This window comes from Podarcis cretensis (genome assembly GCF_951804945.1).
Source record: "Podarcis cretensis genome assembly, chromosome: 13".
NCBI classification, from domain to species: domain Eukaryota; kingdom Metazoa; phylum Chordata; class Lepidosauria; order Squamata; family Lacertidae; genus Podarcis; species Podarcis cretensis.
The window spans coordinates 10,048,177-10,161,394 of NC_137182.1; the positions used below are offsets into that span (position 1 = coordinate 10,048,177).

Genomic DNA, 113,218 nt, shown 5'->3' on the forward strand with positions numbered 1-113,218 from the left:
GGGGATGACAGAGGACGAGATGGTGGGACACTGTTCTTGAAGCTACCAGCATGAGTTTGATCAAACTGCAGGAGGCAGTGGAAGACAGGAGTGCCTGGCGTGCTCTGGTCCATGGGGTCACGAAGAGTCGGATACGACTAAACAACAACAATGGTATTTTAAACTCGGGGGGGGGGGGTTATAGGGCTGAAGAGCGGCATATAGCTATAAAATAAAAAAATAATACTGGTGATTATGTTTCTAAACGCCACAGCCAATGCGGTGCCCAGGGACTCAGCTATACAGCTGCAAACGAAGCATTTTGAATGTGTTGTACAGTGCGATATACAATTTGTGACACTAGATGGCGACTGTGAGCTAAAGCAAATTCAATGCCTTTTTCTAAATGATGATTTTTTTTAAAAAAAAAGCATTTTCACAACGTTTTTAACACGTGTATAGAGTCCACCCAGGTTCAAGACCGGCTCTGACAGCGGCCGGAAGTGTGGTAGAAACGGAAACGCTTTCCTTTTCTTGAAAGAGAGAATGTATTAAAGAAAATAATAATCATTTTTTCAATAGAAACAACAACCAAAAATATATATACAACAAAAACTACAATAACACTAATAACACAATTTAACAATTCCGATTTGAGTACTGATATACCTATAACTACACCTTTTAAACAATATTTCCCCACCTCTCCTCCCCCTACTTCCCACCCCTGTCCGCCTTATCACTTTAAGTATTCCTTCCAGATTTCTTCATATTTATCCATTCTTAATTTGCGTCGATATGCAGTTCGTTCGTAGGTATTTAGTCTGTCAATATTGTCAATCCATGTGCTCAATGGGATCTTTTTGCGGCTCTTCCAATTCATCAAGACAAGTTTTTTTTGCTTCCAATATGGCACGACACGGGGACGCAGGTGGCGCTGTGGGTTAAAGCCTCAGCGCCTAGGACTTGCCGATCGAAAGGTCGGCGGTTCGAATCCCTGCGGCGGGGTGCGCTCCCGCTGCTCGGTCCCAGCGCCTGCCAACCTAGCAGTTCGAAAGCACCTCCGGGTGCAAGTAGATAAATAGGGACCGCTTACCAGCGGGAAGGTAAACGGCGTTTCCGTGTGCGGCTCTGGCTCGCCAGAGCAGCGATGTCACGCTGGCCACGTGACCCGGAAGTGTCTCCGGACAGCGCTGGCCCCTGGCCTCTTAAGTGAGATGGGCGCACAACCCCAGAGTCTGTCAAGACTGGCCCGTACGGGCAGGGGTACCTTTACCTTTACCTTTATGGCACGACACATCCATTTATTCATTTTTGACCCCTTGTAACCTCCCACGTTCCCAGTATATAATTTAGAATTAAATTTAAATTAATTAAGTCAATTCAAATTTAAATTAATTTAAAATGTCGTCACTCGGCGCGCGCCTTTCGTCACTCGTCCTGCGACGGCGCTGTAAACAGCGCCCCTTTGACCCCGGGAGGAAGCGGGCGGGCGGAAACCATAGAGACGAAGCCGCCACTTCCGGCGAAAATTCGAAAAAAAAAAAAAAGCTACCATTGGCCCTGCCTAACAAAACAAAACAAAAAAAAAGCCCGAGTGCGCGTGCGCCTTCCGCTCCGGCGGCCTCTGACCCCGCCCACGTCCGGGCCGATCTTCCAGAAGCTGCGCGCGCGCGCGCGCCACCTTCGTAGTCCTCCTCCCCCCTCCCACCCGCCCGCTCCTCCTTATGAGAGAGCGAGAGAGCGAGACATCCGGTTCCGCCCCGAATCCGTGCTTGTGAGGGAGGGAGGGAGAAAGAGAGAAAGAGAGACGGACGCGCTGCCCCAGTCGCTCCTTCCCCCTCCCCCGCGCCCTCGGCCGGGAAGCGAACCCCGGACCCCGAGACGGAGAAAGAAGAGCGTCTAGGTAACGGGGGTGGGGGCGGGGAAGGCCGGCCTCCCTCCCTCCCGCCTTCCCCCGTGAGGGGGTGTGGGGGGGGAAGCGGGGCAGCTTCTCCTCAGAGAGCGGGAGGAGGAGGAGGAGGAGGAGGGTTGGCGGCGGTCAGCAGCCCCGCAGGCCCCTTCCCTGGGCGCCCCGAGGGGTGCGGGGCCGGTGGCTGCGCGACCTCCTTCCCTCCGGCCTCGCCCTGAGGGGGAAATGGGCCGAGGAGGGGCAAGTAGTGGCGGGAATAAGAATAAGAATAATAATAATGTGCAATAAGTCCTCTTTTAGGCGCCCACGCAGCTTGCAGCCACGAAACCGCTAGCCCGTTTGCAAGGCTAAGCAGGGTTCAGTCTGGGTGGGAGGGGGAGGGAAACGCGCGCTGAGGTTCCCTGCATGGCGGGGGGTGGGCTGGATGACCCCCCGAAGGCCCCCTTCTGACTATTCGGTTCTGTGATTCTATGGTACACAAGCCCGCCTTTGAAAGGGTAAGATTGTGAGTGTGCAGGTCTCTCTCTCTCTCTCTCTCTCTCTCTCTGTGTGTGTGTGTGTGTGTAAGTAGTGGCAGTAATAATAATAATAATAATAATGTGCAATAAGTCCTCTTTTAGGCGCCCACGCAGCTTGCAGCCACGAAACCGCTAGCCCGTTTGCAGGGCTAAGCAGGGTTCAGGCTGGGTGGGAGGGGGAGGGAAAGGCAGGCTGAGGTTCCCTGCATGGCGGGGGGTGGGCTGGATGACCCCCCGAAGGTCCCCTTCTGACTATTCGGTTCTGTAATTCTATGGTACACAAGCCCGCCTTTGAAAGGGTAAGATTGTGACTGTGCAGGTCTCTCTCTCTCTCTCTCTGTGTGTGTGTGTGTGTGTGTAAGTAGTGGCAGTAATAATAATAATAATAATGTGCAATAAGTCCTCTTTTAGGTGCCCACGCAGCTTGCAGCAACATCTGCAGCTACGAGACCGCTAGCCCGTTTGCAAGGCTAAGCAGGGTTCAGACTGGGTGGGAGGGGGAGGGAAACGCGCGCTGAGGTTCCCTGCATGGTGGGGGGTGGGCTGGATGACCCCCCAAAGGCCCCCTTCTGACTATTCGGTTCTGTGATTCTATGGTACACAAGCCCGCCTTTGAAAGGGTAAGATTGTGAGTGCGCAGGTCTGTGTGTGTGTGTGTAAGTAGTGGCAATAATAATAGTAATAATAATAATAATAATGTGCAATAAGTCCTCTTTTAGGTGCCCACGCAGCTTGCGGCAACATTTGCAGCTACGAGACCGCTAGCCCGTTTGCAAGGCTAAGCAGGGTTCAGACTGGGTGGGAGGGGGAGGGAAATGCGGGCTGAGGTTCCCTGCATGGCGGGGGGTGGGCTGGATGACCCCCCGAAGGCCCCCTTCTGACTATTCGGTTCTGTGATTCTATGGTACACAAGCCCGCCTTTGAAAGGGTAAGATTGTGAGTGTGCAGGTCTCTCTCTCTGTGTGTGTGTAAGTCGTGGCAGTAACAATAATAGTAATAATAATGTGCAATAATTCCTCTTTTAGGCACCCACGCAGCTTGCAGCCACGAAACCGCTAGCCCGTTTGCAAGGCTTAGCAGGGTTCAGACCGAGTGGGAGGGGGAGGGAAACGCGGGCTGAGGTTCCCTGCATGGCGGGGGGTGGGCTGGATGACCCCCCGGGCGCCCCTTCTGACTGTTCGGTTCTGTGATTCTATGGTACGCAAGCCTGCCTTTGAAAGAGTAAGATCGTGAGTGTGCAGGTCTCTCTCTCTCACTCACTTTCTCTCACTCACTCTTTCTCTAATGTGTGCATGTACAGTTATGTGTGTCCCCGTATGTGCACACATACACACACACAGCTTCCTTCACTGCGGGCTCAGTGACAAATCCCAGATACTTAGCGCTCATGTGGCACCTTTCAAGTTCCCAGCACACCAGAATAACATGCTTCCTGGCAAAAACAGCCCTGTAAGGTAGGGGTGGCACTGCTGGAAGCGTGTAGACCTCCAGGTAATATGAGTGTTAGGAATCATATAATGGTTGGGTTGGAAAAGACCCCGGGGGTCATCTAGTCCAACCCCTGCCTCAGGATGGGAAAGGAAAGTACTTCTCCACACAGTGCATGGTTAGGCTATGACAGACTCACTCCCATAGCAGAGGTTGTGATGGTCGCCCAACCTAGATGGCTTTCAAGAAGGATTTAGTCAAATTTGTGGAGAAGAGGACTATCAAAGGCCACTAACTATGATGGATATTCACTGCCTCTGCAGTTGCAGGCTGTCAAGCTTCTGAATACTAGTTGCTGCTGGAAGCTTCAGGAGGGAGAAAAGGTTATTGCGCTTGAATTCTGCCTGTGGATTTCCCATAATCGGTATCTGGTCAGCTGCTGTGAGAACAAGGTGCTGGACTAGATAAGGCACTGGCCTGTTGCAGCTGACTCCTCTTAAGATCTTACAAGAGTGAAAGTGACTTGCAGTGGCTAAGATCTTAAGTGGGGATTTCCTGTTTAATAACACTTAGCTACTATGCTATATCAGCTTCCATTTCACATGTGAAAATGGGTGCTGTGAACCTGTCTTGTCCCTACTGACACATCAAGGATTGCTGAGCTTGTCAACCCCACTACAGTGGTGCCTCGCAAGACAAAATTAATCCGTTCCGTGAGGCTCTTTGTATAGCGGTTTTGTCGTCTTGCGAAGCAAGCCCATTGACAGCTTAGCGGATTAGCGCTATTAGCAGTTTAGCAGCTTTTAGCGATCAGCTGATAAGCGGCTTAGCGGCTTAGGAAAAGGGGGAAGGGGAAAAAACACATTTCGTCTTGCGAAGCAAGCCCATAGGGAAATTCGTTTTGCGAAGCGCCTCCAAAACGCAAAACGCTTTCGTCTAGCGGATTTTCCATCTTGCGAGGCGTTCGTCTTGCGGGGCACCACTGTATAACAAATTGCTTTAACCTTTTCTTTTACCTGTTGACAGATGTACTTATTTACTGTGCATTATAGCTGGTCCTAGACCTGATTTGAAAACAAAGCTCTGTTTGGTTAAAAGGATAATAAAAAATAGAATTCCCTTAGGATGTATTATCATAGTTCTGAACACTACCCTAGCCACCTTAATGTTTTACTCCAATGCATTCATATGCAAATACCCTAGAGACAAAAATAGATCTTCCTTCCATTCGGAAAAAAGCAGCTTTACTTCATGTATGCATGCTAAAAGATCCATATAGTTCCTCATCCTGTTTTCCATCGTAGCTAACCAAATGCTAATGGAAACCCCCCAAGCAGAGATGAAGAGGAGAGTGTGGGCTACTTTTACTTAGCAGTCTATGAAGGGCCAGGCTAGGCTGCAAACTCATTAACAGGGTGAAGCTGCTATTGTGCTCTTACAAGAGCCTCTTGCTAGCTCTTCCTATAGGGCAGGAAATAGGTGATTTAGGCACAAACCCGCATGAGGGAAGTATTTGAATTGGGGCCAAATTCACCTTTTGCATGTCAGACAACAAGTGGTCATGCCAAAAGATAAGTGGGGAAAGGAGAAGCAAGCAAAACTGCAATCCAACCTTCACTCTCCGCAAACAGTTTTCCAACCACTCAGGTACAGCAGGAGGGCATATTATGGGGCACAGCTTCCTGACCCAGCAAACACCTAGAGGGTTGCACCAGGAACCCCAGGTTTCACATACAAGTGGTCCCAAGTTCAAACCTTGACTGCCATTTCCCACTAGAAAATTCTGGAAGAACTTTGTATACCTAGGATGCCTTGGTGAATGCAGAGTCTTGAGCCATTCAGAGGAAATACCACATCAGTCAATTGTATGACTCCCACGTGACCCAGTTTGCTTTTGCAGCACTCAGTCCCTGCCATATAACCTAGCCACACTATTCCACATGTTCATATGCATTATTGTCTGGTACTGCTGTTTATTTCCTCACTATGTCTTGAGGAAAGACATGCCCCCAATTCTTTCCCCTTAACAACAGACTTACTCATTGCTTCACATGCCCACTGCATAATTCATCACACCAGAAGTAACCAGGAGGCTTTTCAACTGTTAGGGGTCTCAACCCCCTTACCTCACTGGAATTCAAATGGCCAAAGAAGGAATAAACTACACCAAGACCTGGTGGAAAAGAAATCTTTGAGCCCCTTTCTCTTCATAATTCTATCCTGACACGAGCTCCTGTGAATAAGAACCAGCAGGCGTGGGAAGCAGGGTTTGAAATTAGCAGGGCGCCAGGCACATTTCGCGTCTAAAGATACTCCATTTACGAGCACTGCAAAAGGTCTGGGTTCCATTTTTTTGCACTTGGATGACACTCAAGGATTGGATGAAATGTATGTGCTTTGAAGCCTGAAAGCATATGTTAAGAATAGACAGTACATTAAGGAGTTTAATGTAGAGTATAGAGTGTTTTGAAAACTGAAGTCTGGTACCAGTATTTTATTGTAAACACCAAATTAAACATGTATTTCTTTTTAAAATGGGATATTAACAATGTGTCACTTATGTGAATTGCATATTAGTTCATGCTTATCAAAATAATAAATAGAAAGTGTTGCTGGACCCACCCCTAATCGCAACTAGATATTCTGTTTTGGCACCCACAACCCAGGTCCCAGGAGCCATTTGGCTCCTACCTTTTCTATCCCAGTTTCTAATACTGGTGGGAAAGGGTCCTTGGCTCCTAAACCCCCTCAACACAGAAGTGGCAGCTGTAACAAAGCGGAATGAGATCTGGAAGCAGAAAATATGAACATAGCTGCCAGTCACCTTGTCTCAGCAGGGCTCCTTCACCTTTGCTATGTGGCCAACAGCAAAGGAACAGGTGTACTGCTCCATAGTGCTCCATCTCTGTGTTGGCTAGGGCTTCAACAATACATAGCAGTCTCCCAAGCAGCTTACAAAAAAATACAGGGGCTTAGTAGAACAGGAAAGTCAGCAAAACACAAGGAATAGCACCGGTCACTGCTCTTACTAACATTGTAGTCCTGTTGTGTAGTCTTAGTAGGAACTGTCCTTAGAGGGCTGTCTGTGAGCCAAGAAGAGTTGGGGATATTAATGAGCAATGGTCAGGAAACAGCAACATAGACTCTAGCTAGTCTCAGCTTCATCAACCTTTCAGAAGGAAGCTATCACCGAGACAGTACTTGCTCTTTTTCCTGTGGGGAGCTGCTGTGGAGTTCTTTGTGCAATGTCTACTTTTTTCAGACTGTGATCCTGGAAGGCAAAAGGAATGATGATTGTTTGGCTGACACTAGCAGTAGTGGCAACACAAAACTTACCTGCACTTGAGTCTGTGTCACTACCCCACCTCCACCCCACTAAGTGTGTGTACTCAGATTTGCATGGAGACATCATTACTAGCTTTGGGAGAGGAAGGCTTTGTAATGCAAAAAGTTTAACCAAAAAGGTGTTGTTGAGTAAGCATGTTACCTCCTATCCCTTGCTTGGTTTTGTGGGGTGCCTTGTCCTTTCCTCCCTTGCTGGGGTAACAGAGCAGCAGTTCCTGTTGCATTGGAGTTCCCATATAATACTATTTAGAGGTACCCATAATGCTATTTAGAGGAGAAGCTTTTTGTGGAAAGTGCTCTTTCACTTTAGGAACATACGGTACTGTGCTTGATTCACCTACACTCAACATGCTACCTGGAATTGCTTGAGACCTAGAAGTTATAATAATAATTTATTATTTATACCCCGCCCCTCTGACTGGGTCTCCCCAGCCACTCTGGGCAGCTTCCAACCAAATATAAAAAACAATACAGCGTCAGACATTAAAAACTTCCCTAAACAGGGTGTCTTTTAAAAGTAAAATAGTTGTTTATTGCCTTGACATCTGCTGGGAGGGCGTTCCACAGGGCAGGCGTCACTACCGGGAAGGCCCTCTGCCTGGTTCCCTGTAACCTCACTTCTTGCAGCGAGGGAACCGCCAGTGTTCCCTCAGTGTCCGGGCTGAATGATGGGGGTGCAGATGCTTCTTCAGGTCTACTGGACCAAGGCCGTTTAGGGCTTTAAAGCTCAGCACCAACACTTTGAATTGTGCTCGGAAACGTACTGGGAGCCAATGAAGATCTTTCAGGACCGGTAGATGTTCTACCACTGAGCTACTGTCCTTGCATAGCTCCCACCAACAAGGTGAAACCCAGTGGTACAGGTTTTCCAGAAAATTTTGGACTGGAAAATTTAGGTTGCCCTAAGGCATTTGAGTTCTGATTTAACGCATTTGTTTGACTTTTTATTTTTATTAAATGTGTGCTGTATTAATTTTACATGCTGTATGAACATCTCCGAAGGTTTTCCAATATTCATAAGTATTAAGTATTAGAACTGAAATTTGTTGTTGTCGTCGTCGTCCCCCGTCCCCCCCCCCCCCCGGTGCTTCAAATGTACTTTGAGACGTTGTATTCAAGCAGATTCAAAACTTCACTTGAAAATTATTTTTATTGGAATATTTGTAAATAATTTAAGGTTTAAGAATTCAATAAAATACACTTTCCTTCTGTGGCAGAGGAGGGATGAAGGCACTGCAAATGTTAACATATGAACTTTATCATGCCTAAAAAACAAATAAGTGTGCTTCCTACCAGTGGCGTAGCGTGGGGGGTGCAGGGGGGGCCGGCCGCACCGGGCGCAACATCTGGGGGTTAGGGTTAGGGGGGCGCAAATCAACGGGTTAGGGGGCACAAATTACTTGCCTTGCCCCGGGTGCTGGCAACCCACGCTACGCCACTGCTTCCTACAGTCACCTTATTCCAGAGTATCGTATCTATTCAAATTGTTCTGAATTGTATTAATTATGTTACATACCAAATTTAAAGAAGACACTGACAAACTGGTGTTTGTCCAGAGGGGGGTGACTAGAATGGTCAGTCTGGAAACACATGCTGGACAGAGGTTGCTGGGTATGTTTAGCCTGGAAAAAATAAGATCAAAGGGAGACACAGTGGGGGTCAAGAAGATAGGGCAGCGGTTTGACTTCACCCCCCCCCGGGAGGTGCATTTCATTGTCTCTTGACACAGACAGATGCCAACAACAATTGACTAGTTGCATGGGGTGGTGGAGTCAGCAGTGGTTTAGCTTGGGTAGTGCATTGATGCAGGGCGCATAACATCAAACCCTAAAGCTCTCCAGCCAGCATAAATATAGGCTTGCACCCTTAGCCATCTCTTTGATAAACTGAAAAGCCCCCAATACTTGAGCATTTCTTAGTAGGGTGCTTCAACCCTGTCATCTTCCTGGCTGCGCTTTTTTACATCTTTTCCAACTCTATATCATATTTTTGTGTTGGAGGAACTGAAATTGTAGATAGTATTCCAAATGCAAGTGCTTTATAGGTTTATTTATATAAACGTGATATGATAACAACTGCTTCATTTTAAATTCCTTTTGTAATAATTCCGAGCACGGTATTTTCCTTTTCCATTACCACCATGCTCTTAGTTAATGACTTTCACAGAGCTATATCCACTGTGGTTGTAATATACATTTTTTTTGTTTAGTCACCGCATGTTCAGATCTCATCAATATACAGGTTTTTTCCCCTCCAACGTGTATCAGTTTTCACTTAACTTGCATTGAACCTAAGTTTCATTGACTATTCATGCAGTTGGGAGAGATTTTTGAGCTGTTAGTTGGCAACCTGAATAATTTGCTGTTCTCTGCAGACTTGGCCATTTTAGTGTTCACTCTTTGTCTCCAGATCATTTATGAACAAATTTAATAGTATCAGTATCTTATATAATGATTCATTGTACTTCCCATCATTGAAATAATTTTATGTTATTTCAATTCTTTGCTTCCTGTTCTTTAGCAAATTAATGAATCTCTGTTATTTCTTCCATGACTGCTAAATTTACTCAGAAGACTTTGGTGAGATACTTTGTCAAAAGCTTTTTGGAAGCTAGACTATATAATCTCTACTGAATCATTCATATCTACATGCTTGTAAAGCCCTAAAAGGCTTTGGCCCTGTATACCTGATGGAGCTTCTCCACCCCCATAATTCAGCCTGGAGGGGCTTTCTGGTGGTTCCCTCACCGAGAGAAGTTAGGTTACAGGGAACCAGGCAGAGGGCCTTGTCGGTAGTGGCGCCCTCCCTGTGGAAAGCCCTCCCATCAGATATCAAGGAAATAAACAACTATCTGACTTTTAGAAGACATCTGAAGGCAGCCATGTTCAGGGAAGTTTTAAATCTTTGATGTTGTATTATGCTTTAATTTTTTGTGGTTGGGGGCAACCCAGTCAAATGGGTGGTATATAAGAATTCAATAATAAATGATTATGATTGTAGAAAATGAAAGGTTGGCAAGGACTGCACTTTGCCCAAGCCATGTTGTTTTACTCCACCTTCCTTCCTTCAACTTCAGCCAGTGTTCAGGGAGCTGTAATGCAGCAACATCTGGAGGACCACATGTTTCCCATTCCTGATTTAGATTCTAAATCTGCAGTCCTGGGAATAAGCCATTTTGAACATGGTGGAACTTACCCTGGAGTAAACATGCATTGGGTCAGAACGTTGGGCATCAAAGTTAGTACATTCCTGAAACTATATCCAAATAGTGCAAGTTCCACGTAGGATGTGTGTCCCATGGACATGACACGGAGAGGGTGGTCAGATGTTGATGAGAATTGGGAGAGGCCAACCCAAGGGAAGGTTCTAGTGGGTTGAGAACTTACAGCCCTAGAGAAATGGCCAGTGGATTGGGAGGAGGGGATCCAGATTCAGGAGAAGGCCCTAGTGGCTTGTCAGAGATGGACTTCCCAAGCCATACATCACCAGCTGTGGAGGTGGTTCCAGCAGCGCCGTACCCTGAAAGTTAAGAGAACTCCCCTGTGAGTTGGCTGTGTCATCTCCGAGGATGCAGAGGCAACAGCGCTGGTGCAAGCAGACCATATATGCCCAGCCTCTACAGAGGAGTTCCCATTTGCTTCTCAGTCCCAAGGCTTGGGACGTCAAATGCACGAATGTGCCTGCTTCAGTCTTCAAAGCTAGAGGGCAGGGGGCACGTCAAGTGTAAGATCAAATCTTAGTTAAGCCTAGCCATGTATCTTAGTACTCTGCCATGCTTTAATGGCTTGTAACCTGTAGACTCATGCTGGGCTGCTGTATGAGTCAAACTTTCAGAACAGTTCGCGTTCTGAGTCCAAAGGGGACTCAGGATATCGGGCAAATATTTTAAAATAAAGAATTGCAGCTGCTGCTTGTAAAAGCTGTACTACCTGCCTATCCCAGCTTTTATGCTTTTATCAGTCATATGTAAGTGAAGTGAACACGTGGAAGGGGAAATTACAGAAGCCTTAAATTCTTTTGAAATTGAATTTTGCTGGATAGGAACTACTGTAGTTCTTTCCCTCCCTGCAGTTATAAGGTTCTACTGCATTTAATGTTCATCATCCAATAGAGTACTGTACATTTCATCTCACGTTGTGTGTGTTCTCTTGTATTACAGCCTTTGACACTGTCTACCAAAGAAATGGTGATGGAGAAGCCAAGTCCGCTGCTTGTAGGGCGGGAGTTCGTGAGGCAGTACTATACCCTGCTAAATAAAGCCCCAGACTTCTTACACAGGTAACTTCTAAATATATCAATAGCTGGTGTTGTCTTGACAAAAGTAGCAAGTTGAATTGACCCCACTTCCTCCAAATGTAACTGTTTATCTTCTTATGGACAGCTTAACTTGACTGTATGGACTAGTTCTGCCTTGATGTTTTTATTTCATTGTATGCAGCCCTTATAGTTTACTAAAGGGTGGCTTTAAAATCTTTAAATTAAATAGGTGTTCTTTAAATAAACAAGCATAGCCAACATGGGCTATGTTTATTTTGTGTCCCATAATTTGTTTCACGCACAAAGAAAACCCACCCTTTCAAGCCATAAAAAATTATATTTCGAAGTGTGGTTTTAATTTAGGTTCTGACTAAAACAGCTGTTCTATTTAAATTTGAAGTGGTTTTTTAAAAAATAATAATTGTGGGCTTCATTAATAAAGAAGAAGCAATTGAAAAAGCAGCTGAACAATGCAAATTGGGAGCGTTGAGAGAAGAAACAGAGCACAGATACCCTGCCTCCTATTCCTGTGTATTTATTTATTGAAGGCTTTGTTCAACTAAGTCATATTCAGTATCGACACACTGAAATCATTGGACTTCAGTTGCTCATGACTAACAATTCCATTGATTTCAGTGGGCCTAGTTTGGACATGGCTTACCCAGATACAACTCTATGAAAGTATTATACAATTATACTCCCAGGGTGGTTTGCAAAAACAAAAACAATTACAGTGTGAATGCAAGAAAATACAGCAAATGAAAAAGCCACCAAATCATAAAAGCAGCATGATACAGCAAGATTAAAATTGTTTCTTTAAAAGCTGGAAAAATAAAAAGGTCCTTACTGGTGCTGAAAAGATGTTAAGGTAAGAGACCAAGCAAACCTCTCTAGAGATAGTGTTCTGCGCTGTAGTTGCCACTGCTGAGAAGTCTTCTCATACCCTCCCCCATTACATTAGAGAGACGTTTACAAGAGGTCCTTCATCGAGGATCTAAATATATGGGTAGGTAGCTACAAAGACAAGCGGCCATCAGCCAATCTCATGTTCCAAATGATGCCAAATTAAGCATACACATGTTCTGTTTACATGTAAGAGACGTAGAGAAGTTATTTTGAGTGATCTCATAAATGCAATAAACAAATATTTTGATTGGGAATTCCATACTGCAGCTGATCACAGTAGAGCTTGCTGTCAGTAGTCATCAGCTGATCAACATTTACAGCAAGCCTTGCTTGCCAAAGGCTCCAAATTGTTTCCATGATGGTGGAAGTGGAACATGTGGGTATAGTTTGGAGAAAGCAGCCTTGTGGGACAAATTAGGACTCCCACTTGCGGGGCAAAGGTTCTCCACTATTGCACCAGTTTTCAAAAAAGCTACTTCAGAGTTTGCCTACCATCAGCAGAGACTGAAAATACCCTCCTGTTGACTGACAGGATTATAACACTGTGATGTAGCTTTTCAGTTACTCTCCAGTAGCCATAGTTTCTTTTCTATTGCCATGATTTTCTGTTATATGCGCCAGATAAATTTTTTGTTGCAAGAAAACTCCTTGCAATAAAGCTCATTCTTTTTTTAAATTTTCAAAGATCTTTATTGAAACTTAATATATACATAATAACCAAAATTCCCAATGATTCCCTCACATAAAATATAACATCTAAATTACAACAGTTGCATAATTATACACTTAATTATAAAACCACCCACCCTCTACTTCCCTCCACAGCAATTCAACTTCTGTATATTTCTTTCTACCTTTTTTCCTTGCATTCTGTAATAAATTATTTTTGTTAAATTTTGGTTTTTCTTTCTTTGTTTGTTTTGTTATTGCTTACATTTTTTATTCTAAGCCTATTAACATGTTATTTTTAGAACAATATTTTGACATATAATATCCAAAATACTTCCACTCCATTCTTAACTTTTTATTTGATTGATATCTTATAATTGAAGTTAATTTTGCCAATTCTATACACTCACTTAATTTACAAATTCACTCTTCCTTTGTTGGTATGTCCTGAGATTTCCATTTAGTAGCTCATTCTGCATGATGCATAGCTGAGAAGCAGTAGAAGACCTGTTACATCCTGGATACCTTGAAGTGATTTAAGTTATTCTGACCCAAGAGCTGCTTATTGACAACAGCCTATGAGAGTGAACTGTAAATGGTTAAGCGTCTCAACTGTGGTTTCTCGGCTTCCTGTGCCGCACAGTTATGGAGAATGACAAGTGCTGTAAAAAATTCAACATGGGCAGTGAGGTCCTCAAGCAACAGTTTTGAACTGTGAAATGGAGCATCGCTTTCCCATTGATAAGTGTTGAGATAAATATGCATCATAATTATCCTAGAAAATGCATACAACTAACACTGATGCGGGTTTTCTTCCCACTGGGGTAGTCTGCTGCTAATCAAATGATTAGTAGGTCTGTACTTCAACAAAGGGATGCGGGTGGCGCTGTGGATTAAACCACAGAGCCTATGACTTGCCGATCAGAAGGTCGACGGTTCAAATCCCTGCGACGGGGTGAGCTCCCATTGCTTGGTCCCTGCTCCTGCCAACCTAGCAGTTCGAAAGCACATCAAAGTGCAAGTAGATAAATAGGTACCGCTCCGGTGGGAAGGTAAACGGTGTTTCCGTGTGCTGCTCTGGCTTGCCAGAAGCAGTCATGCTGGCCACATGACCCAGAAGCTGTACGCCGGCTCCCTTGGCCAATAAAACGAGATGAGCACCGCAACCCCAGAGTTGGCCACGACTGGACCTAATGGTCAGGGGTCCCTTTACCTTTACTTCAACATAGTGGTGGCTGACACAATGCTCAAGAAAATTAAGAACGTCAAGGGTCATCACATACCCCTTTACTGTGATGATGACCTAGCATTCTGTCTCTGTCTTAGGATTTGGGTCGCAATCTGAATGTGTGAAGAACTTGGGCAATAGTTCAGGAGTCACTGCTTCTCTTATTGCATCTCTTACCATTAGATTTGATGGTATTAGCATCTTGGAAGCTTTCAGAATTTCGTGAACAAGAAATGCTGAATCATAAATGCATATTGATGTACTCCTTACATCTGCTTCCAGTTTTCAGGCTGCTCTTGGAGACCAATATATTGTTTGATTAGTTTTGTATTCTGTTGGCTCCACTTAAAAAGTTACTACAGTACAGTGGTACCTCGGGTTAAGAACTTAATTCGTTCTGGAGGTCTGTTCTTAACCTAAAACTGTTCTTAACCTGAGGTACCACTTTAGCTAATGGGGCCGCCACAACACAATTTCTGTTCTCATCCTGAAGCAAAGTTCTTAACCCGAGGTACTATTTCTGGGTTAGCGGAGTCTGTAACCTGAAGCGTCTGTAACCCGAGGTACCACTGTAATGACTTTGAAATTACTGGTGCCTTGTGGTTGGATGTGGGCAGGGGAGATCAGGGAGACTGTATTAGAGCTTCAGAGTACTGTATTTTAATTGTTTTATTTAGTGATAAATAAAAAATATTTCCAATTTAAAGGCATATAAACTGATCTGGACTCTGTTCATCATCTGAGGCCCTTCTTCGTGTGCCTTCTCCATGAGAGGTCCAGAGGGTGGCAATACAAGAAAGGGCCGTTTCTGCAGTGACTCCTAGCTTGTGGAATGTGCTCTCCAATGAGGGCTGGCGCCTTTGTTAAACATCATTAGATGCCCGGCAAAAAACCTTCCTCTTTATACAGGACTTTGGCTAATGTGGCCTTTGAAATGTGTTTGTGGGAGGTGGGGTTATTGTTTTGTTTTTGTTTTAACTATTTTATGCTTCTTTCCTGGTATTTTTTATCTTGTGAACCGCCCTGAGATCTGATGAAGGGAGGTATATTAAATTTAATAAGTAATCATAATTTTAAGGCAGAGAACAAGTAGGCAAAAATAATCCTTAGTGATTTCAGAACTGTAGATATCAGCATTGTATTTCAATGACTTAAAGGCAGAAAGAGCTCTCATGGTCACAGTTGAAATTGTTCTGGCTCTGACCATATTAAGTGATCTCCGTTAGGACTGTACCCACAGATAACCTGGAATTATGTACACTGATCCTTAAAAGACACAGTTTGTTTCATCCATGTAGCATTATTGCCCCTGGAAAGGGATTTTGGGTGAAGTTGCAACCCCCTGAACACCCCAGTAGTTTCCCTTGAAACTAAGCAGGTCAAGGTCTGGTCAGTTTCACAGGAGAATTTTTGAGAACCATTTGTTTTTATTTTATGTATTAATTTATTAAACTTGTATACCACCCTTCTTCCGAAGATCACAGGGTGGTTCACAACATAACAATACAAAATGGAAACACAGAATACATAATAAAACAAAAGCAAAATAAACCAATACCCACTTATGTCACCTTGGGTACCATTATGGAAGAAGGGTGGGATATATTTTAAAAGAAACTTTTGTAAGGTGCCTAGATACCAAAACTGGATACAAACCAGATTTAGCGTTAACTTATAACATTATTATTATTATTATTATTATTATTATTATTATTATTTGCTATGGGCTTTTGAACTGCATCAGAATTTTATTGATTATACCAGGTTTTAAAAACCATATAGTCCTCTTATCTAAAGCTTACATTAAACTTATTAGCATTTTTTTTTTAATTTGCTGAAAACCAGATGTGCTCCTATATGACTGTCCTAAACCTCATGCTTGAATGTCTTTGCAGGTTTTATGGCAGGAATTCTTCTTATGTGCATGGTGGACTGGATGCCAGTGGCAAACCACAGGAAGCAGTGTATGGCCAGGCTGTATGTACCTAACCAATTATTTTATCATGTTCAGTCACAATAAATAAAGGCATAGCCTTTGGCAATACATAATGTTAAATATGGTGTTTCCATTAGATCAAGCAGTAATCCAGAGAGAGCATAGCCATTTGTTTGCAGCAGCAAACATATTAGGGTTGTTTCCAATGCAGAGCCGAAACCTATGGGCTTTTATTTTGTCATGTATGCTGATTTCTATAGGCCTTCTCTGAGTTTGGCTTAGTTGGATGCAACCCTTAGTTGCCAGATGCTGGAAACAATTATCCCCTGCCGTGTGTAAAAATACGGGATATGGCTGATATACCATACAATCAAATTTCAAGGGGGAATAAGTATATAAATGGACATTGAGAGAGAACTCCAGAAATGGTGAATCCTGATTAATTTTTTACCCTGAACTACACTAGGGTCAAGAGATGGGGCACATCCTGTTGCATTTTAACATTTCCCCGACCTTATTTTTTTAACAGAGAGGGTGTCCTCCGAAGCAAAAGTGTGGACATTTGTGTCCGCCATATTTGTTTCCCAGAGTGCTGTGCCATAGAACACACATAGGAATGTGAAAAAGCAAAGATGGTAGGCACGATTATCCGGAGCCTTTGTGGGGGTAGGTTTGTTAAAGTTGGGAAAAGACAGACAAGGCTTCTGAAAAGTTTCAAATACATTTGATTTCCCATAGAGTTTCTTGCTTGGCAGTGCTAATGTAAGAGGCTGATATCCAACAGAAAATACTGGGCTTGGATGTGGGAAACCACTTCTTTCAAGGCCTCATGGTGTGACATTGGGTCAGGTCAGTAATTTATGCACTTCAGAGGCTTCTATGCAAAAATGAATAATAGTGACCTATTTAAAAAGGCAGCATAGAGATTATCAAGTGCCTAGGGCTTTTGGTTTTCAGTGTTCTTGGTAATACTGTACTGGATGTCTATGCATTTTTTCCGTTTTCTTTCATTTCTGATTCTTTAGCAATAGTTGATCCCCGTTTTTAAAATAGAACCTGATTTTTTACTTCATCAACTGCCAGAAAAAAGAGCTCTAGCCTTGAACCAGCATCAAGACATGAAGATAGTAATCCATGTATTTGTATCCATGTAATATGCTCTTAACAAAAGGATGGGGGAATCTTAGGCCTTCTAGACGTTGGCCAGTGGTCCAGGGTAATGGGAGTTTTAATCCAACCGCATCTGGAGGGCTACAGACTCTCCACCTGTGCCCTAGCAGTGATACAATTGTGATGTAGTAGAACATGCTTCAGTCTTTAAAAGATGCACCCAGAGTTTCAAAATATTCAGCGCTTGCTGGGATAGCTGCATATTGCACATTCGAATTGACACATTTTCTATGAAGATGATGTAGTAGCACACCTGTAGCCTTCTGTTTTTCTCTGTTGTCATCCAGATTTGGTATTTTCAGGGAAATGGCCAGCCCGTTCCTTGAAATGTTTTAAGACAGCCCGGGATCCCGGATTTCATGGTTGCTGCCCTGAGGCACATGCTTTCAAAACTATATTAAAGACTATTGCATTGTTCTCTTGCTTTCCTAATTAGACACTTAAAAAAAAAAACACCTAAAGCAAAACTTAGCCCAATTACATCTCCTCCTCCTCCTCCTCCCCCCCCCCCCCCCGATTTTAAAATACTAGATTTAGTTTATGACCACATGAAAGAGCTGCAGTGTAGTCCATTGGCCTGCAGCTAGAATCCTCCTTGTATTAATTATGTAAATAAAAGTATAAAAAATATACCTAGTTTTTACTGGAAAATAAAGAAAATTAGCCATGGCGATGAGCTTTGGGTTTTCTTGAAAACACTGTAGCATGCTCTAAAAATTATTACAGTGGTACCTCGGGATGCGAACAGGATCCATTCCGGAGCCCTGTTCGCATCCTGAATGGAACGTAAGATGCGATGGCACATCTGCTCATGCGCGGGTTGCATTTTACCACTTCCACGAATGCGCACGATGTCATTTTGAGCATCTGTGCATGTGCAAGTGGCGAAACCCGGAAGTAATGGGCTCCGTTACTTCCAGGTTGCTGCAGAGCGCAACCCGGAAGCGCTCAACCTGTAGCACATTCAACCCGAGGTATGACTGTGTTATTATTTTCATTATTATTATTATTATTTATTATTTATTATCAGAAGTGCATTTCACCCACATAATGTGGCACAATAGCTGTTGAGCTATGTTGCCATCATCTGATGTGCAGAAATGTCTAAGAATTTCTTGGCTTCCCCTTTAGATTCTTTGAGCAGAGAAGATGTAGGCAGTTTGAGTTGCTCATGGCTGGGGCCAAAGCAAAAGGTTCAGAGTTTCACAAAATTCCTTGTGAAAGGCCTGTGGAATTTCATGGAGGCTGAAGCAAAAATCCTTGCCCCTTCCTTCTTCACTCCATCCTTTCCCAGACCTCCTAGTGAGTGAAAGTAGTATGTGTGTTCTCCTCCTCCTCTTCCCCCCTCCCTCTTACTAACCTTGCTTCCTTAGGACTTTTTTCCTGCTCTTTTCTAGTGTTTAACCAGGCTTCACCATTCAGGCACTGCTGTTGCAAGTACAGTGGTGCCCCGCAAGACGAATGCCTCGCAAGACGAAAAACTCGCTAGACGAAAGAGTTTTCTGTTTTTGAGGTGCTTCGCAAGACGAATTTCCCTATGGGCTTGCTTCGCAAGTCGAAAACGTCTTGCGAGTTCTTGCGAGTTTTTCCCCTTTACCCCCCTTTTCCTAAGCCGCTAATAGCGCTAAGCCGCTAATAGCCGTGCTTTGCAAGACGAAAAAACCGCAAGACAAAGAGACTCGCGGAACGAATTAATTTTGTCTTGCGAGGCACCACTGTACTGCTGCAACCTTTCCCTGGCCTGTACTGAGAAAAGTTTATTGAAGGTGGATCTGGATAGCTAGAATGGCTGCTTTGTTTGCTTGTCAGGATAGTGCCACCCTTGGCCAAGGTAACCAGCTGTGTGGCTCTCTCTCAAATGCATTCAATGGAACATTGCAGCAGACTTAGCTGTAGCCATAGAGTGAGGCACCAGGGCAGTAGGTCAGTGGCTGTACAGGTGAGCAGGCGCCTTGGAAGAGGGAGAGAACCTTAAAGAGTCACGTCTTCACTCTACCACATTTTAATTTATGTTAAACTTAGTTATGAAGCTACGTAGAAATATGGAATTTTATCAAGTACAGTGGTGCCCCGCAAGACGAATGCCTCGCAAGACGAAAAACCCGCTAGACGAAAGGGTTTTCCGTTTTTCGAGGTGCTTCACAAGACAAATTTCCCTATGGGCTTGCTTCGCAAGACGAAAACGTCTTGCGAGTCTTGCGATTTTTTTCGCTCCCCCCCCCTTTTTCTAAGCCGCTAATAGCGCTAAGCCGTTAATAGGGTTGCTTCGCAAGACGAAAAAACCGCAAGACGAAGAGACTCGCGGAATGGATTCTTTTCGTCTTGCGAGGCACCACTGTAGCTTGTATCTACCGGTTATTGACCAACACCCACACACACCCACACACACCCACACACAGAGAGAGCACTTGTACAGATAGAAAAGTAAGAATATGTCTCACATGCTCTCTACATTGAAGGAAAAGCATTTCCATATTCAGCATTTTTAAAGCAATGCATTCAGTATTAAGAGGCCCTACCTAACAAAGGAAAACATCTATACAGTGGTACCTCTGGATGCGAACAGGATCCGTTCCGGAGCCCTGTTCGCATCCTGAGCAGAACACAACCTGTGTCTGCGTGGGTCGCGATTCGCCGCTTCTGCGCATGCGCGTGACGTCATTTTGAGCGTCTGCGCATGTGCGAGCGGCGAAACCCGGAAGTAACCCGTTCCGTTACTTCCGGGTCGCCGCAGAATGCAACCTGAAAGTGCTCAACCTGAAGCGTCCTTAACCCGAGGTATGACTGTAGTTATCAAAATCAGGTACTGAGAGCTTGGGGTTTTATTTTTCATTTTTGGCTAAGTGGGATTCAAGTTTCTTTTATTTTGTCTCTAGGACATACACAAGAAGGTGATGTCCCTGCAGTTTAGTGAATGCCGCACTAAGATCCGCCATGTGGACGCTCATGCAACTTTGAACGATGGAGTAGTTGTGCAAGTCATGGGGGAGTTGACAAATAATGGGCAGCCGATGAGGAAATTCATGCAAACCTTCGTACTGGCTCCAGAAGTAAGTAACCACCGTGAACTTCAAGCAGCAGGGCCCTAAACACGAGTTGATCCCAAACGATGGCCCTCACTTCAGAAACCTTCCTAGACTAAACATAGCACTTATTTCTGCAAGCTTGCTTTGATACCTGCACCAGCAATCTTATCTAGGTATACATAGCTGCAATTATAGCTTCCAGGTAAGGGCCATTCGTATACTATATATATCTCGTATATATATATGAGATGCCAAGTGCTCCAAATGAATTGAACATTATGGCTGAGAAGTCGTACTTTTCGTATCATTACTTGAATACAAAAGGGAAAGGACAACTGAATTTGAAAGCAATATGTAGCATTGCCAGAGAGTTAGTTAATCAACAGTTGAGTTGTTTTTTACCCATGGTGTGTTTGTTTTTACAGGGATCTGTTCCAAATAAGTTTTATGTACACAACGACATATTCCGTTATGAAGATGAAGTATTTGGTGACTCTGAAGCTGAATTAGATGAAGGTAAGGGAATTGGTCAGAGTTGGAACGTAGGAAGCCCTGCTAGCTCAGACTAAAGGCCTCTCTGATCCAGCATTCTGTTTTGACAGTAGCCAAACGAGATACCTATAAGTCCAAAAGCAGGACTTGAGGGGAGCAGCATGCTGGAACTGAGAATTCAGGAGATGAACCTGAGCACAACTCACTGTGGAAACTGCATACAGTCATACCTCTAGTTGCGTTCGCTTCATGTTGCGGATTTTCGCGTTGTGAACACGGCAAACCTGGAGGTGTATACTTCCGGGTTTCGCCGCATGCACAGAAGCGTTCTTTGCGCATGCGCAGAAGCGCTCTCTTGCGCGCCACTCATGTGCAGAAGCGCTGCTCTAGACTTTTCGGGGTGCAAACGGCACCCCGGAACGGATCGTGTCCACAACTAGAGGTACCGTTTTAGAGGCAATCCAAGCTGAGCTAGCACATATTTCCACAAACATTTTGTGCTCCAGGTCGAAGGGATAACACCCTAGCCTTTGAATAAAAGTATGCTTATCTGAGTGCTGCTCGGGTTAGTATCTGTGCCGGTGTGGCCTAATCCTACTTCGGTTATTGTTGCCACAATCCAGCCTAGTAACAAGCCCTGCAAGCAATTTTGCACTTGGCAGGGCCTGACTAGATTATTCAAGATTCTAACCTGACAGTTATTTGCCTGTCGTTATCCTAAGCCAGTTCCCACAAAGGGCAATTTAAATGACATTTGAATGAATCTGATTGATATTATCATGGCTGTTGTTGACCCCAGGGGGCTGACCGTTCTGTTACCCTTTCATATAACTATCAACTTGACCGGAATTCTTTCTTTCAGTTTCCAGTAAGGAAAGATCAGAGAGGTGGCTGTTAGGAATAAATTGTGGTTGGGGGAAAATTTTGTCTGTTTAAAAAAGAGCAAGTCTCCTATGTGCAGACATGCAGTGGTGTGGGGGTGGTTAAGCTGAGCATTACAGTAGTATTGTGCTGTGTGAGTCAGATTTCATTCAGAGACCAAGCACATGTTCCTCAGGAAAGATGAACGAGAAAAGGGAGCAGTGACTATACAGTGATGGAGGTGGAGCCAAAGAGAACTGCAATGTTCTGTGACTCCTCTCTCCAGTAAACAGTTTATTTCCACAGTTGTGCTTGTTGCTATCGAGTCGGCTACTTCCAAACTAAATTACTTTCCACTTTGTCAGTTCGGAGGCTAGACTGGCTGAATGCAAAGAAAGGCTTGATGATGCAAAGAAATAAAGGAATATCAGCTATTTTTGAATGGGAAGGATTTCTGAAATAGAGCATGTGACTGACATATAAAGAGTACCATTTAGGATGCATTTATGTATCCAGCTGCATTGTGGTGGATTCGTCTTAATTTGACGGTTTTCGGAATTTGTGGCAGATTATTCAGTTAGTGTACTGTAATCGATCTTATGAAGGGACGCGGGTGGCGCTGTGGTCTAAACCTAGGGCTTGCTGATCAGAAGGTTGGTGGTTCGAATCCCCGTGACAGGGTGAGCTCCCGTTGTTCGGTCCCAGCACCTGCCCACCTAGCAGTTTGAAAGCACCTCAAGTGCAAGTAGATAAATAGGTACCATTCTGGCGGGAAGCTAAACGGCGTTTCTGTGTGCTGCTCTGGTTCGCCAGAAGCGGCTTAGTCATGCTGGCCACATGACCCGGAAGCTGTACGCCGGCTCCCTCGGCCAATAAAGCGAGATGAGCACACAACCCAAGTCGTCCATGACTGGACCTAATGGTCAGGGGTACCCTGAGCTTTTTAACTGATCTTATAGTTGCAAATGAAAGTGCCTTGATCTTAATAGAGCTCCTCTTTTTTACAGTAATACAATGCACAGCAGGTGTATCTATTCTGGATTATAAACCTGTGTACAACCAGTGAAAGCTGTGGGTGGAATTCAACATAGTGCCAAGTCCCTGGGCTGTGCATGTGGAAAATGAGGACTTCTCACACAATAAGACCACCTATCCCCATACGCGTTCCATTCCTCCACCCTTCCGGTGCAGATTTAGGGGGTGCACAAAAAGAGGAGAAGGGAGAAAGTACCACCGTGTGAGCAGGCCACGTTCTGTGCAGGCGGCAACTTGGCTGAATCCAGCCCTCAATTATAACTTTCCCTTTAGTCATTTAAAGTGAACAATCGAGTATGATTTTGCTTGGTGCCTATTAACTGGGTGGTTCAAACTCTATAGACCCGTATGCACATGATTGAAATACTTTGGTTGGCTCTGGTAATCAGCCTGAAGTTGACATGGACACGACAACCCTTGTCTTCCCAGCTTTTGGGTTGGGGCCTTGTCGCTGCCAGCTTGCTGATCTTGAGAGGCACTCTACACACATCTCAGGGTTATGGATGATGGAGCTTTCAGTTCAAAGCTCAGGGGTTGGGTGGGGGATTGTCTAGTTCACTTTGAATTAGGGGGCATTTGATGTCTCTGAGGTGCAAGAAAAATTGCCTAGCCTCCTTACCTACCAAATTTTGCAGCTCTGTGACTTGGAGGGTACTTGTTCATTGGTTTGTTGTTGTTTAGTCGTGTCCGACTCTTCGTGACCCCATGGAGCAGAGCACGCCAGGCACTCCTGTCTTCCACTGCCTCCCGCAGTTTGGTCAAACTCATGTTAGCAGCTTCGAGAACACTATCCAACCATCTCGTCCTCTGTCGTCCCCTTCTCCTTGTGCCCTCCATCATTCCCATCATCAAGGTCTTTCCCAGGGAGTCTTCTCTTCTCATGAGGTGGCCAAAGTATTGGAGCCTCAGCTTCAGGATCTGTCCTTCCAGTGAGCACTCAGGGCTGACTTCCTTCAGAATGGAGAGGTTTGATCTTCTTGCAGTCCATGGGACTCTCAAGAGTTTCCTCCAGCACCAGAATGCCTCCACGGCATAGGTCATAGCTTCTCTGAGTTTCAAGCCACTTCGTCATGACAAGGCAGTGATCCATGAAGGAGTGTTCATTGGTTAAAAGACTTTAATATGTTAATCTAACTAAGCATTGCTGCTCTACTTCAGTCTGCATTGTTCCACATTACAGTGGACACTCGGGTTGCGAACGTGATCCATGCGGGAGGCACGTTCTCAACCCGCAGCGCCACGTCTGCGCCCGCGCGGGTTGCGATTCGGCACTTCTGCGCATGTGCAAAGTGTGATTTAGCGTTTCTGTGCATGCGTGAATGCTGAAACCTGGAAGTAACCCGTTTTGGCACGTCTGTAACCTGAAAAAATGCGACCTGAAGCTTCTGTAACCCGAGGTATGACTGTATATACAACGTTGTTGCTGTCAGTAAAGAGGCATATTCCCTTAAAAGTGCTGTTCTCCTACCTAATTACAAATAGTTAAAAGGACTTTCTCTCTAATGTTTTAGAGTCAGAAGATGAAGTAGAAGAAGAGCATGAAGTAAGGCAGCCATCCCCTGAGCCTGCTCAAGAGAATGCAAACACTACTTACTACGATAATCACCCTGTAACGTAAGGCAACTTTATATTCTTACATTGCAACCAGTCTATGCAAAAGAGGTTTCATTTTTAAAATTATACAAATCCCATTTTAACAATATTGATATTATCAATAACAATATCCTGTTTTCAGGTCTTCTATCTTTAGCCTGTGCTGTAATCTAATGTATGGAACTTACAATCAAAAGGCGTTGAAAGATTGTTCACGTTGTATTTCTGAGCAACAACATGCTACAGTGGTGCCCCGCAAGACGAACGCCTCGCAAGACGGAAAACCCGCTAGACGAAAGGGTTTTCCGTTTTGGAGGTGCTTCGCAAAACGAATTTCCTATGGGCTTGCTTCGCAAGACGAAAATGTCTTGCGAGTTCCTGTGGGTTTTTTTCCCTCCCCCCCCCTTTTTCTAAGCCGCTAAGCCGCTTATCAGCTGAGCCGCTAAGCCGCTTAACAGCTGATCTGCTAAGCCGCTTATCAGCTGATCCGCTAAGCCGCTTAACACAGCTGACCCGCTAAGCCGCTTAACACAGCTGACCCGCTAAGCTGCTTATCAGCTGACCCGCTAAGCCGCTTAACAGCTGACCCGCTAAGCCGCTTAACAGCTGACCCGCTCAGCCGCTTAACAGCTGATCTGCTAAGCCGCTTATCAGCTGATCCGCTAAGCCCCTAAACTGCTAATAGCGCTAATCCGCTAAGCCGCTAATGGGCTTGCTTCGCAAGACGAAAAAACCGCAAGACGAAGAGACTCGCGGAACGAATTCTTTTCGTCTTGCGAGGCACCACTGTATTTGTGGAAGATTTTCATAAGGTTTATTGCCTTACAGTGATTCTTGTAGTGTATAGAGAAATCAGAATAGAATTTATGTGAGGCATTAATGTGTAGCCCTCTTTTTAAATATTAGGCAGATGTCGTCTCGGTTGTCTTTTTAGTGCCTACTGGAAATCCATATTAAGTAGAGATCTTTCCCACTCTGCGTCTTCACTGGAGATGTTTTTTAAAAATGTTTTGTCACTTGTGTGTGAGCTGCCCTGGGCTTTGGGGAGAAAGGGTGTGACTGAGATACATATATAAAAGAAAATGTATTTCTCTTTTGGTTAATTTTACTTGTAACCAAAAAATCCTGGCTTATGTATACAAGCAGTAAGTGCTATGGGCTGTAAGGGGATGAGGCAAATTCTTGGGAATCATCTCGGAAGGAAATTAATTTGTTAAACTTGGTGAGCACACTAGTTGAAGAATGGCTATGTAGTTTTTTTTTTATGGCACTATAGGAATGAGGGATTTGTCCAGTTACCAGTAGTCAAAGTTTAAGGGGCCAGTGAAATTGTGCTTCAGCAGAAAAGAGTTTAGCAAAATCATGGATTGCAGGATGGTTGAGATGCATATGCAACATGGGGGCAAAGGCTGGTAGGATGTACAGTCAACTTTCCCCACCGATAGCTACCGTTGCTCATCGCCCTGATCTGGCCACAGTGATCCATGCGATGGTCGCCTCCAGGCTTGATTATTGTAACTCGCTCTATGCGGGGCTGCCCTTGTGGGTGCACAATGAAGAAGAAGAAGAAGAGTTTGGATTTGATATTCCGCCTTTCACTCCCTTTAAGGAGTCTCAAAGCGGCTAACATTCTCCTTTCCCTTCCTCCTCCACAACAAACTCTCTGTGAGGTGAGTGGGGCTGAGAGACTTCAGAGAAGTGTGACTGGCCCAAGGTCACCCAGCAGCTGCATGTGGAGGAGCGGAGACACGAACCCGGTTCCCCAGATTACGTGACTACCCCTCTTAACCACTACACCACACTGGCTCTCCTTACGGGGTTCTTGCCGCAGGATCCCATTCATCCAGTGCTTTACCAACTGCACTGGCTCCCGGTGGAGTACAGGGTCAGATTTAAGGTGCTGGTTTTGACCTTTAAAGCCTTATGCAGCCTAGGACCCACATACCTACTGGACCGCCTCTCCTGGTATGCCCCACGGAGGACCTTAAGGTCCACAAATAACAACACTATGGCGGTCCCGAGCCTCGAGGAGGTTAGATTGGTTTCAACTAGGGCCAGGGCCTTTTCAGCACTGGCGCCGATGTGGTGGAACCCTCTGTCACAAGAGACTAGGGCCCTGCGGGACTTGACATCTTTCCACAGGGCCTGCAAGACAGAGCTATTCCACCTGGCCTTTGGTTTGGTCTTGGTCTGACCCTTATGTTTCCCTCCCCTTATGGTCTTAATTGATCAGCTTCATTAAAATGAGACTGCATTTTAAATTGCATTTTAACCTGTATTTTAAATTGGCGTTTTCTTCTTCTTTTTCTCCCCCCTCCCCCCCCATTATGTTTTTACTGTGATTTTATTGGTGTTAGCCGCCCTGAGCCCGGCTCTGGCTGGGGAGGGCAGGATATAAGTAAAAATTATTATTGTTGTTATTATTATTATTATTATTATTATTATTATTATGTCAGTATATCTGGTTCTGCTATCTGTTAGCATTTTAGAATTAATTTAGCTGCATCCAATTCTTCTAGTAATGGAATAGAAGAAACGTTGGAAGAATCTACTCACGAACCTGAGCCTGAGCTGGAATCTGAATCAAAAGCTGAGGAACTAAAACCTGAAGCGGAAGAAAAAAATATTGAAGAGCTAGAAGAAAAGTCCCCATCCCCACCTCCTGTAGAAACAGTTTCTCTACCACAAGAACCACCAAAGGTTGGTTAATTTTCGATGCTTTGTGTAACTAGACTGAAGATGGCTATCAAACTCGGATTGTCAGGAAACTTGGGTAGCTATAATCACAAACAGAACAGGTGGGAGTAGCTTTTTGCATTGAGTATTCAGTATAAATGAGTGTTCCCATTGCCCCGTCCATACAAATGGACATTCACATTACTTATAGTCCAAAGCCAAATGAAAAATGTTTCTAATGGGTACTGAGGCTAGTAAATGTATTTTAAGAACCTTCTTAAAAATCAAAACTCATTAGTACTGTTGATATAGGGCAGCAAGTTTTTAACATAATTGATTCTTTACTGCTTTCTTACAATGTAAAGTGAAATGTTTCTAGTTTCATGATTCCTTTCCCTCCCAGTAGAAGGGGAAAATATTGCAGGCACTGTGCTCTGTTATGACAGCCTAATAATTTGTGAGCTTTGGGAAGAAGTCAGAAATAAATTTACACACAAGGTTATGATCTTGAGTACTAACATCTATTGCTTTTTAGCTATGATATATTTAGCTATTACAGAGTAATCGTGTTTGGTGCCTCTGGATGAGACTCCTTCAGGAGAACATTCTATAAATAGGGATCACAACCAATTAGACCGGTTCCCTAATTGTGCCTACCTAACCTCTGCTATAAGGGCACCTGTAGAAGGATCTTGGATCAGTTGGGATAAGTAGATTTGGAAGAGGTGGTCCTTCAGAGATACTTTAGTCCAAGTCATAAATAGTTAATAGTTAAAGTAATTCCTGGTCCACTGACGAGCACAATTCAAACACTCCTGAATTGTGCTTCTCAGTGGACCAGCAATCAGTTTTAACTGCTTCAAAACAGACAAGGTAAATTCCATATAACTGGTCCCAGTCAGTATTCTAGCCTGTTTTGAATCATCTGAAGCTTTTGACTGTTCAAAGCACATCCAGTGCTTTACAGTAGTCTAAATGGGAAGTTACCAAGCAGATCTGCCTATTTCGTTTCTGGTGGGATCATAGCTGGCAAACCAGCGCAAGTTGGTAAAAGGCACTTCATGCTGCAGATACCACTGGGTCGTAAAAATTGAGAACAGAACCCAGTAGCATCTCTAAACAGAACTTTCTTTTCTAGGGGGGAGAGATCCTAGTGTGGTCCTGAGAGCCAGTGTGGTGTAGTGGTTAAGAGCGGTAGACTCGTAATCTGGTGAACCGGGTTCGATTCCCCGCTCCTCCACATGCAGCTGCTGGGTGACCTTGGGCCAGTCACACTTCTCTGAAGTCTCTCAGCCCCACTCACCTCACAGAGTGTTTGTTGTGGGGGAGGAAGGGAAAGGAGAATGTTAGCCGCTTTGAGACTCCTTCGGGTAGTGATAAAGCGAGCGGGATATCAAATCCAAACTCTTCTTCTTCTTCTTCTAGTTAGGGAAGACCCTGGTTGGTCCTGATTGCAGCTAATGTCAAAAATGATGTTGCATGCTACCACAGTTAAGACTGACAGGGAAAGTGTGAGGGAATTTGGTCCTGAGAGCAAAAGGGTTGTGGATAGTGCCCTACCCTTTTCCTGTTTCCAGTCTCTGGGAATATTAAGTCTGTAGTAGCCCCCAAATAAGGATAAAGCATGAAAAACTTACTCATGCATAACTGCCCTCTCTTTCACCCCCGGTTAAGTGAGTATAGGATTGCAGCCTTCAACATGACCTGTTGAAACGAATAGATAACTAAAATGGTAAAAACATTCACAATCTATACTGCTGGCATCGTATTATGATTGCACTTAATTCTGAGACTGTCTTGCCGTAGAACAAATCTTTCTATTGGTCTAGTTTTCCCATAAGAAATGTCCGTGGTTTTCCATGATGAGCAGCCCAGGTTTGTTGCATTTCCTGCAGGCTTTCTCTTGGGCTTCAGTGACCAGTAAAAACCTGCCTCCTAGTGGTACTGTTTCTTCCTCTGGAATTCCACCCCATGTTAAAGCACCAGTCTCACAGGTAACCAGTCTGTGAACACCTTAGATTGTCTGCTTGTTTACATCTACAAACTGCTTCGCTAACAAAGCAAGTTACAATTCCTCGAATTATGCCAATTGGCTGCTTAATATATATCCCAGCACCCTGTACCAACTTATGACTGTTTTGTAGACTGGTTCATTCATTTCTTACCAGCAGTGATGTTTTTCTAGAGAAAGAGGTGCTGGAACTTGCCATGAACGCCTCCCTTGTTCTCTTATAATGGCAGTGGTGCCCACCTGAGAGGTGCTGGAACTGAGCTCTGGCAACTTCCGGCTGAAAAAAGCCCTGCTTACCAGTACTATTGTTACTCCTATTTCCAGAATGTTTATGGCAGTGTGATATATAAGTTGTCTGGAACAAAGGTGTAGAAGGGATCCCTTGGGGATCATCCACACTTTCGTTTGAACCGTATTTTGAAAATCTGAGAAGTGTATGTGTGCATATTTCAATATTCAGGATACTTTCTTTAAAACAAAAAACTTCTCTATTTTTCTGTTTCAAAAAATACATATAATAAACAATCCCTATATACCCCCACCCCCAAGAAACATTCCATTCATATGCAAAATAAATGATACAGTCAAACATTAAGCAGGTTTGTACAATAGTTTAGAGCTGATTATAGCAGTTAAGGGTCTTCTACTCTCCCTCTTAACAGATTATCCCAGAGTGAGCCATGGGTAGTTGAAAAGGTACAGTGGTGCCCCGCAAGACGGAAAACCCGCTAAACGAAAAGATTTTCCGTTTTGGAGGCACTCCGCAGAACGAATTTCTCTATGGGGTTGCTTCGCAAGACGAAAATGTCTTGCGAGTTCCCGCGTTTCCCCCCCCCCCCCCCCCGCTTTTTCCGCCCTTTTCCTAAGCCGCTAAGCCGCTTATCAGCTGATCGCTAAAAGCCGCTAGACCGCTAATAGCGCTAATCTGCTAAGCTGTCAATGGGCTTGCTTCGCAAGACGAAAAAACCGCTAGACGAAGAGAATCACGGAACGGATTCTTTTCGTCTTGCGAGGCACCACTGTAGTTGAGTTCATCTTTCTGCACCTTAAAATTACTAGAGAATGTTTCGTGGAGGACACGGAGATAGGTTTAAGCACAATGCTGCTGCTTTCCCCTAAAAAAAAACTTAGCAAATCTGTGTAAACACAGCTACCATACCAAGAGGTAAGGTGAAGAACCCAGCTCTGGTAGTAGACATTTAAAGATGTCACACTAGCAGCATAATCAGACCCTTTGACACAGCCCACTGTTGCAAGCTTAGTTGAAATGAACAGGGCAGTGGTTTTCAACCAGTGTGCTGTGGCACCTTGGGGTGCCTTGAATGATGGTCAGGGCTGCCACGAGCAACACTGGCCTCTGTCCCTCTTTCCTTCCCCCTCTCCTCTGATGTCCTCTCATGTCTCTGCCTCCCCAAGGCTTGCACAGCTGTTTGTTGCAGCAGCCCTGGCTACTAGCTCCGCAAGCGAATGATGCCTCTGGGGCTGGCCAGGGGGTGCTGGTTGCCAGGAGCTGAGGCGGCCTCGGAGCAAGCAAGCAAGCAAGCAGTTCAGGGAGCCCAGCCAGCCAGTCCGCCAGCCCTTGCTGTTGGAAATGGACAGACCCACGCCCCTATGGAGCAATGCAAAGAGGCACTTCTCTTTGGGGGCAGCTCAGAGATCAGGGGCAGCATCAGCGGCTGCCTAGAGGACTCCCAAGGAGAGGGGAGAGGAGGCTGAGGGAACACTCCACAAGGAAGGGTGTTTGAAAAAGGGTGAGGGGCCTCCAGCTCTTCAGGCAAGGGGTGAGCCCCACAGGGGTGCTACAGGTAGAATGTAGTTTGTCAAGAGAGCCGTGGACTCAAAAAGGTTGAAAACCTTTACAGTAAAACATTGCTGGCAGTGTATATAAGATGTATAGTTTTCCCGAGTGTTAAAATCATTGTGTGTAAAACCATCCATTGACATGGGCATAAGAGTTGGCTCCTATGCCCATGTCATAAAATATTTGAGGGGGTCACCCCCCTCCCAAAATTGATGGGCACTGCCATTCAAATGGTGTGTGTCTGTCATGTCAAGTGATTTATTATGTGGGGTGGGGATTACCTGCCCACTCCTCAAAATATTTTACTCAAGTTGGCCTGGACATGGCCTCTCCCACTAATGAGTCGGTAGGGTTGGTTAGTTAGTGTAGAAAGGACCCACATGTTTTATTGTCATCAACACTGAATACCAACAGGAATGGAGCCAAAGTTGGGTCATTGAGAAATAAGAGGGAGGTATTGGCTTGTAGAAATAAATAACAATAATAAATCCATTTAAAAACAAACACTACCTAGCTTTAAAAGGTAAAGGGACCCCTGACCATTAGGTCCAGTCGCGGATGACTCTGGGGTTGGGGCGCTCATCTCGCTTTATTGGCCAAGGGAGCCAGTGTACAGCTTCCGGGTCATGTGGCCAGCATGACTAAGCCACTTCTGGCGAACCAGAGCAGTGCACGGAAACGCCGTTTACCTTCCCGCCGGAAGGACCTATTTATCTACTTGCACTTTGACGTGCTTTCGAACTGCTAGGTGGGCAGGAGCAGGGACTGAGCAACGGGAGCTCACCCCGTCGCAGGGATTCGAACGGCCAACCTTCTGATCGGCAAGTCCTAGGCTCAGTGGTTTAACCCACAGCGCCACCTGCCTCCCTATACTCCCAAGATTTACAGTCTAACAATAAAGATACAGCACACAAGGGGAAAGGGATGAGGGGGGAAGAGGAATATAAAATTCGAAACCCAGGCCCCAATTTCTCGGCAGTTGTTCCTATATTGACCAGCTGGCTTAGTTCAGTGGCAGGAGGTGCCTGATGGAGCTTGGCCTCCAGCAAAGCAGATGACGTAAACCCGGCTTCCTGTCTCTCCCACCAAGGCACCCTGATGAAATGGCTGTCCACAGATGACAGCTGAGGGAAGAGAAGGCCTGATGCAGCTAGCCTTTTGCAGCAGAGCCAATGGGGGGAGCTCTGCTTCTCAGCTCTTCCAGAGCTTAAGCTGCTCTTTGATACAGTGGTGCCTCGCAAGATGAAAAGAATCCGTTCCGCGAGTCTCTTCGTCTTGCGGTTATTTCTTCTTGCGAAGCAAGCCCATTAGCGGATTAGCGCTATTAGCGGCTATGGGGCTTAGCGGATCAGCTGATAAGCGGCTTAGCGGATCAGCTGTTAAGCGGCTTAGCGGATCAGCTGATAAGCGGCTTAGCGGCTTAGAAAAAGGGGGGGAGGGGGGAAAAACCCGCAGGAACTCGCAAGACATTTTGTTCTTGCGAAGCAAGCCCGTAGGAAATTCGTTTTGTGAAGCACCTCCAAAACGGAAAACCCTTTCGTCTAGCGGGTTTTCCGTCTTGCAAGGTATTCGTCTTGCAGGGCACCACTGTAGTAGCTCTCATGGCATGGTGCTTAAGAAGGCCCCTCACCTTTGGGGGGGGGGCTTTTCAGGGTTGCCAGGGGCTGTCCCTTGAAAACCCTCATCACCACGAGTGCTTTGGGCCTTAGCTAGTCTGAATAAGATGTAGTTCAGAACTCAACTTTTTTGTTTTATAACAAAAAGTAAGCCCTACAGTCCTGGATTGGTACAGAGGAATTCATAAGTGGAATGTTTTTCCAACTACAAAACAAAACAAAACAAAACAAAAAACCCCAACAGCTTTATTCTGCATTTGAGTTGCTCTGCTTCGGCTGTCCAAGTTATCTTTAGAATTTTTGCTAACCGTGCCTTTTCTCGTTCCAGCAAAGAGTAGAAGCAAAACCTGAAACCCAGTCTCAACCTCCTCGTGTGCGTGAACAGCGTCCGCGGGAGCGGACAGGCTTTCCCTCAAGGGGCCCCAGACCAGGTAAGAAAATCCAAGCACCAGTATTGCAAATTTGGCTTACAGTGGGTTTTCTGGGTTTTCCTTAGAAAATCAGGTTGTTCACCTGGTTTGACAGGTTGGGTGGCCATCTGTTATGGATGCTTTAGTTGAGATTCTTGCATTGCCGGGAGTTGGACTCGATGACTCTCTGGGACCCTTCCAACTCCACAATCCTATGATTCTGTGGCCTACCCTAAGTCCTCTAGCTTTAAATTTGAATGTGAAAGGCCCTTATGGCCTTGAAGGTACATGACAATTACACACATAAACACAGAGAGAGGGGGAGAGAGGTTTTCCCCAAAGGCTTTTGCAAAGTAACAAGTGAACAGTTTCTGAAAATAAGTTCTTAAAAAAAGTCCACCTCTTTTCCTATAAGAACAAGAAGAAAACACATCCAGCTAAATCTGAACTTGACTATTTACCTATCTTAAGTTAATAAATAGGCATTTCCATTTCTGCTAGAGTTCCCCTTCTAGTTCCATTTGCAGTCTTCCAAGTGTGCTCTCTAACTTCCACAGTGCTCCAGCCCCTTTTATAGTACTTCAGGGCTCTATATTTGCTCTTTTTAATTCCCTCGTCTCTCTCCCTCCCCCCCCCCATGTATATATATACAGTCATAAGGTAAAGGTACCCCTGCCCGTACGGGCCAGTCGTGTCCAACTCTAGGGTTGTGCGCCCATTTCACTTAAGAGGCTGGGGGCCAGCGCTGTCCGGAGACACTTCTGGATCACGTGGCCAGCATGACGAAGCTGCTCTGGCGAGCCAGCACCAGCGCAGCACACGGAAACGCCGTTTACCTTCCCGCTATAAAGCGGTACCTATTTATCTACTTGCACTTAGGGGTGCTTTCGAACTGCTAGGTGGGCAGGAGCTGGGACCGGAAGACGGGAGCTCACCCCGCCGCGGGGATTCGAACCGCCGACCATACGATCGGCAAGTCCTAGGCACTGAGGTTTTACCCACAGCGCCACCCGTGTCCCTATATACAGTCATACCTCGGGTTAAAGATGCTTCAGGTTAAATCTTTTCCAGTTGCGTCCCACGGTGACCCGGAAGTAACGGAATGGGTTACTTCTGGGTTTCGCCGCTCGCACATGCGCAGACACTCAGAATGACGTCACGCACATGTGCAGACGTGGCGAATTGCGACCCGCGCAGACGCGGGTTGCGTTCACATCCAGAGGTACCACTGTATATATATATAATGTTACTTCAACTTTCTCTCCTAACCTTTTAGCCTGCCAGAAAGAGAATAGAATCCAGGATAAGTTTCTAGTCGCTGATACCTGTTAGGTTTCTCTCTTGCCTCCCCTTAAACCTTTTAGGCTTCGTTTTCTCCTAACTGTGAAGTCCCTGGCCAAATTTTGACATTCCTGGTTACAACAGATAATAAGCAATGACAGCATCCATTTTATGAAATAGAACTGAACATGGGATTGAATACAGAGTTCATTCTCGCCAGCAGAAGCATTCCATGTGTTTGTAAGCTGACTGCTGTTTGCGTCCTGGTTTTGTATGAATGCAGGTCGAGGAGATATGGATCAAAACGAATCAGACAATCGAAGAATAATTCGCTATCCGGATAGTCATCAGCTCTTCGTTGGCAATTTACCACATGATATTGACGAGAATGAACTGAAAGAGTTTTTCATGAGTAAGTGACACATAAGTGAAGCTTGAGGTGGTGGGGATTCTTGCTAGTCACATATTAAGTTACCTCTCTAATTAGCATTGCTGAAATTGCCTTCTGAGTAAACTGACTTGCTGTTTAATAGGTGTTATACATTTCCCCATAACCATCTACACCCTGCTTTCACAGGCTTTGGGAATGTTGTGGAACTTCGCATCAATACTAAAGGTGTTGGAGGAAAACTCCCAAACTTTGGCTTTGTGGTGTTTGATGACTCTGAGCCAGTTCAGAAGATTTTATTGGCAAAAGTAAGTAATCTAGTCACCATGTGATAAACTAGTGTTAGATTCTGTTTTCATTATGACACATTGAATTCTGCTGTCTTAGACTTTTGTAAGTCCCCACCCACTTCACATTCATCCATCAATGGATTTCTGTGAACCAGGAATAAGACAATGAAAGACCTGGCTTAAAAGCCTTTCTCCTTTAGGTGCTATGGGGGGTTTTTTTGTAGGCAAGTGTTCTGTGTGGAAAAAGCTTAATAATGCTATTTCCCACCTGCAGCCTGAAGTGATAAGAGTCCATTTTGTCAGGAGGGTGGGGAGTGTCGGAACCGGGGGATGAAAAGCCAACTGGCTCGGCTGTCTCCCCTCTCAGCCTTGCCCCTGTGGAGATCCATCAGTTACCCTTCTCCGACGTGCTTCTGTGACTCAAGTTGCAGTACATGCTTGAGCACACATTACTCAGCAATCACACAACAGAATCAGGCCCGAGGCATGCATACGATACTAAGCTGTGCATTTATTATACATAAATCAGGACAAAGAAAAACATGGCCTCTCTCCTTGTTGTTCTTCTTGGAGAAAGAGAAAGAGAAAAGCAATACAGAGCAGAAGTTCTGCTCATGCCAGCAATCTGTGCTGGAATGTAAACAGACATGTGACGTGTACCGTGTTTTTCGCTCCATAGGGCGCACCTAGATTTGGGGGGGGGGGGATAAAGAAAAAAAATTATTCCCCCCCCCAGCCCCAAAGAGGAAAGAAGCTAAGACACCGAGCAGGATCCATCCCGCTGGCTGTCTTGGCTTCCTCTTTAGCCAGGCACAACCTCTCCAGCCGGGAGAGGTTGCGCGCGGCTTCGTTTTTAGCCGCGGGGCTGGGGCGGGGGAAGCCCGAGCTTCCCCCGATCCCAGCCCCCAAAACAGGTCCAGGAGCGGCGGCAAGATTGCACACAACCTCACCGCCGCTCCCGGAGCTTGTGGGGCTGGGGACGGGGGAAGCCCGAGCTTCCCCCGACCCCAGCCCCCAGAACAGGCAGCTATCAGCAACCCTTCGGAGCCTGGCAGGAACTCCCACCGCGCTCCGAAGGCTTGCGGATAGCTGCTTGAAGCCCGGGGAGTGCAGCGCCAACTCCCGCTGCGCTCCCTGGGCTTCAGGCTGCTCCGAAGGCTTGCAGATAGGCTTGCAGATAGCGCACCGACCCCTCTCGCTCTCCAGGCTTCAGAGAAAGCCTGCGTTCGCTCCATAGGACGCACACAAATTTCCCCTTCATTTTTGGAGGGGGAAAAGTGCGTCCTATAGAGCGAAAAATATGGTAACAATCCCACATATCTGCAGCTCAGAAGGAGTGTAATCTCAACAGGGTGAGGATCTGGCTGTAGTCCTGTTCAGATGGCACTTGCCTGCCTTTTGTAGATCAATACTTCACAGTGAAGTCCAGGAACAAGTTTTGAACTTCCTCTCCTTCCTCCCCACTGCACATTTATTGTAGTGGCTTTAAAACAAACAAACAGGAATCTCCCTAACTCTGCAATCCAGACCTCAATTAGAAGAAGGATTTGAATTGAAGGTTTATGAAGAGGTCACAGTTAATGCATAGCAAGTGATAGCTGAACTGATGAGAGGCAAAGTGCAGTGTAAACCAGTCCCTAGTTAATGTAATAGTGAAAATAATCCTCTCCTATCCGAAAATAGATCACAGCTATTTGTTTGCGACACCATTGAATACCGAGAGTATTCTAAATTGCAAAGTGTTATTACTGAAAATTACCCCTCTTGAAAGAAGTGAATCAGGATAGAGATTTGAGGGCATAACTTTAGATGCGGCACAAAACGGTTGATGAGAACGCATACAGAATTACTGTGTACAGTAGAAAGTGGCAAGAGAATAACTTCACAATATTTCAAGATAACAGGAAGCAGTGCTATTTTTCTAGAAAAAAGAGGTGCCAGAACTCACGACGAACACCTCCCTCGTTCTCTTAGAATGGGAATGGCACATACCTGAGAGGTGCCAGAACTGAGTTCTGGCTGACAGACCCTAACGGGAAGTCATATTCTTGTAATTTATTTTTTTTAAATGGCCAGTTGCTTACTGTGTTTGGATAATCAGCTCAATTGAGAATTGGCCGTCCTTGCACCCAGATTCCTAGACCTGAAGAAAGGAGTGATCTGGGATAACTAAGAATATGCATTGCTTCTAAAGTGGAGTTTTGTAAGGAATGTTCAAAGTATGGCAGCTTCTGCCTCACGGGGTCTCTGCCATGGGAGAATATTCACCCAGGGCTTTTCCAGCTGCACTGGCTCCCAGTGGAGTACAAGGTCAGATTTAAGGTGCTAGTTTTAACCTTTAAAGCCCTTCACGGCCTAGGACCCTCGTACCTATGCGACCGCCTCTCCCGGTATGCCCCACAGAGGACCTTAAGGTCCATAAATAGCAACGCCATAGAGGTCCCGGGCCCTAAGGAAGTTATATTAGCCTCAACCAGAGCCAGGGCCTTTTCGACACTTGCTCCAGCCTGATGGAACGCTCTGTCTCATGAGACCAGGGCCCTTCAGGATCTGATTTCTTTCCGCAGGGCCTGTAAGACAGAGTCGTTCCACCTGGCCTTTGGTTTGGAGTCAATTTGATCCCCTCCCCCTCTTTCTTTTTTCCTTTCTCCTCCTGTGAAGAGGCTGCATTTTAATGTTTTAACGTTGTATTTAATCTTGTTTTTAAAGTTGTATTTTAACTTGTTTTTATTATTGGTTGTTAGCCGCCCTGAGCCCAGTCTTGGCTGGGAAGGGCGGGGTATAAATAAAATTTATTATTGTTATAGATTTCTGCCATCCATACAAACAACCTTGTCACAGGTGGTGCAAAATAACGTCCACTGGGTCTGTGTATTGTAGCTAGCAAGATAACAGTAATAAGAATTGCTAATGATAAGACACCTGAATACTAACTAGCATTGTGATTGACACGCTCTAAAGAAATGATGCGTTCTGATCTGGTCTGATCTGATCTGATCTGTTCTGTCAGCAGTTAGGTTAGCTATGCACACTCAGTGCTCTAATGTTGCATTCATGACATGGAGATGATGATGATGATTATATCCAGCCACTCTGGGAGCCTTCTGCATATGTTCTGCTAAGTGAGCTAATGAACCTCTTTGGACACTATAAAACTAGCTAAGCTTTTGGTATTAACACTTTAATCTTCTCCCTCCCTCCCTGCCCTTTCAAGCCTGTTATGTTTCGTGGTGAAGTGCGCTTGAACGTAGAAGAAAAAAAGACCAGAGCTGCTCGTGAAAGGGAGACCCGAGGTGGTGGCGATGACCGCAGAGATATCCGGCGCAACGACCGAGGTCCAGGGGGCCCACGTGGCATTGTGGGTGGTGGAATGATGCGAGACCGCGACGGAAGAGGGCCTCCTCTAAGGGGTGGCATGGCCCACAAACTTGGCTCCGGAAGAGGAACTGGGCAGATGGAAGGCCGGTTCACAGGTCAACGTCGTTGAAGACCCAAATGTTGGCAGGCAGTCTTGGCAGTGATACATTATTCGTCGTGTTTGCATTCTTGTTAATTTTCTGGCTTTGGAATGTAACACAGCCTTTTTGATCATTTCTTTGATGTGAGAAACATCCTTTGGTTACCAGTTAAATTGAGGTGGACGTTCTTTCCCCAATTTCACAAAGAAGTCACACTGTTAACGTATAACTTAGACTTGGAGATTAAGGACTGAGAAATGACCATTTAAACTTTCTGCAGCAGCAACTTAAAAAAAAAAAAAGGACAAGGGCGTGCCTAATTTGAGTTAAGGTCCTTTCAGTAAAACAAAACAAAACAAAAAGCACCCTCCTGCTACACATTTTGTGTAAGTGTTACTGTTTCTGCCTATTACTGTTGGAAACGCAACTAGTGCAATCTTTGCAATTGGAGAAGCTTACCCTTTTTTCCCCTTATAGAACACTTGGCTCCAAAAAACTCACGTTTTTATGAACTCAAAAAGCGCACTAATGGGTATTTGACTCCTTTTACGTTGACATCTGCTGAAAGCAGCAAGGAAAAAGTAGCTTGTGAAACGATGCAGGCATCTGCTCTGCTTTGCTCTGACCAATATATGTACACACACACAAACCTTAACGAGACTACAAGTATGTTCCAGAAGGAAACCATTTAGCTGTAAACACAGATGTAAAAACTTCAAAAATCATAGTCCTGAATACAAAACAAGTTTGGTTTTTGTTTTTTTTTAAAAAAAGGATTTAATGAGCTCCCCCGCCTTTCTCCAGAACAGGGATGGCTAACCGCTCAATACACTCCTTCTCCCCTTTCCCCTTTCTGTAAGCAGTGTACAGTGAAAAATTGTCTCTACTGTATTGAGGTCTCTGGTAATGTAATAAGCATGAATGGTGCCTTCTATTAAATACATCATTCCAGTGTTGCTGGTGATTTTGTACAGTATAGTGGTATGAATGGCTGTGCTGCAAAACTTTTAACAGCTGTAAAAAAAAAAATGTTTATAAAATCATTGTATAAAAATTGCAGTATCTTTAAATCGGTAAAGGTTACTGGAATATTATTTGCCTAGCTCTGCAGTTGACATGTTTCTGAAGCCTTTGAAGGAGGGAGGAAAGAAATGGCTGCATTTTTAACAGAAACGGAGTTGTGAAAGCGTGTGTGCATTCTTGCATAGACAAGTCCAAAGTTAATCAAGCACGTACCTTTGTTTCAAGTATACTTCGGATAAGCATATTTAACATAAAACTTGTTACACTCAAGGATACTGCAATTTTCACGGGGCAGGAGAATAGCTCAAAGTAATTGCTATTTCCGGGTTTTGAACTGTCGTCACCCATTTTGCACAACCTCAAAGCGACTTTGATGCCCACACGGCTCAGATTTGTACATGGAGGTAGGACCTCCTCTTGTGTATTTGGATTTTTTTTTTAGAGCGTCTTGAATTTTGGTGAGAGGTTTGCTGTTTCCAGGTTCCTGTTTGCATAGACCGCACATTCCAGAAAACTGCAAATGTAGCAAAACGATGCTCCCCCGGCTTCACGCTGGACAGCTCAGTAAGCCTCGGGATTACTCTTGAGGAGGGGAGGCAAAAATATGTGACCACTCAGAGCTGCTCTAAGCATGGAAGACCTCACTTGTTTTAATGTAACAAAAATGCCTAATGCAAAGAGCATTTGGTTAAAAGTGACCATTTGCTGTTTCCTATGAATGTGGAAAATCTTGCCTCTGTGTTAAGGGGGAGGGGGAGTGAGTTTGCATCATTTTCTCCCCCCCCCCCAATAATAATAATAATAATAATTGAGGTCTTCCATGTTTGACGGTAAGTCTTGCACTATTTTCATACACTTTCTGGGACACATTTCTCTCTTTCCATGGTTATATTTGCGGGGGGTGTATTGTGTTGAACTGTTTCATTTTCAGATGATGCCTGGAAAATGTACTTGAATTGCCTCACCACAAAACATAAACCTTTAAGATGAAAGCCTTTCTTTAAACTGCTCTTCTCAGCAAGCGGTTTGCTTACCAGTGTTTTGTGTTCCTTGACTTTTTTTTTTTTTTTAGTGCTATGGTATTGCCCTGCGATCTTTAAAAAAAAAACTCTTAAAAGGCAAATGGCACTGGAGAAATAATCAGAAAAATACGTAACTGACAATTAGAGGAGCTACTGAGCCATTCAGCTATCCGGCCGGCTTCTTTAAATGCCATGAATTAACAATATTGGAAGCATACACAGAAGTTTACATGGTGACTGTTCGCCTATTGTACTGTGGACTCATAGTGTTCTTGTCCCTCCTTTCAATAACTGTACCTCTAGAAGAAAAAAGCAACAGATCTCCTTTGACCTGTTATAAACTGCTGATTTGTTGACAATGGGGTAGTATTGCTATAATTGCAGTCCTATTTCAACAAACTTGCTTTAACCATCTTTTGGCTTTAGTAGGTATGCAACACAGTGGACTACCATCTTTATTGCTGTAATGTGTTGAGCATTATATGCTAGTAGAATCTAGTTTAATTGTTGCAGGTGGAAAGTATTTACTTTTTAAGTTTCCATTTTTGAATGTGTTTTGACTAAACATACCAATAAACTACTGATGTCTGCAGCATTCATCAATGGTCCCGAATTCTCTTCTCAGTGGAATTGGTGTTCCTCCGTGGCAGTTATCTACATGGAAAGGCAATCGTGCCAGTGTTGTTGATCCCAAAATTGCTGTTGATCTGATAATTTAACTAGCAGTGGATTCTGCACCTTGCAACAACTTGCATCTTAAGCTGTCAATCTGCATGTCAAAATTCTTTGTGTTGTAGCTGCTGTGAAAATATATGCACGTTGACACAGTTGTAATTGTCCATCACGCATGCTGAACCCATGGCCCTTTCTAAACCTACTAGATCTTTTATGCCAGCAGAAGAGCAGAGTCTTTATTGTAGGGCATTAAGCATAACTTATCAAATCACATGTACTGCACTATCTATTGCCTTTGCTGTTGAATTCTCTTGTTCCGCTTCTCACTCTCTAAGGCGAAGGCTATTCTTCCACTGCTGCTGCTTCACCGTAAGCCTGTCACTTACGGAAAAGTTGAAATTTTCAAACTGAATTTGTATATTCTATCTTGAGGTCCGGGACGCGGGTGGCGCTGTGGGTAAAAGCCTCAGCACCTAGGGCTTGCCGATCGGAAGGTCGGTGGTTCGAATCCCCGCGGCGGGGTGCACTCCCGCTGCTCGGTCCCAGCGCCTGCCAACCTAGCAGTTCGAAAGCACCCCCGGGTGCAAGTAGATAAATAGGGACCGCTTACTGGCGGGAAGGTAAACGGCGTTTCCGTGTGCTGCGCTGGCTCGCCAGATGCAGCTTTGTCACGCTGGCCACGTGACCCGGAAGTGTCTCCGGACAGCGCTGGCCCCCGGCCTCTTGAGTGAGATGGGCGCACCAACCCCAGAGTCTGTCAAGACTGGCCCGTACGGGCAGGGGTACCTTTACCTTTACCTTTATCTTGAGGTCCGGTTCATGCAGGCAGCTGATGAAGAGGTGAAACTATCCCTGAACTGTACCACTCAGTGGTGTTCTATTTGTCACAAGCGGCTAGTTCAGCAGACAGCTGGTTGTTTTGCGCAGTGATGATAAAAGTCTTTTGCATTCCAGCAGAGGGCCCATGGCTTGGTGCATGGCGAAGGTCCCAGGTTCAGTGCCCGATCTGTTTGAAACCTTGGAGCTGTTGCCAGTTAAAGGTAAAGGGACCCCTGACCATTAGGCCCAATCATGGCCGACTCTGGGGTTGCAGTGCTTATTTTGCTTTACTGGCCGAGAGAGCCGGCGTTCAGCGTCTGGGTCATGTGGCCAGCATGACTAACCCGCTTCTGGCGAACCAGAGCAGCGCATGGAAATGCCGTTTACCTTCCCGCCGGAGCTGTACCTATTTATCTACTTGCACTTTGACGTGCTTTTGAACTGCTAGGTTGGCAGGAGCAGGGACCGAGCAACGGGATCTCACCCCGTCGCAGGGATTCGAACCGCCGACCTTCTGATCGGCAAGCCCTAGGCTCTGTGGTTTAACCCACAGCCAGTTAGGTGAGACTAGAGGCCAGGTGGCCCATTAGTCTGACTTGTACAAGTCAATGTGTGTTCACTGCAGCTCTCTTGTGAGTCATTCATAGATTCTGCATTTCTCTGGCTGAAAGCAACAAGATCTATGGATGTAGAGATCTCTGGATGCTAGGCTGGCTGGCCCCTCCAGCTTTCTTCAGCAACAAAGCAGGAAGAGCTTGCTTATTGCATTTATATCCCACCTTCAAGGAGTACATAGTTCACCTTCCTCCTCCGTTAATCCCAACGAGAGCCCTGTGAGGTAGGTTAAAAGGCTGCAGTTGGCCCAAGGTGTCACTCAGTGCCTTTCATGCCTTAGTGGGGATTTGAACACTGATCTCCCGGGTCCTAGTCCAGGGGTCAGCAAACTTTTTCAGCTGTGGGCCGGTCCACTGTCCTTCAGACCTTGTGGTTTCCTTTTTTAAAAAATTGTCACATTGCTCACTTTTCAGCCCTCGGGTATGGAGGCTGATGTTAGGAACAAAGTACAGTGGTACCTTGGGTTACATACGCTTCAGGTTACAGACTCTGCTAACCCAGAAATAGTTTCTCAGATTAAGAACTTTGCTTCAGGATGAGAACAGAAATTGTGCTCTGGCGGTGCGGCAGCAGTGAGAGGCCCCATTAGCTAAAGTGGTGCTTCAGGTTAAGAACAGTTTCTGGTTCTTAAACCTGAAACGAACTAATTAATCCAGAACGAATTAAGTACTTAACCCGAGGTACCACTGTAATGAATTCCTGTGCCCCACAAATAGCCCAGAGATGCATTTTAAGTAAAAGCACACATTCCGCTCATGTAAAAACACCAGGCAGGCCCCACAAATAACCCAGAGATGCATTTTAAATAAAAGGACACATTCTACTCATGTAAAAACACGCTGATTCCTGGACCGCCCGCGGGCCAGATTGAGAAGGCGATTGGGCCGCATCCGGCCCCCGGGGCCTTAGGTTGCCTACCCCTGTCCTAGTCCAACACTAGCCACCACACCGCACTGCCTTCCAGGCGTCCTCCTGCGATGGGGCAGCTGTTTAAATCAAGTAGATAAATATGGGGAAAGCAAAATGTCACTTAGAGAAGGATCTGAAATATTTTCCTTGAAGTTTGAATTTCCTTTACTGTGGACTCTTTTGTTTGATGATTTATTGTCTTGTAAACCACTTTGAGATCCCCCCCCCCTTTATAATGCAGTATAGAAATGAAATGAAAAATAAAAATAAATCCCTTGGTTGGGTGAGGGAATGGTGCCTAGACATTCTGTTGTGGCAGCCATAACCCAGGTTTAAGGTGCTATTTGGCGATTAGCTTATATATATGTGTGTTTCTAACACTGAGTCAGATCTAGTTCAGTATTATCCACATGGAGTAGCAGTGGCTGTTCAGGATTTCACATAGGGTTTTCTTCCAGCTTTGCAGTGCTTTTCTTTCGCACACTGAGACCCAAGTGGATTTTGCTAGCAGGAATGGAAATAATCAAGCACCTACCGTTTTCTGTAGTGGGCAACTGTACAGTCTAGCGCTTCTAACTTCCATCACCTGCCTCATGTCTTCTGCCAGTTGACGTTCCTCAACATACGCTGACTTCTCATCCTTCAGCTTCTTGGGGAAAAGCCCAAAAACCCATTACCAATGTGAATTTAACATCCATTTTGGTAATGGTTTTTTTCTTTTTCGAGTCAACCATTTTCCTGTCAATATCGGAGCCACAGTGGGCCAGGGCTGTTAACCAGCTGCTTGGAGCCAACCCAGGATTTCAGCATTGCTTGGGGTCCCTTCGAACTCTATAATTCTATAATCTTAGGTCTTTTGTTTTCTAGGTACTGCGACTCAAAGGTTCAACAAAACAGCTCAGCCTGTAGAGCAGGGGTAGGCAACCTAAGGCCTGGGGGCCAGATGCGGCCCAATCGCCTTTTAAATCCAGCCTGTGGATGGTCCGGGAATCAGCGTGTTTTTACATGAGCAGAATGTGTCCTTTTATTTAAAATGCATCTCTGGGTTAATTGTGGGGCATAGGAATTCGTTCATAATTTTTTTCCAAAATATAGTTCGGCCCCCCACAAGGTCTGAGGGACAGTCGAAGGCCCACAGCTGAAAAAGGCTGCTGACCCCTGCTGTAGAGCATGAGAATCTTAATCTCAGCGTCCCTTCTAATTCTGCGATTCTATAATCCTATGCTTTAGACGAGCAGCAAGCCTTGCCTACTGCCACCTATCGAACAGTGGACACCATAGAATTATAGCATCGTAGAGGCGGAAGGGACCCCAAGGGTCTTCTAGCAGGCATCTCAAGGAAAGCATCCCTGACAGACGACGATCCAACGTCTGCTGAAAAACCTCCTGGGAAGGGGAAGAGCCCATCACCTCCCGAGGGAGACCGTTCCACAGTCAAAGGGCACTGGCCGCCAGAACGTTCTCTCCGATGTCCTCAGTGAATACCGTATTTTTTGCTCTATAAGACTCACTTTTTCCCCTCCCAAAAAGTAAGGGGAAATGTGTGTGCGTCTTATGGAGCGAATGCAGGCTGCGCAGCTATCCCAGAAGCCAGAACAGCAAGAGGGATTGCTGCTTTCACTGCACAGCGATCCCTCTTGCTGTTCTGGCTTCTGAGATTCAGAATATATTTTTTCTTATTTTCCTCCTCCAAAAACTAGGTGCGTCTTGTGGTCTGGTGCGTCTTATAGAGCGAAAAATACGGTAGTTAAACGGCGGAACTCGCTGCTGCTGGAGGCTGTTGTTGTTTAGTCATGTCCGACTCTTCATGACCCCCTGGACCAGAGCACGCCAGGCACTCCTGTCTTCCACCGCCTCCCGCAGTTTGGTCAAACTCATGCTGGTAGCTTTGAAAGCACTGTCCAACCACCTCGTCCTCTGTCATCCCCTTCTCCTTGTGCCCTCAATCTTTCCCAACATCAGGGTCTTTTCCAGAGAGTCTTCTCATGAGGTGGCCAGAGTACTGGAGCCTCAGCTTCAGGATCTGTCCTTCCAGTGAGCACTCAGGGCTGATTTCCTTCAGAATGGATAGATTTGATCTTCTTGCAGTCCATGGGACTCTCAAGAGTCTCCTCCAGCACCATAATTCAAAAGCATCAATTCTTCAGCGATCAGCCTTCTTTATGTTCCAGCTCTCACTTCCATACATCACTACTGGAAAAACCATAGCTTTAACTATATGGACCTTTGTTGGCAAGGTGATGTCTCTCTCTGCTTTTTAAGATGCTGTCTAGGTTTGTCATTGCTTTCCTCCCAAGAAGCAGGCGTCTTTTAATATCGTGGCTGCTGTCACCATCTGCAGTGATCATGGAGCCCAAGAAAATAAAATCTCTCACTGCCTCCATTTCTTCCCCTTCTATTTGCCAGGAGGTGATGGGGCCAGTGGCCATGACCTTCGTTTTTTTTGATGTTGAGCTTCAGACCATATTTTGCGCTCTCCTCTTTCACCCTCATTAAAAGGGTCTTTAATTCCTCCCCACTTTCTGCCATCAAGGTTGTGCCATCTGCAGCGACAGCTACCACTACCACAGTCGCTGGGAGTTCCGTCGGAGGCTGTGCGGCGTGATGCAGGCATGCAACAGCGCCGTGCCCATTGCGGGGTGGGCCCCTCACTCCCGCACAGGCTGGCAGCAGCAAGGCGGGGTGGGGCTCTAACCTGGCCTTTGGCTTGGAGCCAATTTGATTCCCTCCCCCTCTTTCTTTTCCTTTCTCCTCCTGCGATGGGGCTACATTTTAATATTTTAATGCTTCAATATTTTAATGTTGTATTTTAATTTTGTTTTTAAGTTGTATTCATTCAACTTATTTTTATTATTGCTTGTTAATAATAATAATAATAATAATAATAATAAATATTATTATTATTATTAATATTATTATTATTATTAACCACCACCACCTTCAGCTGCTGCAGGAGCCGCAGCCCCTTGTCGCTCGCGCGCCCCCGCCCAGCCTTCCACCGGCGGCGTGTGCTGGGTGCGCGCGCGCGAGAGAGAGAGAGAGAGAGAACGTGTTGTGCAAGCGGCAGGCTGGCCGTTGCCCCTGGTTACCGCCCGGGCCCCGACGTTCCATTCGCGCGCCGCCCGCCCCCGCGCGCTCCTGCAGCTGCAAAAGAAGTCCCTGCGCCGTCGGAGGGCGCGCTGCTGGCGGGGGCACGGCGGAGAGGGCTCGCCCCGGCTCGTGGAGGGCGGCAGGTGAGTGGCAGGTGCCAACTCCGGGACCCCCGGTGCTGCGTGTGCTTTTCAAGGAGGAGGTGCGGGTACCCACCTCCCAGGAGCCGCAGCAAAGGTATTTTTTTTTGGGGGGGGGGTGCCAGCTGGGCCCCGCGACCGTGGGTGCCCGGAGTCGTGGGTGCCATGCAAGGTGCACGGCCCTGGCACCGACCTCTGTGGGCGCCCGGCCCCTTCATGGGGAATTTTGTGGGTGCTCGGGCACCCAGGGAGTCGGCACCTATGTTCGACAGTATGCCAGTCTGTGCCACCCCAGAGGGTGCCTCGCAGCCGCCTCCCTTCCTCGCACGTCGGCGCCGCTGCCAGGAGAGCCTCCTGCCATCTCTGCCCTGCCTGTGTTTCCCACAGGATCGGGCGCAAGGGGCTGGATGCGCCCCTTGGATGCACTGCCCAACTGGCAGAGGCTGGCTAAGGCAGGTTCTCCAGGGGCAGCAGATTCTGGCATAGATCTTGGAATGGGTCCCAGGGGTCATCTAGCTCAACCCGCCTGCAATGTGGGGTTCGAACCCACAGCCCTGAGATTCAGAGTCTCCCGTTCTACCGACTGAGCTATTTTCGCAGTAGCTTCCTTCCATCTTTGTTCCCCGTTCCTTCCCTCACCCCTTTTTCCTGGTGAGGAGGAGGGGGGCTTTTTTGTGGTTCCCCTCAGGGGCCAAAATGTCTTGGGTCGGTCCTGGGTCCAGGGGAAGGTGATGAGTGGAAGATGCAATGGTACAGAGAAGGGACAAACAGGGAACTGCAGGCAGCAGTAGCAGCGCCTTAGGGTGGCCGGGTGAAAAAGAGGATTGGTCACGTACAACCTGTAAAATTTGTGTAGTTGTTCTTCTTTGGATCAAGCCTAATAGGACAATTCCAGAGGATGCTGCAGGACTACAGTGGTACCTCAGCTTACATACGCTTCAGGTTACATACGCTTCAGGTTAGAGACTCCACTAATCCAGAAATAGTGCTTCAGGTTAAGAACTTTGCTTCAGGATGAGAACAGAAATCGTGCGGCGGCGGGGCGGCGGCAGCAGCAGGAGGCCCCATTAGCTAAAGTGGTGCTTCTGGTTAAGAACAGTTTCAGGTTAAGAACGGACCTCCGGGACGAATTAAGTACTTAACCCGAGGTACCACTGTATTAGGATAGCTCAGCTTGTAGAGCACGAGACTCAGAATTTCCGGGTTATGGATTCGAGCCCCATGTTGTGCAAAAGATTATTGCGTTCCAGGGGGCTGGACTAAATGGACCTTGTGACCATAGCTTTCAATGTTTCCCTTTTTTTTAAGGGGAATTCCCTTATTCCGAGGACGCGGGTGGTGCTGTGGGTTAAACCACAGAGCCTAGAGCTTGCCGATCAGAAGGTCAGCGGTTCGAATCCCTGCGATGGGGTGAGCTCCCATTGCTCAGTCCCTGCTCCTGCCAACCTAGCAGTTTGAAAGCATGTCAAAGTGCAAGTAGATAAATAGGTACCGCTCCGGCGGGAAGGTAAACAGCGTTTCCGAGCCCTGCTCTGGTTCGCCAGAAGCGGCTTAGTCATGCTGGCCACATGACCTGGAAGCTGTACGGCGGCTCCCTCGGCCAATAAAGCGAGATGAGCGCCGCAACCCCAGAGTCGGCCACGACTGGACCTAATGGTCAGGGGTCCCTTTACCTCTTACCCTTATTCCGAATAGGATTCCTCGCAAGAAAAGGGGAAAGTTGACAGCTATGCCTTGTGACCCCCATCGAACAATTCCATGATTCTTACCTCCTCTCCCACGGGGTGATGTGGTGGTGACTGGTAATAATTTTTATAATCTTGCTACAGGTGCTTGCCTTTTTTTTTTAGCCAGCCAAGTGCCACACTTTTAAAATTTGGGTGGAAAATGGTGCTGATTCTGCTTAATTGATTGTGATTTTATGTAAACTGTGTTACTTTTATTGTTGTTGGTTTTTTTAAAGATATTTATTAACGTTTTCAAAAATAATACATTGTAAAACAAAAAGAATAGAAAAAACAAAAGTACAAAAATACAAAAATACAAAAATAAAAGCAAATTAAAAACACATAGAGTTTCCATTTACTTTTTTTCTTTTGACTTATTTTCCAGACCTCCTCATACCTCCCTTTCTTATATTCCAATTCAATTTGTTTGTTTAGCATATCCTCACGACTAATTCTTTTAATTATTTCAAAACCTTACTTTCCACATCTCTTATACATTACAGCTAGAAACCGCTTAATTTCTATCCAATATCATGCTAACATTCCTTAATTTTACAATATTTCTGCAAATAATCTTTAAACTTCTTCCAATCTTCTTCCGCCGCCTCTTTTCCCTGGTCTCGGATTCTGCCGGTCATTTCTGCCAGTCCCATATAGTCAATCATCTTCATCTGCCATTCTTCCAGAGTGGGTAGATTACTTTTATTGTTGTTAGCTGCTCTGAGCTCGGCTTCGGCTGAGGAGGGCGGGATATAAATAAAAATTTATTATTATTATTGTTGTTGTTGTTACCGTTGAGTACCCCCAGAAAAAAAGCACAGCCAATTACTAAATTTTATGCACTGTGTTCTAACGTCTAAGCTACTTTGAAGGGGGTTGGAAAGATCAATAGAAATAATAATACAATGAGTCTAATCGGAAGTTAAATGTATTTATTCTTCCTTTTTTATTCTTTTCATTATTGATTTCTTTTTTCCTTTTCCTTTTTTCTTCATGATTTTCTTCTCTTCTCACTTTTTCTTTTTTCTCTCCCTCCTTTTTCTCTTCCCCTCTTCCCTTTGGTCTCTTTTCTTTCTTACCTGCTAAGAAAGAGACAAAGTTAAATATGAAAAGTTGACTAATTCAAAGCGAATAGTTTGTTAACTATTGTTAAAGATGGTCCGCCATAGCGAATAGCGAATTGATGTGTTAGTTATTGGTGATTTATTGTTATTGTCAAATCTTAAAGAAAATTTATTAATTAAAAAAAAGAAAAAGCGTTCCTCTTGCGATGGAAGCGTACTGGAGACTATCCCAGTTGCTTGCCTGAATTAAATTTCTGGTTACTGGAGACAACTTTTGGACTGTGTTTTTCAAACGTCCTGTTGCGTGTTGAGGACCCCCAAGACACCCCTGAATAAAAACACGTTCACACATCATTTTTGTTTTGGTTTTTGGCATAATTTTGGCCACAACTTTATTGAATTACAGTAAGTGAGTGGTTGCTTAGGTATTGGTTAGTGACTATCTGTTCCCACTTGGAGGTAGGAACAGAACTGACAACCGCAAGCCTGCAGAAGTCAGTAAGGGTAAACATTTTTGGGGAGAGAATAGAGCTGGGTGCCAGGCTTTCACCTCTCCCCAAATGCTCCCAGGGGCTCTTGCGTGGCCCTAGCCCCTTGCCAGGGGTTCAGACAAGAGCATGGCAAGCCCCTGAATTCCTTTACTGGAATACCCTTGCAGAAGCAGCATTGGAGGGGGAGGCATAGCCAACCACATCCCCTTCATCAACCAAAATTAACCAAAGCCTAACTGCAACCTTGATGGGCGCACCAACCCCAGAGTCTGGCAAGACTGGCCTGTACGGGCAGGGGTACCTTTACCTTTACCTTTACCTTTACCTTTACCTAACTGCAACCTTACAAGTTGTGACAATTTGCTATGCAGTAGGCAAAACCCAAATGGCACCAGCCAAATGGTAAAATTCCTACCAGGCCCCTGCTCCAAAGCAGAAGACCCCATGACAGGCATAGCAAAGGTCAGCGCGAACAGAAGCTAAATAAAGAGAGGGAGGGTGGGTAATCCGATGTGTGCAGCGAAAAGAAGAAGCTCAACGCTGCACACAGGGACCTATATAGCACCCCCATCAATCAAATTAAATTGCAACCATCAATTTCCCCCAGCAACATTGGAGGTGCCCAATCAAATTTGTGGCCACCCAAACTAACCCGCCCAGCAACAGGGAATGTCATGGTTGCTCCCACCACAACACGTGCTCTCCATGAAGGAGAACCGACTTTGTGGTGCGCAAGGCAGGCTGCGAAGCCAGGTTTGTGCTCCTGGTAACTAGACTGCCATGGAGTAGACAGCCTCTGTCTTCAGCCTGAATGTCAAGCTGAAATGCCTCATTAAAAAAAGAATAACGAGCGGCTTCGTTGTGCACACAGTGACGCTGATTTTTCTCTTGTAGCCAAGCGATTCGTCAGCTGCTTGAATCCAAATGGAAAAGTATGAGATCCTTGGGCTGGTGGGAGAAGGAAGCTACGGAATGGTGATGAAATGCCGGAACAAGGAGAACGGCAGAGTCGTTGCCGTCAAGAAGTTTCTGGAAAGCGAGGATGACAAAATGGTTAAAAAAATCGCCATGAGAGAAATCAAACTTCTCAAGGTGAGCTTACTGCTGGGGATCTTCAGAGACGTGTAGATCTTTTCTTTAATGAGTATAAGCTTCCTGACTTCTGATATTCATAGTCAAAAGTCAGGTTCGCGCAGAACAATTGCCAGTATCTGACTGCATTATATGGGACGCGGGTGGCGCTGTGGGTTAAACCACAGAGCCTAGGACTTGCCGATCAGAAGGTCGTGGTTCGAATCCCCATGACGGGGTGAGCTCCTGTTGCTCGGTCCCTGCTCCTGCCAACCTAGCAGTTCGAAAGCACAAAGTGCAAGTAGATAAATAGGTACCGCTCCGGCGGGAAGGTAGACGGCGTTTCCCTGCGCTGCTCTGGTTCGCCAGAAGCGGCTTAGTCATGCTGCCCACATGACCCGGAAGCTGTACACCGGCTCCCTTGGCCAATAAAGTGAGATGAGCGCCGCAACCCCAGAGTTGGCCACTACTGGACCTAATGGTCAGGGGTCCATTTACCTAACTACATTATATAACAGTAATGTCATATATGTTTTAAGAAGCAAACATGATTCTAAATAACTTCCGTAGGAGGTATTTTTAATGGGCCTCTGCTCCCAGCTCTATTTAGCCCCACAATAAGAATTAGGTGAATTTTTTTTCCTACAGTCCCCGTTACCCATAGAATGCAATGCCAGTTTGAAGGTAGATAGTAGCAGGCAGGCACAAAGTTGTTCTGGGAACGCATTTTATCTGCATTCATTCTGCAACTCGGCTCTGATTTTATACGTTTAGGCAACTTTGCGGGTGGCTTCTGGTTTCTGTAACTCCATATGGTAAGATGTTTTTTGATACAGCTTCCCACATGGTCTGGGCAATTGCCGTGCTAATATTGGGCACATATACCACATTTTTCCATGTATAAGACTAGGTTTCCCCCCTAAAAAATAATGTCCAAAATTTGGGGGTGTCTTATACACAGATAGATCTCTCCCTGTTTTCTTAAATCCCCCCCCCCAATACATGGGGGCGTCTTATAGACGGGAAAATACAGTATATGGGCTGGTAGAAATGCACACATTCTAATCTGTACTTGAAAGATTGGGAACAGGATTATGTGTTCCCTTTCCCCAACACCTCCACTCTCCAGAACGAAAACCCCCTGCTCACCTTAACCATGGTTAATCGGTTCTTCTGCAATAAGTGCTAACCAGGGTTTCATCTTAATCAGACTTTGAAACTGACTGCTGTGGTTAAGATGGAACTTGATTTGCATTAGCTTCAATTTATACCAGATCTGATGCAATGCTTTGCTGCAGCAGCACTACCCAGAACTAAGCCATGGTTTGGCTTAGCGTTCCATGAAAACCCGGGCTCATGGTTTGTCTCACTCCCAGCAAGCCACAAGTTGTAACTGAGGTCTGTTCTTGGCTTACAGCTTGTGGGTTGTCTGGGGGAGACAAACCATCATAAGCTATGGCTTTCATGCAGCACTAAAGCAAACTGCGGCTTAGTGCTGGGTAGCATGGTAGCAACAGAACCAGGGCAGGCGCCAAGTCGCCACAATTTTAGGCTCTTGAGTACCCACACATTTGCTTGTTTGTGTTCAGCCACAGTATTGCTTAGCATTAAATTCAAAGAAGCCACTATGTTCTAAACATTGTTAGGCAAAGAAGGCTTCCCTCCGACAAATTCCCTAATATAAGTTAGGCACCAGAAGAAGAAGAAGAGTTTGGATTTGATATCCCGCCTTTCACTCCCTTTAAGGAGTCTCAAAGCGGCTAACATTCTCCTTTCCCTTCCTCCCCCACAACAAACACTCTTGTGAGGTGAGTGGGGCTGAGAGACTTCAGAGAAGTGTGACTGGCCCAAGGTCACCCAGCAGCTGCACGTGGAGGAGCGGAGACGCAAACCCGGTTCACCAGATTACGAGACTACCACTCTTAACCTCTACACCACACTGGCTCTCACCACCAGGGCAGTTCTTAACTTTCAACCTCTTCTGTCAATTTAGCTGTACGTATTAAAGGTTGCGATTCTAGTACTGTGGAATAAACTACCGTATTTTTTGCTCTATAAGACTCACTTTTTCCCTCCTAAAAAGTAAGGGGAAATGTGTGTGCGTCTTATGGAGCGAATGCAGGCTGCACAGCTATCCCAGAAGCCAGAACAGCAAGAGGGATTGCTGCTTTCACTGCGCAGCGATCCCTCTTGCTGTTCTGGCTTCTGAGATTCAGAATGGTTTTTTTTCTTGTTTTCCTCCTCCAAAAACTAGGTGCGTCTTGTGGTTTGGTGTGTCTTATAGAGCGAAAAATACGGTATATGAGAGCATTTGTCAGGATTACTGAAGCATGTGAAGCATTTTGAGTAATTTTAAAAAGCATCGTGTGAAAACAAAAGCTGCATTCCTAAGTTGTGTCTACTTGGGAGTAAGCCCTGTTGAACGCAGCGGGACTTGCTTCCAAGTAAACACGCACAGGATCAGGCTGCAAATATTAATCTCTGTTTCCTTAGCGTTGTATGTATTCAAGGGGCAATTATAGTGAGTGTTTTCAGACTCTCTGTCTGCTGTAGTTTTGTGACGCATTTGCTGTCTCCTGATAGCAATTAAGACACGAGAACCTGGTGAACCTGCTGGAAGTCTGTAAGAAAAAGAAACGATGGTATCTGGTGTTTGAATTCGTGGACCACACCGTCCTTGATGATCTTGAGATGTTTCCAAATGGCCTGGATTACAACAGAGTTCGGAAATACTTATTTCAGATTATAAAAGGGATAGGATTTTGCCATAGTCATAATGTAAGTAAGCTGTTAATGTCTGCTTAGTTATTTGTGTTGCTGTGCTGTTTGTTCTTGGTCAAACACATCAGATTTATCGATTCAAGGATCTGAGCTTTTAGTTTCAAATATATGTCACAGTAAGGGACGCGGGTGGCGCTGTGGGTTAAACCACAGAGCCTAGGATTTGCCGATCAGAAGGTCGGCGGTTCGAATCCCTGCAACAGGGTGAGCTCCTGTTGCTTGGTCCCTGCTCCTGCCAACCTAGCAGTTCGAAAGCACGTCAAAGTGCAAGTAGATAAATAGGTACCGCTCCGGCGGGAAGGTAAACAGCGTTTCCGTGCGCTGCTCTGGTTCGCCAGAAGCGGCTTAGTCATGCTGGCCACATGACCCGGAAGCTGTGCGCCGGCTCCCTCGGCCAGTAAAGCGAGATGGGTGCCGCAACCCCACAGTCGGCCACGACTGGACCTAATGGTCAGGGGTCCCTTTACCTTTACCTATATGTCACAGTAGTAACAGTTAGTTCAAATTATCCAAGTTCATGGGAATTATCATTGCGACAAATCTGATTTTGAGTGTTAGCTGGGTAGAATGTTTGCTAGATGTGCCGATTCCATTTACTCAAAATACATTTGCTTTTGAATTTCTGAGAATTTAGGAATTTTGTGTTGTAATTTCAGGGTTTTCACTACAGTCTAGACTGATAACTTCAGTATAGAGCAAACTGGGGTTCTTAAATATCTTGCCATCTTTTTTGCCAAGGAAAAATGGTTTGGCCTCATAATTTAAGATGCAATATGACTTCAGCCTTATGGCACAATATGGATTCCTCTGGAAAATAGGCATGGATAATAGTATATGAATGTTTTTGCATGTAGATTTTATGCTCATGTAAGGTAACACTTTTCATAGTCTCCTCTTCTTCAACATTCAAAAAATCTGCTTCTAGGATCGGGAATGCAGTGTTTTAAAAACACTCTGCATAATCGGGAAGCCTGAGAAACAATATTTCTGATTGTGTGGAGAGAGCTTTTAGTGCAGGGAAATTCTGAAATTCTACTTCATTCCATACATGTTAATGGATAAAAAGGAATTGCTTCAGCTTTTTTGCATTGTTGTAGCAAATTTATATTATGATCTTATTACTGTGCTTCAATTCGCATTAATATATTTAAAACATGGTGTGTGATGTGATATAGATGGAGGGTTTTTTGCCAGTAATTGCAAATCATCACTTGATGTTGCAGTCATCAAATTATGAGTGTTTACATGTGGTCTAGCCGGCCACCTTGGTGCTTAAGGGCAAAGAACCTGGGCTAATCTAAACACACATGTGCTGCTTTTTTTTTTTTAAGATCATACACCGAGATATTAAACCTGAGAATATATTGGTCTCCTATTCTGGAATTATCAAACTCTGCGATTTTGGATTTGCTCGAACCCTGGCAGCCCCTGGCGAAGCTTACACAGATTACGTGGCAACGCGATGGTATCGGGCTCCTGAGCTGCTTGTTGGAGATATCAAATATGGCAAGTAAGGAATCGTAGAATACGTTATTGGGTTTCCCCTACATTTTCAGAAATAGATCATTATTATTACTATTAATGACAACAGAAATGTTGCTGTTCAAGCTCAGGGGGTGATAAATTGCAGCCAAAGCAAGGTTTGGTCACTGGGGGGAAGTTGGTTTTGGCACCATCCTTGTAATTATTATTATTATTATTATTATTATTATTATTATTTATTATTATCCTCTCCCATCTGGCCGGGCCTCACCAGCCACTCTGGACGGCTTCCAACAGGATATTAAAAACAAAATAAAACATCAAACATTAAAAACTTCCCTAAACAGGGCTGCCTTCAGGTGTCTTCTAAAAGTCAGATGGTTGTTTATTTCCTTGACATCTGATGGGAGGGCGTTCCACAGGGCAGGCGCCACCACCGAGAAGGCCCACTGCCTGGTTCCCTGTAACCTCACTTCTCACAGCAAGGGAACCGCCAGAAGGCCCTCGGAGCTGGACCTCGGTGTCCAGGCTGAATGATGGAGGTGGAGATGCTCCTTCAGGTCTACTGGGCCGAGGCTGTAATGAATATAAGCTGCCTCAGGTGTAGCCAGTCACAATCAGCTGCCTGTCATTGTTGTAAAACGTCTTTTTTGGCGGAGCTGCCTCTAAATATGGCACCTGTTTTCCCTCCCCAGGGCTGTTGATGTGTGGGCCATTGGCTGCCTGGTAACAGAAATGCTTACTGGAGAGGCGCTTTTCCCTGGAGACTCGGATATTGACCAGTTGTACCACATTATGAAATGTTTGGGTGAGAAAGCATCCCTTGTTTTCCTCTGTGCAGCCAGCAGAGCTTTGGAACCTTCAAGCTGATAGCGAAAGCAGACGAAAGAGAACCTGAAATACTTAGCGTTGTTGGATGAGATTATGTTGATCAGTTCCTAAATCCTTCGTGGTCCTGGGTTGTAAATCCAGATGGCCCTTCTATGAGTTGACAGCAAGAGATTTTGCACGCCATTAAGGATGGCAGAGTGCAATAGGTCTGATCCATGTAGCACAACTGGATTATGATTAGTAATCATAATTCGTGATTAGGAGTAATTTATTATCAGCAGTAACCTGTTTGTCTCCAGGACACACACAATTGGTTTGCAGAATTAAAGAAAGCAAATAAAAGATAAACTACACAGCTATCCTAAAGCAAGGTAATCAGAAACAGTGGATTAAAACACCAGGTTCAAAGCCAAGCGCAGGGAAGTAGCAGAAAACTCAGGGATCAAATAATTTGACTTAAGCTGTCTGTGGTTTTGCATTCTGAAAACTGAACAGTCTTATAAATGATTATTAATTCCAGGTAACTTAATCCCAAGGCACCAAGAGTTGTTCTACAAAAACCCTCTTTTTGCTGGAGTGCGGTTGCCTGAAGTCAAGGAACTTGAACCTCTTGAGAAACGATATCCCAAACTCTCTGTTGCCGTCATAGAATTTGCTAAGGTACGTGCCTTGCCGATTCCATAGCTTTCCATTTTGTTCCTGTTGGCAAAGCCTTCTGTTTGCTTTCAGGAGCCAGCCCTTGATAATGAGTTAGGAAGATTGAGATCAGTGGGAACTTAACTGGGAGCTGAGATTGGGACACAGCCGCCTACCCAGATTTGCTTTTGTTGAGGTGCTTGAGGCCTTTTCAGACACAGAAAGGAATACAGCTGTCCAGTATCAGCCCCTGAGATTGGCAGGAAGTATAAAGCCCCTAAATTAGCCAGGCCTTGTATAAATAAAGGAAAAGGGACCCCTGACCATTAGGTCCAGTCGTGGCCGACTGTGGGGTTGCAGCGCTCATCTCGCTTTATTGGCCGAGGGAGCCGGCATACAGCTTCCGGGTCATGTGGCCAGCATGACTAAGCCACTTCTGGCGAACCAGAGCAGCGCACGGAAACGCCGTTTACCTTCCCGCCAGAGCGGTACCTATTTATCTACTTGCACTTTGACATGCTTTCGAACTGCTAGGTTGGCAGGAGCTGGGACCGAGCAACGGGAGCTCACTCCATCGCTGGGATTCGAACCGCCAACCTTCTGATCAGCAAGTCCTAGGCTCTGTGGTTTAACCCACAGCGCCACCCGCATCCCCTCGTATAAATACCTGAAGCCTAACCTTTCCTTGCCTGGTCAGCAGAGCAGTACCTCTCTGTTTGCTGCTCTCAAACTTCTGTCACGCATACGCACATTATAAGCTGTGATACGCATGTAACACACTATATATTCCAGTTATTTATTAGCTGCTTATCAGGGTCAAGTCCTCACAAAGCAGTGGAGAGACAGAAATAAAGCAACAGAACTTCAGGCAACGCATGAAGCACTGAGTGAATGGAGACAAACCGGGGCATGACAGCTGTGGAATTAGATAGCCACAGTTCCTTTAAGGAGAGGCAGTAGCAAAAAGTTGTGGTTTTAAGGCCCGAAAGGTCCAGAACTGCAGGGCCACCATCAAGAAGGCCCCGTAATCTCATGTGCTTGTCGGCCTAACCAGTTTCACCAGTGGGCACATAATGTCGTATGTGTAGTTACGTCTCAGCCATAGAGTATGTGACCGACAGTGAGACCCTAGCCCAGAGAAAGCTGCATTTTCTTTCTCTAAAAGTCAATGGTAAATCATTTCTCTCTCCTTCCTTCCTTCCTTCCTTCCTTCCTTCCTTCCTTCCTTCCATGACTTAATAGACAGGACCCAGAAAGCTATTTTAAGCGTGCTTGAAGATGCTTAGTTGATTTTCCCCTTGCAGTGTCCTACAACCCCATAACATTGAAAACTGTTTTTAAAAGCCCTTGCAATTTCAAACGTTGATTGTTATGTGGTATGGAGAGAGTTGCTATGGTTTACCTTGCGGGTGCAGAACTACTTGCGTTGTTCTTTCGATCCCGGCAAATATCAATGAAATTCCACCTTTGGGATTTTCCTTTTCCCCCCTCCACTGTATTTACAAGAAAAAATTTGATCTTGTGTTAGCAATGTCTGCAGACTGATCCGGACAAAAGACCATCCTGTACTGAGCTGCTGCAGTGTGATCTGTTCAACAAAGATTCCTTCACTGAAAGGTGTGTTGCTTTTCCTTGTTTAGCGGAGCTGGGACTTAAAAGGAAACAGTACTGAGAATTTTGGGGCATTGCAGTCAGTTAAGGGTTTCCTATAACTCTGTCAGTGCCAATAATTCCTTGAGGGGAATAATGTGTTTCAAGTGGGCTTTAAATTTACATACTGGATCTCAGAGCCCATCTTGGGAAATGAAAGCTTTCCAGGGAAGACGTGCAGAGAAAAGGTTTAGTACTCTCTGGTTCTCCTTTGACTACTTCACTGCAAACCCCCACTCCCTCATGTCGTAAGCGAACACAAATTTTGAAGTACCACTGCCAGATTTAGGGCGGTTCCCCTTAAGGCAGGGGTCAGCAAACTTTTTCAGCAGGGGCCCGGTCCACTGTTCCTCAGACCTTGTGGGGGGTCGGACTATTTTTTTTGGGGGGGGGGTGAACGAATTCCTATGCCCCACAAATAACCCAGAGATGCATTTTAAATAAAAGCACTCATTCTACTCATGTAAAAACATTCTGATTCCTGCACCATCCATGGGCCGGATTGAGAAGGCGATTGGGCCGTATCCGGCCCCCGGGCCTTAGTTTGCCTACCCATGCCATGGGTCTGCAGATTATATGCATGCTTTTTGTTCTGATCTCTTTTCCTTCCCCTCCTAAGATGCTGAAGTCTTAGCAGATTTCTCTTCTTCCTTTTTTATCTCCAAAGGTCGCTTTGGGTTTCGCTGTTCATTTACCTTACAAGTTTGTGGTGATGTTAAGGTTGGGGCAGAACATATTATCCAGAGTCCTTGTTGCAAGGGAGAGGATTCCAGTATAATAATAATAATATAATTTATTATACCCCGCCCATCTGGCTGGGTTTCCCCAGCCACTCTGGGTGGCTCCCAACCAAATATTAAAAACACAATACAGCATTAAACATTAAAAACTTCCCTAAACAGGGCTGCCTTCAGTGTGTTCAGAATTTTGTCTACAGAGCAATTAATTTAAAAAAGGTTTCATTTTGTACATGTGCTCTTCTTCTTCAAACACAAAAAATAAAAGGTTCACCCAGGAACTTAAAGCAAAGATCCAGAAAGAAAGAGACCACCCTTTGCCCAAGAAATCGAAAATAAGCAGGAAAGACAAAGACGATTCCGGTGATGAAAAGAAAATGCTTGTAATCCAGGTATGTGGAACTTGGTTTATTCTTCCGTATTCCTATCTGTAATGCCATGTTCTGAGTCAGACCATCTCCCCTGGTCTTGTCTCTGCTGATGAAGTTCTCAAGTTAAGTTGCTGAGAATGGAGGAGAACAAGAAGGAAGGAGGATCGTTCCTGATTAGGAAGAAGAATTGTTGGTGATGCCACTAGCAAATTCATGCCATGCAAGATAGATGCCAGCAGGCAGTAAATCACACTGTTCAAAGTTGGAATTAACTCTTTGTTAGCAAAAACACTGTTACAGTGGTGCCTCGCAAGACGAAAATAATCCGTTCCGCGATTCTCTTCGTCTAGCGGTTTTTTCGTCTTGCGAAGCAAGCCCATCGACGGCTTAGCGGATTAGTGCTATTAGCAGCTTAGCGGCTTTTAGTGGCTTTTAGCGGCTTATCAGCTTAGCGGATCAGCTGATAAGCGGTTTAGCAGCTTAGAAAAAGGGGGGAAAGGGGGGGGGGAGTCGGAAAAACTCGCAAGACATTTTGTCTTGCGAAGCAAGCCCATAGGGAAATTCGTTTTGCAAAGCGCCTCCAAAACGGAAAACCCTTTCGTCTAGCAGGTTTTCCGTCTTGCGAGGCATTCGTCTTGCGGGGCACCACTGTATAAGGAAAAAAACACGTGCTCTTTTCCCCTTATGGGGTATCCAAGAGCCCGTATAGAGTCCTTAAGCGGGTTCCCTATTGGCAGGAGAAAATAACAGAGGCCAACCAGAGAATATTGAGAAGCAAAGCAGCTAGTAAGCCTGATCTCTATTAAACTGTTGCAACAGGGTCCCCACTCATCACACGAAGGAGGGAGGAGGAACCCAGAACAATGGTGTGCAAGCCCTTATATAGACTTTTGAAACTGCCCACCCTGTAGCCCAAGACCACCCCCCCTAAAACATCATACATGCATCACAGAAGGAGGTGGGTCTACAGCAGAAATCCTGTCTGCCAGGATACCTGTTAATGGTCACTGGATGCATTACCTGGGCAGCCTGGCCATTCTTTGGTGGTGGCAAACTCAGCCCTCCGGATGTTTTTTGGGACTACAACTCCCATCATCCCTAGCTAACAGGTCCAGGGGCCAGGGATGATGGGAATTGTAGTCCCAAAACATCTGGAGGGCCAAGCTTGCCTATGCTTGCTTTAGTTCCTGAATGCAGGACACAGGCTCGCCCTATTCATACAAAAATATGCCCTAAAGACAGGATTTGCAAGCAAAAGACAGCGGGAAGGTTTTCCCATTTCCTTTCTCCTTGCAGAGAAATATTTGAGGTCAGTTTGGGAGAATCAAAATGGCTTCAGGATTGCTCTCCTGTACTATTTCAGACACGTGGTTTATATACTTCATCATTTTCATCATCGTCTTTCTATCTTAACAATTCTCAAGGCGGTTTACAAGCTGAAGAAACAAAAAATGTGCATCTTATAACAATCCAATGCAATTCAAAAATGTGATAATGAAACAGAACTTTAAAATAAGCAACCTACATAAAAAAGTAACATTATTATTTTATACTATTCTAATAATTGTTGAATATCAACATATAAAAGTTAAACAGAAATCCACTCAACGGTTACAATAAGTAATTTCTAATTATGTATGTGTTTGCCTTGTACATTTATGAATGTTTAATTTATGTTTGGGACCTTAGAATTCTTATAACAACACGATATCTGCAGACTTAGCTGTCAGGCCTGAGCAGCTTGTCCCCAGTCGTTCTGGACCCATGAATCAGTTACAGAGACTGAAATTCCCCTTCTCCCCAAAGTCCCCCATCCCCTCTTCTCCAGGGCTTTCCCCCAAGCAACCTGCCACTCATTTTTTTTAACACTACAATTCTTGGATTTGAAACAGGACTTGGGCGTGGAATCCAAGCTGAAAGACTCCAAGCTGTTCAGAATGAAGTTGTCCAAGGTTGACCCTGAGAAATCGGACAGATCTTCAAATGCGAGTTTCCTGTATGAGAGTGGAGCTGGGCAAGTCAAGGCGAATCCCTCGACAACTTTGAAAGATTCCAGTAGCAGCCTGGATTATGTGAAAAATCCCGGCACGGTGATCCCTCCCATTACACAGAATTATTCCACCATATCCTCCAGCATCGGTGGAAACCCTGGTTTGGGGTCAAAACTGGGAATGCATAATTACAGGTAAAGTAAAATACAGTGGTGCCTCGCAAGACAAAATTAATCCATTCCGTGAGGCTCTTCGTATAGCGGTTTTTTCGTCTTGCGAAGCAAGCCCATTGACGGCTTAGCGGCTTAGCGGCTTTTAGCGGATCAGCTGATAAGCAGCCTAGCGGCTTAGGAAAAGGGGGGGGGAAAGGGGGGAAAACCCGCAGGAACTCGCAAGACATTTCGTCTTGCAAAGCAAGCCCATAGGGAAATTCGTTTTGCGAAGCGCCTCCAAAACGGAAAACCCTTTCGTCTAGCGGGTTTTCCGTATTGCGAGGCGTTCGTCTTGCGGGGCACCACTGTAACAAAGTACCTTTCAGGGCTCCCTGCTTCATTCTAGCATAGTTCTGGAGCTGTGTGTTGAGCATGCAGATGTCCTTGCATCTTGCCTAATTCAAGCTAAGAGCTACTTCACACATTACATTTATAATTATACAAGAATAATTACACTTTTTAAACCATGTGCCGTATTTTTCGCTCTATAAGACGCACCAGACCACAAGACGCACCTAGTTTTTGGAGGAGGAAAGCAAGAAAAAAAATATTCTGAATCTCAGAAGCCAGAACAGCAAGAGGGATCGCTGTGCAGCGAAAGCAGCAATCCCTCTTGCTGTTCTGGCTTCAGCGATAGCTGCGCAGCCTGCATTCGCTCCGTAAGATGCACACACATTTCCCCTTACTTTTTAGGAGGGAAAAAGTGAGCAAAAAATACGGTAAATATTTTAACAAGAATAGTAGTGTTGGGATGCGTCTGGGGAGGTGGGGGCATTTGGCAGGCCCCCAGCTGGCTAAAGCCCACCGGCCAGCAGCTGGGCGCACTCCGGTTCTCAGAACAGCATCAAAACTGTGACTCAAGCCTCAGAGACCATTAGAGACTGAGCACGCAAGCCAGCGGAGATAAGAACTCTTTGCAGCAGAAGTAGCGGACAGAGACATATGTAAGCATATTTACAAGCGTTTATTCAGTGGGACGCGGGTGGCGCTGTGGGTTAAATCACAGAGCCTAAGACTTGCCGATCAGAAGGTTAGCAGTTCGAATCCCTGCAACGGGGTGAGCTCCCGTTGCTCGGTCCCAGTTCCTGCCAACCTAGCAGTTCAAAAGCACGCCAAAAAATGCAAGTAGATAAATAATTCCGTCGGGAAGGTAAACGGCATTTCTGTGCGCTGCTCTGGTTCGCCAGAAGCAGCTTAGTCATGCTAGCCACGTGACCCACATGACCCGGAAGCTGTATGCCGGCTCCCTCAGCCAATAAAGCGAGATGAGCACCGCAACCCCAGAGTCGGCCACGACTGGACCTAATGGTCAGGGGTCCCTTTACCTTTACTTTGTTCAGTGGTCTAAACCACAGAGCCTAGGGCTTGCCGATCAGAAGGTCGGCGGTTCGAATCCCCGCGAAGGGGTGAGCTCCTCTTGCTTGGTCCCAGCTCCTGCCCACCTAGCAGTTCAAAGGCATGTCAATGTGCAAGTAGATAAATAGGTACCGCTCCGGCAGGAAGGTAAACAGCGTTTCCATGCGCTGCTCTGGTTCGCCAGAAGCGGCTTAGTCATGCTGGCCACGTGACCTGGATACTGTCTGTGGACAAACGCCGGCTCCCTTGGCCTATAGAGCGAGATGAGCGCCACAACCCTAGAGTCGTCCACGACTGGCCTTAATGGTCAGGGGTACCTTTACCTTTATTCAGCATTAGAAGAAAGGAAAAGCATGTCTGCTACCCTTCCTGTCCAAGCAAACAGCATAAAACAAAAGCTAAACACAATGGAAGTTCCCAGCTGGCTGTGCTGGACTATAAACAGGCATGTGACGCACAACATTCATTCCTGTTCCTTTTAAGGTGGAATGGAACATCAGTATCCTAACGAGTAGCTCGTTAGGGAGCTGTGATTGGCTGCACCAACCTGCATGGTTGGAGCCGAGGATAATGTTGTGCAAAATAGTCCTTATTGCTTAGCACTTTCTACAGTGCTCTGATAAAATAGTCAGCATGCTTTCAGTGTCTCCAGTGTGGTGTAGTGGTTAAGAGCAGTGGACTCGTAATCTGGGGAACCGGGTTCGCTTCCCCGCTCCTCCACATGCAGCTGATGGGCTAGTCACACTTCTCTGAAGTCTCTCAGCCCCACTCACCTCACAGAGAGTTTGTTGTGGGGGAGGAAGGGAAAGGAGAATGTTAGCCGCTTTGAGACTCCTTTGGGTAGTGATAAAGCGGGATATCAAAGCCAAACTTCTCTTCACTTCTTCTTCTTAATATATTATCCTTGCGTTGCAGAAAGGGAATGGGGGTCGAGGGCTTGAGTTTGCTGGTCCTAAAACCACTGGGTACGTTTGTGACTGAGGCGAGATTTGAGTCAGGGCTTGACACAGCTTCTTTGAATTTAATGGATCAATCCCGGTGATTCATGGCTTTTGGTTGGTTTTTCTGGGTTCCAGGATTTCTGAGTCCTTAGTGTACCTTTTTATCACAAAGTTAGGTCTGTTTTCCACAGGACATGTCCTGAATAGGTACTTAACAGTATCCCATATTCACTATCGTGGATTTTTTATGTGTGAGTTCTTCCCATTAACTGTGCTAAAGTAGCATGTTGACACAACTTCCATTTGCTAATTAAGTGGCCTAATTAAGCCCAAGTAAGTCTTCTGAGCTTATAACTTCCTGCTTGTTCGCTTCCCAGAGGCATCTGGCTGGCCACTGGGGGGAAACAGGACGGTATTCTCGAGATACGACTTTTGATTTGATTGGTAAATGCTGGATTCAGAGTAGAGCTCATTCTTTCTTCCATTTTGCTCCTCTAAAGGCTTTTGCAAACAAACAGGTCTTCCTCAGTCCTAGCCAACCTGCTGCACTCTTTGACGCAAAGGGCTGAGGAACCCGTGTGATTTTTAGGGAAGTGGCCCACAACAGCTTATGCCACGATAAATCTGCGAGTCTTTTAAAGGTAAAGGTAAAGGTAAAGGTAGCCCTGCCCGTATGGGCCAGTCTTGACAGACTCTGGGGTTGTGCGCCCATCTCACTTAAGAGGCCAGGGGCCAGCGCTGTCCGGAGACACTTCCGGGTCACGTGGCCAGCGTGACATCGCTGCTCTGGCGAGCCAGAGCCGCACACGGAAACGCCGTTTACCTTCCCGCTGGTAAGCGGTCCCTATTTATCTACTTGCACCCGGAGGTGCTTTCGAACTGCTAGGTTGGCAGGCGCTGGGACCGAGCAGCGGGAGCGCACCCCACCGCAGGGATTCGAACCGCCGACCTTTCGATCTTTTAGGTGCCCTGCAACTCTTTGGACCAAGCCAGAGTCCCTATCTGCAGCCCCTATCTTCATAACTCTGCCCTGGGCTTGCTGCCTAGTACAGTGGTACCTCGGGTTACATACGCTTCAGGTTACAGACTCTGCTAACCCAGAAATAGTACCTTGGGTTAAGAACTTTGCTTCAGGATGAGAACAGAAATTGTGCTCCGGCGGCGCGGCAGCAGCTGGAGGCCCCATTAGCTAAAGTGGTGCTTCAGGTTAAGAACGGACTTCCAGAACGAATTAAGTACTTAACCCAAGGTACCACTGTATTTAATTTCAGCAATGTTTCTGCACGATGCATGCTTCCCAGCCATGCCCGGAAATAGTTCTGTCTATTAGCCATAATGCAATGTTTGGAAATGGGTTTTTAAAATAATTTCTCTGGATTTTTTGTGTGTTGCATTTCCAGGACTGATGAGAAGTCTAAAAGATACCTCAACCCTTTCCTAAAGCAAGGGAAAAAATCACCAGTAGGACACTATAGCATCAACCTGACTGCATCGGTAAGCTCTTTAAAAAAAAAATTCTAGTGGGAGCAAGAATGCTTCAGAGACTCTGTCACAGGACGCCTTGTTCTTAATGCCAGCCCTAGGTTTGAATTCAATTCCTTTCTTTTTGTCTGAGAGTTGGTTGTGTTGCAATTCTTGGCTAACGTCCTAATGCAAGCAGCGTGTTCTGTTTGAAGTGCATGATATAAAAACAATAGGGGTGGTTGGCTTTTGCTGCCCAGCTCCCCAAGGGACTGATTCCCCTAAGTCCATGATCGGGTAGAGATAATAATAATAATAATACAGTGGTGCCTCGCAAGACGAAATTAATCCGTTCCGCGATTCTCTTCGTCTAGCGGTTTTTTCGTCTTGCGAAGCAAGCCCATTGACAGCGGATTAGTGCTATTAGTGGTTTAGCGGCTTTTAGCGATCAGCTGTTAAGCGGCTTATCAGCGGATGAGCTGATAAGCGGCTTAGGGCTTAGGAAAGGGGGGGGGAGGGGGAAAAACCCGCAGGAACTCGCAAGACATTTTCAACTTGCAAAGCAAGCCCATAGGGAAATTCGTTTTGCGAAGCGCCTCCAAAACGGAAAACCCTTTCGTCTAGCGGGTTTTCCGTCTTGCGAGGCGTTCGTCTTGCGGGGCACCACTGTAATAATAATAATAGTAATAATAATAATAATAATAATAATAATAATAATAATAATAATATACCCTGCCCATCTGGCCGAGCTTCCCCAGCGACTCTGGGCGGCTTTCAACAGAATATTAAAATACAGTAATGCATCAAACATGAAAAGCTTCCCTAAACTGGGCCGCCTTCAGATGTCTTCTAAAAGTCTGGTAGTTATTTTTCTCTTTGACATCTGGTGGGAGGGCGTTCCACAGGGCGGGTGCCACTACCGAGAAGGCCCTCTGCCTGGTTCCCTGTAACTTGGCTTCTCGCAGCGAGGGAACCGCCAGAAGCTAGACCTCAATATCTGGGTAGAACGATGGGGGTGGAGACGCTCCTTCAGATATGAATGGATGGAGGCAGGAGTGAAAGCAAGGCAGATTTTTATTTTTCTGAGTTCCCTCCCCTCCTGGCAAGGAGGCAAGAGAGACCCAGAATCCAGAAGAAAACCTTTCTTTTAAGGGTTTTCATTTTGGCGTAGAGAAGGAGGACATCCCGTCTACAAAAATTCAGAAATTACATCACACCTAAGGTGGGGTTACTGTGGCTCAGGCAGCCCAAGGGGTGATATTCCTGAGGATTTAGCAAGTTTTACATAGTTCCAGACACAGTTTACACAAAACATTAGCATTTGATAAAACCATGGGTAGGCAAACTAAGGCCTGGGGGCCTGATCCAGCCCAGTCGCCTTCTAAATCCGGCCCATGGACGGTCCGGGAATCAGCGTGTTTTTACATGAGTGGAGTGTGTCCTTTTATTTAAAATGTTTTTAAATGAGTGGAATGTGTCCTTTTATTTAAAATGCATCTCTGGGTTATTTGTGGGTCCCGCCTGGTGTTTTTACATGAGTAGGATGTGTGCTTTTATTTAAAATGCATCTCTGGGTTATTTGTTGGGCCTGCCTGGTGTTTTTACATGAGTAGGATGTGTGCTTTTATTTAAAATGCATCTCTGGGTTATTTGTGGGGCCTGCCTGGTGTTTTTACATGAGTGGAATGTTTCCTTTTATTTAAAATGCATCTCTGGGTTATTTGTGGGGCCTGCCTGGTGTTTTTACATGAGTGGAATGTGTGCTTTTATTTAAAATGCATCTCTCGGTTATTTGTGGGGCATAGGAATTCGTCCATTCCCCCCCTCCAAAATATAGTCCAGCCCCCCACAAGGTCTGAGGGACAGTGGACCTGCTGAAAAAGTTTGCTGACCCCTGGATAAGACCATCAAGATGCCCCTCAGATATCCCTCAATGTGGAGCATCTGGGCAAACAATGACAATTAATACAAAGGAGGTTCCTAGATATAGGAGAGGAATCCCTTCAGGAACTTCCCCTGGTTGCTCTCTGCCTAAGTGTTCTCAAGCAAGGAGGAAGAAAGAGGCAGAGAATATACTGAGAGTCTTTAGGAAAGCCAAGATGGCTTTGGATTGCTCTGTACAGTGGTGCCCCGCAAGACGAATGCCTCGCAAGACGGAAAACCCGCTAGACGAAAGGGTTTTCCATTTTGGAGGTGCTTCGCAAAACGAATTTCCTATGGGCTTGCTTCGCAAGACGAAAATGTCTTGCGAGTTCCTGCGGGGTTTTTTTTTCCTTTCCCCCCCTTTTTCTAAGCTGCTAAGCCGCTTATCAGCTAACCCACTAAGCCGCTTAACAGCTGATCCGCTAAGCCGCTTATCAGCTGATCCGCTAAGCCGCTTACCAGCTGATCCGCTAAGCCGCTTATCAGCTGATCCGCTAAGCCGCTAATAGCGCTAAGCCGCTAATGGGCTTGCTTCGCAAGACGAAAAAACCGCAAGACGAAGAGACTCGCGGAACGGATTCTTTTCGTCATGTGAGGCACCACTGTATTATTTTAGACATGCGGCTTATATACCTACCATACTTTTCCGTGTATAAGACGATGGCCTTTTCTTTTAAAATGATGTTAAAAAATTGGAGTAGGGGCGTCTTATATACGGTCAGTGCATATTGGTGATGTGGGATTGGTTGCTTCCGCTAGCCGGAGATTGTCAGAGGTTATTGTGTATGTTATTGGTGGCTGCGGCAAGGACTGGCGTTGATTTGCTGTCGCTGCGGCAGTTGGGTGGGCGATGGGCGGCTTCTGCCAGTGAGGGGACAGACAATAGGTGGCTTTTGTGGGTGAGCGTGATCATTTTCCAGCAACTCCCCCCCAAAAAAGCTAAAAAACTCTGGGCAATCTGCCCCCATTTCCTTAAGTTGGAGTCCCCCAAAAGTCTTATACACAGGGGTGTGTTATACACAGAAAAATATGGTATGTGTGTGTGCAATTACCAGCGTTTATTCTGGATTCAAGTAGGTTGGTCTGACGCAATTGAAATATATAAAAGAAATAAAATAAATGGACAGTTTTTAATATATATATACAGTGGTGCCTCGCAAGACGAAATTAATCCGTTCCGTGAGGCTCTTCATATAGCGGTTTTTTCGTCTTGCGAAGCAAGCCCATTGACAGCTTAACGGATTAGCGCTATTAGCAGCTTAGCGGCTTTTAGCGATCAGCTGTTAAGCGGCTTATCAGCAGATCAGCTGATAAGCGGCTTAGCGGCTTAGGAAAAGGAGGGGAAAAGGGAAAAAAACCCGCAGGAACTCACAAGACATTTTCGTCTTGCGAAGCAAGCCCATAGGGAAATTCGTTTTGCGAAGCGCCTCCAAAACGGAAAACCCTTTTGTCTAGCGGGTTTTCCGTCTTGCGAGGCGTTCGTCTTGCGGGGCACCACTGTATATATATTTAGACAGCATTTATTCTATATTTGAGACCTTAGAATTCCTATAACAGGCAGAGCTATGGCTCAATGTCAGAGTGCATGTAGGAGGGTCCCAGCATTTTCAGGCGGGATTGGGAGAGATATCTCCACTGACTCCCTTCTCCACGGCTTCCCCCTTCACAGCCTCGGGAGACATTGCACCAACTGGGCTGATTTGCTTTCAAAATCTAGACTGCTTTTGAACATAGCTGTCAACCGTCCCTTATGTGGCAGGAAACTCCCTTATCCCAGCGCTGTGTCCCGCTGCTGTCCCTTATTGATGATGTCCCTTAAATTTCCCGGGTTTCAAAGGAAGCAGCTCCTCTCCCTCCCTCCCTACCAGCCAGGGAGGAGGGAGGCTCCAACTGGGTTGCTTGGCTGCATTGCTCACCCAATAAGGAGTCTAAGAACGACTGGGGGGTGGAGCTTGCATGCCTTGTGCCGATCAAATCGGCTGCCTTGCCTGGGGACTCGCCTTTGCTCAGCGCTTCCCAGCGGAGAGGTGACGGTGGTTTTCCTTGCTGCATCCCCTTTGCCGGGTTGCTGCGCTGTGGGAACCACCGCTTGAGGCTTCGTTTGGCTGCTGGCTGGGCTTTCTGCCTTTGGCTCAGAAGCTGAACATACCTGTGCTCTGAAAATCCCTTACTTTGGCTTCTGATCCCTTATTTTCGAGGCCGCTGGTCCCTTATTTTCAAATCTGTAAGTTGACAGCTATGCTTTTGAATAGTATCTCTCTTGGTCCAGATCGTGTCTGGAGCTTAGCATATCTGAATGAAACTGTGTGTTTAACCATTCCTGCCTTGGCCAGTCCGATGAGGGCTGAGGGAGCCCAGAGATAGTGGATGTTGGTACTTTGTATAATCTCTGTATGTTATGGAAAGTGGCCTTTAAAAAAGTACTAAATGTAGACCACGGATTAGGGTTGTTGCTTTTCAAAAGCAACTTTTTCTTCATGTTTTCTCCAATTAACGGCTTGGTAACAGGTCTCGAATGAAAACAACGTGCTTCAGACAAACAAGAAAAGATGGGAGTTTTCCAAAACAGATGTACGTTTGCCAGAACTTAACTACGGCTATCTCCCTGAACTCAAAGGTGTGGACGGTAAGAGTTCCTGATGGATATTCAAACAATTATGGGATCTAGCAGCTAAATAATAATGATACCGTGATACCTTGGTTCTCAAACTTAATCCGTTGCGGAAGTCCGTTCCAAAACCAAAGCATTCCAAAACCAAGGTGCGCTTTCCCATAGAAAGTAATGCAAAATGGATTAATCCGTTGCAGACTTTTAAAAACAACCCCTAAAACAGCAATTCAACATGGATTTTACTATCTAACGAGACCATTGATCCGTAAATGAAAGCAATAAACAATGTACTGTACTATAAAATAAATAAAATAGTATTGTAGATGATAAAAACTAAAAAAAAAAATCTTACCTGCGCTGATCATAGTCATTGTCTGGATGAGTGGCTTTTATCCATTTCTGCAGTCACAATCAGTAACTGACCTGGGATCAACACAGTCACAAAAACAAATTAACTGAAAAAGCCTCAAAACAAAAAACCGCAAAATAAATAGCAAAAATAAAAGCACCAAATATAAGCTCCAAATAACGTCTCAGAACACTGCAATCAGAAACAGAAGGCTTTAATTACAATGGCAGGGTGGGGGGACACAAATTAGCAGCGCAACAGGAAACACAGGGGGACTCAAAATGGAGCACGTTCGGCTTCTGAAAAATAGTTCGAAAACCGGAACACCTACTTCCGGTTTTGCAGCGTTCGGGTTCCAAGTTGTTTGTGAACTAAGCTGTTTCGAAAACCAAGGTACCACTGTAAATTTTTTTTTTTAAAGAAATGGGAAAAACATGAACCACGAATGAACTTTATGAAATTAGACTGTCCATAGGAAAATAAAAGTACGTATATAAGTGTATGAAGTTTTGCCATGCCCTTAGCCAGACACACAAAAGTTGTGAATAAGCAGTTGAGAGAAACATGTTCTTAGATTCAGCTTTGATGTTTTACATTCCTGGGATAGTTCTTGGAATTACTGATGTGCTTCCAACTTGCACAGATAAGTTCATTCCAAAAATGCGCTAATTGATGCATGTGTACAAATGCTCAGCCCATAATGATCCACCCATCGGCTTGTACAGCAGTTGTGAGGAATCACGGTGCCAGCCTGCTTATATGGCAAGAGTGATCTTTAGTCCAGGTTTTCCCATCCCTGCTTTTTGTGGTCAAACTTCTACAAAAAAAAGGGCGTGGAACTGGGGGCGGAGTGGGGGGAGACCAGCTAAGCAGACGTGAATCACGTTCAGATAAACGAACATAAATATCAAAATAGCTTTTGATGTTTGCATAAGCCAAATCAAAAGAAAAATGTGTTACGCTACAAGCCACAGGAGAGGAGAGACTACTTTCGCAAGAAAAGAATGACGACAAGATGATATGAAAACAAATTGTGTTGCCTCTGTCCGCAGCTCGGAATCCCAGATTTCTGAAGAAAGAAAACAAAATTGTTTCCGAGTCTCGCATGCCGTCTCTCGCCACAATAGACCTTCAGAACCCGAGCCTCGCCCTGCACCAGGTACTAAATTGCTCAGAGTTTGGGAAGCAGAGGGTAAGTCTCCAGCTATTGAGCCAGTAAGGCATCTCTTGTGAGATGCCTGTCTCCGCAGTCCACGGGGCTCGTAGGAAGCAGGGTGTGCCTTAGAGAAGTGCCCAAACCACAGAGGTCCAGGTTGAACCCAGCTGGCCCTTGTGCCATGTGACTCCTGTTGGCTTCTGAGAAACCCCTGCTTAGAGACTCTTGGGAATAGAGATGGTGATTTGTAGTGTTTTGATATGCCAACGTTCATTCTCCTTGCCCTGCCTTTTAGAAAGCAACAGAGCCTATAATTATAATAATAATTTATTATTTATACCACGCCCATCTGGCTGACTTTCCCCAGCCATTCTGGGCGGCTCCCAATCGAGTGTTAAAAACAATACAGCATTAAGTATTAAAAGCTTCCCTAAACGGGGCTGCCTTCAGATGTCTTTTAAAGATAAGATAGCTGCTTATTTCCTTCACATCTGAAGGGAGGGTGTTCCACAGGGCGGGTGCCACCACCTGGTTCCTTGTAACCTCACTTCTTGCAATGAGGGAACCGCCAGAAGGCCCTCGGTGCTGGACCTCAGTGTCCAGGCTGAATGATGGGGGTGGAGACGCTCCTTCAGGTATAGAGGACCGAGGCCGTTTAGGGCTTTAAAAGTCAGCACCAACACTTTGAATTGTGCTCGGAAACGTACTGGGAGGGACTTTGAGGGAGGGACTTTGTCAAAAGTTTTTTGGAAGCCAGAGTGTATAATCTCTACTGAATCATGCACATCTACATGCTTGTAAAGCCCTAAAAGGCTTTGGCTCTGTATACCTGATGGAGCTTCTCCACCCCCATAATTCAGCCTGGAGGGGCCTTCTGGCGGTTCCCTCACTGCGAGAAGTGAGGTTACAGGGAACCAGGCAGAGGGCCTTCTCTGTGGTGGCACCTGCCCTGTGGAACGCCCTCCCACCAGATGTCAAGGAAATAAACAACTATCTGACATTTAGAAGACATCTGAAGGGAAGTTTTTAATGACTGGTGTTTTATTGTATTTTTAATCTTTTGTTGGGAGCCGCCCAGAGTGACTGGGGAAGCCCAGCCAGATGGGTGGGGTATAAATAATAATTAATTGTTATTATTTTTAAGGGGGTTATGTAAAAGAAATTTAAATTCACAGGGAGTAGGTCTGTCTTTTTGTTTTTAGAATGAGATTTTTATTTTAAAATTTCCATAATACAGTAGAATTGCCGCTACCAAAAATACATGTCAAATAAGTAGAAAATTGAGGCCTCTCTCAAAAGCAATTATTAGCTCTTGCCACCCACAGAGGATAGTAGCTGATCCCAGTTCTTACCTGGGGTCTTTCCTTTCCTCTCCCAGCCTCTCACCCTGGGAGACTAACATTTCCCTGTCTCTCATCCATCTAGAGCTGTGGTGGTGAACCTATGGCATGTGTGCCAGAGGTGGCACTCAGAGCCCTCTCTGTGGGCACGCGCACTGTCGCCCCAGCACTGAGTGAAATGGCGATCTTGAAACGGAGCTGTAGGAGGCTCCTGGAGGAACGCTTGCGCCCATGCACACTGCAAGTGTGTGTGTGTCTGTGTCTGATGAAGACGGGTAGTTGAGATTTTTGCTGTGCATAACGTGAGGGAATGCGAGAGGGCGGCTCTCTGTATGTGTGTGTGCGTGTGTGAGGGAGGGAGGGAGGAAGGGAGTGTGTGAGCCCGTGTGTTTGATGTGGATGTATGGAGGAGGGTGCCAGAGTTCATAAGTCCCTTTCTTAAAATGATTGTGTTGTCGCTGCTGCTGCGTGTCTGCCTGCCTGCCTGCCTGCCTGTCAGCTACTCTCTGTGCGCGTGCGTGGTGAAGTGGATCCAGGCCACCCAAAAAAACCTCAAGAACTCTGGGCAATCCCCCCCCATTATCTTAATTAGGAGCCCCCCCAACAGAAAAATACAGTAAATTGCGGTGTTGGCACTTTGTGATAAATAAGTGGGTTTTGCATTACAGTTTAGGCACTCGGTCTCTAAAAGATTCGCCACCACTGATCTAGAGAGTAGGTCTTTCAATGGCTATTAGCTGTCTTGTATGGCACTTCCATATTGAGAGATAATATTTTAAGAGATAATATTTATGGAAATACCTCTGAATATCAGTTGCCACAGACAGATGTGGTTTGATGGAAACCCAATTAAAATTTACTCAATTTGCAGGTATCTGGAATATCTCTGCAAGACGCTTCAGACGCCACTTTCCCCAGAGTAGAGCATTAACGTCAAGTGAGACGGAAGGGTCTCGATCCTGCAAGTGTCTGCAGTGCTTCTACACCCCTTTTGCCTTTTGGGAAGTACAGAATCCCTTTGAGGAGGTTATACATGGGAGCAGGGGCATGTGTTTTCACCACATTCTAGGTAATGGCAGCAAAAGGAAACAAACATTCCCAGTTTCTTTACAGTTGCCAAGGTGCTATAAGACTATAATGTATATAAAATGTCATCTGGAATGAATTATTTCAGTGCGTCTGGGAGAAACGATACCAGTCATGGCATTGTCAGGCTTTTATGAGTTTTAAGTACTGCCCGGCGTCTTTTTCCGGAAGAGGTCTGTGAGTAACGTCGCTATTTTTTCAGAATCCTAGTACAAATGTGAAACGCTTCAGTACTTGAACGACTCCCTGGCACTCGTTACACTTTCTCCAGGAAAGAATCTTTCGTCACATGCAAATATTGTCAAGTGAGACGTGGAAATGTGTGTTTGTAAACTGCTAAGCATGATGTGCTGGTTTCCTGCCTCAACTCCCTCATGGGGAGTCTGCTTTGGTGTTTTGCAAACGTGCATTTCTTGCTTCAATTCTAGAATCCCACTGCGTACACAGCAAACTCCCTTTCTGTATAATGTGCAGATCAAAGCCCTAAGAGCTCAGCAATATTAAAAATGGCCTTTGCAAATTCCTCTTTGATCTTACGAGAAATGAATATTTCATACCTGCAGTATAGATATATTCATCCGTGAGGCCAGTGGTACAGGAGTAGCTTTGTCAGAAACAGCTTGCATGATGCTGCAATGTTAGATCATATAGTTTTTGCAATCTCTAAAGGAAAGAAAGGATTTTAGCTGTTGTCAATGCTGACTTGTGCATGTGGTGGCTAGAAAACAGATTACTTCTAAGTAGTTCTCCTCGGGTTCCCACTAACCATAATAAGATGTGTATACTGATTGCTGCTCAGATTGTAAGAGTACCTGAAATCTTCTGTAGCAGTTATGTATGTCAGGAGTTCCTACACATGAGTAAGACCCGGGCAGAGACACATGCCCGACTGGCATGTTCTCTTCCTCCTGGTTGGTTGCTCGGGAGATTCAAAAGCTTTCTCCAGCCCAAACATCACAGCGACTGATACCTCAGAGCATAGCTGTCAACGTTTCCCTTTTTTAAAGGGGAATTCCTTTATTCCGAATAGGATTCCTCGCAAGAAAAGGGAAGTTGACAGCTATGCCTCAGAGGCATCAGCTCACTTCAGGATCAGCAGAGTATAGGCAGTCAGCGTTCTGACTCAGTAGCACAGCATTTTGGCTAAACTACGTTTATTTACGTATACGTTTATTTCCCTATGTTTAGGGAAGCTTTTAATGTTTAATGTATTACAGTGTTTTAATATTTTTTGGGAAGCCGCCCAGAGTGGGTGGGGAAGCCCAGCCAGATGGGCGGGGTATAAATAATAAATTATTATTATAATATAATAATATATATTATAAATAATAAATTATTATTATTATTATTATTATAATTCGTAACACAGCTCCTTCCTCTTCAGCATCATACAGCAAAGAGAAAGGACAAAGGACAAATGTCCTACATCACGGAAACACAGTCTTAAAAACATCCTGTCTCCGTCACTTCCCACAATGTGGAATGAAAACATACACGGTCATGTGATAAAAATAATCCCATGACTGCAACATGGGGAATGAATCCTAACACTGTATACGTACACCTATGTTTCCTGGTAATATTGCATAGATTCAATTCAACAATTCAATTCCACACTTCTTAGACGTTTCATTATAATCAAGCGGTATATACATTTTGTTAGATAAATAAAAACATATGGAGTCGCCCTTGTTCCTCATTTTCCCCTTCACTCATCCTAGGCTTGTAGCTCAAGCATGATGCCTATTTTATCCTGGTCCTGATTTTTCTCATGGATATTTTTGTGTAAATTGAAATAAATGCCATCCGTGTGCACATAATCCAGCCATATAGAGGGAATGTTGCACATTTCCTGGTCTGTATGCATAATCTTCCAACAGCCCTTTTCTTAATAGAGGCATGGGGGGGGGGGGAGAGAGATTTCCATCAGAATTGTGAAAGAAGGAGGGAAGGTTTAGAAGCTGTGCTGAAAAAAGAGCTGGACTTCGGGAGTGGGATTAATATTTAGCTGGAACCCCACCCCTTCTTATTGCTCAGTGGAGGGTACGATTGTAAGAATGTAAGGTTAGACAGGGGGCCAGATCACACACCAAATTACACTTCAGGGTGCAGATTACACGCTTCTGAACAAGAGATGTAGGGAGGAAAGGCATGTTTTTATTTATTATTATTAATTTTTATTGAATTTCTATACCACGCTTCATCTGAGGATCACAGGGCGATTTACAATATAAAAACACAAAAATAGATAACAGTAGCAAACAAACAAAAATTACCCCCCTCCATAATTTAAAAGGCCATAGATTGGCCTAAGGCCTGGGAGAAGAGGAATGTTTTTGCCTAGCGCCTAAAGATATGTGACGAAGACACCAGCTCAGCGACCCTGGGGAGAGTATTCCACAAGCGGGGAGCCACTGCAGGAAAGGCCCTGCTCTCGTGTTGCCGCCCTCTGGACCTCTCGTGGAGGAGGCACACAAAGAAGGGCCTCAGAGGATGATCTCAGGGTCCGGGTAGGTTCATATGGGGAGAGGCGATTCTTGAGGTATGGCAGGTTGGAGCCTTTTAAGGCTTTATAGGTCATGCTTCTTGGAGAATCTGCATACTGACCGGAGAATGTGTTTATAACCCAGCGAATGCACAAAATGCATTTGAGATCTTCACTTTCCCCAAAGCCTGTTAGAGATTATGTATGATGGCTGAAGAACGTATAAAAATTCAGTTGATTATATGCACATTTCCCAAGGCCTGTTGGAGATTATGTATGATCGACCAGGAAATGTGCAGAGCTCCTGCTTTATGGCTGGATTATGTGCACATTCTCCATGAGTTCTGGTGAATGTACACCTGCCCCCGTCCCCTGTCCCGGATAATGTGAATTGACAATAGGCCTTTCTAAAGAGCTTATCTGAGAAACCTCATCCATGAAGTTGGAAAACTCTTGTCTGTAAATAATCTGTATCTGCAAGTGCTTTTCTTTGTAGCTCACCCTTCTTAGCACGTTTGCAAGCTCTGGGCGCTGTTGACGTTTTAAGTGTATAAATATGTGATGCTATAAAGCACTGTATACATTGGTGGGACAATAATAACAGAACATGTAGCATTTTATATCTACAACACAAATTTAAACTGGTTTGATAGTGATTCCTTCTCACCACCAAATAAATTGGGAACTGGAATTCTTTAGAGCGAATTCTCAACACTGTACACAAGCTGCAGTTTCCAGGTTCTTTGGGGGAAGCTGTGATGGTTAAACTGGTATAAAACCAATACATTTTTACAGTACAGAAATGTCATTTGTGTTTCCTGTTGGAGTGATCTGGTCTCCACTTTTAGGAGAAACAAAAAAACATGTGGATCATATTGCTATTCAGTCAAGTCATTGGGCAATGCAGCTAACAAGGCTAGCTTTAAATGAGCAAGCGGTGTTTTATTTTCTAAAGCTTCTTAGGATCTTAATCATGGAAGCTGCTTGCTTGACTACTTTCAAGGCGGCAAATTTGGAAAAATAAAATTGTACCTCATTTGTTCTCAGTATTACATTGTTAACGGTGTGTTCCCAACTGTTTTATTGAAAAGATAGGATGGAAACAACATTTTTAAATAATAAACAAGGACTATCGTGGTGCAGCCAAGTGATAAACCCAGCTTTCTTAACATAATTCCTAATTGGCCGCTCTTGGTAGAATTGAAACAAATATGGCTTGGAAAGCACACATCACCATGCAATATGTCCCTTGTTCTACATTTCTGCTACTTTATTTTGTCTTCTTAGAGTAATTGTCTCCGTTATCAAACTCACTTTTTATTGCAAATTTTAAACGATCGACGAATCTGCGGTAGCATTTGGTTTTATAAAGTAACTTTGATCTGTGTGTCAGTGTCTATAGGCTTTTCCCACCAGGAACTATTGTTTTGCTATGTGCATTCCTTCAGACGTGACAGGGAAATTTGAATAATGCATGTCAAGGTTTGTTTATTGGGCATATTGCAAGAATGGTACCCAGAGTGCCAGTGTGGTTGATAGTATGCTGGTTGAGTGGAATTGCTTTACCAAAAGAAAGGGTTGCAAGAGTTGCAAGTCACCACACTTGACCTGTTCAACTTGTGACCAACTCTTTAATCAACAACTTGCACTCATAAGCAGTGCTTTTTTTCTGAAAAAAAAAGTTTAGGGGTACTCTCATTTTCCTACTCGCATTGAAATACTGCCCCTCAGTGAGACCAATCTTAGATTCACAAAATGTGTGTGAAATGTGTGTGAAAATGGGTGTGTGCGTACCCATGCGTTCCCCCAGAAAAAAGACCTACACTGGCTCCCAGTACGTTTCCAAGCACAATTCAAAGTGCTGGTACTAACCTTTAAAGCCCTAAACGGCCTCGGCCCAGTATACCTGAAGGAGCGTCTCCACCCCCATCGTTCAGCCCAGACACTGAGGTCCAGCGCCGAGGGCCTTCTGGCAGTTCCCTCGCTGCGAGAAGCCAAGTTACAGGGAACCAGGCAGAGGGCCTTCTCGGTAGTGGCACCCGCCCTGTGGAACGCCCTCCCACCAGATGTCAAAGAGAAAAATAACTACCAGACTTTTAGAAGACATCTGAAGGCAGCCCTGTTTAGGAAAGCTTTTAATGTTTAATAGGTTATTGTATTTTAGTGTTTTGTTGGAAGCTGCCCAGAGTGGCTGGGGAAACCCAGCCAGATGGGCGGGGTATAAATAATAAATTATTATTATTATTATTATTACTGCTCATAAGTATCAGCAGCCTGTTTTTTGGAAGAAAGTGGACTTTGGGCAAATCACTCTCTTTCGACCTAGCCTGCATTGTCACAAGTGTGGCAATGTGAAGGTAAGACGAACCCTGCTCAATGGTTTTAAGCTAAATGTGAACACAGAACAGCAGCCCCAACCAGCGATTGTGCGTCAAGGCCCGGCCTCTCCGCTCACCCTTTCAAGCAGCTAGGATAGGAAAATAACAATTATGCTGGATATCCCATTATTTGGGAGTCCAGAGATGGGGTTGAAGTAAGAGCAAGGACTCGAGTTCATGACGAAGGTTTGGGTCCATATTTTAGGAGCTGAAATAGAAGGGGCACCATTGCCCCTGAATCACTAAATATCCCAAGTTAGCAGTGGGTAAGAACAAGTAGGAGAAATTCATGGAGTCTGCATGGAAACTACACCAATGGAAACTAGAATGATAAAAAAATGGGAGCTAAATAATGTTTCGGGTGGATAAAGAGCTGCTGTAGTAGGACTAGGAAAACTAGAAGACTGATACCACAAAACCCCCGTTCATATCCCACCTCTGACATGAACTCGCTAGATCGTTTCACTCAGCTTCCATCCGCAATATGGGGCAATAATACTGAACTACTTTGCAGGGTTGTAAGGATTGTAACCAGATTATTTGTGCAGTGCTAAGAACAAATAAGGGGACGCGGGTGGCGCTGTGGGTTAAACCACAGAGCCTAGGACTTGCTGATCAGAAGGTCGGCGGTTCGAATCCCCACGACAGGGTGAGCTCCCGCTGCTCGGTCCCAGCTCATGCCAGCCTAGCAGTTCGAAAGCACATCAAGTGCAAGCAGATAAGTAGGTACCGCTCTGGTGGGAAGGTAAATGGCGTTTCCGTGCGTGGCTCTGGTTCGCCAGAAGCGGCTTTGTCATGCTGGCTACATGACCCAGAAGCTGTACGCCAGCTCCCTTGGCCAATAAAGCGAGATGAGCGCCGCAACCCCAGAGTCGGTCATGACTGGACCTAATGGTCAGGGGTCCCTTTACCTTTACCTAAGAACAAATAGAGGCAAATGCTAAGTACTAGCATGTTTATTGGAATTCTTCCTACCTTCTAGGACAGGCTTCCTCAAACCTGGCCCTCCAGATGTTTTTGGCCTACAATTCCCATCATCCCTAGCTAGCAGGACCAGTGGTCAGGGATGATGGGAATTGTAGTCTCAAAACATCTGGAGGGCCGAGGTTGAGGAAGCCTGTTCTAGGAAGTCTTATCTTCAGTCCTGCCACCTTTAACTGACATGAGCTATTGCCTCTTATTTTGAAAAACATTTCTCACTGGTCTGTTAAAATGGGTGTATATTTTTAAATGTAATCTCCTGTCACAGGAACCTTTTTATACTGAATTTTGTTTCGAGGTGGTGGTGGTTGTTGTTTTAAATTACTGATGGCAACATGCTTTTTACATGTGCTGGATGTTTGTTTTTGATGCTGCCGTTACAGCTCATAGCTAATAAAAATCAATACTATTTGTGCCAGAAATAACTCTGCCTTCCTTGTGGAGTGGGAGGAAACTTCCTTTGTCAGGTGAAACGTCTGTCAGGATTTATGGTGAAACTTTCAGTATATATGTAATAAATTCTGTTTAACTCCTTTGTGGATTGTAAGATGTGCTTATTCTACACCTGAACCCTCTCTGATGTGACATGAAGTAAAGGTAAAGGTACCCCTGACCATTAGGTCCAGTCGTGACCGACTCTGGGGTTGCGGCGCTCATCTCGCTCTGTGGGCTGAGGGAGCCAGCGTTTGTCTGCAGACAGCTTCCGGTTCATGTGGCCAGCATGACTAAGCCGCTTCTGGCGAACTAGAGCAGCGCACGGACACGCCGTTTACCTTCCCGCCAGAGTGGTACCTATTTATCTACTTGCACTTTGACATGCTTTCGAACTGCTAGGTTGGCAGGAGCCGGGACCGAGCAACGGGAGCTCACCCCGTCGCGGGGATTCGAACCGTTGACCTTCTGATCAGCAAGTCCTAAGCTCTGTGGTTTAACCCACAGCGCCACCCACGTCCCATACATGAAGTAGCATCATCTTTATACAAATATATACCTCTCCCCTCAAAAGTGTTACCACAAAAATACCATTTTGACTTCAACGCTTGCTTAATAACCTGTAATTTCTGAGCGCTGTGGCTTTGCAATGTTCAGACATGTACATTTCGTTCTTGTAAATAAAAGCCTTAATCAAACTTCTGTCTGGCTTTGATCACTATTTGGATAATTTATCCGAAAGAACCTGTGTTGCTAAAGGAACAGAATCCATTTATTTGAGCAGCTTGCAGTCCGTTCTGTTAGAATCCGCAGCACGGTGATTTGGCAGCGGCTGTTTTGACATCAGCTCTACATGATAAGAATGTGTAGATTTCAAAACCGCAAGTATTTTCAGAAGACTATTTCCGCGTAATGATACAGTGTCTAAAAGTCTGATAGGTTTGGACAAGCATCTCAGTTCTTCCTCTGGCAAGGAGTTGCCCATGTATGCAAACCCAAGCCTCAGATAGATTGTTGTGGTTTCGTTGCCAACTTCTGATTTCAGAAATTCTGAAACTGGGCAAGACCAGGGGGCAGAATCGGTGAAATTCAGCACGAGAGAAGCCAGTAGCGAAAAAACAAACTCGTTCTATTTGCCTCTTTACCAGAGATCAAACCTTACAGAATCTTCCCAGGTAGTTTCCTTATAGAATTTCAGATTTTTGGGAGAAACATAACCGTTTGCTACGAAGAACCTTTCCCAACTCCATCCGAAAGGAATCTTGCTCACCTACTTGTTCACAATATCCTAGATTCAGAAACTGGGCAAGCCCACCTGCAGATTTGCCCTTTTCTGCTAACCCGTTTGCAAGCTTAAGTCCAGGATTTAAATTTGTTGCTTTAAAGTGTTCTCTGTTGTGGCTAAGGGGGGGGGGGGACTTAGTACTGCTCCCACAGGGAGTCCTTGCTCTGAAGTGAAGGCCCAAGACAGGTGTTGATCATCAGGTGAGCTGCGCACAGGTGAGCTGCATGCAAGCTGCTGGCCAGCCCTGTGGAGCCTCCTTTTATTGAGACAAATATGCAAACCAGGCAGATACATTTTGGGCTATGACCTTTACACATCTTCCGGTCCCGAGATCGTGGGGTGGTGCAAAGTTATTTTGGCACCTGTTTCCACCGCGTCATTTTCCCCTTGCACAGTGTATGACGAAGGAGACAAAAGGTCTCAGAGACAAAGGTTACATACAGGACATCGCAGACTACTGAGACTGCAAAAGGTCAGACAGAGGGAACGATGTTCAGACAGCTGTGGCTTTGTCTGTGAGGGGTGTGTGTGCTCCGCACCCCAAGGTCACGCGTGCAGGCAGGCTGAGGCTGCTTGCTGGTGGGGAGTGTGCTCCATCTGGACCCCACTGCCCACTCCGCGATCATCCCTACATCGCTCTGTTGTGTGTCTCTTTTCCTTCACTTCTCTTCCGAGGAGTCCTCACTTTGGGATCTGCCATTCCACAAGGGCATTCCAAAGACGGATTTGCCATTCCAATGACGGGCATGTCTGTTAAAGGGAACGAAAGCGCGATAGAAAGTGGGCTGTCTGGGTAGGTAAAAAGGCCTCCAATATATCAGTCGAGGCGCGGCGGCCGCCGCCACAATACGATGAGTATTCACCTTCCTGGTTTTTGGGGTTGTGGTTCTTGCTTTGGTGGTCGGCGATGTTGGTGTTGTTAAGGAGAAAATTTGGCAGTCGGTTTCCTCCCTCTCCAGCCTGCTGAGCCGCGGCACACCAAAGGCCCTGGACCGTTTTGTCAACCCTGTTGCAAATGGAGTTAGTTAGGAAAGTCTGATCCTATTTGATTATATAGGAACATTTCTTGCAGATTGAGCCAACAACAGACAGACAGACAGACAGACAGACAGACAGATGATAGATAGATAGATAGATAGATAGATAGATAGATAGATAGATAGATAGATAGATGATAGAGATAGATAGATCTTGAAGGTCCCAGGCCACAGAGAGGTTAGGCTGGCCTCAACTAGAGCCAGGGCTTTTTCGGCTGCGGCTCCAACCTGGTGGAATGCTCTGTCACAAGAGACTAGGGCCCTGCAGGACTTGACATCTTTCCGCAGGGACTGCAAGACAGAGCTGTTCCGCCAGGCCTTTGGTCAGGGCGCAGCCCGACTCCCTCCTTTGGCAATCTTTACAAAACTTTAGTTTATGGTTGCCATCAATTTTGATTTTAATTAATTTTTATAATGTTTTTATAATGTTGCACTACTTCAGTGTTGTTAGCCGCCCTGAGCCCAGTTTCGGCTGGGGAGGGCGGGATATAAATAAAATTTATTATTATTATTATTATTATTATTATTATTATTATTATTATGATAGATAGATAGATAGATAATAGAAAGATATCAATATTATATATTATAATATATATATACATACAGTGGTACCTCAGGTTAAGTACTTAATTCGTTCCGGAGGTCCATTCTTAACCTGAAACTGTTCTTAACCTGAAGCACCACTTTAGCTAATTGGGCCTCCTGCTGCTGCCACGCCGCCGGAGCACATTTTCTGTTCTCAACCTGAAGCAAAGTTCTTAACCCGAGGTACTATTTCTGAGTTAGCGGAGTGTGTAAACTGAAGCGTATGCAACCTGAGGTACCACTGTAAAAGGTAAAGGGACCCCTGACCGTTAGGTCCAGTCACGGATGACTCTGGGGTTGCGGCGCTCATCTCGCTTTATTGGCCAAGGGAGCCGGCGTACAGCTTCCAGGTCATGTGGCCAGCAGGACTAAGCCGCTTCTGGCGAACCAGAGCAGCGCACGGAAACACCATTTACCTTCCCACCAGAGCAGTACCTATTTATCTACTTGGACTTTGACGTGCTTTCGAACTGCTAGGTGGGCAGGAGCAGGGACCGAGCACAAGCCCTAGGCTCTGTGGTTTAACCCACAGCACCACCCACGTCCCAGTTTTATATATATATATATATATATATATATATATATACATATATAATCGCTGCACATGGTGCCTGCATTTTAATAGTAACATAATCATATTTATAGGGACGCAGGTGGCGCTGTGGGTTAAAGCCTCAGCGCCTAGGATTTGCCGATCGAAAGGTCGGCGGTTCGAATCCCTGCGGCGGGGTGCGCTCCCGCTGCTCGGTCCCAGCGCCTGCCAACCTAGCAGTTCGAAAGCACCTCCGGGTGCAAGTAGATAAATAGGGACCGCTTACCAGTGGGAAGGTAAACGGCGTTTCCGTGTGCGGCTCTGGCTCGCCAGAGCAGCGATGTCACGCTGGCCACGTGACCCGGAAGTGTCTCCGGACAGCGCTGGCCCCTGGCCTCTTAAGTGAGATGGGCGCACAACCCCAGAGTCTGTCAAGACTGGCCCGTACGGGCAGGGGTACCTTTACCTTTAATCATATTTATATTGCACTTCAGAGCGATGCAAGAATTTCATATATGCTTTTGCTTACAACAAGGCAGGGATAGAGAGCATCGGATCCTCCAGATGTTGTCGAACTGTTAACTTCCAACTTCCCCATCTATCATGGCCAGTGGGGTCAGGGATGATGGGAGCTGTAGTCCAAAACCAGCTTCTCCATCCCTGTTGAAAGGCAAGCCAACATCCATGTGCCCCTGCAGGGGTTTGCAAGGAGGCTGAGGGATAGCGGCTTGTCTAATGCCACCTGGATGATGTTAAGGAAGAAGTGAGGCTTAGGGTGGAAGCTCCTTTTCGTTGCCCTTGAAGGCTGTGCTTCCATTTCAGGGGTGTCTTATTGCAAACCCTCAAAGCACACCTTTTTGTGACAGGAAAGGTGGTCTAATCCCCCAGAGAGTGCATTTACGTCCACTGTCTCTTGTTCCAAATTGAGATAATGGGATTTCACTCTTTGTATGGAGATCTTTAATATATATATATATGATATTTATGATCCAGTCCAGTTATATGGTAAATAACTCCCATTTATTTAAATTTAATTGTGATGCACGTGTGTTAGATGTAGAATTTTACCAGATACAGTGGTACCTCAAATTACATACGCTTCAGGATACAGATTCTGCTAACCCAGAAATAGTACCTCAGGTTAAGAACTTTGTTTCAGGATGAGAACAGAAATCGTGCTCCGGTGACGCGGCAGCAGCAGGAGGCCCCATTACCTAAAGTGGTGCTTCAGGTTAAGAACGGACCTCCAGAACGAATTAAGTACTTAACCCGAGGTACCACTGCACCTGAAACCTGAAACTGTATGTAACATTCTAGAGTAGACTTAGCCTGTGCAGTCTGTAGGGTAAAGGTAAAGGTAAAGGTAAAGGGACCCCTGACCATTAGGTCCAGTCGTGACCGACTTTGGGGTTGCGGCGCTCATCTCGCTTTATTGGCCGAGGGAGCCGGCGTACAGCTTCCGGGTCATGTGGCCAGCATGACTAAGCCGCTTCTGGCGAACCAGAGCAGTGCATTGAAAACGCCGTTTACCTTCCCACCAGAGCGGTACCTATTTATCTACTTGCACTTTTTGGTGTGCTTTCGAACTGCTAGGTTGGCAGGAGCAGGGACCGAGCAACGGGAGCTCACCCCATTGTGGGGATTCGAACCGCCAACCTTCTGATCGGCAAGCCCTAGGCTCTGTGGTTTAATCCATAGCGCCACTCGCGTCCCTCATAGTCTGTAGGGTAGACTTAGCCTATAAATTTCCCCGAAGCCCTTGTTGTTGGCCTGTAAAGGACATCCACACATTTTCCTTATTTCATTCTCATACTTACTTCTTGGGCCACATCCCACTGGGAATTCAGTATTGTCAATGCGCTCATCATCTGCCGTGGGCAGCTCAACAGTGACATCCTGGTTTTCTTCACCAGAGAAATGACTTGAATATTTCCCTAGAAAGATTAGAGCCTAAACTAGTTTACTGTGCCAGGAAAAGCACGCAGACACCATGACGTGCCCATTTTGCCAGTGCATTTAGCCTCAGACTCTACAACAGGGGTCAGCAAACTTTTTCAGCAGGGGGCCGGTCCACTGTCTACTCATGTAAAAACACCAGGCAGGCCCCACAAATAACCCAGAGATACATTTTAAATAAAAGGACACTTTTGTTGTTGTTTAGTCGTTTAGTCGTGTCCGACTCTTCGTGACCCCATGGACCAGAGAACGCCAGGCACTCCTGTCCTCCACTGCCCCCCGCAGCTTGGTCAGACTCATGCTGGTAACCTCGAAAACACTATCCAACCATCTCGTCCTCTGTCGCCCCCTTCTCCTTGTGCCCTCCATCTTTCCCAACATCAGGGTCTTCTCCAGGGAGTCTTCTCTTCTCATGAGGTGGCCAAAGTACTGGAGCCTCAGCTTCACAATCTGTCCTTCCAGTGAGCACTCAGGGCTGATTTCCCTCAGAATGGAGAGGTTTGATCTTCTTGCAGTCCATGGGACTCTCAAGAGTCTCCTCCAGCACCATAATTCAAAATGTAAAAACACACTGATTCCCAGACCATCCGTGGGCCGGATTTAGAAGGCGATTGGGCCGGATCTGGCCCCCGGGCCTTAGTGTGCCTACCCATGCTCTACAAGGAGTAAGAGGTGTCTGCTTCTCAGTCATACACAGTGGTGCAATGAGTCAGGAATTGTGCCATCCCAGTATTTTGCCCCCCAGCAGGAGCAGAAATTAGATTTATCTGCAAGAGTGTTGTAAGCATGGGACAAAGAGACAGGCCTGGGCTGCGACACGATACTTTCCTTTTTTTAGGTAGGCTAGGCTCAGACAGTAGCTAGCTGATGGATGTCGACTTACATTATGGATGTACAGTATGTTCTGTATTATTTTATGAATACTATTGCTACGTGTTTGCCCTGGCCTTTTGCTGGAACAATAAGCTTAGGAACTGAACTGAACATACTAACACTGTATTCATGCATTTACAAATTCTCTATAGCAGTCTGGCTATTGACTCTCTTCAGGGTAAGGGCTGTCGCCAGAAGCGGCTGCCTTGCAAAATTTACCACACGCAGAAGCATGTGCATAGCTGCGGGGGGGGGCAGTGAGGGGCATCTACTACCCCCCCAATCAATAAAAATCAATAGGTAACAGGTTCTGCCCCCCACCCTCCAAAAATCCTGGTTACACCCATGTGTTTTTGGTGCTCTCAGATTAAGAACTGAGCTATGCCAGGAGCAATTAGGTGTCTAGCCTGCATGGAATTGCGGTGGACGCACTAATCCAGTGGTTCTCAACCTGTGGGCCCCCAGGCGTTGCTGGACTACAACTCCCATCATCCCTGAGCTCTGGCCTTGATAGCTAGGGGTGATGGGAGTTGTAGTTCAACAACATCTGGGGACCCACCGGTTGAGAAAGGCTGCTCTAATCCCTTCATCCCGGTATTTCAAAGGGAACATGTGCCTTGTGATCACATTGTCCATTCTGCTACAGCTTTTTCATAGAAGATGGTACATTACAGAATATAGCTTTCGGGCAAAGCTCTCCAAAGCTACCAACATTTCTATAGTGCTTCAGTATCTGTTTTCTTTGTGGAATTTGTATTTAAGTCGCTCAGCTACAGTGTATGCTAAACACAGACTCCTGATGCCACAGTAGTTGGGTATAACCTGCTATTTACCAGCCCATGGAAGTAACACTCAATTATAATTATGTGGATAAAAAGTATGTGCCAAAATCTAGAAAGAAAGATGTTAGGAGCATTTAAAATTTACTTCCTTGAAGCAAGCTCACTTCAAATGCATGAAATAATGTGGATTTGCTTGAATCAGTGAAGCACACCAATTTTGTTGTTTGAAACTTTGCAGAATGAATTTTGATGCACAGATTGTAAATACCTGGGAAACAAACAGCCTTTAAGAAACATAATAGGCTGATTACGAACAGCACCTGTAGCTGCTCTGAGGGTGACCAGGTGACAACAGAAACACCCAAATTCATGCATCCATCAGTAAACTGCTAAACTGAGTAAACTGAGGCATGAGGTAAATTGCATGGATGAATTTTGGCTGCAAGCTGTATTAAGTTTTTTGCACTGCTTGTTTTAACTGTTGTCTGCAATATGTTACTGTACTGCTTTAAATTGCTTTTATGTGATTTTATTATCACGAAATGCACTGGGCTCCCTTTGGGCAGGAAGAGTGGGTTATACATTTGAAATACTGTGGTAAATAAATAGTATACACATGTTACGTAAATAGCAGCTGTGAGGAAGCCTGAGCAGCTTTAGGACTAGAGAGGTGGGGAAGGGGGATAAAAACCATCTTTCCCAGGCTGCTATTTCCAGTTTTGGGCAAGTCTCCCCTGGTACCGATGGGAGCTGCTATAAAAATGCAGGTAGTTTTGGGGAGCCAGTTTTTGTCAGGGTCATGGCAAGGGCAATAAGTTAAGCATTCCCACCTTGCGGAGCCCAGAGATTGTATCGGCTTCCCCATTAGCTGCTAATTTATAAAGGTAAAGGTAAAGGTACCCCTGCCCATACGGGCCAGTCTTGACAGACTGGGGTTGTGCGCCTATCTCACTTAAGAGGCCAGGGGCCAGCGCTGTCCGGAGACACTTCCGGGTCACGTGGCCAGCGTGACATCGCTGCTCTGGCCAGAGCCAGAGCCGCACACAGAAACGCCGTTTACCTTCCCGCTGGTAAGCGGTCCCTATTTATCTACTTGCACCCGGAGGTGCTTTCGAACTGCTAGGTTGGCAGGCACTGGGACCGAGCAGCAGGAGCGCACCCCGCCACAGGGATTCGAACCGCCGACCTTTCGATCGGCAAGTCCTAGGCGCTGAGGCTTTAACCCACAGCGCCACCTGCGTCCCCTTGCTAATTTATATAACCCCCCAAAATGCATGTCAATTGCATTCAGACAATGAACACTTCATCAAGTTTTGCTCTTGGTCCCAGACTCATATGCCATTTTGTGCAGCTATCTATGTCCCACTGTCATTTCTTGAGATCCATTGCAAATATCTATTTCCATAATAAGCATATGAAAAGCAAGTGTGACACAGTGAGTATAGGCAAGGGTTGAGAAGGACCTGTGTTTGAATCCTGCTCAGCCTTGTGTTCACAGTGCGACCTTGGTGCAGTCACACTCTTGACAGAAGATTATTTATTTAAATCAAAGATTTGGCAAACATTCTTGCTTTCGGTCTTTGAATGTCTCTTGAGCACCTTTTTAAATGCTTTGGGTTAGCCAGTCTCTTAAATACCATTTTATACTGTTTTTTAAATGGTGTCGTGCTTTTATTGTATATGTGTCAGTACAACACCTTGTTATACATTATGAATTGAGGGACTGTACCAACACTTATATAAACGAGTAGACAAAGTGTCCTCCGTTTCCAAATTATGTGAAATTTTTGTAGTGTTTTCCCCACAAGCAACACCTCAAAATTTACTAGAATTGCCTATGTAATAAGCTCTAAACTAGGCCAGCCTTAAAGATCTCTCAAATGAGACAGATACTATCTTCACATGTTAACACCACAAAACTGCCCCTTCCCTACAAGAACCTGATATTTGATACAAAATAAAAAAAAAATCCTTCCAGTAGCACCTTAAAGGTAAAGGTAAAGGTACCCCTGCCCGTACGGGCCAGTCTTGACAGACTCTGGGGTTGTGCGCCCATCTCACTTAAGAGGCCAGGGGCCAGCGCTGTCCGGAGACACTTCCGGGTCACGTGGCCAGCGTGACATCGCTGCTCTGGCGAGCCAGAGCCGCACACGGAAACGCCGTGGTAAGCGGTCCCTATTTATCTACTTGCACCCGGAGGTGCTTTCGAACTGCTAGGTTGGCAGGCGCTGGGACCGAGCAGCGGGAGCGCACCCCGCTGCAGGGATTCGAACCGCCGACCTTTCGATCGGCAAGCCCTAGGCGCTGAGGCTTTAACCCACAGCGCCACCTGCGTCCCCCACAGCGCCTAGTTGGTCTCTAAGGTGCTACTGGAAGGATTTTTTTTATTTTGTTTTGACTACGGCAGACCAACACGGCTACCTACCTGTAACTACTGATATTTGACTGTTTAATATCTGGAAAGAAATGGAGGCAGTGAGAGATTTTACTTTCTTGGGCTCCATGATCACTGCAGATGGTGACAGCAGCCACGAAATTAAAAGACGCCTGCTTCTTGGGAGAAGGGCAATGACAGGCCTAGACAGCATCTTAAAAAGCAGAGACATCACCTTGCCAACAAAGGTCCGTATAGTAAAAGCTATGGTTTTTCCAGTAGTGATGTATGGAAGTGAGAGCTGGACCATAACAACATTTGCTGTACAGCTGTCCCTCATGCATCACTGTACACACATATGCTCTTGAATTCTGAATTACAACTGAAAAAATATCACAAACCACAGAAGACTTACCTTCCACAATGGACAGAGCTATCCAGAAAGTCAGCCACCTGCAGGAGAAGCCACCAGTTTGCTTGTGAGACATTTTCTACGCTCTGAGCATCTCAGCAACCCTGCCTTTAAGAAGAGGGGATGAGTCAGGGCCTGGCACAGCTCTGTGCTGGATTAGTTTGCAAAGTTTGCAAAGTGGACCACAAGGTAAAGAGCGCTGCCTTCCTGCTTTGAATCAGAGTCTTAAAGAGCAACCCCACCCCACCAGTTTTGTCTGGATAGAAATTTTTTTTTTGAAGCGTGTTCCAGGAGGAATGTTTACATTTATCGAATACCTCTGTTTTCACCTTGGTAACAGAGAATGGGACGCTCTACAGAAAGAGGGCAAATGGCTGACAGCTTAATTTGAGGCTCCACCAGCCAGTTACAGTTTTGGTCAAGGGGAGTCTGTAACCTGGGGCAGCAAGTTTCCTAAACTCCATTCAGGAGGCGCCCGCCACGTGGAATGCCTTCCCATCAGATGTGAAGAAATAAAAATCTACCGTATTTTTCGCTCTATAAGATGCACCAGACCACAAGACGCACCTAGTTTTTGGAGGAGGAAAACAAGAAAAAAAAATATTCTGCATCTCAGAAGCCAGAACAGCAAGAGGGATCGCTGCGCAATGAAAGCACACTTTCCCCTTACTTTTTAGGAGGGAAAAAGTGAGTCTTATAGAGCAAAAAATACAGTACTTGACATCTGAAGGCAGGCCTGTACAGGGAAGTTTTTAATGTTTGTGGGTTTTTTGTGTTTTAATACATACCCAACTCCCTCAACCATTCCTCATAAGCCTTGGTTTCCAGACCCTTAATCCTCTTGATGGACCTGTTCCATATCTGCTATTGGGTCCCCGGAGCACAGATTCACACAAAGTACCTTGCAGGATACAACAGGGTTTATTTGAAATGCATATGCATAGCAAAGGTGCAGCGCAATAAGCTCACAATCTGCTCTCTCAGTTCTGAGCATGCCAGCTTTTTATACATTTGCAGAATACATTACCACCTGATTTCTTGTAAACCACCTGATTCCTGGGAAATCGAAAGTTATAGTAAGTTTCTATTTCCTTACATGGGCATTGCCCCCCTCCTTCCTGCAATGGCCCCACCGGCCCCACCAAGCCATGTGGATTCCTGAGTCCTCCTTATCTCTTTACAACCTTGAATAAACATTTGAGAGGCCCCTCAATGCCAGCCTTGGCTGTTAGGTTGTGGGTGAACATATCAGACAACATAGAGATTCTTCAGACAGCTCTTGTTTATTCATAGGCCCAGAACAGAACTGAACTGAAGGGTTCAGCCAGCCTGCTTATATAGAGCTCCAGTACAGCGTAACTGTAACAACTTTCTAAAACTATCCAATCACTGAACGTCACTTTCGATCCCTTATTTGCATAACTATCTACAGTATCCCCCTGCTGGCCCAGGGTGAGAACTTCAGTACATAACATTGGCAATGCCAGCGGACCTCTCCTTTCTCAGAAAGGCCATGGGGGGGGGGTTCCCTTATGGCCCTACAATCTTTGTCACCCTCCTCTGCACACACACCAGTTTCTCAATATCCTCCTTAAATTGTTTACCCAGAAGTATGCACCTCTGTATTTAATGAGCCTGCACCCAGGCAAGCAGGCACCCAGGATTGTGTCTAAAATACTGTGCAACTCTTTCCCCCAAAATTATTTATTTATTTATTTTATAACACAAATAAACAACATAAACAGAAAAACAAACAATACAAACAAATTCTTGTCTTATCCTTATTTCTTTTAAACACTGTTAGGTGGGCTTCCCCAAGTCTCCCGTATCTGATTTTCATTTTACCTCATCTTTAGCAGTTTACATATAACATAATTTTTAACCATTTTTTTATCACACTTACTTTTACCATAAAAAATCTTCACAATTTATCCCTTACAAATAATACAGTTTTAAAATACACTATCTTCTACTTCTAACCCTACAGCCTATATCCACTTCCAAAGCTATTCTAAGATTTAAATATTATATATTAACATATTTTTTTCAAGTATTCTTTAAACTTCTTCCAATCTTCTTCCACCTCTTCTCACTGGTCTCAGAGTCTCCCAGTCAGTTCGGAAAGTTCCATATAGTCCATCATCTTCATCTGCCATTCTTAAAAATACTGTGCAACTCTTATTTGGACTAATCTCAAAATGGTATGTATGTAGTGATGTATGGAAGTGAGAGCTGGACCATAAAGAAGGCTGATCGCCGAAGAATTGATGCTTTTGAATTATGGTGCTGGAGGAGACTCTTGAGAGTCCCATGGACTGCAAGAAGATCAAACCTCTCCATTCTGAAGGAAATCAGCCCTGAGTGCTCACTGGAAGGACAGATCCTGAAGCTGAGACTCCAATACTTTGGCCACCTCATGAGAAGAGAAGACTCCCTGGAAAAGACCCTGATGTTGGGAAAGATGGAGGGCACAAGGAGAAGGGGTTGACAGAGGACGAGATTGTTGGGCAGTGTTCTCGAAGCTACCAACATGAGTTTGACCAAACTGCGGGAGGCAGTGGAAGACAGGAGTGCCTGGCGTGCTCTGGTCCATGGGGTCACGAAGCGTCGAACGCAACTAAACGACTCAACAACAACAACAAAATGGCAGGCGGCCTGTGTTTCTGGAATCTACTGCTAGTGTTCCATGGAACTGTTTTCCTCCATACATGCTTGGGTGCAGATGATGCCTGTATATGGTATATAGATAAATGAAAAGAACAAATGGATGAATACTTTCCATCATTTTCTCTTTGAGTAACACCAAGCAGGAAGTCGTTGCTGAAACAGAGGCTTTTAATTCCTTTTTGCTGCGACTAAATTGTGCTTCAGTCCTGATGGCTTAGTAGTATGCCATTTCTTAATTCCCCAGGTGCCCTGACTGAGAAACTGAGGAAACACTGGCCAGCAATGACTCACATGCCGTCTAGTAGTTAAAAGCTCAAACCTATGAATGATACATGATGAGCGTTATTTTCCACCACAGTGCTGGTACCTAATTCATTAAAGGATGGTTGCAGAGATCTAGTATGATGGCTGCTAGAAATTTAGGTACAGGACAGGAAATATTGCCAGTTCCCCCTTTTTAAAATCGGTCTAGACACACAAAATATTAAAAACAGGAACAGTAAACACAGAATCACGATGGATGAGGTAAAAAACAGAAGCCCGTTCAGTGATTCTTAATACATTATGTAGTTGTTACTACATTCCATCTTTTAAAAATGTTCATTACAGCTAGCACAATGGCAGCAAATACCAAATAATACTGAGGAGGAGATCTTTAACCTAGGACATCTGTTTTTCCTTGGATTTCGGTTGATCCAGATTTGTGTTTGCACTCAGATAAAGAAAGCTCACAAGCCACTACTGTATCTGACATTTTGAGCCATTTCTCCTCCTTCTGTAAACGCAGAGATAGGCAAGGTGGCTCACTGTTACTCCGGCTTGGTGTGGCAATGTTCCTGCGGTGGCGAGAGTAGCAGCGCATAAGGAAAAGCGTTTGTCTGTAGTTTAAAGGTGCTGGGAATTGTAGTTCCGGGAGGGGTAAACTATAGCTCCCATGATTCAGGGTGGGGCGTACACAGTCTCTGCCTGTCCATTTCCATTCACTCTCTGGTGCATGGTCAATGGGCAGCCTTCCCCTCAAAGTCCAGGTGCATAGCGGTACCCAAGGCCAAATACGTTAATTTGGCACCTGAGGCAGACAAACCTACAAGCACTTCTCCCCTTCCCCAGGTACAACAATAATGAATTAAATAACAACCCTTTTATGAGACCCAAATTCAACTCCCCAAGGCAGCAACCTAACCTTGCCTTGGGTTTGTGAGGCTAGACCTCTCTCTCACTCTTTGACCTTAAACCAAATAATAATAATAATAATAATAATAATAATAATAATAATAATAATAATTTTATTTATATCCCGTCCTCCCCAGCCGAAGCTGGGCTCAGAGCGGCTAACAACAGTAAAATAATACAACATTCTAAAATCATTTCATTCTAAAATCAGTTCAAATCAGATTAATGGCAACCATTGGGCTAGAGTTCTGTGAAGATTGCCAAAGGAGGGGGTGAGACTGTGCCCTGGCCAAAGGCCTGGGGGAACAGCTCCATCTTGCACGCCCTGCAGAAAGATGTCAAGTCCTGCAGGGCCCTAGTCTCTTGTGACAGAGCGTTTCACGAGATCGGGGCCACAGCCAAAAAGGCCCTGGCTCTGGTTGAGTGCAGCCTAACCTCCCTGTGGCCCAGGATCTCCAAGATGTTTAGGTCCTCCATTGGACATACTAGGAGAGGCAATCCCGTAGGTACGAGGGCCCTAGGCCGTATAGGGCTTTAAAGGTTAAAACCAGCACCTTAAACCTGATCCTGTACTCCACTGGGAGCCAGTGCAGCTGGTATAGCACCGGGTGAATGTGATCCCGCAGCAAGGACCCAGTAAGGAGTCTCGCTGCGGCATTCTGCACCCGCTGGAGTTTCTGGGTCAGTCTCAAGGGCAGCCCCACGTAGAGCGAATTACAATAATCCAGTCTGGAGGTGACCGTCACGTGGATCACAGTGGCTAGGTCAGTGGCTATATCATCTTCTCAAGCCCCCTGTAAACTGCTAACTTTCCCGTTTGATTCCACATTAATAAGGCCATATGGACAATTTAACATTCACAAGTTGCCTGGTGCAGATGGTATCCACCTGAGAGTCCTTAAAGAACTCAAATGTGAATTACTAATCTTCTAGCAAAAACATATACAGTGGTATCTTGGGTTAAGTACTTAATTCGTTCCGGAGGTCCGTTCTTAACTTGAAACTGTTCTTAACCTGAAGCACCACTTTAGCTAATGGGGCCTCCCGCTGCCGCCGCGCCGCCAGAGCACGATTTCTGTTCTCATCCAGAAGCAAAGTTCTTAACCTGAAGCACTATTTCTGGGTTAGCGGAGTCTGTAACCTGAAGCGTATGTAACCCGAGGTACCACTGTACTTTGTTCCTAACATCAGCCTCCATACCTGAGGGCTGAAAAGTGCGCAATGTGACACAATTTTTAAAAAAAGGGAACCAAGGGGATTCAGGTAAGTACAAAATAGCTAGCTTAACATCTGTTTGGAGAAAGCTTTATTAAAGATAAAACTACTAAGCATATAGAAGAACAGTTCTTGCTGAAGCAGAGTCCTGTCTCACTACCGTCTAGAGTTGTTTTTGTTTTGTTTTTTTAGACTATGATCAAACAGAGAGAGATGATCCAGTCAGCATTATATATTCAGACCTGTGGTTCTCAAAGGTTGTGGTGCGCCACACTGATGTGGCAGGAGAGGATGGCGATATGGCAGGAAGATTCAAGGATAATATATTTTGGGAATGATTCATGTTCTTATGTAGCTGCATTGTTTTATACTTTCTGGGTGTCCCATGATCATATTATAAAGTAGTTGTGTTCTATGCTAGCTATAAATAAATATATACATGAGAAAGAGAGAGAGAGAGAGAGAGAGAGAGAGAGAGAGAGAGAATGAATAGATATACAGGTGAAACTCAGAAAATTAGAATATCATGGAAAAGTTCATTTATTTCAGTAATTCAACTTAAAAGGTGAAACTAATATATGAGATAGACTCATGACATGTAAAGCGAGATATATCAAGCCTTTATTTGTAATAATTGTGATGATCATGGTGTACAGCTGATGAAAACCCCAAATTAACAATCTCAGAAAATTAGAATATTAAATGAAATCAGCAAAACAAGGACTGCAAATAGAGCAATATTGGACCTCTGAGAAGCATGCATATGTACTCAGTACTTGGTTTGGGCCCCTTTTGCATCAATTACTGCCTCAATGCGGTGTGGCATGGATGCTATCAGCCTGGGCACTGCTGAGGTGTTATGGAAGACCAGGATGCTTCAATAGCAGCCTTCAGCTCTTCTGCATTGCTCGGTCTCATGTCTCTCATCTGTCTCTTGGCAATGCCCCATAGATTCTCTATGGGGTTCAGGTCAGGCGAGTTTGCTGGCCAATCAGTCACAGTAATCCCATGGGCACTGAACCAGGTTTTGGTACTTTTGGCAGTGTGGGCAGGTGCCAAAGTCCTGCTGGAAAATGAGGCCAGCATCCCCATAAAGCTCGTCTGCGGAAAGAAGCATGAAGTGCTCCAAAATCTCCTGGTAGACAGCTGCGTTGACCCTGGACTTAATGAAGCACAGTGGACCAACACCAGCTGATGACATGGCTCCCCAAATCTCTTTTCTGATGAGAGCGGCTTTTGTATCTCATTTGGAAACCAAGGACCCGAGTCTGGAAGAAGAATGGGGAGGCACACAATGCCAGATGCTTGAAGTCCAGTGTGAAGTATCCACAGTCTGTGTTGATTTGGGAACCATGTCATCAACTGGTGTCGGTCCACTGTGGGGTTTTCATCAGCTGTTAGCCATGATCATCACAATTATAACAAATAAAGGCTTGACATATCTCGCTTTGCATGTCATGAGTCTATCTCATATATTAGTTTCACCTTTTAAGTTGAATTATTGAAATAAATGACCTTTCCCACGATATTCTGATTTTCCTAGTTTCACCTGTAAATAAAGCAAGTAAGCCCACAAGCAATTCATTTCTTTCAAAGAGTCACTTGTGAACACAAATCTCCCTCTCCTGCCTCTGGCACATGATTTGCATTGTGCCACACCTGTAGTACCTCTCCATTATCAGTTGGGGTTGCTCAAGCCATTGTACAAGGACTGCATGGTGTCCGGCTGTCCGGCTGACAAAATGCACGCCTTCTCAGTGGAGCCGTCCCTGAGAATTAAGAAGGGGCCCAGTTCTGCTTAGTTACGTGTTTCATTGATACGTCAGCGAGTGGTGACTATTTCTGGAAAGCTCATAACTCTGTTCACATAAGCCTCAATCTTTACTGCCAGACAGCATGAGTGTACAGTGAGCATTGCAGCTTTAAGACTTTGAGCAAATCTCTGAAACTCCTGTGGTCTCCCATATGGTGTGTCAAAGCCCACCCCCTAAATAAGGCAGGGAAAATAAAGGGGGATAATTATAAACCACCTGAGATGGAAGATTTGGAGATTAGTTTTGTCTCAGCCGTCAGCTTAGGCTGTTCAGTCCAGTCACACCTAGGCTAGTCCCACAGCTAAGCATTCAGAGGTAGCTTTGCGGTTTTATTAACTAGTGTATTGTTGCTGTCGTTTTTCACTTATTCACTGTATTTCCCATTAAGAGTTCCCAATATGGTGTATCAACATAAAGCACAAATAAGAAGATCGGATAAAAGAACACCAATCGCGATAAAATCGCTAAAACACAAAATATCTACTTAAACTGAAAACTTATTCTGATAAGATATTCACATGTACCACCATTCAGCCAATGTACACCAGGCCATAAGGAGACTTTCTAGCAATTGAATCACTTGATTTACCAGGGGAAGATGGTAAGGGGTGCCACAATAGAGAAGGCCCTGTTCCTCATTCTCACAGATTATATCTGTCAGACAGAGCATGGAACACATCTTCTCTGGCAGACCCAAAGTCTGGAGAGGGATAAAGGCTGTGTGCACTCCGGCTAACTCTGCACCCAGTGTGCTCCCACTTCTCGTTTGGGAAGTAGCGTGTGCATGACGTTAGCCCCGATCCATAGCTATCCTGCATCCTGTGGTAAAATACTATGCATCTCCCCCGAAACCAATTTCAATCTGAATTGAGAAAAAGAATGGCCTAGCCAGCGATCTCTATCAGACAACATCTACACTTAACCAGATCCTTTGAAGGAAGCCATGCTAGTTAGTAGTTTAAAACCAGTATCTGTTCTTAACATAAATAGGATCATGGTGTCGTGGTAGGACAAATTGCCCCTAGTGGATTTTGTCCCTTTAAAGGTGAAGGAACCCCTGACCATTAGGTCCATTCGTGGCCGACTCTGGGGTTGCGGTGCTCATCTCGCTCTATAGGCCAAGGGAGCCAGTGTACAGCTTCCGGGACATGTGGCCAGCATGACTAAGCCGCTTCTGGCGAACCAGAGCAGCGCACGGAAACGCCATTTACCTTCCCACTAGAGCGGTACCTATTTATCTACTTGCACTTTGATGTGCTTTTGAACTGCTAGGTCGGCAGGAGCAGGGACCGAGCAACAGGAGCTCACCCCGTCGCAGGGATTTGAACCGCCAACCTTCTGATCAGCAAGTCCTAGGCTCTGTGGTTTAACCCACAGCGCCACCCGTGTCTGTTAAAACCTACTCAATGAGCTGAGTAAATGCTGCAGTTTTGCAGTTGTCCTGGGCTTCTATAGGCTCCACCTGCCGCAGAGACATTCTTTGTACCAGAAATGTAACTGCCTCTGGGGCAGTTAGAATCTCTTTCGGGGGCCTCCCAGTATTTTAATAGTTTGCTCTCCGGAGTTCAACGGGAGGGCTGTAACCTGACATGGAAACAGCTGAAAAGCCATGTGCGCTATGTGCTATTTTCTAATGGCAGTTGTTGAGTTGTTCTGGCCCGTCCATGTAATCCTATTCCAAGGATGCTGCAATCTCTGGCAGATCATATTAGATCCAGTTCACCTGCTGCCATAAGGAGCGTGTGTGTATATTATGAACAATTTCAAGTTTCTTCCATGTGGAAGCACAGTGTTGAAAATTGCTTGCAGCTGAGCAGTACCAGGCCTTGAGAGTGGTTTCTTCCATAGGTAAACTTCACAGAACATTTGTTATTAGAATCACAGAATTGTAGAGTTGGAAGGGACCCTGAAGATCATCTCACCTACCTCCCTGTAATGCAGGAATATGTAGCTGACTGATACAGGAGTTGAATCTGCAACCTTGGCGTTCTCCGCATCATGCTCTAACTAACTGAGCTATCCAAAACAAAATAAAAAAATTACTTCCAGTAGCACCTTAAAGACCAACTAAGTTAGTTCTTGGTATGAGCTTTCGTGTGCATGCACACGAAAGCTCATACCAAGAACTAACTTAGTTGGCCTTTAAGGTGCTACTGGAAGGAATTTTTTTATTTTGTTTTGACTATGGCAGACCAACACGGCTACCTATCTGTAACTGAGCTATCCAAGGTATTACTGATTAACAGAATGAATTCCGTATAGTTTATGTAAGGATGTAGACTAGCAGTGGGACGCGGGTGGCACTGTGGTCTAAACCACTGAGCCTAGGACTTGCCAATTGGAAGGTCAGAGGTTCGAATCCCCGCGACGGGGTGAGCTCCCGTTGCTCGGTCCCAGCTCCTGCCAACCTAGCAGTTCGAAAGCACTTCAAAATGCAAGTAGATAAATAGGTACCGCTCTGGCGGGAAGGTAAATGGCATTTCCCTGCGCTGCTCTGGTTTGCCAGAAGCAGCTTAGTCATGCTGGCCACATGACCCGGAAGCTGTACGCCGGCTCCCTCGGCCAATAAAGCGAGATAAGTGCCACAACCCCAGAGTCGTCCGCGACTGGACCTAACGGTCAGGGGTCCCTTTACCTTTAGACTAGCAATAAGAAATAGTCCACATTCAGGTGGTAATTCAGTACTCACTGAAGAGAACAGTAACGTTGCCTTTTCTCAACAGCTTTATGCAAGTAAGGTGTATATAGGAGAGGGGCAATACCTCTGGTGGGGGACTCCTCCTCCTCCTTCTGGGCTAGTTTGTCCACTTTTGGTCTCTATCCTGCACCCTCACCTGTGGCTCCTAGAAGCTGTTAGCATGTGATGGCGGCCACACGCTGGGAACGTCTTCAACTGGCCGGCTAAACCAGGTGAGGGCAGCTGATGGCTCTCAAACCCTTGGTGAGTTCAGGCAAAGACAGGCTCTGGTGAATTGAGCAGATGAGATCCATAGCGGGTCCAATGGTCAAGAAGGTGGTTTCTGCACATGCTGTAGAGGGAATTGAGGGGCAGATGGGGCTCGTCAACCAAGCAGCAGGAAGATTCTATTGCCTTGTGAGATGTATAGTGGTACCTTGGTTCTCAAACTTAATCCGTTCCGGAAGTCCGTTCCAAAACCAAAGTGTTCCAAAATCAAGGCGCGCTTTCCCATAGAAAGTAATGCAAAGCGGATTAATCCATTCCAGACTTTTAAAAACAACCCCTAAAACAGCAATTTAACATGAATTTTACTATCTAACAAGACCATTGATTCATAAAATGAAAGCAGTAACCAATGTACTGTACTATAAAATAAATAAAAGAGCATTGTAGATGATAAAAATTAAAATTAACATTTTTTCTTACCTGCACTGATGATAGTCATTGTTTGGATGGGGGTCTTTTCCCCTTTTTTCGCAGTCACACAGTCAATCAATCAGTAGCTGAACTGGGATCCACACAGTCACAAAAACAAATTAACTGAAAAAGCCGCAAAACAAAAAACGCAAAATAAATAGCAAAAACAAAAGCACCAAATATAAGCTCCAAATATCACCTTAGAACACTGCAATCGGAAAAGGAAGGCTTGAATTACAATGGGGGGATGCAAATTAGCAGCGCAACAGGAAACACAAGGAGACTCAAAATGGAGCACGTTCGGCTTCTGAAAAAAGTTCAAAAACTGGGACACCTACTTCTGGTTTTGCAGCGTTGGGGTTCCAAGTTGTTCGTGAACTAAGCTGTTTGAAAATCGAGGTACCACTGTATTTGGGAAAAGAACAGGCTCAGGAGTAAAGCCTACACAAATCCGGAGGGGAATCCCTAGGACAGTTGGATGGTTCCTTGTATGCCTCTTCCTGGCAAATCTGGCAGCCAATCTGATGCCAGACATATTGCTCTGCTTTCCCTTGGACCCCATCAAGTAAGGCTGAGAGGGGGATCTTGTTGTTTGGACAGCCCAAGACCTCCACACCTACTGCCCAAGCTTGCACCCTGGGGAGGTCACTTTGGTGCTGCTAACACAGCAGTTTGACTTCACCCCTGAAGGTGCACTCCATTGTCTCTTGAGACAAACGGATGCCGACAACAAATACACTAGCAATTAAATATGCCTTTGTGCATCTGTGTAGTCAGTCATAGCCAATTTATTTATATACTGCGTATTCCACAAATAAATCTGTGCTCAAAGGGGGTCACTTAGATTTTGCTCTGAGAAAGAGGTGCTCTTCAATTCCTCGTCCCACCTTTGGGTGAAGCTGCTTCTGTCTGATACTTAAAGGTAAAGGTAAAGGAACCCCTGACCATTAGGTCCAGTCGTGGCCGACTCTGGGGTTGCGGCGCTCATCTCGCTTTACTGGCCGAGGGAGCCGGCACACAGCTTCCAGGTCATGTGGCCAGCATGACTAAGCCGCTTCTGGCAAACCAGAGCAGCGCACGGAAACGCCGTTTACCTTCCCGCCGGAGCGGTACCTATTTATCTACTTGCACTTTGACTTGCTTTCGAACTGCTAGGCTGGCAGGAGCAGGGACCGAGCAACGGGAGCTCACCCTGTCGCGGGGATTCGAACCGCCGACCTTCTGATTGGCAAGTCCTAGGCTCTGTGGTTTAACCCACAGCGCCACCAGCGTCCCTGATACTTATCAACATATTAAAATGTAAACCACACACTTCAAAATTCTTGCCCAGCCCTTTTACAGCAAAGTTGAAGAAACCAACTTTTGTTGGACTCCCAATGCCCCTCAGCCCTCACTGGTTTGGCGGTGTGTCTACTGCTCTGTAACAAGTCCACTCATTCCAGGTTCCAATGGGATGGGCTGTTTTATTTTTCAGGGTATTCTAAAGCACTGTGGTAGTCTTTACATTGCAAATACGTCCGTCAAAAGATAAACCACTACCAGAATGTTGGTCATCTATATCTGGCTCCCAGTACATTTCCAAGCACAATTCAAAGTGTTGGTGCTGACCTTTAAAGCCCTAAATGGCCTTGGTCCAATATAGTTGAAGGAGCGTCTCCACCCCCATCATTCTACCCGGACACTGAGGTCCAGCACCGAGGGCTTTCTGGCAGTTCCCTCACTGCGAGAAGCCAAGTTACAGGGAACCAGGCAGAGGGCCTTCTCGGTAGTGGCACCCGCCCTGTGGAACGTCCTCCCACCAGATGTCAAAGAGAACAACTACCAGACTTTTAGAAGACATCTGAAGGCAGCCCTGTTTAGGGAAGCTTTTAATGTTTAATAGGTTATTGTATTTTGATGTTTTGTTGGAAGCCGCCCAGAGTGGTTGGGGAAGCCCAGCCAGATGGGCAGGGTATAAATAATAAATTATTATTATTATTATTATTATTATTATTATTATTATTATTAGCAAATATATCACCTAAAGTATGTTAAAGGCAGGCAAATGCTGCTTTTCGCTGAACAGCAATAATTAAAACAAGCTTTTAAAAAGTAGGAAAAGCCCAGCCTGTTTCACCGTTGCTGTTTTCAGAGCTTGTTGTTGGAGTCGCTATCTTGACCCATTCTTGTTTTTAGATTGATGGCAGTTGAAATGTAAATTCCTGAAACGCTCTGCACAGTTTGGCGGCTGTACAAACTGAAAATATCCTTACAGGGCAACCTTATGCACGTCTACTCGGAAGTAAATCTTGTCAAGTTCAATGGGCCTTACTCACTGGAAGTGAGTGTAGAATTGCAGCCTAGAATGTGTCTGGATAACTTTAACACCACCCATGCACAAAAGCAAAGTATCCGTTGGCTTAGGGCAGTTCAAAAGATACAATAAAATACATTTTTAGAAGGGGGGAAAAACCCTAAGTGGGCAAAACCCTAAAACAGCCCAATGAGTCATAAGTTTGCTGCATGACCTGTGTGTGTGTGTGTGTGTGTGTGTGTGTGTGTGTTGGATTAATGTCTGGAGGTGGAGCTGGAATTCTGAACAGAAGAACTCCATATTGCAAGTCTCACTCCTAAGGCTCAATAACAGCCTCTATGGATTTGATGAGAAAAAAAAGGACATAAATTTTTAAAATAAACTTTACTAAAGTATTTTTGTCAGAAGAATGAAAATCATGCTGCTTTGCAAATATGGAGCACCAAGGGAAACAGCCCTTCTTCCTAAACCTGCAGCACCTGCCCCATGTTGAATCCAGACCCCTTTTTGCATTGCTGACGTAAGCAACAAATAGACATGGGTCAACTCATAGGATTCCTCTAAGCAACACAGTATGAAACAGTTTTGCTGATCCCAGGTACTCTGTCCTCCTCATCTGGATCTGGGCCTGAAAGACCAAGTAAAAATATGGGTGTATAGAGGGTAAGTAATACACAGATTGCTTTGGGCAGGTGGAGGTGGTCAACATTACTTTTTCCAATAGCAACAGTGATTAAGTGATTAAGCTTCCTTAGCAATGGTACTGCCTGTCCAGTGCTGAAGCCTTAGATTTGTCTCCACAGTTTGTTTTATAACTTTCCTTAGAAATATTTGATTGAGTTACTTTTTTTAAATAAAAAAATAAAGCTTAGAGTTTGGAGATGTTCTGGTTTGGGGCCTGGTATATGTATACCTCCATTGGTGACCCCACGAAAAAGACATTTATCTAGTCCCTTTTGAAGAGCTTCTTGCCCATTTGACTAGCAACTGGCAGCTTCTCCCCAATAATATTGTAGGTCATGTTTATCAGGTAGTCTGTAAACACCTTTTTTGTGGTGGAATGGGAGGGCTGACACTTTTTGCAATCTGGGGAAGTGGCCAAGTAAAGGGACCCCGACTGTTAGGTCTAGTTGTGGCCGACTCTGGGGTTGCAGTGCTCATCTCACTTTATTGGCCGAGGGAGCCGGTGTACAGCTTCCGGGTCATGTGGCCAGCATGACTAAGCTGCTTCTGGCGAACCAGAGCAGCGCACGGAAATGCCGTTTACCTTCCCGCCAGAGCGGTACCTATTTATCTACTTGCACTTCGTGCTTTCGAACTGCTAGGTTGACAGGAGCTGGGACCGAGCAACAGGTGTTCACCCCGTCGCGGGGATTTGAACCACCAACCTTCTGATCAGCAAGCCCTAGGCTCTGTGGTTTAGATCCCCAGGATTGCTTGTTTGCTGCCAGACAGAACCTATCCTGTGCATTTTGGGAACTTGGTGAGAAGGACTTGCCTGGTTGGCTCAGGAGAAATGGAGGACAAGAGATTAGGGTTTTTTTTCACTACAGCTTGTACCCTCTCAGCATGACCCTTGTCTGAGATTGTTCCTGCTTCAAATCAAATTCCTTTCTCCCTTCACATAGACTCAATTAGCACATTCCACATCTAGGAATGGGAAGGTAAGGCTCTTCTGGGGGGGGGGGGGACAACGACCAGGCAGAGAATCATCTCGACAATAAGGAAAGGTACTTGGCCATTTTACCGGACCATCAAGGTAATCACCATGAGTTCCAGTGGTTTTCTTAACTCTTTGCTGCCCAAAACTATTACTACTACTAATATATTTATGGGACACGGGTGAAGCTGTGGTCTAAACCACTAAGCCTAGGGCTTGCTGATCAGAAGGTCAGTGGGTCGAATCCCCGCGACAGTTGCCCATCTGGCTGGGTTTCCCCAGCCACCCTGGGCAGCTCCCAACAGAATATTAAAAACACATTAAAACATCAAACATTAAAAACTTCCCTAAACAGGGCTGTCTTCAGATATCTTCTGAAAGTCAGATAGTTGTTTAATCATAGAATCATAGAGTTGGAAGAGACCACAAGGGCCATCGAGGCCAACCCCCTGCCAAGCAGGAAACACCATCAGAGCACTCCTGACATATGGTTGTCAAGCCTCTGCTTAAAGACCTCCAAAGAAGGAGACTCCACCACACTCCTTGGCAGCAAATTCCACTGTCAAACAGCTCTTACTGTCAGGAAGTTCTTCCTAATGTTTAGGTGGAATCTTCTTTCTTGTAGTTTGGAACCATTGCTCCGTGTCCGCTTCTCTGGAGCAGCAGAAAACAACCTTTCTCTCTCCTCTATGTGATATGTGACATCCTTTTATATATTTGAACATGGCTATCATATCAACCCTTAACCTCCTCTTCTCCAGGCTAAACATGCCCAGCTCCCTTAGCCGTTCCTCATAAGGCATCATTTCCTGGCCTTTGACCATTTTGGTTGCCCTCCTCTGGACACGTTCCAGTTTGTCAGTGTCCTTCTTGAACTGTGGTGCCCAGAACTGGACACAGTACTCCAGGTGAGGTCTGACCAGAGCAGAATACAGTGGCACTATTACTTCCCTTGATCTAGATGCTATACTCCTATTGATGCAGCCCAGAATTGCATTGGCTTTTTTAGCTGCCACGTCACATTGTTGGCTCATGGCAAGTTTGTGGTCAACCAAGACTCCTAGATCCTTTTCACATGTACTGCTCTCAAGCCAGGTGTCACCCATCTTGTATTTGTGCCTCTCATTTTTTTTGCCCAAGTGCAATACTTTACATTTCTCCCTGTTAAAATTCATCTTGTTTGTTTTGGCCCAGTTCTCTAATCTGTCAAGGTCGTTTTGAAGTGTGATCCTGTCCTCTGGGCTGTTAGCCACCCCTCCCAGTTTGTTGTCATCTGCAAATTTGATCAGGATGCCCTTGAGTCCATCATCCAAGTCGTTGATAAAGATGTTGAATAAGACCGGGCCCAAGACAGAACCCTGTGGCACCCCACTAGTCACTCTTCTCCAGGATGAAGAGGAACCATTGATGAGCACCCTTTGGGTTCGGTCAGTCAGCCAGTTACAAATCCACTGAGTGGTAGCATAGTCAAGACCGCATTTTACCAGCTTCTTTACAAGAATATCATGGGGCACCTTGTCAAATGCATTGCTGAAATCAAGGTAGGCTACATCCACTGCGTTCCCTTCATCTACCAGGCTTGTAATTCTGTCAAAAAACGAGATCAGGTTAGTCTGACATGACTTATTTTTCAGAAATCCATGCTGACTATTGGTGATCACAGCATTCCTTTCTAGGTGCTCACAGACTGTTTGCTTAATGATCTGCTCCAGAATCTTCCCTGGTATTGATGTCAGACTGACTGGGCGGTAATTATTTGGGTCCTCTCTTTTCCCCTTTTTGAAAATAGGGACAACATTTGCCCTCCTCCAGTCTGTCGGGACTTCGCCTGTTCTCCAGGAATTCTCAAAGATGACTGCCAGTGGTTCTGAGATCATTTTCTGAGTTTATTTCCTTGACATCTGGTAGGAGGGCATTCCACAGGGCGAGCACCACCACCGAGAAGACCCTCTGCCTGTTTCCCTGTAACCTCACTTCTCACAGGGAGGGAACCGCCAGGAGGCCCTCGGAGCTGGACCTCTGTGTCCGGGCAGAACGATGGGGGTGGAGACGCTCCTTCAGGTCTAGTGGGCTGAGGCCGTTTAGGGCTTTAAAGGTTAGCACCAACACTTTGAATTGTGTTGGGAAACATGCCTTTAACAATTAGTTAATGGGTTGAAGGTGATGCGAAGAGAGTCTTGCAGCTCAAGCCCACCTAACCACTGACATGCAGAAAGGAGAATTGAATATACCACCCCTCTCCTCCGACACTAGTAATTTAATTCATGAAAGTGTGTTGTGCTGCGGTTGTGCAAATCCTGAGTACGGCAACTAAAAACTGAACACCAGTCTGCTCCCAAGTGTTACAGGGCTCATTTTTCCTTTGGTTCAAGCTGTATCTAGAGGCACCAACTCTCTTGGCTGTGCTACACACAAGTCACAATAGTCTCTCCACTCTCATTTTTAAGAGCAAGGGACCAGCTGGACTTGCCCTTAAAAGGTACTATGTTGGTGTGATATTTTTAGATGCTGAATTAGCTTTCAGATAGGAGCTGCGGACTAGGAGAGGGAGTGACGTGACCCAGCTAAGATTCTAAATCTATTGCCTCTGTCCCCATGGTTACAGTTTCCTCTTCTTAACTGGGATCAAGCATAACACAACACCACAAACATAATCTTGGCGAGAATGTGGACTGCCTTGCTTAACACAGAAGGAAGATGAGCAACAAAGAGAATAAAGTGGGAAATGATGTAATGTGAGATAAATAATTGCTAGGAAGTGCGCGTGCATGCATGTGTATGTGCATTTTAAGATGGAAGCAAACTATTTGCTATGCAAAAAATAACAATCCAGTCCCCAATGGGGTAGTTCACAGCCTGTCATAATTAACTGTACAGTGGTACCTCGGGTTACATACGCTTCAGGTTACATACGCTTCAGCTTACAGACTCCGCTAACCCAGAAATAGTACCTCGGGTTAAGAACTTTGCTTCGGGATGAGAACCGAAATCGTGCTCTGGCGGAGCGGCAGCAGCAGGAGGCCCCATTAGCTAAAGTTGTGCTTCAGGTTAAGAACAGTTTCAGGTTAAGAACAGACCTCCGGAACGAATTAAGTACTTAACTCGAGGTACCACTGTACTGTAATACATATTGGTGTATATAGGAACTTACACCAATACTGGATACAACCACAAAGTCCTGGTCCTCATCAATTTTGGAAGTATCACCTCTTAGAAGGAATATCTCCCCCCAGTTTTCTTGCCCATTTACCCAATTTTGAAGGAATCTTTTTGCAGCTTTTCACAGTCCACTTGGGCTTTCGCCATCCTGAATCATTTGATGCCAGCGTTCAAACTTGGTGTACTTTGCTGCTGATTTCTGATCATTTATGAAAAAGTTGAATGGCTAGGAGAGCCTTTTAGCAGCTCTGTCTAGTTTGCCAGCTATGGCCGTTCCTGGAGGGGAAGAGTCTGACCACGGCAATCTTGAGGCAGGATTGCTGCAACATGCTTGATGTGGGGCTGCGCTTGGTTCCGGTTTGGAAGCTCCAGCTGGTGCAGAATGCGGCGGCCGGACTGCTGATGGGGGCATATGGATGAGAACATGTGATACCATTGTAAAGACATATGCAACAGGCACCCATCTCTTACGCAGCAAGGTTTAAGGTCCTTGTATTCATTTCCTCATATGAAACTGGCTGGGTTCTGAGATCTTTGGAGGAAGCCCTTCTCACGGTTCTACCACCCTCAGAGGCACACTTGGTGGAGATGCAGGAGAGGGCCTTCTTGTGGGATGTGACATCACTGAAGCAGTCAAATACAACATTTCCTGTTTGCCCAGAGTGGACGCACAGGGGAATGTTGCTCCAGCCAGGAGGACTTCCTGTCACACCTGGTCTGGAGCATCTTCCCCCTGCGTGTGACCAAGTAGATGGGCATGGCCCTAGCAGACCCTACAAAAGGGCTGGTCACACAGCCATCTTCCCTTTTTGCCTTTTTGCATTTCCCCTTTATGCTGTCTGCTGGGTCTCAGCCAGCAGCACATGGTCTCATTCCTCACACTCTTCTCTGTACGTTTCCCAGCACAATTCAAAGTGTTGGTGCTGACCTTTAAAGCCCTAAATGGCCTTGGCCTAGTATATCTGAAGGAGCGTCTCCACCCCCATCGTTCTGCCCGGACACTGAGGTCCAGTGCCGAGGGCCTTCTGGCAGTTCCCTCATTGCGAGAAGCAAAGCTACAGGGAACCAGGTAGAGGGCCTTCTCAGTAGTGGCGCCCGCCCTGTGGAATGCCCTCCTGTCAGATGTCAAAGAGATAAACAACTACCTGACATTCAGAAGACATCAGGGAAGTTTTTAATGTGTGACATTTTAGTGTATTTTTGGTCTTTGCTGGAAGCCACCCAGAGTGCAGGGTACAAATTAATCATCATCATCATCATCATCTGTAACTCTAACTACAAGATAAAACCTGCCTTCAGGACCATACTGTGAACTGAATGTAAGTAAACCTTATCATTCCTTTTAAAAGAAGACTGTTGTCTCATTATTGTTTTTAAGAGGGAACTAAAAGGGATTTTTTTATTATTTTATTTTATTTTATTTTATTGAGGGTGAAAGAGGAGAGTGCAAAATATGGTCTGAAGCTCAACATCAAAAAAACGAAGATCATGGCTACTGGTCCCATCACCTCCTGGCAAATAGAAGGGGAAGAAATGGAGGCAGTGAGAGATTTTACTTTCTTGGGCTCCATGATCACTGCAGATGGTGACAGCAGCCACGAAATTAAAAGACGCCTGCTTCTTGGGAGAAGGGCAATGACAGGCCTAGACAGCATCTTGAGAAGCAGAGACATCACCTTGCCAACAAAGGTCCGTATAGTTAAAGCTATGGTTTTCCCAGTAGTGATGTATGGAAGTGAGAGCTGGACCATAAAGAAGGCTGATCGCCGAAGAATTGACGCTTTTGAATTATGGTGCTGGAGGAGACTCTTGAGAGTCCCATGGACTGCAAGAAGATCAAACCTCTCCATTCTGAAGGAAATCAGCCCTGAGTGCTCACTGGAAGGACAGATTGTGAAGCTGAGGCTCCAGTACTTTGGCCACCTCATGAGAAGAGAGGACTCCCTGGAGAAGACCCTGATGTTGGGAAAGATGGAGGGCACAAGGAGAAGGGGGCGACAGAGGACGAGATGGCTGGATAGTGTTTTCGAGGTTACCAGCATAAAGGGATTTGCCAGGAACAATCCAATCTGGACAAGCCAGACTGGGTTGCTTAACTCAAATGATTCTCACAAATCCCTCAACCAGCTTCCTGCAATGTGCAAGGGAATGTGCTCTGCTACTAGCTCACTAGTGTGAGGAAGGATAATATTTAATCAATATATCCTCTCCTACTATCCCCAACGTTCTCACACTCCTCAGTGGTGGCTTCTCCTAGTCTTTGGAACTCCCTCGCTAGAGAAGGTAGCCTGTCTCCCTCCTTGTTGTCCTTCCTGTATCAACAGGCTTTTGGGAACTGACTGCTTCTAATGAAAGGGCTGGTGCTGTGCTGCATTTATCATAATTGTTGTATGTTTTAACAGATCTCTCTCCTGGCAATACAGTGGTACCTCGGGTTAAGTACTTAATTCGTTCCGGAGGTCCGTTCTTAACCTGAAACTGTTCTTAACCTGAAGCACCACTTCAGCTAATGGGGTCTCCTGCTGCTGCCACACGATTTCTGTTCTCATCCTGAAGCAAAGTTCTTAACCTGAGGTACTATTTCTGGGTTGGCGGAGTCTGTAACCTGGAGCAACTGTAACCTGAAGCGTATGTAACCCGAGGTACCACTGTAGCTTTGTCCTTCCAGTTGACACACTTGTTGTCAATGGTATAGTCCAGAGGTAGTCAACCTTTTTATACCTACCGCCCACTAATGCATCTTTCTTGATGGTGAAATTTCCTTATCACCCACCAGTGCTCGATGGAAGGACTCAGCTTGTGCCGTAGAACCCCCTACCGCCCACCTAGAATCCTGAAACGCCCAGTAGTAGGGTGTAGGGGCCAGGTTGACAACCCCTGGTATAGTCAAATATACAGTATGTATATATAACATATACCCGGTAGTTTGCATATTTTTTTAGATGTGGTTGTGAATGTAGGAAAAGCTGTTTTTGGCTGCCGCAGCAGGAAAGAGGCTGATTGCATCTGGTTTTAAGGTGTATGTTGCCTGGCCTAGTTGCCTTTGGAGATAAGATCATTGGACCTGGATTGTTCTCCACGACTTGGCTCTTGACGGTTTCTGACATGGAGATGCCTACGCAGTTAAGTGCCTGGCTGCCCTACTTTCTGTCAGCCTTCATGAAACAGAGCTGCCACTCAGCATCCATTAACAGACAAGTAACCAATTACTTATGTTACATCTAGACACTAACACTTCACAGCTATAATAAGAGCCTGAGGTGAGTCAATCAGATGTTGTCATCAATGATGACACCACAGCATACCTGTTCCCTTTCAAAGGTAAAGGTAAAGGAGCCCTGACAGTTAAGTCCAGTCGCAAACGACTCTGGGGTTGAGGCGCTCATCTCGCTTTACTGGCCGAGGGAGCCAACGTTTGTCTGCAGACAGTTTTTCCAGGTCATGTGGCCAGCATGACTAAGCTGCTTCTGGCGGAACCAGAGCAGCGCACGGAAACGCCGTTTACCTTCCCGCCAGAGCGGTTACCTATTTATCTATTTGCACTTTGATGTGCTTTCGAACTGCTAGGTGGGCAGGTGCTGGGACCGAAAAACGAGAGCTCACTCTGTTGCGGAGATTTGAACCGCCGACCTTCTGATCAGCAAGCCCTAGGCTCAGTGGTTACACCACAGCGCCACCCGCACCCTCTACCTGTCCCCTTATCTGAGGGATATACGCAGGACTGCAAAGTGGCAAACTTAGAGGCCGTCTTCCATATAACGTTGTCTGATTTGACATCCTGCCCACAACAGATCCTCATTGGAACAGATGCAAGACTCGCCAGAATTCAGCGGCTTCTGTTACGACTCCAAAAGTTTTAATGGATACAGTAGGCCTGCTTATGCTTTTCAGAACAGCCTTGCCAACTTTGCAATTAAAATGCTGGCACGGGGTCAGGGACTGGGATTCCCGCAGCAACAGGGCTATTAGCAATGAGTGTACTTCTTCCCTCTACATTTTTGTGGCCCTGAAGATTGAATAGTCACGGGGGCCCCTTCGCAACCAGAAACGAGGTCTGTGCAACCACAGTTATTTTCTTCTTCTTTTTTTTAAAGATTTTTATTAAAATTTTAAAGGTTACATAAGTAATAAAAAAGATAACAACAAAAAAAACACCCAATTAAACCAAAAAAGAAAGCAATACATAAAAACAAGTCACAACAAAGAAAAAAAGATAAAAAATGGAAAACAGACAAAAAAACAAACAAACAAACAAAAAAGGACAATTCAAACCTTTACATGACTTTCCTTCTTTAACTTATTTCCTTGACCTCCTCGCACCTCCCCTCTTTGTTTTCTGGTTCAGTTATCTTCTTGAATGGGATTGTTCCACGACAGATCACCACACCTTTACAACAGCTGACTCTCAAAAACTTTGGGATTGAAATATATAAATAAAATAATAAAAATTTATTATTTATACCCTGCCCATCTGGCTGGGTTTCCCCAGCCAAATTAATCAATTTGAGTTGTGGAACTCAAATTGGGTCTACTAGACCCAATTCTTTTAATCTATGTCTTTTGGGCCAAAGGAATCTGTTGGGGGTGACTTTGGAGGATGTACACCAAGGTGGAAAGGGGAGTCGAGGCAGAGCTCAACCACCCGGCTTCGAAAATGGGTGCTAAGCAGCTCAAGCATGTGCTGAAAATGCTGCTGCGTGTCTGTGTGCATGTCCGAACTCCAACCAAACATGACCCTTGGTGTTAAAGAGGTTGCCTGACCTTGGGATGCAGGTGGCGCTGTGGGTTAAACCACAGAGCCTAGGGCTTGCCGATCACAAGGTCGGTGGTTCGAATCCCCACGACGGGGTGAGCTCCTGTTGCTTGGTCTCAGTTCCTGCCTAATGGACCTAATGGTCCTTTAACTTTACCTCAATGACCTAGATGATTCATCTAATTATTGGCTGGCCATGAATCTTTTTCTTGGGCATGCTGCTTGAGTTGATGATGGCAGCTCAGCTCTATGCTATTGGCCCTTAGTAAAGGTAAAGGGACCCCTGACCATTAGGTCTAGTCGTGGCCGACTCTGGGGTTGCGGTGCTCATTTCACTTTATTGGCCGAGGGAGTCGGCGTACAGCTTCCGGGTCATGTGGCCAGCATGACTAAGCCACTTCTGGCGAACCAGAGCAGGGCTCGGAAACGCTGTTTACCTTCCTGCCGGAGCGGTACCTATTTATCTACTTGCACTTTGAACTGCTAGATTGGCAGGAGCAGGGACTGAGCAACAGGAGCTCACCCCGTCGCGGGGATTCGAACTGCCGACCTTCTAATCGGCAAGCCCTAGGCTCTGTGATTTAACTCACAGCACCACCCGCGTCCCTATTGGCCCTTAGTAGATGATGCTAATTATCTGGGCCCATTTCAATCTAGATTCTGGCACACACATGTCACCTAGTTGTAACCCTTACAGCTATAGCATGATTATTACCCCAGATACTGGAGAGGCGTGCTCAAGGCTGCCTATTGGTTTCACGGCACAGGCAATATTACAACCAGAGATTCCTGGTTCATAACTCAAGTTTCCTAACCACAATGTTCTGCCACCTCTATGCTGCTACCTGCCTAAGTGTAACCTCCTTTATAGTATGAAAACATGACACACGTTATGGCAGTTCCTACCTAGAATTAGGAAAGGGCAAGTGTCCTGCAGCTACATTCGATGAACTACTTTGGGATTACTGCTGGGTGTTAAAATATTTTTCACGCACTTGTTTTTTTGATTTGTTGAAGTTAACACAGTGAATGCTGTTCATATCTGAACTGATTGGGTGAGAGGTGATTCATACTAGACTTAGATTAAAAAAAACCCTGAGGTCATCCAAATTCACCCCCAACAGATTCCTTTGGCCCAAAAGACATG

The 113,218-nt window shown here is 45.4% G+C and overlaps 2 protein-coding genes and 1 long non-coding RNA gene across 5 annotated transcripts; 2 read left to right on the forward strand and 1 right to left on the reverse strand.

Annotated features, from left to right (window-relative positions):
• Positions 1-1,684: 1,684 nt before the first annotated feature.
• Positions 1,685-40,930, forward strand: G3BP2 (G3BP stress granule assembly factor 2). The gene is made up of 12 exons (XM_079949748.1): positions 1,685-1,885; positions 11,342-11,460; positions 16,138-16,219; positions 20,225-20,398; positions 20,800-20,890; positions 24,274-24,376; positions 26,875-27,055; positions 28,927-29,025; positions 32,788-32,890; positions 34,434-34,562; positions 34,728-34,846; positions 38,043-40,930. Exons 2-12 carry the CDS (start codon positions 11,366-11,368, stop codon positions 38,313-38,315), a joined length of 1,449 nt encoding a protein of 482 aa, XP_079805874.1. The 5' UTR covers positions 1,685-1,885; positions 11,342-11,365; the 3' UTR covers positions 38,316-40,930.
• A 9,758-nt stretch (positions 40,931-50,688) lies between these two features.
• CDKL2 (cyclin dependent kinase like 2) lies at positions 50,689-73,801 on the forward strand. Of its 3 annotated transcripts, none has more exons than XM_079949639.1 (12): positions 50,689-50,953; positions 53,516-53,710; positions 55,045-55,223; positions 55,891-56,003; positions 56,547-56,686; positions 58,191-58,279; positions 59,318-59,441; positions 61,313-61,605; positions 65,321-65,414; positions 69,813-69,921; positions 71,317-71,456; positions 73,632-73,801. In XM_079949639.1, the coding sequence occupies exons 1-12, from the start codon at positions 50,786-50,788 to the stop codon at positions 73,689-73,691; spliced, it is 1,704 nt and encodes a 567-aa protein (XP_079805765.1). In that variant the 5' UTR covers positions 50,689-50,785; the 3' UTR covers positions 73,692-73,801. The 3 variants fall into 3 exon arrangements, with proteins under 3 accessions (XP_079805765.1, XP_079805764.1, XP_079805766.1); XM_079949638.1 differs by having other exon boundaries at positions 50,691-50,953; positions 69,813-69,930; XM_079949640.1 differs by having other exon boundaries at positions 50,694-50,953; positions 69,813-69,930; positions 71,317-71,423.
• A 7,802-nt stretch (positions 73,802-81,603) lies between these two features.
• LOC307201181 lies at positions 81,604-90,179 on the reverse strand. The gene is made up of 3 exons (XR_013832620.1): positions 89,965-90,179; positions 85,382-85,498; positions 81,604-82,413 (listed from the first exon to the last, which is right to left on the reverse strand). It is a non-coding gene; the product is annotated as an uncharacterized lncRNA (long non-coding RNA).
• Positions 90,180-113,218: the final 23,039 nt, after the last annotated feature.

Coding starts and splice junctions, on each gene's coding strand:
- G3BP2 (XM_079949748.1), top strand. CDS start 11,366: ATGGTGATGGAGAAGCCAAGTCCGCTGCTTGTAGGGCGGGAGTTCGTG. Junction 11,461..16,137: donor GCCCCAGACTTCTTACACAG/GTAACTTCTAAA, acceptor ATGTCTTTGCAG/GTTTTATGGCAGGAATTCTT. Junction 32,891..34,433: donor CTCAAGGGGCCCCAGACCAG/GTAAGAAAATCC, acceptor GTATGAATGCAG/GTCGAGGAGATATGGATCAA.
- CDKL2 (XM_079949638.1), top strand. CDS start 50,786: ATGGAAAAGTATGAGATCCTTGGGCTGGTGGGAGAAGGAAGCTACGGA. Junction 50,954..53,515: donor GAGAAATCAAACTTCTCAAG/GTGAGCTTACTG, acceptor GTCTCCTGATAG/CAATTAAGACACGAGAACCT. Junction 61,606..65,320: donor CTGGGAATGCATAATTACAG/GTAAAGTAAAAT, acceptor TTGCATTTCCAG/GACTGATGAGAAGTCTAAAA.